Raw genomic sequence first — 144,179 nt, forward strand, 5'->3', positions numbered from 1 at the left:
GGTATGCTCTAAGGGCACCTCACTGGCTCGAGGGAGGGTGGCAGCAGGGGTGCCAGGCACGAGAAGGGAGCCCAATTGGAGCTTTAATCCAATTTCCAACTCATGCAGCCGTGTTCCTCCACCCCTGACCCTCCAATCTCAACTACATCCACCCCCTGGAGCCACCCCCGGTGTGGGCAGGCACTCCAGGCACACCCAGCTCTGCACCAGGCATTGCCTGACAGCCCCGGTGGCCCCAGAGCAGATGGATGCCTCTGCTGCCAGCACCGCGTCAGATGGGCGCTTCCGCTTCCCAGGACAGGAGGGCAGTTTTCGGGCCTTCAGACAATCCTCTTTCAGATGTGGGGGAGAGGAAAGCGGTGGTGAAATGTCTTCCCTGTCACCATCGTCTCTGCTGGGGTGCAGCCCTGCACCCTCCCTGCCCACAGCGTCGGTGACGAAGACTGTCTGGCCAGGCTCCCTCGGTCGGCACCAGGGGCGGAGAACCACGTGGGCACCGCACTCCCTCCAGGGGAACAAGGTTGGCCACACGGTCAGCTCTGCCCACGATGAGGCTACGTGGGAGGCAGAGGGATGTGCCTTCAAGGGATGCCGTCCTAAGCCTCCTGTGATTTTTCAGTTTACTTTATTTTTGTTTTTGTTTTTAGTATATGTATTTTCTAAAGCCCTTCAAATTTTAATTAACATAAGAAATGCCCCCAGTCTGAACAGTAGTACAGTCGGAAAACTACCTGTCCTTTAATCAAAGGATGTCATTTCTGTTCTCAAAGGAAAAACTTCATGAAATCACACGGAAACAAATTCAGAATTTGAGATAATTCCTTCCTGGATCCTGGGAAGAGAAAGCCCCAAAAGATGGAGTCCTTGCCTTTGGGAGCTTACATCTAGTGGATGCTGCTGTCACTATTGCAACCACTGCCACTGTCACAACCACCTGCCCACCCTCCCGAAGCTGGTGAGTGGGCATTGGAGTCGGAGTCCAGTCGACACCTCTGCTGCAACTGCCCCTCAATACCTAAGAAGCTGGAAAATGGATCCTGGAACCTGCTACAGAAAAGCTCTCCTACCCAGCAACTTACCTTTAAACCAAAAAAAAAAAAAGATAGGGGGCAGTAAAGCAGCCTCTGCCTCATTTCCACCCTCTGGCCCTCCCATGAGTGCATTTAAATAACAAATCTAATTTGCAGCCAGAGCCTACAGCAAGGGAGTCTGGGCAGGAGAGTGTGTAGCCCTGCAGGCTTGGCACTGCAGGAAGACTCCCTAAGGACGGTGGGGTGCAGGTTAGGCAACCCAATTTCTGTCATCTGCCACTGTCACCCCAAGGTGGGGCCCTTGTTTCCTGGTGTTGCAAAGGGTCTGCTGTATATTATGATCCTTTTAACAAATGTCACCGGGAAGACTTCTTCCCAAGACATCATTTTTCAAAAATTCTCTGCCAACAGTACCACAGCAATACCAGGGGTAAATAATTGGGGGGAGACGGGGACAAGAGATAACAGGAAGTTTTGATTTGATATTGGGTGAGACTGTGTTTATCAGTTCTTTGTTTCTTTGGACCAATGAAAATTACCTAAAATTGAGAGTGCTGCTGATTGTACAACCAAGTAAGGACACTATAAGACATGGTTTGTTTATTTTGGACATTATCCATCATATCCAGTGGATGGAGGGAACCAAAAGGTACAATGACAGAGAAGCTGAAAGACGAACTGTGGTGTGTATATATATGTATATGTATATCTATATCTATATATATATATACTACATATATATATGATGGCGTATTGGGCGACTCCAAAAAGGAAGAACTTTGTGAGGCACGCAATGAACTGAATGAAACTGGTGGACAATGTGTTGTGCAAAATAAGCCAGAGACAAAAGAACAAATATGCTGTGGTCTCTTTCAGAAAATGCATAGAAGAAAATTGGAGCCTAGGGCGGGCCACGGTGGCTCAGCAGGTCAGAGTGCTTGCCTGCCATGCCCGAGGACCCGGGTTCGTTTCCCAGTGCCTGCCCATGTAAAAAAAAAAAAAAAAAAAAAAAAAAAATTGGAGCCTAGATTGTAAACTCTTATAGCAGCTGCACTTATTCTGAAGTTGTACGTGTATTTCTGGGTTCTGAGACACTGAGCTATAGAGTATCAGCTGGTATTTCCCTGAGAACCTCCGTGACACCCAGGACACAGAAATGGAGTGCTGCAGCCCTTAAAGTTAGCATCACTACATGCAGTAATAGCTAAAGTAACTGAAAAAGAAGTCAGGCTTCAATTAGAGATAAAAACAAAGCTGATCTGGCTGGGACTGAGATAAATCAGAATACAGGGTAAAAGATGATAGCGCATGTACTCTAGAGCTTCGCCTACTGTATGTGACCAAAGAAAGAGAGGTTTATAGTGTCTAGGACCTAAAGTTTCTGCACACATAATTTAAATCAACCTGCCTGGATAACTCATTTAAACAACCCCAAACTCACGGAGCCCATAATGGGAACAAGCCTTGTAATTCTGTATAGCTTAATGTAATACCCAGATACAGTTCAGACTATTGTGAGCTGATAATTTTTAAAGTATTGGTAGAGTGCCTTGAGACACTGAAGAAAAAAATATGAAACTATTGAACTTTCCCATCTGGGAACCCCCTGGTACCCTCTCTGCCACTGGGGACTCCGAAGAAAATAAGCCAAGCTCTTGATTTTGAGGCTTGCGCTTATGGAACTTATTTCTGTAGTGGAGAAGCTAACACTACCTATAATGAGGCTTCAGAGTTGCTTCCAGGAAAACTCTTTTATTGCTCTCTCTCTCTCTAAGTCCAACTCTGAAAGGAAGATGCCCTTATGTGGGACATGACATCCACGGGTGAATCTGGCCCTGACACTGTGAGGGATCGATAATGCCTTCCTGACCAAAAAAAAGGGAAAGAAGTTTAACAAAATAAGGTTTCGGTGGCTAAGAGAATTCAAATAGAGTGGAGAGGCTTTTCTGGAGGCTGTTGGTACTCGAACTGCAGCTAGGTATTGCTAATCCCTCTGGTTTGCCAAACCCCAATCAATGTCGTTACTGTTAACTCTTAGAACACCTGGGGCTCTAACTGAGCCTATAAGTTTCATGCACTAAGTTTATTTTCCTGAAACCTATAACCTCCAGAGGGTTCCTAGGCCAGATAAATCCTGACACCCAGAAAGCCCAGCCTCCCCAAGATTATCAGCTAATTACATCCCCACCATCCCATATAATTGACACCCCTTATTAACATGGAAAATTTTAAATGGGCATTGCCCAAAGATCGCTATAGATTGGGAGAAGGATCAAAGGAGAAGGAGAAGTTATAATAGAGAAAATAGGGCTTAACAAATGAGTATGACTGCTGAATCACTGTAATGATATTTCTTTTAGCCTCTAGTATTTTGGAGCAGCTAGAAGGAAAAGCCTGAAATGGTGAAAGGTAGCCCAAGACAAATTCTGAAATCTGTTCTGTAACTACTTGTTGAAGTGTAATTTGAAAATTATTGCTTTTTCTTTCTATCCTTTGCATATATGTTAAATTTTATAATTAAAAAAAAATCAGTTTGTGAAAAAAAAAATTCTCTCCTTCCGCAGCCAGTCCTGGGGCTTCTGCAGCAGCCCCTCGTGGGTACAGTGTTCTGCTTTGAAGAACTCTCACCGTGTCTTTCCACCCACAGGGGGCAGCATCGCCCACTTGGCATTGCAGCAGGGAAGTAGGAGTGTGGCTTCTCACCTGCTTTCTTCTCTAAGCGATACAAGATCCAGAGACACTTCTGCATTCTTGGGGACCGCCCTTTCCAGTGGAAGTGCTTAACGATGGGCTCCCCAAATTAAAAAAGTCCTAAATGGCAGCATTTGCTGACTTCTGTGACATAAATACTGGCCAATTCCAAGCTACCAACATGGCATGACAGAATGTAACACCATTATATAGTGTTACATATACATTATATACAGAGGCAATCAAGTACATAACCACAAGAACTCAGAAAATAGGAAAAGGTAGGAAGATAATAGGAAAGTGGTGAGTTTTAAGCACATACTACCTTTATTTTTAATGTAATTTAATTTCTAAATAATGGCTGTATTTAATAACATCAGCCCTCACAGGCAGGTGTGAGCCAGCTCCCGCCTCCCACTAACAGGTCTCCTTTTATGTGGACCTCTGATATTTGTCCTGCCCTTTAGCAAACCAAAGCCAATGGCTGACATCTTTGCAGAATTACTTGATCCATTGGATTTAAAACTAAGTTAGTTTTCTCCTCCCTTCCAAGAATGACTCTCTTTCTGGAATTCTATAGCTCAGGTTTTGCCAGAACAGGCTGTTTGCTTAATTCTGAAATTCGCATTATAGAACTCTTCCAATCTAGTCTCCAAATTGCCTCTGACTTTTACACAAACCCCAGGGAGGATCCACCTTTTCCTTAACAGTGAAGTCCAGCAAATGTTCCTGGACCAGCAAGGCTAGCTGGCACCTGGAACCTGTTAGAAATGCGCATTTCAGGCACCTTCCCAGACTTGCTGAATTGGAAACCCTAGGGCTGGGGCCCAGCGATCTGTAGTTTAACAAGCCGGCCAGGTGATATTGATGCGGGTTCAGGTCTGGGAACCAAGAATCTGAAGAAAAAGAACCTTGTCAAACGTTGTAAAGGGAGGAGACAAAGAGGCTTCAATGAACACATCAGTCACGACACACATTTAAAAGAACCTCCTGGGACCCTAAGGTGCCAACACATCAAACCACCCTCTTAGGCACTTGGGGATGCAGGAGGAGATGCAGGCCGATAACCCTGTCTTCAGAAGCTCACCCTCCAGGCACAACATCGGTGAGCCTCAGGTGAGAGGCAGTGGGGAATTTTGGGGCCCTGTTATGAAAAGAATGGGTTGGTGCTTGCAAATAGATAAGTGGTAAAATACCCTCCTTCTTAAGCTCTTTTTTCCTAGGCTCCCTCTCCTTCTCTGTTGTAAATCACCTGTGACTGTTTCTAGAAGATAAGCCAGTGGTGATGAAAACCCAAGGATGCATGCCAATATACATCTGAAAAATAAATGAGGGGAAGGGCACACAGCAATGTTGAGTAGCATTGCCCCAAATGTTGAGAGGGAATGGGATTGCTGTGTTCCAGTCTCCCAGTGATGGACATCTGTTGGGCTTTTTGACCACTCAGCACCCTTGAACACCCTTACCTATGTCTGGATGATTTCCCCAACACAGAGGTGGTAATTCCCTTTCTCAGCCTCCTTTGCCCTATACCATGACCACATGGCTGAGGCTGCCCTAACTAGATACACCCACACAGTCTTCAAAGTGAGCCAGGTAAAAAAGCAGATGGGGCCAGGGTGTGGAGGACACCAGGGAGAGGTTCCGGGGCAGCCCCAGGGTCAGCAGTGCCAGCCCAGGATCTGAACTTGGTGAGATGGCAGCAGGAACTCCAGCAGACAGCCGCTGACAGCTACAGCCACCAGCTAATGGCTTTCAGAGTCTTCTAGGACCCTCGGACTTAGCAGCAGGTCCAGGAGATGCTGGCTGGGGGGGAGTTGGGCGCAGAGGGAGAAGTGGCACAGATCCCTGGGCACCGGTAGGAAGCTGGTTGAAACTCCAAGAACAGGACCAGCACCGTGTAGGGCTCAGAGCACATGGGAGAGACCAACACCTACAGTAAGGGCCTGCAGGTCCAGCCTGGGTTGAGCCTTGCAATCCAGACACCTTATGGTGGTGTGGGCACTGGAGTCCTTTGGCCTGAATCTTCAGACCACCTCTCATCTTTGGTGCATCCTCTGGGTCACACACTTACCATTATTAACCTTTCTTGTGCCTTTGAAACAAAGTTACTGGATATGGAGGCAGGAGAAGGAGGACATTCACTCTTCCACGCAAGTTATGACATTTGCCCAGCCTGAAGCACTGGTCTTAAGGATAATGCGAATCAGTCGAACTTCGTACCACTGAAGCCCATGAACCAGCTCTTCCCATCCCTCGGGCCTAATGGGGATGAATGGCCAAAACAATTGCTCTGCTTCCTTCTAATATTACAGCACTGAGGTCGATATCCAATCTCCAGCCCTCTTGGAGACCTCAGGGTGGGGCCTTGCGGGGGAGAGGAGGACAACATCATCATCCCTGCAGGGAAAGAGCCACTGTCCTTGGGGTCCTTGCTCAGGACCTTCTTTTCCCTGGACCTCAGGATCCTTGTCTGCAGAACCAAGGGAAAAGTGCATCCCGAGGAATGTCAGTAGGTGTTGTAACAACAACAAAAACCCACAGAAAGACAAAAAGGAGGGCTTCATGGCAGAATAAGTTTAGGAAATAATGCATTGAGCAGGGCTTTCAACTGAGGATGACACAGAGCCATGTGTCTGTGCATCTCCAAGAGCCACCATACTCCAGAGCCTCCCCTTGGGACTAGCATCCGCCTTGGAAACTTCCACAGAGTCGTGGATCTCAGTAAGCCCTCAGGATCCACTCAGCCTCACAGCAAGGAGTCTATGGGGCTTACGCGGGACTCTGTGGAATTCAGCCAATAATAGTGTCTGTCTTTTGCAGTGGTTGTAAGGCATTCATGAGATCATCTGTGTAAAGCCCTCAGCACGGTGTCCAGCATGGAGTAAGTGAGTTAGTACAGGCCCACAACCCCATATCCAAACCCTCAAGGCCAGATGTGATTTAGAATTCTGAAGTTTCCAGATTTAGAAAGGTAATGTGGTATACAGATCCTCTGCGGGTGTTGCACCCGATAACCAAGCACACTAGTATTTCTGCAGCAGAAACAGCCATCCTGAGTGGGACAAGAATTTTGGCATCAAGCACATAAAAAAGGTGTTGGTTTTCAGAGCTTTGGGGATTGCTAAAATGACATTTAGAGGACTGTGGGCCCATGTTACTATCAGCAGCCCCTCCCCTGTGGAAACACTATCAGTTTCCTTGGAATGGGACCATTAAGGCTGAAGGGGAGGGGGATGGGCCCAGAGGAGGCCAGGAAGGCAGGGGGAGGCCAGTCATTGCAGACCCCTGGGAAGGGCCCTCCGCTGACCTCTCACCAAGGCCTATTTACCTGCAGCCCAGCGTACACCGCAATGCAAATGCCACCACAGCTCCTGCCCTCGTTGCCTCCTCTAGGGTTGCTGAAGAGGTCCTGGTTTGCCTCACCCACCTGTTTGCTTCATTTGGCACATATTTATAGTTTTCTTTCCAAAGGTAATGGCTGGGAGAAACATAAGGAAGGCGCCAGAACCAAGGCTTAACATTTCTTTTGTTAAAGGATAAGAAGTGGATGAAATTTCAAGTTTGCAAAAAGGACACAGTTAATGGACTGAGCAGTCTTTAACAAGCAAAAAGCAGTGGGCTGGGAGCCAAATGCATCTGAATGTGCTTGGCAGAGAGTCACAGTTTGCTGCTGTGTTTCAGGCAACTGGTCCTGCTTCCTCATGGGCTCTGAATCCAAAGGATTGCAGGAAGAGGAGTTGTCAGAGCAGCTGGGGAGGTAGGGAGAATATTTTTTAGTATTGGTCCTGGGGTTGGGATTTGCAAGCATAGTTCCTGTCTGAATTTGAATTCTGGCTCTTCTACTTACAAGCTGGGTGATCTTGGGCAAGTTACTTAACTCCTCTGTGTCTCCTCTGTGAAATGGAGATAACACTTACCTGATGAGTGGTAGTCCTTCAATCCATGTAAAGTAAGAATCACAGGGCCCAGCACATAATTAGCACCTACTATTTTTTTTAGTAGGTGCTCAATAAAAGTTGCCAAGTGCATGAGTTAAGCAGCTAAGCTCAGAAGGGAACTCAGAGTCCCCGTGCTCAAGTTCAGTTCTCTCTTTTGCTGAAGCTATTGCTCTAAAGTAGTTATGAAAAGCAAAATATAAATTATTTTTAAGGTTTGAAAATAAAGACCATTCTGACACAGAAGATAGGGACTCAGGAAATAACTTGTAAAGGAACGGCACACAGAGAGGCTGAGCCCCCCCAGGTGGGCCTGTTGCCGGCTGAGGAGTAGCGCAGGTAGCTGCTGGATCAGCCCTCGAACTGTGCAGAACTGGACAGGGCTGAGATAGGCATCAAAAAGCCTCGTAATTTCAGAAACATTTTAAAACTGTAATCAAGAAAAAATTCATTCCCAATAGCAGTAAAAATAATAAGATATCTTAAAAATGAGCTTTTTGTTGAAAATTGAAAATGTCACAGGAAGTTATCAATGAACAAATGGATTGGAAAACCATGTTCCTGAATGGGAACATTCAACAATGCAAAGGAGTCAAATTACCCCAAATTAATCGATAAATTCAATACAATCCCAATCGAAACCCCAGGGCAGTTTGAGGAGAACAGAAGTGGGGTAGTCTACCTCACACAATGACACTATTATATTAGAGGCAAATGCACCAAAATAGAAAAAAAAAAAAGTTTGAGTAGAATAAAAAGACAGGAACCTGCCCTACCAGATAGCAAAACAAACAATAAAGTAATTTAAGTAAAACAGTGTCATATTGATGAAGGAATTAAAAAAAATATCAATGGAACAGGACAGAGTTCACAAATGGGCCTCTGAACATATAAGAATTTAGTATATGATAAAATTATGCTTTCAGATCAGTACAGAAAGAGTAGACTATTGAAAAATGATGTTGAAATGACTATCCATTTGGTAGGGGGAGAAACAACCTTTACAAACCTTAAAAGAAATGCTGCATAAATACTAGAATAAAACACGGGAGATAATTTCAACAATCCTGAAATAGCAACAGCCTTTTTTAGAAGGCATGAAATGCAGAAGACTTGAAGGGAAAGATAGATAGATTTAACTGCATGGAAATGAAAATTTTCTTCTGGGCAAAAGACCCTATAAGCAAAGTCAAGAGACAAACAGCTTGGAAGAAAACATTCACAACATGTCTAACAGAGAAAAGATTGATTACACTAATTAGCTTCAAAGATTTCTAACAAATTAATAAGGAAAGGATAAATATATGAAAAAAGACAATTTTTTTGTCTACTAAATAAATGGAAGATACAAATGACTAAGAAATGACTAACAAATAAATGGAAGATAACTTCATCGGTGTTTAAGAAAATATAATTTTTTTAAGATTTTCCTATCAGATGGATAAAAAAGTTTGAGAGTATCAAATATTGGTGACAGTGTAGGGAAACAGTCACTCCCCTCTTCTCTTGTAGGAATGTAAAGTGACACCACCATTTTGGAGACCCAGAAGTCCCCTTATGGGACTCCAGCTGGCAGAAATATTTAACACACTGTGCAAAGATGTTCATGGCATCATTGCTTGTAATTGGTGAAGAGTTGGAGCCGCCCAAATAGTCATCATTATGGTAATAGCCAAATGGAGTATGACACATCCCTGCCTTGGAATTCCAAGCAGTCATCAATGAGAGTTAGGTCAGCCCACATGGCTGACACTGAGGCAATGCAGGACATAGTAAAGTGAAAATAGTGAGTTGACAAACGTGGCATGGCCCCACCTTGAATGTTTTTAAATTCACGTGCTGGGTTAGCGTGAGTAACATGGCCATTTCTACATCTCTAGGGAGTTTCTGGGGCTCTCACTTCCATTCTTCATGAATTTGTTTTTGGTGAGCCATGTATTAATATTTTATAATTTTTTTAACTATTTATAATTTTTAAACCAAAAAGCATAATGCGTAAGAACTGAAAATGATTAGTATTTCATCTCTTAGACCGAAGTCGACTTTCTGCCACAAGTACATTTATAGGAAAAGCCTCACTAAGCTTTCTCATGCATGTGTGTACATACATACACACCCACAAACACACATCTGCATACACATCCAGAATTGTCCAGTTTTGCATACTCATATCGGACACACAATTTCATAGTATCTGGAGCAGTTCACAAAACATTCTTGATGTATTTATTGGTGCAAGGGAGTAAAGAGCCAGGCCAAGAAGGCAGGCAGTGCAGCTCTTTCCCTTTAGGAACATAGTGAGATTGGAATCCCAACACCACAGCCAATTCCACCACCCAAATAGGTAGAACGTCCTGGGGCATCCATGGTGCCTGTGCTTTCTGGCTTCTCCCATCTGTCCCCAAGAAAGCTGAGCCCAAGACAATGTGGCCATGACAGGTGCTCATAAGGCACCCCCAGCAATGAGGCGAGAGGCCTGCCTAGGACGTGGCAGGGCTTATGGGTCCTCATCCCTGAAAAGTGTCAGGTTGTGTTTCTGGATGTGTCGCAGCAGGACCTGTCCTCGCCGCTCCAGGGTCTGGAGAACCTGCTTCAGGCCCTGGAGCCCGCCTTGGCTCTCCCAGAACACTGGGTCCATCTGCAGCGACTTGAGCAGCATGTTCTGTAGACACCCCGATGCAAGAACCTTCACAGCAGACTCAGGAAACCTGGAGGAAAGTCCCCCAAGCCCCATAAAAGAAAGAAAAGCAAAATTACTCCGAGAGCCTCAGTTAAAGGTAAAGCCAGATGGCCAGAACATGCATGGCTGGGGAACCTTGGCAAAGTGGCCTGCGAAGTCCTCAGGGTACCCTTAGGTCCACTGTCCTTTGAAAGCAGGTAGAGCTTTTAGATGGGTTTGATCCCTCAGAGAAGCCTGAGGAATTAATTCTGCTACCCCAGGAGTAATGCCCACTGCTCTGCTTGGCAAATGCAGGGCCACAAAGGACCCTCGGAAGTTCTGAGCTGCCTGGCAGGACTAAGCAGGGAAGGATAGGGTCCCCAGGTTAGCTCTGCCATCCAGAGTAAGCTAGCCTTCCCTCTCCCCAGTGGGGTGAAGATGTTCTGCAGCTCCAGAGGCCCTCTGGGTTTGAGGGAGGGTACTCTATCCAGGAGATGGCAGGGCCACTGACTGTACCCCTTCTCAGCATTCTCAGAGCCCCCACCTCCTCCTATAACTCAGATCCAGCAAGGTTTGTCTGAGGGACTGTGGACTTCTCAGGAACCACGGTTCAAAGTCCCACGACCAGTGTCCAAAGCTGTCAAACCTCAGTCCTATGAACCTCCAGGCTGCCCCCAACCCTTTTGCCCACTCTTGCTGCCTTTGCCCCTCACCCATCTATGCCTTCCAGCAGCCGGAAGTTCAGCTTGTCCTCAGGGTGCTGGAGGTTGCTGGCATTATCGATGTAGACCAGATGTGATGGGTCGCTGCTCCGGACCTCAAGGGAAGAAGGACAGAGGCAGAGGTGGGTAAGGGTGCAGCACAGCTGGTGCCCAAGACTCTGTGAGGGTGAAGTGGTTTGAGGATGCTGAACTTGCAGTCCCACAATTCACCCAAGTGCTGAGTGCTTACACTGTGCCGGGTGCTATGTTAAGTGCTTCTAGGCATCATCCCAGGGAATCTTCCCACCCACTACAGGAGGCCAGCACTAGGCAGCCCTGGTCTCTGGATGGGTGTGGTCTGCTTGGAACTCAGTCCCAAGCACCACGTTGAGAGCCACTCTCCAAAAGCAGCTGGTCAAAGCACAGCTGAGGATACAAGTCTCATGGGGGCGAAAGGTAGGGAAGCCCATCCCCAAAGTAGCACCTTGCTTCTTGTTCAGAAGCGGCTGTTGGGCCATGCCAGCCCCTCTCTTTGATGGTCTATTTCCCATCCTCCACCCCATCTCAACCACATTCTCAAAGCTCCACTTTCATCCATTTTATAAATTCAAAACATTTACTCAAAGAAAGGATTTACTGCTAAGAAGGACAGGATTAGGAAATCCCAGTGTCAGATGACCTTTGAAACTCACTAGCAGCACTTCTGGAGGCGAGAGGAAGACCTGGGCTAGGATGACAAGGGGATGGCAGGGGAGAGACGTACCAGGATGTGGACCAGTCGCAGCTCAGCCGGATTCTGGCATTTCTCCCGGAGCCTCTCTTCCACGCAGGGGTCCGACGGCTCAGGCTCGAAGCCGCAGCAGTAGCGATCCAGGCGGTCATGGACCTGTGGGGACACCTGGCCTCCGAGCGGGGGTGGCAGGGTGCCTGCCTCCCCCAGGCCCACATGGGGTCCACCTGACCCATCACTTCTGGGTAAGCTCTGAGACCTCCTCGGTGGCTCTGGCAGTCAGCTATGCTGCCAGCCTTCAGCTAGTAAGAGGGCCTCTGTTTTGTAGCTCTGGCCACCTCACCCTGCATTCCAGGAGCTGTTTGCTTATGCCTCCGACCACTGTGGCCTTCTGCCCAGTGCCCGCTGCCCCCAGGCTTGGGCTTAAACCGTTTCTGCTTAAACCTGCTGCTCCTGAACTCTAGAACAGTCAGCCTGTCAGTCTAACTGGGAAGACCAGCCCATGACGCCACTTTCTTCTTTAGGCTGCAGATGCTACATCAGGGATTTCTCTTGACTTCAGAGCTAAAAACCATTTAACAATCATCTAGTTAGTTCTTTCACCCTGCAGTAGACTTGAATCAAAGTCAGGAAAGGAAGAGGACATTCTGGTCACAGACTTGTTTGGGAATTCTCAAGTGCTTGTGGGGTTCACTCTGGGCTTTGCCACTCATCCCCCCACGTATAACACATGCACACACACACACACACACACACACACTCACACACGAGAGTGGATCAAAGGATTCCTGTAATAACAGTTTTCGCTCACTTGCATCCAGCATACTTTCTTCAGAAGGGAAGAGTTACACCCTGCAGGTCAGGAATGAAACCCTGGTGTGACCTACATGAAGCTGTGTGCATCAAGGACAAAAAGTTTGAGAACGGAGGGGCCTAAAAGCTGAGAGGGCAAGTCCTCTGGGGGTGGGGGAGGATTTTGCTCTGGGTAGAAAGACAGGAAAAGGCTAGGAGTTAAAGGGGGAAGTTCATAAAAAGGCTTGGGATGTGCTAGGAAATGGACGAAAGATGGACCTGCTGTGTGTGCAGCGGAGATCACCATCACTTACAAGATGAGCAAGATGGAGAAGATGCTTTCTTTTTCCCTCTTAGGAAGGAAACTTGGTTTGCTAAAATACTTTTGATGAGTCCCTTAGGGGAAAAGGTGAGACCTCAGGAGGTCTGTGTGTAGGAGAACTTGCTTTGCATGGGACAAAAGTGAAACTTGGTTTGTTGCTATGGAAGGGGAAAGAAAAAAAGAAAGGATTAGAGGGGGATGCAAAGCAGGGAGCAGCAGGAGGCAAAGGGATGTGAGATGTGCCCTCGTGTAACCTCTCCATCCTTCAGTAAAGTCGCTGCCCTTGTGAAATGCTTGGTGGACGCTGGTAAAATGTTCAACTTTGAAACCAGGTTTGGTGTGGGGCAGGATTCATGGCATGTGAAATAGAAGTCAAATGCCCAGGATTTGCCCAAATCCTATGAGGGTTTCCCAACTTGCTCCCTCTTTCATTCCTTAGGTTGTAAGACTAAGGTTTTGAGTCATTTTCTGAAATCCCCAGGCAGGATGGGATGAGAAATGGGAGGTCTTCTGAGCTCTAACAGAACAATGAAAGGAAAATGTACTAAGAATCACACAAGGTGCCCCCAGATATAAAGAAATTAAACCTGCCTAAGAAAGGTCTGCCCTTTGCCCTGGGTTCTAAAAGGTAATCTCCAAACCCTTGGAATGCTCTGCCTGGTAAGAGTGTCTTTGTTTACTTGGGGGCCTTGGGACACATCAGCTATTCTTACAAAGTAATTTACGGTAGGGGCTTTGGGTCATGCAGTAACAGTTCTTCCTCCAGAAGGGCTGGAGACTGAGGTCAGCTATATGAACAGCCAACCATGTCTATGTGACCAAGCCCCAGTAGAAGCTCTGGACACCAAGGCTTGGGGGGGCTTCCCTGGTTGGCAGTGCTCCATGCATGTTGTCACATATAATCAATTACTAGAAGTAAACTCTGTCTCTGACTCCATGGAGAGAGAACGGGAAGCTCAGTGCTTGGAATCCCCCTGGACTCTGCCACATGTGCCTCTTCCCTTGGCTGATTTTAATCTCCATCCTTTCACTGTAATAAACCAAAACCAAGAGTATAAGAGGTTTCAGTGAGTTCTTCTAAGTGAATCAAAACTGAGGACAGTTTTGGGGGCCCCTGGAATTACACTTGTTGTCGGAAGTGAGGGTGGCCTTATGGACTGTTCTGTAATGTGATCGTGCCTTATTCTCTTGATCATTCATGCCACAAAATGTATTAAGTTCCTGAAAAAGCCCTGCGTGGGAAAGACCCAGAATGGAGACTCATGTCCACCTCTGCGGAAGGATCAGACCAAATGAGGAAGCCTCCAAACAGCTCTGGAAAAGAAGATGCCAGCCTAGGAACTTGGAAACCAACTCCAGTTAACATGTTCTGGTTGGGACACCTGCACAGATAAACTCAGAGGGGACACAGGGTAGAGGTGAGTGAATGTGGGGGAGAGGGAGGCAGCATGTGGGAAGCCAGATGGCAATGAACCACCGATGAACCCCATGGACGAGGAGTGCCTGCTCCCTCTCTCACTCCCCAGGAGGTTCCCGTGATTTCCTGGAATACCACACAGTTATGGCAGGACCTCAGACACCCGCATCCTCTGTGGTGGAGATAACCCAGAACACCCACAGGCTTACCTTGAAAAATAGAGCATAATTTTCATTTAAAAAAGAAAAAATGGAAATGCCTCTCCCTTGGAGAGAATGATGACTCCTACCACCACTGGTAACACCAACTCTATCTCATTTATTTACATCTCACTGCAGCCTTGCAAGAGAGGCTTTATTATCCCCATTTTACAGATGGGGACAGAGATCAAACATGCCCAAGATAGTAAAAGCAGCACAGTTAGAATTCGAACCTAGGTCTTACTGGCTCAAAGCCTTGCAACCCAGAAGAACAGGGAGGTGAGCCAGTCTCCCAGGACAAAAGAGTTCTCCATTCTTACTCATCATGGGATTAATTAATTTCCTTAAGCCTGGAGAAGAGCTTTAAAAACTACAAAAGAGGAAGAGGTGGCACCAGAAGACTCAGAGCTCATCAGCTTCCATAACAACAACTAAGGCAGCAGCAGGCATGGATTTTTGTTTATAGGGCAGATAGCTGTCTTCTATGGTCACTGCTCATCCAATCTGAGCCACTGACATGGTCCAGCGTTAGTCAGCACCACCATCCTGTCTCCCTCGGCCCCTGTAGCCAACCCCCCTCCACGAATGGGAGGGTGGGGGATGGGCACGACTATCACCTCCAGGAGGAAGCACTCATCAAAGCAAGGCTGGCCACCTCTCAGTCCTCTCAGCCCAGCTCAGAACTGACGATAAAAGATTTTGCTCTATTTCCGTTTCTCTTTGGAAGAAAACTCTCATGTTTCTCAGGAAATACATCATTGATTTCCTCCAACAACAATCCTCTAACTCTTCAAATGGAAATCAGCAGTAAAAATAGAGTACAAAACTCCCCAAATTCCTCATTCCAAAAAAGCAATGAAAAAACTGGCAAAAATTGTCAGAATCAACATTTTCAAACTCTGAGGATTAACCATAGTCTTACAGCAACCTAGGGAGAATGTATGCAAGAAAAACAGCTGCCTCTTGATAAGAACAGCAAGCTTTCTGGTGTTTTACCCTGGTCACAGCTCAGCAGTAACCTTGAAAGTCACAGACTGCATTTCTGACCAGAGGGAGCACAAATGCTTCATATCCAAAGAATTCTCGTTATTTGACCTGCTTGGTGGTTCCCTGGAAGATCTCACTCAAAAGATTTGTCTTTGTAGCCTTCCAGTTCTAAAATACTCTTCCAAGGAGCATAGAGGACATTTATTGAAAACTATACGGGCAAGTGTTTTAACAGTAGAGTTGTATGAGGTGATGGATGATAGTGAGGATAAACAATATGCTGATCAAAAAGCTAAAAAAGGAAAATCTGAGGAATCCAACGTACAAAGTTTTTACATATTTCTGGAAATCTAGAAAGTCATGCTCATGTGTAAGACTATGAGAATCCTCAGGAAAGATGAGAAAAGACTCTAAGCTTTTATCCTTGGCTGACCCTGAGGCTTTGGGCAAGCAGGAAATGGAGAATAAAGCAGAGCTCAAAAAACTGCCTAGCAGAGTGTTAAAAGCGTGCTACAAACACACAGAGAACCCTCAGCAAACACTGGGAGTTTTATTGATTCCAAGCATTCGAAGACATCTCCATGCATCAGCTGGCCTCTAAGATAGCTGAACGGAGACTTGAGTGGCCACACATGGCAAGGAACAGATGATACAGACTTAGTTCAGAAAATTCACTAAACAAATAACTCAACTAAAACAACAGCAAACTCTGGGGAAGGAGAAGAATCTGATTTCCAGAGTTGCCACATTATGTTGTCTAAAATGTCCACACTTCAACAAAAAGTATGAGACATGGAAAGAAACAAGAAAGTATAGCCATACACAGATAAAAAGCAACCAACATACTGGTTCCTGATGAAACCCAGTTATTGGACTTATGAGACCAAGACTGTAAATCAGTTATTTTATATATGTTAAACTGTTAAAAGAAACTTCACCAAAGGAACTAAAGTATGAGAATATCTAACCTAGTACAAAATATCAATGAAGAAACAGAAATTATTTTTAAAGGAACCAAGTAGTGTGTATGAATGTAGCAAAGGCATAATGTCAAAATTAAATGTCAACAGGCAGGGCGATTGGGAAAGGGGTATGGATTCTTTGCGGAAGAAAAAGAAATGTCTTCAGATAGAGTATGGTGGCAAAGGCATGTCTCTACACTTAGGTTGTATTGCATGATGTGTGAATAAAATTGTTTAAAAATGAACAGAGAAAACAAGTGCTAGAGAAAATGTGGAGAAGGAGATGTACCTATTCACTGTTGGTAGGGAAATGAGAGGTGCAGCCCCTTGAGGGCAGTGTAGTGGTTCCACAAGAGGCTAGGGGTGGGTTTGCCATATTATCCTGCCACCCTGTTGCTCAGTATATACCTGAAGGAACTGAGCGTGAGGACATGATTGGACATTTGCACACTGGTGTTGCTGGCGGCAGTGTTCCCGATTCACAATGAATGGAGGTGGAGGTGGCCTAAGAGTACAACGATTGAGGAATGGAAGAGGGAACTATGGTGTATACATACAATGTACTACTGAGAGGCTGCAATAAGGAATGAAATTGTGAGGCATGCAACTAGGTGAACGAACCTTAAGAACTGTATGTTGAATGAAATGTCAGGAACAAAAATACAAATATTATCATGCCTCAACCATATGGACAAACTATAATATAAAGATTCAGTGGAGTAAAGTCGAGAGCATGGGTTATCAGGCTGGGGCTTATTGTAAAGGGTCCTAGATTGTAAACTCGTACAACAGTCACATATATTTATGAGTTGTAACTGTTACTTCTAAATTCTGAGATATTGAGCTGTTTGTTTATATTCTGGTTGTTCCCAGAAACTTCGGGTATTTATGTGACACCTGAGACTCAGTTGGAGCTCTGAAGCTTTGGGATTGGCAGTGCCCCATGCAGGGACTGTTTAGGGGTTGAAAGGGTGATCAGACATTGAGTAGAGGTGTGGGTGGGGCTGATCTGGATGGGACTAAGGTGTGTCGGAGTACAGGGTAAAGGATGATATGGTCCATATTTTAGGACTTCAACTTCTGTGTGGGACTAGGGCGAAGAGATGTTTATTGGGTACAAAGTTAATATTTTGAGTGGTGCATTTCCTGGTTTGGCTTGTATGGTCAGTTTAGCTGAGCAGCATGAGTGCACATGAGTGCATGAAGTCTTGAGACAGGCATGGGATTTTGTTGGTTTGTCCAGGTTAGTATGGTGCTCTGATGAATCCCAGAGTGATTTGAGCAGTGAGTGAAGTGTTTGTGGGGGCCTTGGGAAGTGGGGAGAAAGAGGAAGTATTTAACTTCCCTATTTGGAGAATTTCTGGTGTTCTCACAGGCAGTGGGGATAACTAAATCAGTAGGCTGGACCCTCAATCTTGGGGTTCGCCCCTGTGGAGCTTATTTCTGTGGGGCATGGGCTAAGGCCACTTGGAATTGGGCCTGAGAGTCACCCCCAGAGAACCTCTTTTGTTGCTAGATGTGGCCCCTCTCTTTGGGCCTATTCAGCAGGTGAACTTGCTGCCCTCCCTCCTACATGGAGGCATGACTCCCAGGGATGTCGGTATCCCTGGCAATGTGGGACAGAAGTCCTGGAATGGGCTGGGGCCTGGCATTGGGGGATTAGGAGGGCCTTCTTGGCCAGGGTGGTGAGGAGAGAGATGAGACAGAATGGGGTTTCAGTGGCTGGGAGATTTTGGGCAGAGTCAGGAGGTTGTGTTTGAGGTTGTTTTTTGTGCATTCTGTGGATATCCCTCTTTGGTTTATGGTATATTGGAGTGGCTAGGGGGAGGTGCCTGAAGCTGTTGAGCTGTGTTCCGGTGGCCTGGATTCTTGAAGACAATTGTATAAAGATATCGCGTTTGCAGTGTGATTGTGAAGACCTTGTGCCTGAAGCTGTTGAGCTGTGTTCCGGTGGCTTGGATTCTTGACGACAATTGTATAAAGATATTGCGTTTGCAGTGTGATTGTGAAGACCTTGTGTCTGGTGCTCCTTATGTCCAGGGTGTGGACAGATTAGTAAAGGATGTGGATAGGAAGGTGAATAAATAATAGAGGGGACAAAGGATAAAATAAATTGGGTGGATGTAGATGCTGGTGATTGGTGCGGGGTGGGGGAGTGTGTATATGTGTGGGGTTTTTTGTTGTTGTTTTGTTTATTTTTCTGGGGTGATGTGAATGTTCTAAGGAGTGGTCATGGTGATGAATACACAACTGTGTGGTGATGTAGGTCACTAATTGTGTGCCATGCATAGAGTGTATGTGTGTGGATATTTCTCTATAAAAAAAAAAAGAAAAGAAATTATTGAGTGGAAAAGTGAAATAACTAAAATGAAAAATTTACAACAGATATGAGCAGACAGAAGAAAGAATCAGAGAACTTGAAGATAGAAACATTGCACTTCTCAGATTGATTATCCAGTCTGAGAAACATGCACAAAAAAGAATAAAGACAAATGAAAGAGCCTCAGAGATTGAAGGGACACCACTGAGTATGCCAATGCATACATAATGGGAGTCTCAGAAGGAGAGGAGAGAGAAAGGGGCAGAAGGAATGTTTCAAGATATAATGGCCAAAACCTTCCCAAATTTGATGAAAAACTTAATTTATACATCTACAAAGTTCAACAAACTCCAAGGAGGATAAACTCAAATCCATATCTAGATATATCATGGTCAAACTGTCAAAGACAAAGACAAAAAGAATCTTGAGAGAAGCAAGATAGGAGTGATGCATCATGTATAATGTAACTTAATAAGATTAAATTGATTCCTCATCAGAAAGCATAGGGACCAAACGGGAGTAAGATGCTACTCAACGTGCTGACAGAAAAAATAAAAAAATAAAAAACATGTCAACCAAGAATTTTATATTTGGCAAAACTATCCTTCAAAATTAAAGAGAAAGTAAGACATTTCCAGGTAAAAGCTGAAAGAGTTTCTCACTAGCAGACAGGCACAACAAGAAATACCAATGGAAGTTCTTCAGGCTGAAATTAAAGAACACTACATAGTAATGTCAACCTACATGAAGAAATAAGGAGCATCAGTAAAATTAACTGTGTAAATAATATAAAGACAGAGTAATTGTACTTTTTTCTTGTAACTATTTTATCCCCTATCTGATTTCCATAAAGTAATGATTATAAATTTATGTTAGAAGACAAAAAAATGTGTAAAAATGAAATTTAATCAATAATAGCATGGAGGAAGAAAAATAGAGCTATATAAAAGCAAATGTTTTCTTACAATATTTAAAATAAGCTGGTATTAACACAAACTAGATTGTTATAAATCAAGTTGTTTGTAGTAATCCCCAGGGCAATCACCAATAAAATAACCCAAAAATATAAAATAAAAGAAATACCAAGAGAATTTAAATGGCTCACTAGAAAATGTTCATTTAATACAAAAGAAGGCAATAATGGAGGAATACAGGAAGGACAAAAGACATAAAACTAGAGGAAGAAAATGGAAAAGTGGCAGACATAAATCCTGACTTATTAATAATCATATTAAATGTAAATGGATTAAACTACAATTAAAAGTCAGAGATTGGCAAAATGAATTAAAAAAAACATGATCCAACTATATGCTGTCTATAAGACACTCACTTTAGATTCTAAGACACAAAAAGGTTGAAAGTAAAATTATGGAATAACATTTACATACCATACAAACCTTAACCAAAAGAGAGCTGGACTGTCTATATTAATATCAGACAAAATAGATTTTAAGATAAAATTTATTACTAAATAAAAGGAAATTTAATAATGATGAAAATGCCAACTCATCAAAAATATATAACAATTACAAACATATATGTACCTAGCAACAGAGTCAAAAAAAGAAAAAAAAAACATGAAGCAAATACAGATTTAGATTCTAAAATTAAGAATGAGCCAGAGGACATTACTAGCAATTTTAAAGACATGAAAAAGATTGTAAGGGAACACTAAGAGTAGGATACCAACACATTAAATAACCTAGGTGACATAGACAAATTCCTAGAAAGGCACAAACTACCAAACTAAAGAAGAAATAGAACACCTGAATAGACTTGTAATGAATACAGACATTGAGTCAGTAATTAAAGAACTTCTCACAAAGACAAGCTGAGGACAATTTGGCTCCATGGTAAATTACACAAAATATATAAAGAAGCTATAACATCAATCTTTCACAAACTCTTCAAATTATAGAAGAGAAGGAAACACTTCCCAGTTCTTTCTGTGAAGCCAGTATTACCCTTATATCTAAACCAGACAAAGATCACAAGAAAAGACAATTACTGGCCACTATCCTTTATGAATATAATCACAAAAACCTCAACAAAATACTAGAAAACTCAGTTCAGAAATATATGAAAAAGATTACACACACACACACACACATACAACCCCAAACAACCAAGTGAGATATATCCCAGGATGTAAGACTGGGTCAATATAGAAAACCTATAATATATATAATACATCATATTATGTGCTGGTTTGAAAGGATGTATGAACCCTAGAAAAGCCATGTTTTAATCAAAATCCCATTTCATAATAACAGAATAATCCCTATTCAATACTGTATGTTTGAATCTGTAATTAGATAATCTCTCTGGAGATGTATCCCAATCAAGAGTGGTTGTTAAACTGTATTAGGGAAGATGTGTCTCCACCCATTTAGGTGGATCTTGATTAGTTTGTGAAGTCCTATAAAAAAGGAAACATTTTGAAGAATGAGAGATTCAGAGAGAGCAGAGCAGAACGACATAGCTACGAGAAGCAGAGTCTGCCAGTGACCTTTGGAGATGAAGAAGGAAAATGCCTCCTGGGGAGCTTCATGAAACAGGAAGCCAGAAGAAGAAGCTAGCAGATAACGCTGTGTTTGTCATGTGCCCTTCCAGATGAGAGAGAAACCCTGACTGTGTTCACCATATATCTTTCCAGATGAGAGAGAAACCCTGACTGTGTTCACCATGTATCTTTCCAGATGAGAGAGAAACCCTGACTGTGTTCACCATGTATCTTTCCAGATGAGAGAGAAACTCTGACTGTGTTCGCCATGTGCCCTTCCACTTGAGAAAGAAACCCTGAACTTAATTGGCTTTCTTAAATTAAGGTATCTTTCCCTGGATGCCTTAGATTAGACATTTCTATAGACTTGCTTTAACTGGGACATTTTCTCAGCCTTAGAACTATAACCTGGCAACCTATTAAATTCCCCTTTTTAAAAGCCATTCCATTTCTGGTATATTGCATTCTGGCAGCTAGCAAAACTAGAACATATTACTATAAAAAAAGGAAAAACATGATAATTTCAGTAGATGCAGAAACATCCAACACCCTTTTATGATACAGACTTTCAATAAACTAGGAATAGAAGGAAACTTCCTCAACCTGATAGAGGACATCGATGAAAACCTTCAGTTAACATCAAACTTAATGGCGAAAAACTGAAATCTTTCTTCTAATGTGAGGAACAAGACAAGGATGTTCACTCTCACCACCTCTGTTCACTATTGTACTGGAAGTTCTAGCCATGGAAATTAGGACAGAAAAATGAACAAAGGGTATCCAGATTGGAAAGGAAGAAGTAAAATTACCTCTATTTGCAGATGACATGATCTTATATGTAGAAAACCATAAAGAATATACATATAAAAACTATTAGAGATGCCCCACAGCAGCCGGCCCGCCCGCCCTCCTCTCCCCTCTTTGTCCGCCGGCCCGGCGCGCGGCACCCACGCCACGCAGCAGCCGGCCCACCCGCCCTCCTCTCCCCTCTTTGTCCGCTGGCCCCAGCGGCTCTCCAACCACCACCGTGCCCTCTTCCGCCTTCAACGGCTCCACCGCCACCGACCTCGACAGCCTTGCCACCCTCACCTTTCCTCCACCAGAACAGTTACTGGGGGAGTGGAGACAATACAAAGCAGCTCCCGGAGTCACGACGGAGATCAAAGGGATGGCATACCCCATCCTGGAACGGCTGACTGTCCGGGAGAACCAGCTCCTGTGAGATCACCGAGGGGCGTGGGCTTTCCCGGGTGGGACGGCAAGCGGCCGGAGTCCCTCCCTTCCTCCTTCCCAGGCCAGCTGGCAGAATTGGGCAGGCAGTCCCCTTGGGCCACAGCGACTGGCGCCCCCACCACGAGAGGCCCCCCGGACCAACTGAGAGAGTTGGGTCGGAAATCCCCAGATTACGGAGAATGGTGACCAGGGGGTCCCTTCCAAACACGTGACTCCCCAGTCCGGCTGGGAACAGTGCACTCTCCCGGGCTGCGACAGCTGGCGCCCTCCCGCCACGCTTGGTGCCCTGGGCCGACTAGGAAATTCGGTCGGGCGCTCTCCCGTGCTGCGGCGGCCGGCGACCCTCCCCGCGTTCGGGCCCCGGGCCGGCTGGCACTCTTCCAAGTCGCTTCGGCTGCCGAACCTCCCCTACGGCGAGAGTTTTCCAGAGTTAAAGGACCCACAGCAACTTTCACTGGTGGAACACGTAGACAAACGTGAGCCACGAGCGCCACCTACTGGGCAGGATAAGAAAAACAGAACCCAGAGATTTCACAGAAAAATCTTTCAACCTGTGGGGTCCAACACCCAGGGAAATCTGACTAAATACCCAGACACCAGCAGAAGATAACGGATCACGCTCAGAAAATTGAAAATATGGCCCAGTCAAAGGAACAAACCAATACTTCAAATGAGATACAGGAGCTGAAACAACTAATGCTGAATATACGAACAGAAATGGAAAACCTCTTCAAAAACGAAATCGATAAATTGAGGGAGGACATGAAGAGGACATGGGCTGATCAAAAAGAAGAAATAGAAAAACTGAAAAAACAAATCACAGAGCTTATGCAAGGGAAGGATAAAGTAGAAAAGATGGAAAAAACAATGGATACCTACAATGATAGATTTAAAGAGACAGAAGATAGAATTAGTGATTTGGAGGATGGAACATCTGAATTCCAAAAAGAAACAGAAACTATCCGGAAAAGAATGGAAAAATTTGAACAGGGGATCAGGGAACTCAAGGACAATGTGAATTGCACAAATATATGTGTTGTGGGTGTCCCAGAAGGAGAAGAGAAGGGAAAAGGAGGAGAAAAACTAATGGAAGAAATTATCACGGAAAATTTCCCAACTCTTATGAAAGACCTAAAATTACAGATCCAAGAAGTGCAGCACACCCCAAAGAGATTAGACCCAAATAGACGTTCCCCAAGACACTTACTAGTTAGAATGTCAGAGGTCAAAGAGAAAGAGAGGATCTTGAAAGCAGTGAGAGAGAAGCAATACATCACATACAAGGGAAACCCAATAAGACTATGTGTAGATTTCTCAGCAGAAACCATGCAAGCTAGAAGACAGTGGGATGACATATTTAAGTTACTAAAAGAGAAAAACTGCCAACCAAGACTCCTATATCCAGCAAAATTGTCCTTCAAAAATGAGGGAGAAATTAAAACATTCTCAGACAAAAAGTCACTGAGAGAATTTGTGACCAAGAGACCAGCTCTGCAAGAAATACTAAAGGGAGCACTAGAGTCAGATGCGAAAAGACAGAAGAGAGAGGCATGGAGAAGAGTGTAGAAAGAAGGAAAGTCAGATATGATATATATAATACAAAAGGCAAAATGGTAGAGGAAAATATTATCCAAACAGTAATAACTCTAAATGTTAATGGACTGAATTTCCCAATCAAAAGACATAGACTGGCAGAATGGATTTAAAAAACAGGATCCTTCTATATGCTGTCTACAGGAAACACATCTTAGACCCAAAGATAAATATAGGTTGAAAGTGAAAGGTTGGGAAAAGATATTTCATGCAAATAACAACCAGAAAAGAGCAGGAGTGGCTACACTAATATCCAACAAATTAGACTTCAAATGTAAAACAGTTAAAAGAGACAAAGAAGGACACTATATACTAATAAAAGGAACAATTAAACAAGAAGACATAACAATCATAAATATTTACGCACCGAACCAGAATGCCCCAAAATACATGAGGAATACACTGCAAACACTGAAAAGGGAAATAGAGACATATACCGTAATAGTTGGAGACTTCAATTCACCACTCTCATCAATGGACAGAACATCTAGACAGAGGATCAATAAAGAAATAGAGAATCTGAATATTACTATAAATGAGCTAGACTTAACAGGCATTTATAGAACATTACATCCCACAACAGCAGGATGCACCTTTTTTTCAAGTGCTCATGGATCATTCTCAAAGATAGACCATATGCTGGGTCACAAAGCAAGTCTTAACAAATTTAAAAAGATTGAAATCATACACAACACTTTCTCGGATCGTAAAGGAATGAAGTTGGAAATCAATAATAGGCGGAGTGCCAGAAAATTCACAAATACGTGGAGGCTCAACAACACACTCTTAAACAACAAGTGGGTCAAAGAAGAAATTGCAAGAGAAATTAGTAAATACCTAGAGGCGAATGAAAATGAAAACACAACATATCAAAACTTATGGGACACAGCAAAGGCAGTGCTAAGAGGGAAATTTATTGCCCTAAATGCCTTTATCAGAAAAGAAGAAAAGGCAAAAATGCAGGAATTAACTGTCCACTTGGAAGAACTGGAGAAAGAACAGCAAACTAATCCCAAAGCAAGCAAAAGGAAAGAAATAACAAAGATTAGAGCAGAAATAAATGAAATTGAAAACATGAAAATAATAGAGAAAATCAATAAGACCAGAAGTTGGTTCTATGAGAAAATCAATAAGATTGATGGGCCCTTAGCAAGATTGACAAAAAGAAGAAGAGAGAGGATGCAAATAAATAAGATCAGAAATGGAAGAGGAGACATAACTACTGACCTCACAGAAATAAAGGAGGTAATAACAGGATACTATGAACAACTTTACGCTAATAAATACAACAATTTAGATGAAATGGACGGGTTCCTGGAAAGACATGAATAACCAACTTTGACTCAAGAAGACATAGATGACCTCAACAAACCAATCACAAGTAAAGAGATTGAATTAGTCATTCAAAAGCTTCCTAAAAAGAAAAGTCCAGGACCAGACGGCTTCACATGTGAATTCTATCAAACATTCCAGAAAGAATTAGTACCAACTCTCCTCAAACTCTTCAAAAAAATCGAAGTGGAGGGAAAACTACCTAATTCATTCTATGAAGCCAACATCACCCTCATACCAAAAGCAGGCAAAGATATTACAAAAAAAGAAAACTACAGACCAATCTCTCTAATGAATATAGATGCAAAAATCCTCAATAAAATTCTAGTAAATCGTATCCAACAACACATTAAAAGAATTATACATCATGACCAAGTAGGATTCATCCCAGTTATGCAAGGATGGTTCAACATAAGAAAATCAATTAATGTAATACACCACATCAACAAATCAAAGCAGGAAAATCACATGATCATCTCAATTGATGCAGAGAAGGCATTTGACAAGATTCAACATCCTTTCCTGTTGAAAACACTTCAAAAGATAGGAATACAAGGGAACTTCCTTAAAATGATAGAGGGAATATATGAAAAACCCACAGCTAATATCATCCTCAATGGGGAAAAATTGAAAACTTTCCCCCTAAGATCAGGAACAAGACAAGGATGTCCACTATCACCACTATTATTCAACATTGTGTTGGAAGTTCTAGCCAAAGCAATTAGACAAGAAAAAGAAATACAAGGCATCAAAATTGGAAAGGAAGAAGTAAAACTATCACTGTTTGCAGACGATATGATACTATACGTAGAAAACCCAGAAAAATCCACAACAAAATTACTAGAGCTAATAAATGAGTACAGCAAAGTAGCAGGCTACAAGATCAACATTCAAAAATCTGTAGCTTTTCTATACACTAGTAATGAACAAGCTGAGGGGAAATCAAGAATCGAATCCCATTTACAATCGCAACTAAAAGAATAAAATACCTAGGAATAAATTTAACCAAAGAGATAAAAAACCTATATAAAGAAAACTACAAAAAACTGCTAAAAGAAATCACAGAAGACCTAAATAGATGGAAGGGCATACTGTGTTCATGGATTGGAAGACTAAATATAGTTAAGATGTCAATCCTACCTAAATTGATCTACAGATTCAATGCAATACCAATCAAAATCCCAACAACTTATTGTTCAGAATTAGAAAAACCAATAAGCAAATTTATCTGGAAGGGCAGGTTGCCCCGAATTGCTAAAAACATCTTGAGGAAAAAAAACGAAGCTGGAGGTCTTGCAATGCCGGACTTTAAGGCATATTATGAAGCCACAATGGTCAAAACAGCATGGTACTGGCATAAAGATAGATATATCGACCAATGGAATCGAATAGAGTGCTCAGATATAGACCCTCTCATCTATGGACATTTGATCTTTGATAAGGCAGTCAAGCCAACTCACCTGGGACAGAACAGTCTCTTCAATAAATGGTGCCTAGAGAACTGGATATCCATATGCAAAAGAATGAAAGAAGACCCATATCTCACACCTTATACAAAAGTTAAGTCAAAATGGAATCAAAGATCTAAACATTAGGTCTAAGACCATAAAACAGTTAGAGGAAAATGTACGGAGATATCTTATGAATCTTACAACTGGAGGCGGTTTTATGGACCTTAAACCTAAAGCAAGAGCACTGAAGAAAGAAATAAATAAATGGGAGCTCCTCAAAATTAAACACTTTTGTGCATCAAAGAACTTCATCAAGAAAGTAGAAAGACAGCCTACACAATGGGAAACAATATTTGGAAACGACATATCAGATAAAGGTCTAGTATCCAGAATTTATAAAGAGATTGTTCAACTCAACAACAAAAAGATAGCCAACCCAATTATAAAATGGGAAAAAGACTTGAACAGACACCTCTCAGAAGAGGAAATACGGATGGCCAAGAGGCACATGAAGAGATGCTCAATGTCCCTGGCCATTAGAGAAATGCAAATCAAAACCACAATGAGATATCATCTCACACCCACCAGAATGGCCATTATCAACAAAACAGAAAATGACAAGTCCTGGAGAGGATGTGGTGAAAGAGGCACACTTATCCACTGTTGGTGGGAATGTCAAATGGTGCAACCACTGTGGAAGGTAGTTTGGCGGTTCCTCAAAATGCTGAATATAGAATTGCCATACGACCCAGCAATACCATTGCTAGGTATCTACTCAAAGGACTTAAGGGCAAAGACACAAACAGACATTTGCACACCAATGTTTATAGCAGCGTTATTTACAATTGCAAAGAGATGGAAACAGCCAAAATGTGCATCAACAGAAGAATGGCTAAACAAACTGTGGTATATAAATATGATGGAATATTATGCAGCTTTAAGACAAGATAAACTTATGAAGCATGTAATAACATGGATGGACCTAGAGAATATTATGCTGAGTAAGTCCAGCCAAAAACTAAAGGACAAATACTGTATGGTCCCACTGATGTGAACGGACATTCGAGAATAAACTTGGAATATGTCATTGATAACAGAGTCCAGCAGGAGGTAGAAACAGGGTAAGATAATGGGTAATTGAAGCTGAAGGGATACAAACTGTGCAACAGGACTAGATACAAAAACTCAAAAATGGACAGCACAATAATACCTAATTGTAAAGTAATCATCTTAAAACACTGAATGAAGCTGCATCTGAGCTATAGGGTTTTTTTTTTTTTTTTACTATTATTACTACTTTTATTTCTTTTTTCTATATTAACATTTTATATCTTTTTCTGTTGTATTGCTAGTTCCTCTAAACCGATGCAAATGTACTAAGAAACGATGATCATGCATCTATGTGATGACGTTAAGAATTACTGAGTACATATGTAGAATGGTATGATTTCTAAATGTTGTGTTAATTTCTTTTTTTTTCTTTCTGTTAATAAAAAAAAAACTATTAGAGCTAACAAGAGAGTTTGACAAGGTTTAAGGATACAAAATCAATATATATAAGCCAATTGTATTCCCGTATACTCACTATGAACAATGTTTAAATGAAACAAGGAAACAATTCCATTTTCAATAGCATCAAATAAAATAAAATACCTCAGGATTAACTGTTTAAATGAAGTGTAAGATTTGTACACAAAACTGCAAAATCAAAGAAGAACTAAATAAATCAAAATATATTTTGTCTTCTTGATTGGAAAAGTAACATTGTTTAGATGGAACAAGTTGATCTGTAGATTCAGTGTAATCTCTATCAAAATTCAACTGTCTTTTCACACACACACACACACACACACACACACACACAAAATCAACAAGCTATCTTAAAATTTACAAGGAAATGCAAGGGAACCAGAATAGTCAAAACAATTTTAAAAAAAGAACAAAGTAGGAAAATTCACACTTCCTGATTTCAAAACTTACTACAAAGCTCCAGTAATCATTACAGTGTGGTGCAGGCATAAAGATAAACATATATAGATTAATGGAATAGAGTTGAGAGTTCAGAAATAAACCTATACATCTACAATCAACTGATCTTCCTTAAGCATGCCAAGACAACTCATGGGGGAAGAATAGCCAGGACAACTGGATATCCACAGGCGAAAGAATGTTTGGACCTCTGTCTCATACCATATATAAAAAATTTACTCAAAATAGATTGGAGACCCACAAAGAAAGATCTAAAACTATAAAGCTCTTAGAAGAAAACCTTGGTATAAATCTTCTTGATCTTGGACAAGGCAATGGTTTCTTAGACATGGCACCAAAAGTACAACACCAAAAAGAAGAAAAATAGGTAAATTGGATGTCATCAAATTGAAAAGTATTTGTATGTCAAAGGACACTATCAAGAAAGTGATGTGTCCTTTGACCGCAGAACGAGAAAATATTTGCAAATCATGTATCTGATAAGGGTCTGATGCCCAACATATGTTAAAGAACTGTTACAATTTGACAATAAAATAACAAATAGCCCAATTAAAAATGGGCAAAGAGGGTGGGCCATGGTGGCTCAGTGGCAGAGTTCTCGCTTGCCATACCAGAGACCCGGGTTCAATTCCCAGTGCCTGCCCATGCAAAAAAACAAAAATGGGCAAAGGATTTGAATAGACATTTTTCCAAAGGAGATACATGGATGGTCAACAAGCACATGAAAAAATGCTCAACATAACTAATCATTAGGGAAATGCAAATTAAAATCTTAATGAGATATCACTTCATACCCATTAAGATGGCTAAAATAAAAATACAAACAAAAAGAAGTGCTGGTGTGAATATGGAGAAATTGGAACAGTCATAAACTGGTGATAAGAATGTAAAGTTGTGCAGCCACTTTGGAAAACAGTTTGGAAATTTCTCAAAAACTTAAATGTAGAGCTACCATATGACCCAGCAATTTACTACTAGGTATATACCCATGAGAAATAAAAAACCTATGCCCACACAAACACTTCTATATGAATGTTCAAAGCAGCATTATTCATATAATCAAAAGAAGGAAACATACAAATGTCTATCAACTGATGAGTGGATAAAGATGATGTGGTCTGTCTCCACAATGGAATATTATTCAGCCATAAAAAGGATTGAAATACTGATACATGCTGCAACACGGATGAACCTGGAAAATATTATGCTAAGTGAAAGAAGCCAGACACAAAAGACCACATATATGATTCCATTTATATGAACTATCCAGAATAGATAAGCCCATAGAGACAGAAAATAGATTAATGGTTGCCGGGGCCTGGAGGATGTGGAGAATGGGGAGTGACAGCTATCAGGTGTGAGGTTTCTTTTTCAGTGCGATGAAAATATTCTGGGGTTAGATAATGGTGATGCTTGTACAATCAGATATACTAAAATCCGCTGAATTTTATACTTTAATATGGTTAGTTTATGGTATGGGAATTATATCTCAATTTTTCAAAATGGAAATCAGCTTGACTGGAATATCTGTGTGCCATGTTGGTTTGCCAAATTGGGTCATTCTTGCTGTAGACAAGAACACCACTCACTGTGTCCCTGGTGAGGATCTCTTTTCTAAGGAAGATAAGCCTCCCTTTGCATTGTACATCTGAGGCGTCACTTTGAGTTGAAAACTCTCCCATCCTACCAGCTAAATTATTGGTTTCTTCCATGATGAGCCTCTAAATGAGAGAGCAAAGAGGCCTCTGAAGCTAAGTCAATGAATCAAGCTGGAAGTTACCTGAAGAGATAATGTGTCATTAGGCAGGTGATCCACCAGTGAGATGCAGCCCCTTCCCAGGTGTCTTCCTGCGGGAGAAGAAGGCTTCACCACCCTGTGCTACTCTCACCCTGCCCCCTAGTGACCAGTGACTCCACTGAGAGGACCATACTCAGCACAAGCCTGGGCAATGTTCCCTGCTGTACTCCGGTAGGAGCCTGGACTTCCATTCTTCTCCTTTCACCAGATGTATTGCACTTACTGGCTTTTTTTTGTCGGTCTTCTCAGCTAAACTGCATACTGCTCTATCTCTAACATCTAGCATAGCCCCTGGTATACAGTGGCCATCTAATGATATGCATGATTTAGTTAATTCACTAATCCAAGAAGAGGATCCTCAGCTCTGGGAATTACAGAGTGAATCCATCTTAATGAAATATATATAGCAAGATGACATGAGAACTAAACTAAACTTCTATTCACCAAACAGCCTCACCAAAGCAGACATCCAGAAATAAGACAACATTAAACAGGTCCAAGTGCTAAGTCTGACATTACTGTCTCTGAATACAACAGAAGTTACACCTCAGGCCTAGTGCAGCCACTGGGTCTACTGAAAGACTTGAGGTTAGCTCAGAGGCCAATACACAAAAGCCCAGAGGACTGGCTTAGCTTGACCAGGCTGGCAAACAACCACAGCCTTGTTCATGCAATGAGGCCATTAACAAGATCCCCTGGGATGTAACTTTATTGCTTTAACCTCTTCAAATTTGGATAGCAATGCCTGATTAATTTTTCTTCTTTTCCCCCAAATATTCTCTTATGAACATTTTCAAACATACAGCACTGTTGAAATAACAGCCCTGTCCCCACCATCAAGCATCTATCAATATTTTACTATACTCATTTGATCACTTATCTACCCATCTATCTATCCCTTTCTCCGTTCATCAAGCCATCTTATTATTTTTTAAAGCATTTCAAAGTAAGTTGACCAGAAAATTTCCCCTAAATACTTTGGCATGCACACCATTCATTAGAGTGTCTGGTTTTTTGTAAGAGAACTGGCCTGCCCTGCCCTCCTACAGTCAGGGGGTGAGAATGGGGCCCAAGATCCCTTGACTGGACACCGTCTTCCTGGAACCTGCATCTAGTCCAAAGGTTCATCCCAGGGCTGACACACTGACCTTTTGACTTATCCCTCACTCTGCAGGGCTCCCCTGAGCTTCTTTCCCATTTCTTGAGGTCCTTAATATCTTGCACAAAATAAATCAATTTCTTCCTTTCTGTTATTTGGAACCAAACTCCCTCTAATTGACAAACCCTGATTTTTCTGTTTTCCAGGTTAGACATAGGTTCTGAGACTAGAGCAGATGCTTGTGATGGCACACCCACGGACCTAGGATTCACCTTCAGACAGGCCCCACCATATAGTTCCCTTTTCTGGGGGCATTCTCTAGCCACCAGACAGGCTTAGCCCACCCATGCAACAATCTGCAAGTGCCAGAAAATGAAAAAATGTCTTTCAGAAGCAACCTATAACCAATGACTTATGGGAATTGGTGTACAAAAATCACAGCCCTGTCAGCTATCAGAGGAATGATATTGAAGAGCATTCTGCCAGTTTCTCAGAGGGTCCTCATCAGGACAGCGCCCCGGTTGCCAACAGTGGTATCCTACTCATTAATCTACCCTTTATTGGTTTTCATCCCTTTTCTGTTTCTCTTCCCCATGCTTCCTCAGACAACCTCCCATATAATCAATCTACTCGTACCCAAACCTTTGTCTAAGGGTTTGCTTTTGGAGGCACCCAAACCTAGACAGAAACCCATCATGGTCTCAGTTGTTCTCATCTGTTCATGCTTTTGTTGGTCAACATTCTAATCATGCTTTATCACTGAATGCTGGACATGATACTTCAGATGAGAATTGGACTAGGGGCAGTGCAAAAACATTATCTCCCTGGGTTCAGATGCCAAGACTGCATTTGTGTCTTTGCCAATCCTATTACATTGTTGACACCTATTAAGCATATTAGAAACTACCATGTCCAAGACTCTATCACATGTGTGATCACTATTATCACTATTCAGCCAAGTCTTCATTAAACTATTTATACCATTGACTTGTAGTACCTAAGTGCAGGACTTTGCATTTAACGATATTCAACTTCCTCTTCTGATCTTTCACTGCAGGCTATTGAAATCTTTTTGGATTGTTTTGCTCTCCTGTGCATTTGCTTCCCTTGCGTCTACCAGTTTTAGGTCATGTGCAACCTGGATCAGTAACCTACTACATCAGTGGGAGTGTCTTAGCTGCAAGGAACTGAAAAAACAGACTCAAAATAGCTTAAACCATACAGAAAATTAAGATCATATATATAGGAGGTTGCAAGATAGGGCAGGGTCGTGGATTTAGCAACTCCGTAATGTCATGATAAGGATTCAGGTGTCTTTCTGCTCCTCCACATTACCACCCGCAACGTTAACAATATCCCAATGTTGTCTCAAAAAGCCTGCAGGTGACCTCTTCCCATGTCCACCAGGAGAGAGAGAGAAAAGGAAAGCATGAGATGGGGGTGGGGGTGGAGAGAGAAAGAGAGAGAGAAGGCTAGAGAAAGAGGAGTAGGAAAGGAAGGAGAGGGAAACATCCCCTAACCAATGCATAGAAGTCCTTCCCTTCAGGCTCACTGGTCCAAATTAGGACACACACTCATCCCTGGACCAACAGCGGTCATTGAAAGACCACTGTTGGTGGTGTTGCACTGATCAGCTGGAGTTAGGATTCCTGAACCCATTACTTCTGAAGCCAGGAATGAGATCAAATCAGGGCTCTGAAGGAACCCAGGACATTGAGCAGTGTCCACTACAGCCCTATATTTTAACCTACTGATAACATTGTTGCCAGGGAAAAGGCTGAGGACAGATCCCTGCAGCATACCACTAGAGACTTCCTAGTCATCTATTGGCTTTAAATCCAACTAAAGCTAGTAGCACACTACTCATATTTCCCCATATGTCCTCAAGCTTAGCAAGGGAGACCCTACTCCAAGCTTTTATACATACTCCATCCTTAGCAGGAGCCACACTGGAGGCTGTGCATGCAGTGGTTTAGTGCAGAGGTCAGCATACTTTTTCTATAATGGACCAGAAAGTAAATATTTTAGGCTTTGCAAGCCAGACAGTTTCTGTACCAACTCGTCAACTCTACTGCTGTAGTGCATAGATAACATGTTATAGATATGAAATAAATGGGTATGGCAGTGCTGTAATCTTTATGTTCACTGAAATTTGAATTACACATAATTTTCACACATCACAAAATATTCTTCCTTTGATTTTTTCAATCATTTAAACTGTTCTTAGTTATGAACCATATGAAGCAAAGTAGAGGGGTACCTTTGGCCTGCATTGGGGGCCATGGTATGCTGGCCCGTGATTTGGAGACCAGACAGATCTAGGGCTGAATTCTGGCCCCATTATGTTCTTTAGGATATAAGGAAGTTAGTTAGCTTCTCTATGCCACAAAATGGGTCAGGGACAGCCCCTTGGAGCCCTTTGAGGACCACATATGATGATCTATGTAAAGCAGGGAGGGGAGGTTGTTGCAGGGGCTCCTCAGTGGTCTCCAGCCCAGGGATTCTTCTTGAGGAGTCTCAGGGTCTCCTCCCAGGAAGCTCTGGCCTCTTCCCTGCTCACCCAGTGGCTCTGGGCCTGAGAACCAGGGTCTGGCATAAAGCAAGTGCTGCCATGGTTGAGATACTCTTTTCTACATGCAGGCCTAATTTTTGAAGCATGGACATATCTGAGACACAAACCTGTCTGTTGAGTCCTCTTTGGCTTGGAGGTAAGTGGTATGGCAGTTCTAGCAAGACTGAAATATAATAACTGCTTTGGAGTTTGCTCTATGTGAGATGTGCAGCCAGTTAAATCCTTGCTCCCACCAAACCTTCCCCGACTCTGTCCCCAGGCCATGCTGTGCAAGACCTTCGCCTTGAGGCAGCATTTATTTCCAGAGCAAGTTAAAAGGAATAATGGCCCATGAGATATTTGCAGCTCTAGCTTCCCAAAATCTACCCCTATTTGCATGTTGAGCAGGAAGGATCTCTGGCCTGGCGCAATAGCCAGTTCGATTATTTTGCCACGCTGCCTGGTTATTTTTTATCACTGAAGAGAAATAGTTTAAATGAAAGCTGACTAGCAGTGGAACAGCACCAAGCTTAAGTTCCATCCTATATCCCTTCAGGGTTAAGTTTCATCCCACATCCCTTCAGGGTTGGACTCTTTTCCCCTTTTTGAAAAAAATGAGGGGTCACCAAGAAATAAAATGATAGTCTTTGCAGTTTTGGTTGTCTAAACCAACCTGGTAATTCTCCATAATAACGACACTGCATTGAAGTTTTTATTTATTTATTTTTAATTAAATGGCTATAAAGCCCTTACTCTGTGCCAGGCACTGGTCTGAGCACTTCCCACAAGACAAGTCATTTACCTCCTCCCAACAGTCAAGAGGTAGGTGCTCTTATTATCCCCATTTCAAAGAGGAGGAAATGAGTCACAGAGGCCAAGACTACAGAGCTAGGAGGTGGTGAGGCCTAGATGCAAACCCGGGCAGTCTGGCTCTTGACCTCTATGTCAGACTGTTCAGCAGGCACATGTTCCTCTGGCATCACAGACTATGAGCTCTTTGGCAACTAAGCTGAAATCTTGGATCAATATCATCCCCAGCAGCCAGCACATGTTTAGAAAAACTGGAGAATTAGTTGAAGTTTTTTGATTGAGTGAATAAATGAATGAGCAAAGCAAACGACTGGCTGCCAGGATGAAGGGTATAATGGGATCTTCCTGTGAGGATGATGACCACTGAAAACTTGCCCATCACGTCTTCCCTTCCTGCCTGGGATGCAAACAGCAAAAGTCTTCAGTAGAAGGCCTGGCTCTGTCATCCCCAGCAGGACATGTGGGTGGGATGAGACACTGCAGTCTGCCAGGGAAGGGGAGGACGTCAGGTCCAGCTGTGGGGAAGGGAAGGTCCAGGGGTGGCCTAAGTTCTCTAATTAGGCTCCTGGGCTGGGACAGGTTCCTCAGCGGGGTCCCAACTGTCCAATCTGGGTCTTGTTGATCCCAAGAACTCCACCTGCTGTCTCTGGGCTCAGACTCCAAGGACGAGGTTCTCCCCTGGGCCTTTACACTGGCACCCCGCACCCCCAATGCAGGGATGCTTCTCTAATGGGGAGCAGTCATAAGTTTGGGTCCTTCTGGGGCAGGCTTGTTGTGTGGGGAGCAAAGAGTCACAGGGTAGCTGGAGGCAGGAGGGTAACTAAACTCCTTTCCTCCCACTGGTGACCCTCTCCAGGGAGGGCAGCTGGCTCATTCCATACTGACTGACTTGCTGTTAAGGAATTCAGTGAGGCTTTGGGGAGGTCAGAGAGTGGGGAAGAGTGAGCTGCTTGACACTGACTCACACGGTCTTGTGAGGATTCCCCCTGCAGTGCTCTCCACGTGGCCCGGCAAAGGGCAACCTTCCCGGGAAGCTCTGGGGCTGAACGTCTGCACTTTCTCATCTTCCCCAAGTCAGAGTCCAGAAGTCACGTCACCAGCTTTGAGGAGGTGGACTGAGGAGAACTAGTTTATTTTAAAAAGACATTTGCAAACCACTCTCAATTTTGAACATCAACACATAAAAAAATTAGCAGCACATTAAAAGATAAATCCACCACAGCGAAGTCGGTTCTGACCAAGAAAGCTAGGACAGGTCACTATTAGAACACCTTTCCAAAAAAAAAAAAAAAAATTCCCATATTAACAAATCAAAGGGGAAAATATTGTGATTTCTACTGACACTCAAAAGGCATTGGATTAAATTATATGTCCTTTCCTGACAATAAAAACTCTTCATAAAGCAGGAATAATGAATAGTTCTTTATCATCTCTTCAGTCAAAAGCCAGTGTGATGCTTATTGGTGAAACATTAGGACTAGTCCTAAGATTATAAGAAACAAGACACATCTGTCATCCTATTAATTTTTAACATTGCTCTGGAGGGACCCGCCAATGTAATGAGGTAAGAGAATGAGAGAAGAGGAAATGAGAGGACAGAGGGTCATTCATTACAAATGAAATGATATATACCTGGAAAACCCTAGAGAACAAACTGAGCAGCAGTTAAAAGCAATATTAATTTAATAAGGTGGTGAATAACAAAATTAATATGCAGCAAGCAATGGCCTTCATACAGACAAGGAACTGCCAGCTAGGACATATAATGGAGGAGAAGATCCTATTTTGAATGGACACAAGAAGATGAAATGTGCAGGAGTAACTTAACATGAAAGTGAAGATGCAGATGAAGAAAACAATGAAATGCTTCTGAGGAAAATAAATAAATGGAGGAAAATGATTTGTCCTTGGCTAGAATGACTCTATACTTCAAGATATAAATTCTGTATACTAATCCACAAAAATCTAATTCGATTCCAATAAAATCCCAAAACATTTGAGAAGGAGGAGGAAGTAACAATCTAACTCTAAACTGCATATGAACAAAGTAGGCAATACAAGGAAAATTCTAAAAAACAGCAATGAGAAAGAACAAGTGCTACAAGTTATTAACATAAAATATAAAGCTCAGTAATTAAAACAGTGTGATTCTGGCATATAAATAGGCAGACCCTTTATTGAAACAGAAGAGAGTCCAGAAATAGACCTAAATACATATGGAAATTGGCTATATGATAAAGGTAGCATTTCAAATTGGGAGATTGATTATTCAACAAATGGTGTTGGGACATTTGGGTTGCCATCTGAGAAAAATAAAAGAAAAAGTTTTTTTCACACCTTATCCCTTACTCCAGAATAACTTCCAGATGGATCAAAGATATATGAAACTATAAAAGTACAGATGAGATATGGGAGAATGTTTTTTAATTCTGAAGTGAAGATAGCCTTTCAAAGTTTGACATATAAGCCTAGAAATCATAAAAGAAAAGCTTGATAATTTTAACAAGATAAATGTTTCAAAATCTCTACACAGCAAGGTCTATGAACAAGGCTTAATGACAATTGAACCAGAAAAAAAAATTATGAAACAGATGATAAAAAGGCTAATTTTTTAATCTATGAAAGCTCTTAAAATCATTAAGGAAAAGACCAACAACCCAACAGAATACAGGACAAAGAATTTGAACATAGTTTTAAAAGCTTTTAAACAGAGGCAAGACCAGAGTAAGGAAAAGAAAAATTCAGGCAGACACTCACTCTCAGGCTCATGCAAGTACAGGTTCACTGAGAGTGAACACTTCCTGAAACGTTTGTATCTTCAGCAACTCTCTTGCCTCATAAATTAGTCTTACATTGCTACGTAAAAATGTTACCACAAACTTAGTGGTTTAAAAGGACACATTTATTAGCTCACAATTTATGTGAGTCAAGAGTCCATCACATTTTTGCTGGCTTCTGTGCTCAGGGTCTCACTAGGCTGAAGTCAAAGTGTTGGTTGGGGCCATAGTCTCAACCTGTAGCTCAGGATCCTCTTCCAGGCTCATTCAGTGTGTTGGCAAAAATCAGTCTTTGGAGACCTCAGTGTTTTCCTAGAGGTCTCTCCTATGCAGAGGCAGCTCATAACAAGGTTGTTTCCTTTCTTCCTTGAAGTCAGTCAGAGAATCTCCCTGATGCTTCACCTTTTTTAAAGGGCTCATCTTATTAGGTCAGGGTAATCTCCCTTTTGATGAACTCAAGAGTTAACCGAGTTCACTGGAGCTGTTCCATCACATTCACGGGTCTCACCAAGCACAAGGGGAAAGGTTAATCCTGGGGGGGGTGGGAATCTTGAGGACCAGCTTAGAATTCTCCCTATCACACTTCACCCTAATCTAGACTTTGCTTCTAAACATACGAAAAGATGCTCAGTGTTATTCATAAATAAAGTTCTCTTTTAAAAATCTATCATACAGGGATGCGAGGGTAGTTCAGTGGTAGAATTCTCACCTGCCGTGCAGGAGACCCAGGTTCGATTCCGGGCCCATGCACTTCCCAAACAAACAAACAAGGAAACAAACAAACAAAAAATCCAACCAAACAAAAATTCAACAAATGGTGCTGCAATAACAGAATGCTCACATGGAAAAAGAATGAAATGTGACCCCGTTATGCAGCACACAAAAAATAATCTGTCATCCAGGCAAAGATCAAAGAGACTGATGGTACTCAATGTATTGAGCTGGTAGGGCCCATTTTCCCTCCAGATATGGAGGCTGACCGAGGGTTGTTTTACTCTTGGCTGCTGGCTTTTGGGTTGGGCCAGTGGGAGGCACCAGTAGGATACCAGAGGGCTGGAGGGGCGAGGTCTGTATACTAATTTCCTACCCTCTATCTATTCTGTGTTTCGTTTCCGGCAATGACTCTTCTTTACGGTAGATCCTATTGGGCAGCCGCTCCTCTACAGCTCCAATTCCTCTGTCCTCCCAATTCCCATTCAAGGGTGATAAGGCTAGTTTCTGAAGCTCCAGCATCCTTAGTTCACTCCTTGAACCCTGCCCACACCTTCATTAATTCTTCTTTAAAATGTCCTCCTTTGAATTTCCTAGGTTGTATTCTGCTGGAACTCTGACAGACACATCTATAAAAATAAAACAAATTCTCCCTTTCCCAGCAATTTCATTTCTAAGATTTTGTTCTACAGTAATTTATATATATATATGGATTTTTGCTGAATATTCCAAGGAACAAATGATGGAAGGAACATAACTGTTTTTCCAAGGGGAACTTGAATAAATCATAGCACAGCCAAACAATGAAATACTTTGAAGCTATAATACACTTTTAACTGGGCAGACAGAGATACTGTATAAATACACACTGGTTCTCTCTTCTTCCCTCAGTTTCCTTTAAAAACAAACATCAGATTATATAAAATACTAATGATAACAACATATTGTGGATCTGTAACATGTATAGCATAAAATGTATAATAATAATAGCACAAAAGGGGGATAGAATGGAACTATATATGAGTAAAGTTTTTATATTCTGCTGAAATTAAAACAGCATAAAATCCAAAGTAGATTTTGATAAAGATGTGTAAGCCCTAGAATGACCACGCAAAAAACTCTCAAAATATAGTTAAAAAATCATTAAAATAATTAAAATGCTCCACTAGAAAATATCCACTTACTAGAACAAAAGCAGTACAAAAAGAACAGAGGAACAAAGAAACCCATAAGATACATTGAAAATACACAGCAAAATGGCGGACATAAATCCAAACACATGAATAATAAGAGTAAATGTGAATGGATTAAACAATCCAGTCAAAAGGCAGATGATGTCATATTGGATTTTAACAGGGAGTCAAACTATACATAGTCTACAGAAAATCCACCTTAGATTTAAAGATAAAAATAGGTTGAAATAAGGGTAGAAAAAGATATACCATGATGACAGCAACCACAAGGGAGTTAGAGTGGCTATATTAATATCAGGCAAAAGAGGCATTAAAACAAAAAAATTTTATTTGAGAGAAAGGGGAACATTTCCTAATGATGAAGGATCAATCCATTGGGAGCCCATAACAATTACAAACATGTATGCACCTGACAACAAGATGCATGAAGTAAACCCTGATAGAATTGAAGAAAAAAGAAAGAAATCCACAAAAATAGTTGGAGACACCAATACACCACTTTCAATAATTAATAGATCAGCTAAGTAGAAAAACGACAAGAATATAGATTATTTGAACAACACGATAAACCAGCTAAATGTCAACTGACATCGACAGAACACTCAACTCAACAACCACAGGATACACACTTTTCTGAAGTGCACATGGAACATTCTCCAGGATAGACCCCATACTAGGTCAGATAAAAAGCCTCAATAAATATAAAATGCTTGAAATCATACAGAGTATGATCTCCAACCACAATTAAATAAGAAATTGGTATCAGAAGGAAATTTTGGAAATTCTTAAATAGGTAGAAATTAAATAACAAGCTCTTAAATAATCAGTATGTCAGGAAGAAACACAGGGAAATTAGAAAACATTGAGATAAATGAAAATGAAAACATATCAGAAAGAATGAGATTTCATTAAATAAGAGCTTAGAGGGAAATTTAGAACTGTAAATAAATGCCTATAATAAAAAGAGGAAAGATCTGAAATCAGTAACCTAAACTTAAACTTTGATAAACTAGAAAAGAAGAAAAATTTAAACCCAAAGCAAGCAGATGGAATAATGAAGATTACAGTAGAAATAAATGAAATGGTTAAATCAACAAAACTAAGTTTATTCTTTTATAAGACCAAGAAAATTGCTACAAACTTTAGCTAGCCTGACCAAGAAAAAAGAGAAAATACTAAAATCTATAATGAAAGATGGGACATCACTACTAACCTCACAGCAATAAAAATTATTACAAAGGAAATACTACTAAAAACTATATACCAATACATTAGATAACTTGGGCAAGATAGACATATTTCCAGGGGAAAAAACTACAGAGATTGAATCAAGAAGAGATAGAAAATATGAACAAGTTTGCAACACATAAAGATATTACATTTTAAACTTCCCATAAAGAAAAGCCCAGACCCTAATGGACTCACTGGTAAATTCTACCAGACATTTAAGGATATTTAATACTAATCCTTCACAAATACTTATAAAAAGTAAATTAGAGATATCACTTCCAAACTTATTCAAGAAATTCAGTATTATCCAGATACCAAAGCCAGACAAAGATGTCACAAGGAAACTATAGACTACCATCCCTCATGAAAACCAGCACAAAATTCCTCAATAGGATACCAGCAAGTTAAATTCAGAAACATATGAAAAAGATTATACACCATGACAAAATGGGATTTCTCCAAATAATCAAGGTTGGCTTAACATCGGAAAATCCATCAATGTAATATACGATATTCATAAAGGACAAAGATCACTTGATTCTTTCAATAAATGCAAATAGCACATTTGATAAATTTCAGACCTATCATGATAAGGACTCTCAACACATTAGAAGTAAAAGGGAACTTCCTCAACCTAGTAAAGGACACTTATGAAAAATCCATAACCAACATCATACTTAATAGAAAGAATGCCTTTCTGTTAAATTTAGGATCAAAATAATCATGTCCATTCTCTCTACTTCTATTTAACATTGTACTAAAGATTTATCCAGAGAAATTAGGCAAGGAATAGAAATAAAGGACATAAGTTTGAAAAAGAAGAAGTAAAATATCTCTATTTACAGATGGCACCATCTTGTATATAGAAGATCCTAAGGAATCCTCAAAAATCTATTAAAACTAATAAAGGAGTTCATCAAGTTTGCAGGATTCAAAATCAATATTAAAAAATCCATTGTTTTTCTATATACTAGCAATGACCAATCCAAAATAGTATTAAACAATTCCATTCATAACAGCATCAAAAATGATAAAATACAGATGTCACATGTTGCTGGATCAGAAGAGTTAATACTGTTTAGATGGCATCCCAAATTTATACACAAAATCAACACAATCTAAGTCAGAATTCCAGTTGGTTGTTTTGCAGAAATTAATCAGCTGATCCTAAAATTTGCATGGAAAAATTAGGGTCCTACAATAGCCAAGACAATCTTGAGAAAGAAGAACAAAGTTGATAACTCATACTTCCCAATCTTAAACCTTACTATAACAACACCACCCTCTGTCCCACCACACCCACCTTGACTGCTGCCACCACTCCCACCACACTGTCAATCCCTCCAACAGGACTCCATCAAAGTGTATGTGCTATTGATCTGATCAAAGAGTGAAGAGAGAAAAAAGCCAATGCTGGAAAGTCTTTGGTTAAGAACAAACCAGGCCCTGCCCCACTTCAAGGCTCCCTCGCCCTACAGAAGCTTTGAGCAACAGCAAGAACTGACAGAAAATCTTTCTAAAAGCTCCAGAAAATAATGAAAGGATTGGAATAACAGTGCAAGCATCAAATCAAGAAAAAGGCCACTTGAAAGCTATAGGTTCTTCTGTGCCCTGGCTGCACCCTCCCCATCCTTCACTAGCTCAGTGTAGAACCAGCCCATACTCTAAATGTGGATCACTGGTCCTCATTCCAGAGGGGGCAGAGTAACCCTTCTGCAAATACTAGGAACAAACATGTTCTGACCCAATCTTACCTGGTGGTGGCCTGTAGGACACACTATTAAGAACTTGCCCTGCATTTAGAAGGCAGCATGCCAAGCTCTCCTAGAGAACGTTATTGGGGAACAGTCAAGCTATGCTGCCTGGGACAAGGGATTGTTAGCTGTAGCATCCTGTGCAGTGCCCAGAACAGCGAAGAAATTGTTTCCTAGGGAAGAGGGGACATTCATACATTTGTAAACAGGGAATTCCTAGGGCCATAGGTACATGCCAGAGACAAGAGGCATGCACAGAAAGGATCAGGGAGGCCTCTATGCTTTGCCCTGGACCTATTCTCCAAATTCAGTGTCGATAAGCCCTGAAGGATAGAAGTTGCAAAGGTCAATCTTCAAAGACTGGGAAAGGTGTTTACTTTATTACCATCTTCTTTTTTCTCTTCTTCTTTTGTTCTCTCTTGGAAATCAGAGAAAACTCTGTTATAATGCTGGCTGGATACAAGCTTAAGGAACAGGTGCATGAGTGTCAAAATTCCAGGGATAACACAATATCAAAATGTCCAGAAAAAGATTTTCTGAAAAAAAGGTTTTCAGAGAAGATTTCAAAACATATAGGGAATAGGGGGTGGGCCACGGTGGCTCAGCAGGCAAGAATGCTTGCCTGCCATGCCAGAGGACCTGGGTTCGATTCCTGGTGCCTGCCCATGTAGAAAAAAAAAAAAAAACCCATATAGGGAATAGGAAGTGATGGCCTAAGCAAAGGTGACGATTAAAGCATTGGAAACCATCAGTGAGGAGGACCAGATATGGGACATTCCAGACTAACTAAGACTTTTTACATATGGCCCTAAATATGCTCAAAGAGTTAAAGGAAAATACAGACAAAGAACTAAAGAAATCAGAAAAACAATAAAAGAACACAAAGAAAATATCAATATGGAGATGGAAATTATGAAAAGGAACAAAATAGAGCTGCAGACCACGTAACAAAAATCGAAAATTCCTCAGAGGAGTTCAATAACAGATGGAACTGGTAGAAGAAAGATTCAATGAACTTGAAGACAACGCAATTGTAATAATCCATTCTGAGAAACAGAAAGAAGAAAGTATTAAGAAAAGTGAGCAGAGCCTGGGGAACCTGTAGAGCACCATCAAGCTATCAATACATGCATTATGAGAATCCCAGAAAGAAAGAGTGAAAGGAACAGAGAGAATATTCAAAGAAATAATGGCTGAAAATTCTCCAAATTTAATGAAAGACATGAATATTCTCATCTGAGATGATCAATGAATTCCAAATAGTATCCTATGGAACCCAAATGACCCATGCCGTGCCATGTTAAAATCAAACTATCAAAAATGACAAAGATAGAATTCTGAAAGTCTCAATAGGGAAGCAATGTGTCACATACAAGGGAACCTCAATAAGATTAAATGCCAATTTCTCACTGGAAACCATGAAGGAAGTAAAAGACATATTTAAAGTGCTGAAAGCAAAAAGTTGCCAACCAAGAATTCTGCATTTGGCAAAACTGTCTTTCAAAAATGAGGGAAGAATTAAGACATTCCTAGATAAACAAAAGCTGAGGGACTTTGCCACCACTAGACCAGCCCTTACAAGAAATGCTGAAGGGACTTCTGCACATTTAAAGGGAAGGTCACTAGACAGTTGACTGAAGCAACATGAAGAAAGATACCTGGTAAAGATACTGGCATGGGTAAATATAAAAGCTAGAATTAATGTATTTTTTACTTGTAGCTCCTCTTTTTACTTCCTACAGGATCGAAAAGGCAAATCCATAAAATACAATGATAAATCAATGGTTTTGGACTCATAATGTATAAATATGTAATGTGACAAGAACTACGTAAAGGTGGGGAGATAAGGGAGTGTATAGGAACATCACTTATGTATGCTGTTGAAGTTGTTAATTGATATCAAAGCAAATGAGATTGTCACAGAATTAAGATGTTAAATTTAAGTCTCCTGGTTAACCACAAAGAAATTATCAGAGAATATGTAAATTTACAGAGACAGAAAGTAGAGTACAGATTAGCAGGGGTGGAGGGCAGGGGCACTGGGAAGTTAATGCAAACTGAGTGTAGGGTTTCTGTTTGGGATGAAGGGAAGGTTATGATAGTGGTAGGTGGTGAGGGTACTGCGCCACTGTGAGCATGCTCAATCCCATCCCACTGAACAGAATTCATGAGAGAGTTTGGGCTGGGAATATTTATAAGGAAAATATATGTGGGAAATATATATATATATATTGAAATATAAAAGGGGGAACCAAAGAAATAATGACAATTAAATGCAATAAATGATACTGGATAGGATCTAAGCTTTATATCAATGTTAAATGTCTTGAATTTGATAACCGTACTTAAGGAGGTTACATAAGTGAATTTTCTTGTTTCTTAGGAAATATATATGGCAGTTCCTAAGTGTACAAGGAACATGATGTTTACAATCTACACTCAAGTGTTCAGAAAATGGATTGATAAATAGACAATGGTAAATGTGGCAAAATGTTAAAATTGGCGAATCTGGGTATGGGGGTGGCTAGGGGTATGGTGGAGCTCTCTATATGTGGTTTGGGTTATTTTGCAACTGTCCTGTAAGTTTGAAATTTTTTCAAAATAAAAAGTTTTTAAAAAATATACAGGGCGGTGAGACGGTGGCTCAGTGGCAGAATTCTTACCTGCCATGTCGGAGATCTGGGTTTGATTCTCAGTGCCTGCCCATGAAAAAAAAACAAAAAAAAAACAAACAAGTATACAAAGGTACAGTAACCAAGAAAATGTGATACTGGCATAAGGACAGACATAATTCATCAGCTGAAAAAATTTGAGAGGCCAGAAATAAATGCATACATTTAAGGACACTTGATTATCAATAAGGATGACAAGGCAATTCAGTGGAGGAAAGAACAGTCTTTTCAATAAATGGCTCTGGATCTTCACATGCAAAAGAAGGAAGTTGGACCTGTTACTTACACCATACAGAAATATTAACTCAAAATCATTCAAAGATCTAAGATGAAAAAGCTAAAGCTACTAAACTCCTGGAAGAAAACAAGAGTAAAGCTTCATGATTTTAGGTTAGGCAATATCTTAGATACATGTGACAAAAAATTAGATTAGACTCTATCAGAATTAAATTGCTGCAATTGATAGCATCAGTAAAGTGAAAAGACAACCACAGAATTGCAGAGTGTATTTACAAATCATTTATCTGATAAAGTATCTTTATCCAGAATATATAAGAAATCATACAGCACAATAACAAAAAGACATGTTACTCAAGTAAAATCTGAGCAAACATTTGAATAGCTATTTATCCAAAGAAGATATACAAATGGCTAAAGGCACATGATACTTAACATCATCATTAGTCATTAAGAAAATATAAATAAAAATCACAGTGAGAAAGCACTTCACACCGAGTAAAATAAAAAAAGACAACAATAACAAGTGTTGACAAAAATGTCAAGAATATTGTGGGTGGAAATGTAAAGTGGTACAATCTCTTTGGAAAACAGTTGATAGTTCCTCGAAATGTCAGCATTTTTTCCTAATAGTCAAGAAGTGGAAACCCAAATGTACAGTGAAATATTATTCAGCAATAAAAAAGAATGAAGCTCTGACACATGTTCCATGTATCCATGCTGTGGAAACTTAGAAACCTTATGCTGCATGAAAGAAGCCAGTCACACAAAAAACACATATTGTATTATTCCATTGATATGTAATGTACAGAATAGACAATTCTATAGAGACAGAAAATAGACTAGTGTTTGCCTAGAACTGAAGTTGGGTGGAAGGAGTAGGGAGCAATTCTTAATGGGTGCAGGGTCCCTTTGCGAGGTGAGGAAAATGTTCTAAATTTAGATTGTGTTGGTGACTACACAACCCCATGAATGTACTAAAAACTACTGAATTGCACACTTTAAATGGGTGAATTGTATGTTATGTGAATTATATCTCAAATTAACAAAATATGTAAAAAATATGTTTACAAATTAATATATAGAGAGAAAGCCAGTGCTTGATATTTCACTGGAAGTTTAATTCTGAGGGTACAAAACAAATCAGAGATCAAGGATAGTGTGGTGGTTAAGAGCGTGAGCTCAAAGGCTGGTTTTGTCACGTCGCGGCTGTGTGACCTCATACAAGTGTCCCACTCCTTGACTGCACTCTCTATGAACGAAAGGAATGCAATCCCCACCTCTTGGGCCAGTAGTGAGACTCAAGTGAGTTCATGTGTGTGGCTTATATTAAACATTACCAGATAGGTGTGAGCCTGTCTTAAATGATAGCTGCTATCATCATTCATGTCTCTGGCTGGAAGCCTGTTGGGTCATCAGTGGTCACTGATGTGGGGTCCACTCTAATTGACAGAAGATCTGATGTTCAGGAAAACCAAGCCACCTGAACCGGAAGCCATAGACGCCGAATCAAAATAAAGAACATACATAGGATCCTGAACAACTGAAATGGGCTCCCCAGAAAGGCACTGGGCTGATCTCACCCAGAAAAGACTGAAGAAATAACTTTTCCAGAATTAGTTAAGTGTGAAACTCTGGTCAAAACTGCAGTGGGTCAAATCCCTGCTCCAACACTTAAGAGTGTGTGACTGTGGGCAAGTTCCTTAGCCCTTCTAAGCCTCAGTTTCTCCACCTGTAGAATGGAGGCAAGAATACCATCTACCTCCTAGGACCGTCAGGCAAAATGCTGAAATAGTGCCTGGTGGCCAGATACTCAGGCAGTGTTGGGAATTTTCTTCTGGTCTGCATGCATAACGAAATAACTTGTCAAAAAGCAGGGGCTAGACAAAGAGCTGTGATGTTTTCTACCTTTGTCACTCTATACTGGATTCTAAAAGAAATGCAGAAAGCCTCAGGTTTAGAGGAAGAAATGGTATTTGAAGAAGCAGAACACAGCAGCAGCTAAAGGGGAAATCATATAGAGACCTGGACATTCATTTGTTCATTCATTCACTCAACAAGCACTTTTCTGGAACTAACCAGGGGCTTGGCTCTGTGCTGGGTGCTCAGCACATGGTGGTGGTCGAGGCACAGAGGGTCCCTGCTCTTATAGGATTTGCATTCTAGTGGGAGAGGCAAATGATGAATGTGTGAGCAAACCAACAAAATACTTACATGTTCTGATAAAATCAGAAAGGAAATAGGATGCCGTGAAAAGAGAAAGAGAATAACAACGGGGGCAGGGAAAAGTCAGGAAAGCTGAGGTCTGAGGAGGACTCAGAGGCTAGTCAGAGCAAGGGCACCTAGAAGGAGCTGGGTGTGTTTAGAGACTGCCCAGGGTTAGGGATCAAGAGATGGGCTGGTATTAGAAGCCACTGAGATCTGGGGACGTGTGTCATACAGCATTGATTGCAGCAATCACTAACTAATAAGTGGGATTTGTGAAGCATAGGTATGATTTTTGAGGTATGTAAAGATGTGTATGTGTGCAGTGCTTGTGTATTGTGTGTGTGCATAAATGGTATGCTGTGATACATAAACAAGAAAAACAAGGCTTTATGTCAGATAAAACAAAACGAAGTAAGACAAACAAGCAAACACATTCCAGAATGAGCTGTCTAGAGAATTTGAACCCAGGCCCTCTGGTCAGAAGGTGCCTTGGGTTCCTCTGCAGGGAAACCCACAATTTGCAGCTCCTCCTCTCTCCAACCTGCCAGTGGTTTTTAGGAAAGAAAGTGGTGGCAGCTGGACAGGGTTATTTGATTTGACTGGTGTTCAGAAAACCAAGGAAAAGGTGGCACCAGCCCAGCCGAGTGGCATCTGATCACACCCACAACTGTGTGTGCCTTGGCTGCAAAGACTTCCGTCCCTGGGAAGGGCTTGGCAGCTGAGGAAGGGTCCCATGCCACAACCCTGGGAGATGGACAGAGGGACTCTGTGTGGAGCAGAAAGCTTCTGTGTGCACCTCAGTTGGCCTGGGGCTCTGTTAGGTATGGGGCTCAGGTCTCAAGGCCCCAGGGCTGCCTGCAAGGGACTCTTTTTCCCTGCCCTCATTCATGGTCAGCCAAATAGTGACTCTATGATTAAGGGGGTGAGCTCTGGAGTCAGACTACCCACGGTGCATCTCAACTCCACCAGCTGTGAACTTGTAGAAGTAACTTTACATCTCTGGACCTCAATTTCTCAACTTTAAAATAGGGACAAAAGTAGTATCTCGCTCATAATGTTATCATAAGCATCAGAGGAGTTAATTCCTATTAAAGTGTTGGGAACCACGCCTCGTGCCTTCTTCAGTGTGAGTCACAACAAAAATATTATAGACAATCTCACTTAATCCTTGCAAAATCCACACAAGGTCGGCATTATCGTTGACTTAGGCTGGGTGCCCCCAGAGAGAGAGCTTAAGATAAGTACTCAAGTGAAAGCAGTTTATGAGCTAAGTCTGAAAAACACAATTAGGGAGTGGGGATGGCCAGCAGATGTCACTGTGGATAATTGGGGTCGATCCTGCTGGGGAACTCAGAGAGAGAGTACAGAATACACACCTCAGAGTTATGGCAGCATATTGTGTTTGCTGGGGTATTTGTGCCCCGACTTCCAGCAGTCACAGGTTGAGGGCTGCTCCTGGAGAAAGGATGACCAACCTACTTAGTTTGACCAGAACTGTCCCAGTTTGGGTACTGAAAGTCTTATGGTCCTGGAAACCCTTCAGTCCCAACCTGGATTGTTGGTCAGCACTTCCAATTTGTCACACTTCAGGGCTCAGCAGCACCCAGGGCCCAGAGCAAACCCTCAGGCAGAGATGCAGGTCACCAAGAGCCACCAAGTACTACAATGATAAGGCCCAAGGAAGTGAGGTGACACTCAGAATCCTACTTTGGAGGTGAGAGAAGGGAAGCACAGAGACACAAAGTAACCTGCTCAGTGTCACACAGCGGGGGGGGGGGGGGGGGGGGGGAGGGCTCAAACCTAGGATTGTCTGATGCCAAAGCCCATGCCCTTGACCACCAGATTCCATGGCTCCTCCTTCAGACTGGCTGAGCTGGAAGAACACCGGACATCAGCTAGTCCCAGTGATTGGAAACAAAAACATCTACAGGCTAATGGGCAACACTCAAGGGATGGAGGTGCGGGGGAGTGTAAGACAATAAGGAGGTAGGGCCTGTGGTCAAAAGGAGAGTATGCATCTTCTAAAGGGGGCAGTGGCTACTCAGCTCAGGCCTTGGAACAAAGGCCCCATGTTGCTAAACCATCCAATTTTTCAATAGAGGCTGAATTTTTATGGGAAATCTCCCAAGTATTAAATGTTGTCAAGGAATTTTTTAATGCCAATTTTTTGGCTGGGTGGGCCAAACACAGGCCCCTGGCTGCCTGATCAGGGCCCTGAGTCTTGCCCAGTGGCCCCTCCATGCACCCCCATGGATGAAGCTTGGGGTGAGTGTTGATCTCTCTCAGTGGGGACCCCTACAGAAGAGGGGGCTGACTGGTTCAGTGTGCATTTAGTACGCATATCCACTGCACCCCAAGTTTCATCCATGTACTGTCCTTATTTCTTCCACACGTGTGTATCCACAACTGACAACCAGCTCACAGTCACCGAAACAGCCCACTGAGTGTTACCAGCTAGTAAACAGCCAGGCTGGTGGTCCCCAGAACTCTTTCCTAGGATCCTCTGACTTCCCCTCGATCCAGCAACTCCAGGGTTAACTTCTGGCATGGGCAGGGACCTCTTCTGGCCCTGTGGCTAGAGTTCCTAATTTTTCAGTACCTAGCTGAGCCAGTATCACCATTCTATTTCCCTCTCTCTCTCTCTCCCCCAACCCCTCTTTAAAATTATATGATCATATTGAAACCTTATTGAATCAAGGATGACTATAAACTGGATATGCTGGTAAACAGTTAACAACCATCTCTCCAGGAGTGGAGGGAGCCCTGATCTGTAGCATTTATTGATTTCCATAGTTTAAAAACTCTCACCCAGGCCAGTATCAAGATACTAACGTAATGTGACTGACTGAACCTGGAGTTGGAAAGAGACGGGCAGTGCTTAGTACTATGTATTATTTACTGTATAGATACAAGAGGCATATATATAACCTCAAGAGCACAGATAATAGTAAGATAATTAGGAAGTGATGAGTTCTGAGTCTTACCTTTGTTTCCAGTATGACTTATTACAGTGTTAGCTTATATAATTTAATTTTTAATTTTTAATAATTTTATCTATCAGCCTTTGTGAGCCGGTTCAAGCCAGCTTCAGCATATCCCTGGATGAATCAACATGAGGCATAAAGAACAAAAATCCGTTCTGGGTGGTCAGAGGATAAGGATGGCAGGGGTGGGGGTGTAGCCTCCACCCATCCTCAGGGGAACAATTCAAGCCTGCCCACCCCACAAGCCCTGCCTGCATCTGCCTGCCCCACCTACCTGCAGCAGGAAGTCGAAGAGTGCCAGGCGTGCCCACTCAGTGTGGCGGATGCCCAGGCACGGGGCCTGGCCTGGCCAGCTGCAGCCACGCGCCAGCAGGGCCTGGTACTGGAGCCAGCCCAAGGCCAGCGAGTTCTGGTCGTTGTCCGGGTCGCCCAGGTGCTGCACGTCGGGCGCCCACCAGACGACTGGCCTTACGCCCCCATCCGTGTAGCGGTAGGGCAGCAGCGGGCTGTGGAAGCGCCGGGCCACAGCGGGTAGGCTCCGGCGCAGCCCCAGCACGCGGTCCACGTGGAAGGACAGGACCTCAGGCAGGTCCCCAGGCCTCTTAATTAGGCCACAGAGCCCCTGAGAGCAGAGTTGGCTGAGCCCGGGAGACACAACGCCCTGAAGGTTCCCCTCGGGGGAGAAGCCGACCTGCAGCACCTGCCCATGGGCGGGAATCCTGGCCTTGCCCACCACCTCCCCCTGGACCAGCAGCCGGAGGGTCTTTACATCGTGTTCTGTGAGCCACGGGGGCACCTGCCCGCTGGTCAACAGCCCTGAGTTCTCAGCGTCACACCATACAGACCCCTGGAGTTTCCCAACAGAGCCAGGCCACTGACGAGACCCCCAGGCCGGGGCAGGATCTTCTGCCTGTTGCCCATCAGTCAAGACTCTCTTCTCAGCTCCTGGCAGACCCCTGCCTTCGGCTGGGTGGGGCTGGAGGACTGGTCCAGCAATAGCTCTCCAAGCTTGTAAAGCTGCCATGTGGCTCCCTCCAAGCTGGCTGACCAGGGAGCCCGTCTCGTTCTGTGTCTCCCGGATGGGATCAGCATGTCGGGGGTGGTCCAGGTCTTTGGCTCCTGGACTCATGACCTCATTCACCCCCAGGAGCCCAAGACGCCAGGTACTGAATCTTAAATTTCCTAGAGCTGCTGAAGGAATATCCCTCCTGACCCTCCCTGGACGCCTGTTGTCCTCTCCTGGGGACCTCCTGTTTCTGTCCACTCTCCCCCTGTGGCCTTGCTCCTCAGCACAGACACATTTGGAATTTCTGGGCAAAGCCGAGCCTCTCCAGAACACCAGGTTTCTTGCCCACTGCCTCTGGCTAGGGCTCACAGCCCATCGGACAGGGGTGGAAGAGGTAACCATGACCCCATGGGGCTCCATGGGCCCAGGGTCTGTGCTGGCGGCTGGATGTGGTGGGGGGAAGTGGGTGACAGCCACCACAGACAGGGTCATCAAGAGACAGAACACCATCACTGACCGCCTCTTGCCTCGCAGCTTTCTCCTGAGCCAAGATGCCTGAGGGAGAGGGTAGAAAGAGAGGGCTTGAGACCTGAGAAAGATACAACCCCAACCCACACAACAATGGAATACTGACCAAAGGAGCATCTTGGGTGCATGAGGAAGTGAAAAGAGCATAGGTGGAGTTTTAATATCAACCTGCGCTCATGAGAGGAAATGGGCAGCCTCAGCCAACTTGACTTGTGCTTCAAGGCTTAGCCTGCTTTTGCTCCTAGGTAGCCTTTTTTGATGTCTGCCAGCAGGCTTGGGCTGCCCTCCACCTCCCTTTGAATAAATGTCCATTTGCACACTTGTCATCATGTACTTTAAGAGTCTCCTTCCACATCTGCCCCCGACCATCAAGTGCCAGCCCCTCTCTTTTCATTTCCATGTCCATGCAATTCCTAGAGCCCACTGTGGCAGTCCCCACTTTTCCAGGGCACATGGCCTCCAGCTAAGAAGATTTTTCACAACCCACCTTGCATTTGGGTGTGGCAATGTGGCTAAATCCTTTCCCATGGCATAAAAGGCAATCACTTTTGCCTGCCTCACTTGCTTAGAAGGAAATTGGCTGCCTTGACCTTTCTTTGTTGGCAGTGCCCGATCCATACACATAGGCCTGTTCCATACATGTAGGCAAGGACCCACTGTAAGGGCAGAGATTTTTCAAAGTGTGGTCCCCACGCCAGCAGCAGTAGCATCACTTGGGAACCTGTCAGAAATGCAAATTCTCGGGGCCCATCCTAGACTTGGTGAATCAGGAAAAGGGGCCCAGCAACCTGCATTTTAGCAAGTCCTGCAGGTAGTTTTGATGCTCACTCAGAGAGCCATTGTCCAAAGGGGCTGTGGAGCCACAAAGAGGGGGAAGCCCGGGTGCTAGAGCAGAGCCACCCAACAGCTGCTTAAATCACTGAATTCTGGAATCTGTTCCCGCAGTTTAGCCTTTATGTCAGTGATACACCTACCGGCAGAGAACTGGCACATGGTAAAAATCAATGAATATGTGACTGACTGAATGCCTGAAAACCATGGTCCACACCACAAAAACTCTCCCCAAATCAAGTTTATTTACTAAATTTGACTAGATATTTCTCAGATATTTTTGCTATTATGTGCAATGTGAGGCAGGTTGCTGGGATACATAGAAAAGCTGCATAGGTTGACTGAATTTAAAAGATCTCACACTTCAAGGAAACCATGCCAAGGAAAAAATGAGAAGATTCCATTTTTCTCACACCTGTGTTACTGTGAAAAAGTTCTCTCATGGGTGAGGAAAGGGGATTGGCCAGGATCCAGTCCAAAGTGATGTGTCCTCTGCAGGTAAGGCCAGCACTGAGAGCATCTCTCAAAGGGCCACCTCCACCCCCACAATCCTCCCCAGCAGCCACAGGGGTCCAGGTCCTCTGACCACTGACCAAAGCTGATGGAGCCACCCTGGACTTGGTCCATTCAGGGAGCTTCACCCGACCTCCCCCACCCCCCGGGAAAATGGGCTTGGGACAGCCAGCAAGGATGGCCTGCCTTGCTTATGAACCAGATTGCCGAGGACAGGGGCATGGTCTGCTGAGAGCCAGTCTGCAGGGAGAGAGAAGGAAAGTCACAAAGACAAACCAGAGACCGAAACAGGAGGCATGTCTTTGTCTGGCTTCCAGAAGCTTCTAGCTCAGGTTCTGGGCCTGCCCCACTGCCTGGGGCTCTGCAAGACTAGCACTGGGTGAAGCCCATTCATTCTCCCCCCACACTTGGTGTCCATCAAGCCAGTTTCCGCTGCAGACTGCTGAGAAGGCCTGATGAAGACAATCCTTGCGGTCCCTCCAGTCTCAACACTCGACAACTAAAATTACCTCTCCTTTCCCTCCCTCAGTCCCCATTCTGTCTGTCTCTTCCCTCCAACCTCGTGGGCTGGAGAACGAGCCCCTCACACATTTGTTCATGTCTGTGCTTTCTGCCCCTTTCTGGGTTCTGCAAGAAACACACACGTTTTCTCTTCTCGGCACATTGAACATGAGAAGAGAATTCAAAGGAATGGGACGCCAGTGACAGCACCACCCTGAAAGCCCCCAACACTCTGTCCTGCCTCCAGGTCCTCCTCCCCAGGTCCACCCCTCAGGCCTTCTGGAAACGAGGCCTTCACGCCTCATTTCTTTCAGTGCCTGGCTCACCAAAGTCTCCGGGTGCCTCTTTGTGTCAGACGCTCCAGCCTCGGGGAGCCAGCATGTTGTGGTGGGAAGAGCACTAGATGAGGAGTGGGCGGGCTCAGCCCATGTTGGCCAGTGACTCACTCTCCAGTCTAGCCTTCTCAGCTACAAGACGGGGGTCCTGGGTGCAATGACCTTCCCAGCCTCACTTTCCCCCACTTGCAGTTATTCTACCTCTTGGCGCCTCTGGAGTCCACTGGCCCATCTGTGGGCTCTCCTGGGCCCCCTCATCTCCCTGTCTCACCTGCTGATGATGAGCATCTACAGCTGAGCAAAGATGGGTGAGAGGATCCCCACCCTCAACTCACAAAGCAGACGGGCTCTCAGGGTCGGCTCCGAGAGAACAGAGATTACAAAGAGTGAGATTTTCTGCCTCTGCCCAATCACCATTAGGAGACCCAGTCCCTCACCATGGCCTGAGCAGAGACTGAAATAACCAGAGGTTACTTCACAGCTCTGTGCTAATAACCCCCCAAACCCAGTGACACAGGTCACTGACCAGAGTTGCAGGAGAAGGCTCAGAAACAACGTCCTGGCCACATGGTTCTAAGGCCTGAAGCTGCTGTTAGAGCAACCACCTAAGACCTAAGGTAGTACTGCCTCCCCATCACCCCCTACCTGAAGGAAAGCCCCATCTGGTCCAGCTGAGTCTATGTCCTTGAGCCTGGACAGCTCGCTTATGGTGAGATGGGGGCCACTGAGCTGAATAAACAGTGAGGAAATCAGATGAGCAGAAGGTTTCTGATTTCCCCCCACCCAGCTGAGGCTTCCAGTGTCACAGAACAGGAGGGAAAGGCTGGGGTGTATTTTCTTCATAAATTGTGGGTTTCCCAAACGTCTTGTGCTCCTCATACCCGTATATCATTTGGAACCTATCTCGTGCTTATGGGAGATGGGTCAGATCAATGGTCTCCAAACTTGCCCATGGGTCCACCGTGGGGCAGGTGTTTAGGAGAAGACTTTTTGCACTCTGGCATTCCCTACACACATATACCCATATATATTCATTCACACACACTTCTACCACAACAGCACCATTTTCTTTCATTAGGTATACTTAGCCCATTTACATTATTTGATTTGCCATGTATGTTTAGCCTTAGCTCTGTCATAATATTTTATGGCATATTTTCTATATTTATAATTTTTGAAGCCTTTTACTATGCTTTCAGTTTCTTTTACTTTGTTCTTGTAATATATCTTTTCGAAACATTTAGGAAAATTTGATTTAGGTCCTAATGATTACCTTTACAATTGTATACTCTTAGTTGTCTAGTTCTTTAAACAATAGTTCTTATAGCCCTACTAAGAGCAATAATAAAAGTAGCATATTTTCTCTTCCAATTGTAGTCAATAGTATTATCTTTTCTAGTGTTACCGTTTGTATTATTAAATAGGCTTATACTTCTAATAGATTTGTCAGCTATGGTCCCCGGTGAGAGATTGAGTATACAACAAATGGGCAATGGTTGGATAATATATAAAAATAGAACTCTGGCCCTCTATCTGCAGCAACCCGCCCAGTCAACTACACCATGATATGCAGCAACCAGGGAGCTAAATCACAGACCCTGTAACAATTGGCCCCAAATATCCAGGACTTAATCAGTAACCTACAGTTGCCCTAATGTTTGCCCCCACTTCCAACTTGGGACCAACTAGAGAAGGGCAAGTATACTCCCCTAACTAATCACAGAGGATATCCTACAGCTAGTTAGCCTGCCTGCAGCCTCCCCATGCCAAGAGCCTCTCTTGAGTGTACACCTGACATCTTCCCTTTGTTCTACCATAGAACTTTTTCATTCCTCTGCCTGCCCTTGAGTCTCTGCCAAACAAAAGCGATAGTGGCTGATCCCCTTGCTATAGCAAGCTCTGGATAAATGGCCTTGCCATGTTCTCATTTGGGTATCGTTTTTCTAATCTCCACATCATCTATTATTAATGAGACAAACAGCATATTCATTCTTTCTCCTACCTTTTTTCTTCATTCCCTATCCAATTTTTTATATTTGTGTCATTTCTATGTGGTTAGAATATAAGACATGCACATTCTATTCCATTGCTTTAATATCTACATTTATTTGTGTCTCAGTTCTTTGGTTAAATATATTCCATGCATACTCCTGTTCCTTTTGCCCTAGTTTCCCATTATTTCTTAGTTGACTGAAGTTCTTGTAATTTCTTCAAGAAGTGCTCATAGGAACAGTATTCTCTGAATTCTTTACATGTTCAAAAGTAGTTTTCTTTGACATTCTTATCTGAAGGAAAGTTTGACTAGATCTAAAATACTAGACTCAGTTTTTTCCCCGGAATAGCTTGTGGATCCTCCTTGACTTTATGCTAACACTGAATGTTGCTGAACAGAAATCTAAGATTAGCTTAATTTTTTTTGCCTTGCTAGCTGTTTAATGGACCTTTCCTTTTTCTTTGAAATCCAGTAATGTTCCTAAAATATATCTTAGTGTTGACTGTTCTGGGTAGATTTTTTTCTTAGCATGCAGTATACCCTATTAGAATAGGTAGATTTGAGTACTTTCTTTTATCAAAATTTTCTTGAACTAAATATGTAAATATTTGTTCCAATCATGATTTCATTTTCTTTTTGGGGTTCTTCAATTATACATATGCTGTATCTCCTACATCTGTCATATATCTTTCAGTTTCTCTTAATCTTTTGTAAGATTTTATTTTTACTTCATCTTGTTCACTTTTATTCCTATACTCTAATTGGCATATCGTGTTTTACCCATTACTTTTTCATTCTTGTGTACTTTCTAATTTCTACATAATTTCTTTTCATTTCTATTTGTCTCTATTTCTTTCCAGCTCATATTTCATTTCTTTCTATTTGTATCATTCCTTCCTTGAATTCTTGTATTTCTGTTATGTGGTAGTCCTTCACAGAGGGCATTTTTTCATTAAGTTTTTCAAATTCATAGTGAAATGATTACTCAAAATATTAATCTGTTTCAGGATAACATTTTTCAGATGACTGGCTGTTGCTGGTTTAAAATTGTTATGTACCCCAGAAAAGCCATGATTTCTTTCTAATCCAATCTTGTGGGGACAGAACTATTGTTTACGGTGGTTTGTGGGTGTGAACTTTGGATTAGATGGAGATGTGACTCTACCCATTCAAGGTAGGCCTTGATTAGTTTACTGGAGTCCTTTAAAAGGGAAAACATTTCAGAAAAAGCTCAGTGCTGACATAGATGCAGAGAATTAGAGATGCTTGGAGAACAGTTGCTAGACAGCCGGCAAAGACACAGATATTTGGAAATGCAGAAGCCACAGAAGATGCCAGGAACTGAGAGAGATGGCAGAAGCTAGACAGAAACCAGAGCCAACATAAATACAGACAATTAGAGATGTTTGGAGTGCCTACAGAGAACAGATGCCTAGACACAGATGTTTGGAGATGCAGAGCTCAGCAGACATTGCCATGTGCCTTCCCAAGAGATGCAAAGTAAGCCAGAAGCCATTAAAGAGCCATAGGTGCTGAGAGAGCCATTTGAAACCAGAAGTGGGAGTGGATCCAGATGCCAGCCACATGCCTTCCCATGTGACAGACATCAATCTTTCTTGAGTCAAGGTATTTTTCTCTGGATGCCTTAGTTTGGACATTTTTAAGGCCTTAGAACGGTAAACTTGTAACTTAATAAATTCCCTTTTTAAAAGCCATTCTACTTCTGGTATATTGCATTCTGGCAGCATTTAACAAACCGAAACACTGGCCTTCCTCTATTAATACATTTTAATGCTCTTTGTCTCCTTTTTCCTTTACTGTCTCTGTATGGATGCTGAATATGCTTTTCTTTATTGTATGATATGGACAGTTAATTGAAAGAGGTTCCTATAAGTGGGGAAATAATATTTGAAATAACAGGTTTTCATAATGCAAATGAACTCATCTCCTCATCTAGTACACAGTTAAGCTGGTTCCTGCAAATATGGGTTGTTAGCATAGTTCTTTATGAATCACAGCCTTCTCTGCGTCTCTAACCCCAATGGTCTAGTTGGGGCCTCTGTGGGGCCATCAAGCTTATCCCCATTTCCAGGCTCTCTTTTGCAGGCAAGAAAAGATTTTGCTCTTCAAACTGAGTCCCTCACCTTCAGGTACATTTTTGTTGGTGCTTTCTGTTATCTGCCACCACTGGACTCTCTCCTACACTTTTTCTCATTTCTTCCAACACTGTTCCCAGATAAACTCAACTACTATTTATACTCCTCCTGAAGATTTTCATGACCACCTCTGGGTTTAACAGCAAAAGGTATTTTCATCTTGCCTTTCATTCTCTTTGTTGCTCTCTGAAGATTTCCAGGAGAAGGAGAGAAGGCTAGGTTTATGCGGCCATGTTCATAGCGGTAGTCCTCAATGGCACATTTTTAAGAAGCATTCAAAGAAGCCGCCCTTACAGAATGCAATAGCTGGGCCAGCCCACAGAACAATCAACTTTTTTCCAGTTTCTATGTTCAGGAGCCAGAGTACCCAGACAGCCCTGGGAATTCTAAGAATTTTTCTCCCTCTGAACATTTCCAAAAGATCCAGATCAGTACAGTAGCTGTGTGTGAACAGAGTGCAGCCCCTAGGAGGCTGACCACTCAGCCCTCCTCCCAAGAGACCACCCTTAAAGCCTGTTGGAAAAGTCTCATGGAACAGGAAGTGGATCCCCTGAAAGTTTTCCACTTTATAATTTACTCACCGCCACCATCACCTCCGCCAAATGTGCCCCTGCTTCTGTTTTCAACCTGGCTGAAAGGTAGTGCTGTCCACTGAGATACCCAAGTAGAAATTTGGGTCTGACCTTCATTCCACAATTTCCTCTGACCCCTACATCCAAATCTTGTAAATTTTTCTCCTAAATGTCTTTTGAATCAGTTCACTTCTCACTGACCCCTGCATCTACCTTAGTCAAGGGACCAACTACTTTCATCAGGACACTTGCAACAATCTCCCAATTTGGCTTTTTGTCCCCATTTCAGCTCCTCTACCATCCATTCTCCACAAAATGACTTAGATCCATTATAGCCTCTTCAGAAAAAGTCTAAATTGCCTTATGTGCTCTAGCCATACTGAACTTCCTTCATTTCCTGAACAGTGCCAGCCCCTCCAGATCTCCTCCAGGTCTTAGACACCATCTCTCCCAGGAAGACTTTCCCCAAGGTTGCTGGATAGGTTGGATGTCCTTGCTGTGTGCTCCCATAATGCACTGTTCCTCCCCAAGCACAGCCCTTCCACCCTGTATTGTTCTTTAACATCCGTCTCTCCTAATAGACAAGCTGCTCCAGTTGAGTGGGACTCTGTCTCACTTGCTGGCATATCTCATGCTTGTCACAGTGCCTGGCACCCAGGGAACTTTCTACAAAATGAGCCCTCAGATAGGAGGGGATCAGAGAAGCACAAATACTGGTTTCTGGCCTATGGTGCTGCAAGTCTGGTGGCAAGGAGAGCTCCTTCAATCTCTGAGGGTTCCCCCAAATAGATTCTTCCCTGTGTGGGGGTCTAGGACCCCCCTCTTTCTGTGCTCCATGTTATGTCCCGTTGGCCCCCCAACTTATTCCAGCTGCCCCCACACTGCCAGCTTCCCACCTCAAGCATCTGAATCACCCTCTTGCTTTCTTGCCTGCCCTTTCAGGAGGCACAGTGGAAATCAAAAACTTGGCTGACAACTTTCAGACAATAGGGTACAAAAGTCAGTGGATAATTGCCCCAGACTCCATCCTTCAGAGGGGCAATTCTGAGGCACATTCCACATGGCAATGCAGAGGCTCCCCATGGGCTTAACCTCTTCTCTATGAAACACATGATGTTTTTCACCCTTAAGATGCTTCTATCTGATGAGCTTTTTGAAATGAGATCTAACATTTTTCCTCTGAGAAGATATATTTTAAATTTTGATCTTTATTACTACGTATAAAAAACTACACAAGTAATACATGCGTAGATAAGCACTGTGAAAAACCCAAACAGTACTAAATAAATCAAAGCAAAATGTGAACATCTTCTATTCCCTAAAGATAGCCACAGTTAGCAACTTGGGTGGGCATCTTCCCAGGCCTATTTCTTTTCTTTGCATTACAACAAATGCATATGCCATGAGGTATTAGTTTCCTGTGGCTGCTTTAACAAATCACCACAAATTTGATGGCTTAAAATAAGAAATGCAGCCTCTCATAGTCCAGGAGTCCAGAAGTTCAACATCAGTTTCACTGGGCTTAAATCAAAGTGAGTTGTCCACAGGGCTGTGGGCCCTGCAGAGGCTCTAGAGGATAATCTGTCCCTTGCCTCTTCTGGCAGCTTCGGGCATCCCTTGGTTTGCGACTGCCTCACTCCCACTCTGCCTCCCTGGCTACACCACCTTCTCCTTCTCTGTGGATGTCAAGTCACTCCTGCCTCCCTCATATAAGGACACTTGTGATTCATTTAGGTCCTACCTAAATAATCCTGGATAATCTCCTCTTCTAAGATCCTTGGCTTAATCACATCTGCAAAGACCCTTTTTTTGAAATAAGGAAACATTCACAGATTCCATGGATTAGAATGGGAATATATCTCGGGAGGCCATTTTTCAGTTTCAATTTCAATACATGGTAATCATTTTTAGCATATAGTAGATGACTATGCCAAAACTTGCTTTGGTTGGCATAACTATATGCCCTGAAGACTTTTCCATCCCTGTTCTTATAGGGATATCTCATTCTTTTTAATCCGCTGCATGATATTTCACAGTGGAAATGTGCCATTATTTCTTTCCCCATTCCTTTATTGAAGACATTTGGACCATTTCCAATTTTGTATTATAACAAAAAGTGCTACACTGAACATCCAATGCATGAAACTCTGGGGGAAAATATGAGGTCTTCTATAGAGATGCTATCAAGAGATAAAGTTGTTGGGTCCCACTCTTTCTTACTAATGTTGACTTTTCATTGCATATCAGTTATCTCCTTTAATCCTCACGACAACCCAGGGAAATGGGAACTATACAATTCCTATTTTATGGATGAGGAAATGGAAAGGTCCAGTGTGATAATGGTTGCCCGGGGGATATTTGGGAGCACAACTCAAGGTGTTGACAAAAATACCAACAGTCCCAGTTAAAACTAAAAGGATATAAGGCCATGGAATAAAAGACTGGATTTTTTCCCCTGTGAATAAGAAAAAATGCCTTTTCAGTTTGGTTTCATAATCTGTATTCTCAAACTTCTGGATACCACCAAGGAAAAATAAATCATCTTTTAAAACTCTCTCAGGAAGACAGACTGGTTTGATCCTTCTCAGTGTTACTTGGCTTCAAACATCCTGGGGAAAGTTGGCAGTTGTGCAGCTGTGCAGAGAGAAAGGTTCAAAACGGCCATGAGTAGATGTTCCCATCAAGGCCACCCAAGTAAAGTGTTAAGAGAAGAAAAGCATCTTTGATCAAACTGGGGGAAAAAAAATCATCTGGAGAGAAATATTCAGCTGAATAATAAATAGTGTACATTAGAGAAAGGAGAAAGGGGCATGATGCATAATATGCTAGACCCAAATTAACCCCATAACTGCACCCTTGCCAGCTGACCAATCTCTGCCCTCCATTCTCACCATCCAAAGCACCATCATTGTTTTTTCTGCCCTGTGATGGTTATAGCAGGAGGGAAAGAGAAATGGCATAACCTTCACTGTCTGGTTCTACAGCTGGTCTATTTATTCTTGTCTCTTCAACTCCCCAGGTCCCACTCCTTCACCAGGATTCCCCTTCTCCTACAAAGAAGATGCTACTTAGCCCAACAGTCACATCACCCATAGCTGCAGAGTAGGAGGAGTCAAAAAAAAAAAGGCATATTCGTTTCCCAGTACCTGCCCACGCAGAAAAAAAAAAAGCGTAGCAAGAAAGGGTGCAAGGGTAGTTCAGTAGGAGAATTCTCGCCTGCCATGCGGGAGACCGGGTTCGATTCCTTGCTCATGCACTTCCCCCAAAAACAAACAAGCAAGCAAACAAATAAACAAAAAACCAACTAAACAAAAAGTCAACAAATAGTGCTGCAATAATGGGATGCTCACACAGAAAAATAATGAAATGTGACCCCATCCCTACCAAAAATAAATAAATAAATGAAAAGGCATAGCAGGAAAAGTATAAGGTACAGGCTTTGGGGAAGACGCAGCTGAGTCCTAGTCTTGCTTCCGCCCTTCTGAACTGAATCACAACCTTTCTGCCCTGTTTCCTCAATTATAAAATAGGGAAAAATGAGACAATCCCTCCTTCCAAGGGCTGGGTGGGAAACAAATGAGTTAAAATATGTAAAGGGCCCATGATATGGCTTGGCACATTTAAATAAGTGTTGAGATCAGGATTTTTCTTCCCCAATTTTCTGAACACCTTTCAGCTTTCTAGGATCTGAAAAATACCTACACACATCTCCTTCCTGGGATATGGCACATTGTAATGTCAGATTTAAAAAATGGGGATATTTGGGAGCATACCTCAAGGCGGAGGCAGAAAAAGCAATAAGACCAAACCCATAAGCAGGAGGAAACAATCATTGCAGTGAGAAAGTCCTCACTGTTGTGCAGAGGCTCCACCCAAGGATATCCAAATGGAACAGGAAGGAATCACTGGCTTAAAAGCATGTGAGAAGGGGAGGAGAGAAAGGGACCTAAGATGGAAGGAAGAGGAGAAGTTAAAAGGAAAGAACTGAGGTTCGACCAAGAGTGAGGTTTGGGTTCCCTAGCACCTATGAGAAGAGAAGCTATGAGAAGGGTGATCCAAAGGGTTCTGCCTACTGAGAAGCTGGGGGTCTATGCTGGGCAGGGAACAGAGCCATCATCAAACTCCCTGCCACTGATTCCATACAGGGTAGAATACAGCTCTCAAACATGAAGTGAAGGACAGTGTCATTGATGGTATTATTATTTGCTCTCAATCCGTCCTTCCTCTCCACCTTGCCATGGCTTCAGAGAAGAAGAATACTCCCCGCCCACCGTCTTTAGTCTTAGACATGTGATTCAATTTGGCCTATGGAACGGGAGTGGACATAATACATGCCGTGTCCTACCAGAGGCTTTAAATGTGCTCGTGTCATTTGGTTTCCCTCCTTGCAGACCTGTCCTCCATCGTGAGAACAGACCTGAACCCAACCCTGAACCTGGAGCCAGCCCAGCCACACCCACTGAGCCCAGCCTACCCACAGCCCTGTATCCAAGAAATAAATGTATGTGGTTGTAAGCCATTGCAATTGTGAGGTTGATTGTTATGCAGCATTATTACAGCAAAACCTAATAGAGATCTTTCAGCGGTTTCTGTTGGGCTCATTGTGTACCTTTAACAAGAAAGCAGTAAAACAGTTTAGCAATGAAGCATAGCATCCCTCCCTTGACTGATCAGGTCATAGGGCTGGCATCACAATCAAGGCTCAGGCTGTTTTCCCTGAGTTAATCTATGCCAGTGTAAAAAGTTGCCACCCACTCTTGAGCTCATTTAAGTCTCATTTTACAGATAAGTTGACCAGTCCAAACAGATAATTCTTCTTTGAGAGCAGGGTCCCCCTTTCAGACTTGGTGCAGTTTTGGGGAACCAGAACTGGAGCAGAGGGTTTTAGGGGGCAGCCCCTTCCCAGGGGAATAGAGTGATTAGACCAGCCGGTTCTGGAACTGAAATATCTGCGTTCATACCTGGTGCTGCTCTTGCTTGCTGTGTGAGCCTTGGGTCACTTCATTCCCTATGCCTTGCTTTTTCTTCTGTAAAATGGGGACAACAATTCTAGTACCTACTTCATAAGACTGGCATGAGGAGTAAATGAGTTAATATAAGTAAAGTTATTCAAACAGTCCCAGGCAATTTCCGGGAAATTGGCCGGACCAGAAATTACAGGGGCAAAAGTCCTCTTTTCTCTTGAAGCTGCTGACGTGGAAGGAAAATCACAAACCCTCAATGCTGCTGAGCGAGGGAGCCAGGTGGGTGGTGGCTTAGGAGGCTGGCTGCCTGGGATTCTGCCCGCAGTGGAACTAACAGCTGCAGCTTCCCAGGACCAGAGATCTGGGAGAGGCACGCTGGGTATCCTGGGGGCTCCAATGAGCCCCAAGGGGCTTGTGAGTATCGTTTCTGCCACCAGAGGCTGTACCAGCCCAGCTTCCTCTGCCTGGGGTCTGACTCTGGGCCAAGCCGAGGAAAGCAGAGTTCGACCAGGTCTGGCCTGTAACTCGCAAGACCGTGACATGTGGTTTTAATCCACCCCGCTGAAAATCTGCTCATGTGTTCCCTCTCACCCCAGCCATGAATTTGTTATGAAGATTATTTAACTGAACTTTAAAAAAAAAATGGAACAGAAACTCTCCAAATTCCAAAAACCCTGCCAGTGTCTTTCAGAGTCTGAATAATGACCAATCGGCAGTCAGCCAGTGGGGGCTGCTTAGAATAGGGCAGAGATTAGGGTACAGAAAATGAAGGGCTGTCACACCTTTAGTGATGACTCCAGAACTGAAACGAAACTTGATTTGTATTAAACATACACACACACCACCTGGCTTCCCTTTGCGCCTTCTCCCTTCCAGAAAGCTCTCACCAAGAAATAGTCCACGTGTCTTTGTCATTTTGCCTGTTTTGGAGGGGAGAGGAGCATATCATCTTCCTCTGTTTTCTCCCAACTTCCCTGCCTAGCATGTTATCTCCTTGTCCAAGGCAATCTGGTGGAAGACCAGGTTTTTATCATCTTTTTCTGATGGCTGGGCGTTGGAAAAGGATGGCTTTCTCTCTGTCCCTGCCAGTTGGCTCCTGCGCGTCCACACTGACAAGATCTTCTTTGTTAAGCACTGGGGCTGTCAGGGTTTAGAGCAGGACACTCTGGGAGGTGGTCTGGGTAGTGGAAATCTAGCACCCAAAAGTGAGGCAAAATCCTAACTGGGTTTTCCCAAAGTAGAAGAGCATTTTTTCTCCCCTGGGACCCTTTAGAAGTGAGAAAAAAGCCTCTGGTTGGCTGTTTTAGTACAAACTGTAATTGATTCCTTCCCTCCAAGTGTCCCAATTGCTCAAGCTGTCAGTGTGCAAAGGCTACCAGCTTCTGATGGAATTTTCAATGCCTCCAAAAAGTCCTCAAAAGACCTCTCCTGTTTCCAATTTACAGCGTGCTCCCTCCATGCCATCTGCCCATCTTATTGGGGAACCTCATTCAAGGTATGTATATTGGACCAGGTCACTTGAACCCAGGAAGTCCAGTTCTAGAACCAGCTGGCCTAATCACTCTATGCCCCACCCCAACCCGGGAGGGGCTGCCCACAAAGCCCCCTGCTCCAGTCCTGGTTCCCAAAACCTGCACTGAGTCTGAAGGGGTGGACCCTGCTTTCAAAGAAAAATTATCTGCTTGGACTGGTCAACTCATCTGTAAAATGAGACTTAAATGAGCTCAAGCGTGGGTAGCAACTCTTCACACTGGTGCAGATTAACTCAGGGAAAACAAAAATGTCCAGGCTGCATCTGTTTTTCATTCAAAATGAAAATATTTGTTCAGCTTCTCATGTCCTAATTTACTGAAGAGAAGACTATCAATGAGATACCACCTGACCCTATAAAAACCCAAATCTAGGCACATCTGGAGAGCATCAGAATCAGCTTTCTAGTATGTTATCCCCTAGTTAGGTCTAAGGCTCAATCTCAAAACTAGACAGTTTCTCTGCCTCCCGCTTGTGCCAGAACCAGGTGGTGCTCAGGTTCCTTTCAGCCCAAGCATTCTCAAAACAATAAGCCAGGAAATAGAACATACCTGACACGTGAGGTGAATACAGCAGATCCTAATAAAAATAATCACCTACTGAACATATCCCATGGGCCAGGCACTCTCAAAACCCTGTAATGTATATACTAACATGATGACTTTATAGCTGCAGAAATTAGGATGCAGAGAAATAAAGTACCTTGTTCAAGGTCCCATAACTGGAAAGAGGCAAGCAGAATTTGAATTTTCCCAAAGCCCATGTACTTTTCAGTCTACCACAGATTGATGGCATACAGCCTCCCAGAGCCTTGGGAGACAGAGGTGAGTTTAAGGAGGGGCAATGAATGGGAAAGGGAACTGGGATTTTGTTGCTTCATTTGCTGCCTTTTTCAGCAACTTCCTGTGACTTTACATAGCCAATTCCTATGACTTCAGACAGTTTTGACTTGCAGCAAGTCGATGGATGCTAAGTCCCAGAAGCCAGCTCATCCTTATAAATGGCAGCCCACAGTGTGAGTTCTTAAGAACAAAGTTCCTCTTAAACATGAAAACCTCTTTCCATCTCCTTTTTGTAATTCCTTAATCTGCCCAAGAAAATGCCCTCCTTGGCAGTTTTGAAGAAAGGCATTTTGCACAGGTAAAGGCACTACCGATATTTGCCTTAAGGGACTCATAAAGGTCCATGACAAGGTCATTTGAAATTCTGCCGAAGCTCAGATTTGAATCTCATTTACCACAAGCAAGCGTGGTGGAAGAGGTCAATGCCTGCTGCTTAGCTTCCCTGTATAACTTCAGGGACACAGTAACCTTGGGAGTGACGGAGAATTCCTTGGTGACAAATGGCAATAGCTAGTGCTTGGGACTAAAAGAAGTCTTAGAAAGTGATGCATCTTAACCTGGGGGATGAGGGAAGAAACAGGGAGAAGAACCATAGAAAATACCAAGCTTTAGTGAAAAAAAAGAGTGGAATGTTGAACTTAGAGATGGCATAAATCTAGTATCCAAATGTATACTCCACCCCCTTACAGAAATAAGAAAAGCAGTTCAAGAAATTGTTTCAGCAAGGGCTTCAGCCAAAGTAAAGATTTTTTGTTAAGGACAGCAATAGAAATTGCGAATTTAACTCTCTCAGCCCACCTTACTGTATTTTATGGGAGAACACGACATACCATAATGGTGTCTCCAATTTGGGGATTTGAGAACGCCTCAAGAAGTGGTCATTGAAAGCATTCAGGGTCTTCTCTAGGACATTGCCTGGCTGGAAAATACCTGAGCATGGGTTCAACTTTTCAGTGTCCCTCCTTCACTGGAGTGGTTTGTTGCTGGCAGCTAAGCTATTACCTACAACCCAACACATGACTACCAGGCGCAGTGGAGAGGAGGATGCTAGGGGAGGCATGTGACGTCTGCACCCCTGAGCCCCTCAAGGCACCAGTGTAGGGATGCAGGGCACCCCAAGGCAGGAGCAGACAGCTGTAGACACCTCCAAAGGGACAGCATGAGGCTGAAGCACAGAGGAATGTTGCTGCCCAGACAAATTCTGCTTCATCATGATTTTATCCTTTTATTCTGAGCTTTCTTCCTATGCCCAGCACTGGGCCAAGAAATGAAAACACTAAGCAGAAAAGGGCTTTGCCCCCGCCGTCACACACCTCAGTGCCTAGGAGTAAAAGGGCAAATGGTCCAATCATTTCCTGGGCCAGTTCTTCCCCCTCCAAAACCTCTCACTAAAGTGGCCTTGCCCACATCCAGGTAATTTACCTAACTAAGCTTGAAAGGCTAGGGTTGGCAGGACATAGAAAACACAGCGAATGTTTTTCTAGAATTTTTCATCATTATGGCTAGAAGGATGTTGCCTCCAGATACTCTCACAGCTACCCTGGAAGGAAAATAGGAATGCTCACCACGCCCATTTCACAGACAAGGAATTTGGGGCTCGGAGAGTTCTAGTAATTTTGTTGAAGGTGACACAGCCAATTAAGTAGAAGGGCTGTGATTCTGACTCAGGGCCTGGGGACTTAGGTACACATGGAGGAAGGATGTGTTCAGGCTCTAAGGTGCTCATCCAGAAGCATTTCAAATGCTCCAAGCTGACATATGGGACCAGTGCTGGCAGAGGGTTTTAGAACACCTGAGAAATGGCTGCATCTGACTTCTGAAACCTGAGCTGCAAACCTGGAACCAGCTGTGAAGCAAGAGATGACTGGTCTCATTATACTTTGACAAATATTTACTGAATATCCTCCTCAGAAAGGCAATATCCTAAAGGATACAGTGAAGAAAACATGTGATTTGGACTTTTAGGTCCAAACCCCAGCTCTGCTACTAAGGAGCATGTCACTTAACATCAGTCTCCTTATTTGAAAAATTGGGATGAGTGGTTCCTACCTTAAAGGGTAGTTGTGAGGATTGGATGACTATTAATATATGTGAAGTGCCAAGAACAGAGCCATGCATATATTTTTATAGTTTTTCTTTGGTACTATTATTAAATCCAAGGCCATAAGGTAAGTAACTACTCCAGCACCTCCTGTGCCTTAGTCTCTCCATCTGTGAATGGGCTGGTAACAGTTAAGGTCACAGCACTCTGAGACTTGTAAACCATGACTGAGAGGAAAAGGCACGAGGAGGTCTCAGGGACTAATGCCAAGTTACCTCCTTGGAGGCACTACTTGTTCAAGTCACCAAAAGACCACCCCTCAACACCCCACTCTTCAAGTCCAGGCACCGATTTCCACAGGTCAGCTGCTTTGTAAACACCTTGTAGGGTCCTGGAAAAGGCTAAATTATTCCTGGGGCGATGCTTGCCAGCAGGAGAGCAAGGCTTAGCCATGAAATGCCTTAAAGACTGATCCTTGAGATGCTTAAAACAAAGCTACGTTTGGCAAATAAGATAGAAAAACAAAATTAAAAATTTTTCCTTATGGGAGTGTGCTGGTTTGAAGCTATCATGTACCCCAGAAAAGCCATGTCCTTTAATCCTCATTCAATATTGCTGGGTGAAATCTTTCTGTTTGTTTCCTTGGAGATGTGGCCCACCCAATTGTGGGTGGTAACCTTTGATTAAATGGTTTCCATGGAGATGCATCTCTATCCATTCAAGGTGGGGTTGCTTTCTGGAGCCTTTTAAGAGGGAACCATTCTGGAAAAACTTAAGAGCCAGAGAGCCACAAGAGCCACCAGAACCAACAGAGCCAACAGAATAGACAGAGCCCTTGGGAAGCTGTTGAAGATTCCTGGAGAGAAAGCTAGCAGATGTCATGTGTCTTTCCAGCTGAGAGAGAAACCCTGAACATCATTGGCCTTCTTGAACCAGGGTATCTTTCCCTGGATGCCTTAACTGGACATTTTCATAGCCTTAGAACTGTAAACCTCCAACTTACTAAATTCCCCTTTTGAAAAGCCATTCTGCTTCAGGTATATCGCATTCTGGCAGCTTGCAAACTAAAACAGGGAGTTCATCACAGCAGTCTGACAACTGAATGATATTTTCCAACAACCATGGGGCACAGTGGTCTCTCTGGTCACATGACCTTGGGCTGAAAAGGACAAGGGAGGAACTGGGCAGCCATGCTAGGGACACTGACACACCACTGCAGAGGCATGGAGACATTCCTCCAAGGGCTTCCATGATGAAGACTATAAGCAATATTACTGAGCACCTCCTGTGCCAGGTTCTGGGCTGGACTCACATCATCTCATCTAATCCCTTATGAGGAAGGCATCTTCATTAGGACACTTAGGGAAACTGAGGCATGGATAAGTTATGCCACTTTCTCACAGCCCCATAATTAAGTGGCAGAACCAGATTCAAATCCAGATCCTGCTGACTACATCACTTTACTAACTGGAATTTTGTCCTTGTCATTAGAGAAGCCTCAAAGATCAAGAGCTGTTTCCCTTTCTGTTTCCTTTCCCACTGGAGCAAACAAACTTAGAGAGTTGGAAGCAAGCTTCCTCCTGACCCACCCTGCTAGAGACAAATTGAGCTGAGCTGTCTGACTGATGCTGGGTCACCTAGGTGAGGGTGGGCTTGGAGCCAGACTTAATTTGACAGAAAATCAATGCTATTGTCTAGCTAAAAATGGTGGATTAAACACATGCTATTCCCTTTCTTCCCCTCTGAAGCATCTTGCTCAAATGACAACAAAGGGGTTTTATGTTTAATGAAGAAGACCATAAGGACAAAGACAACAGGAGAGGAGGCAGGTGTAGGTAAAATTCAAGAAGATGGAAAGCTGGTAAATGAGTGGTAATGGCCTCAGCAGACCACAAAAGCTGAGTCCTCAACTGGAAGGCAAAGGGCAAGACTAAACATGATTTATACTAAAGAAGCTCCCAACAAGTCAAGAGTTAATGCCACCAGGTACCTCCAGAAGTGGGGGTAAAGGTGAATCAGTGGCTGAAGATTGGTTGACAATCTATTAAGAAGATGCTAGACCCCTATATCACTTGTTCCATGCTGTGAAGCAAATATCCCTCCTCCACCTAGCAAAAGACCAGGATTTATTCTAGGGAGAGAGAAAATCAGAGGATCTATATCCTGGGGTACAACTGACACAGTTGAAGGCAGGGGGCTATACTGAAAACATGAGTTTTAAGAGAAGATTACATACTGAACACTGAAAGGTTCTCCCAAGTATTTGGACCTGGGTTAAAGAGACTCTCTCAGATGATGGTAAAGGGAGATCCTACAGCTATGCAGCAAACCAAAAGAGCAATCAGTTTAGAAGGGAACAGATCATAAGACTCCAGGTTAGAGGATTTCCTAAAAAGGTAAAATTCATATGTACTTGAATCTAGTAAGAGGAAGTTGATTTTGTGATTGCAACTATATCACGTATATCAATTACATCAACCATATTAAGTGTATGAAAGACTAAGCAAACAAAAAAGACAATTATTAACTCTGGTTGAAACAAAATGTTGTGCATAAAAGGAGAAGTAATCATAGTATACTACACTGCTCAGCTGTGAAGAGCTTTTATGTGATAAGTATTATGTAAACACTGATTACTGACCTAGTCAAAATTATCATCTAATTATACTGGAAGTATGAATGGATGGGAATGGTTTGTGTGGTGGAGGGGAGGAAAGATGATAAAAGACCCAAATCCTCATCTACCATTGTGGTGATTTGAAGCTGTATGTACCAGCTAAAAAAATAGAACACAAAACCATGGTCTTAAATCTAATCCATTCCTGTGAGTGTGAACCCATTGTAAGTAGGACCTTGTGATGAGGCTACTTCATTAAGGTGTGGCACAGCCCAGTCAGGATAGGCTTTAATTCCATTACTGGAGAATGAATTCAGAAAAGAGAGAGAAAGCCATAGGAACCAAGAAGTTGAATACCAACCGAACCTGGAGGAGAAGGGAGAAACCAGGAGGTGCCACCATGTGTCTGCCATATGACAACCCAAGGACCAAAGATGTCCAGCAGCCAGGCCCAGAGCACCACAGTCTTCAGGAAGGGAGACTCTCCTTAATGGCATTTTGATTTGGAGTTTTTCCAATCCTCAAACTTTGAGCAAATAAATTCCCATGGTTTAACCTGACCCACTTAATAGTGTTTGCTTGAGCACCCTAGGAAACTAAAACAACTATAAAGGAAAACCATGGCAGAAACTGAAAACATGAATAATTAATAACATAAACAAAAACTTAGTATTGTATTTTGTGTACCTTTTCTTTCTAACAATCACAATGAGTGTTTATTATATGCAAAGCATTGTTCTAAGCAGCACTCTACCATCTAAGAGTACATATTTTTGAAGTCTCACATTTTTTATGGAGCCTTTGAATTTAATTTTTAAACATTTTTTATTGTGAAATATATATACAAAAAGTAAAAAATAATTTAAAAAGCAATAATTTTCAGAGTACATTTTAACAAGTAGTTACAGAACAGATTTCAAAGTTTGCTGTGGGTTACCATTCCACAACTTCAGGTTTTACTTTCCAGCTGCTCCAACCACCAGAGGCCAAAAGAAACATCAATATAGTGATTCAGCAGTCATATTCATCTGATAAATTGTATTTCTCTGTTACAACTCCTCCTGCTCCTTTGATCCTACTCCCAATATAAAGGGGTCTTTGAGCTATGCCCACTCTAACTTTTTCATGTTGAAAAAGGGTTTCGAAAATATAGGGTAGGGGAATGGAATTACCTGATATTCTTGGACAGGCAGGCCCTTCTGGGTTTCAGGATTTGTCTGGCCTAGGAACCCTCTGAAAGTTATAGATTTCAGGAAGTAAACCCGGTGCATGAAACTTCTGTAGAGTCTCAGTCAGGGCCCTAGCGTTCTTTAGCCATTAACAGGAATGATGTTGGTTGGGGGTTGGCAAACCATGGCTTTAGCAACATCTAGCTAAAGTTTGCATAATATTCCATCATATGTATATACCACATTTTGTGTATCCACTCATCTGTTGATGGGAAATTGGATTGTTTCCATTTTTGGCTATTGTGAATGCTGCTGCTATGAACATCAGTGTGCAAATGTCTGTCTGTGTCACTGCTTTTAGCCCTCTGGGTATATACTGAGTAGTGGTATTGCCGGGTCATAGGGCAACTCAATATTTAGTTTCCTAAGGAACTGCCGAACTGTCTTCTGTAGCGGTTGTACATTCCCACCAGCAGTCCATAAGTATCCCAATTTCTCCACATCCTCTCCAACATTTGTAGTTTCTTGTATGTTTAATAGCAGCCATTCTTATAGGTGTGAGATGGTATCTCATTGTAGTCTTGATCTGCATTTCCCTTATAGCTAATGAAGATGAGCATCTCTTCATGTGCTTTTTAGCCATTTGTATTTGCTCTCCAGAAAAATGCCTATTCATATCTGTAGCTCATTTATAATTAGGTTGTTTGTTCTTTTGTTGTTGAGTTGTACGATTTCTTTGTGTACACAAGATATCAAACCTCTGTCTGATATGTGATTTCCAAATATTTTCTTCCATTGAGTTGGTTGCCTCTTCACCTTTTTGACAAAGTCCTTCGAGGCACAGAAGTATTTGATTTTGAGGAGTTCCCATTCGTCTATTTTTTCTTTTGTTGCTTGTGCTGTGGGTGTAAAGTTTAAGAAGCTACCTCCTATTACTAGGTCTTGAAAATGTTTTCCTATATTTTCTTCTAGAAGTTTTATGGTACTAGCTCTTATATTTAGGTCTTTGATCTGTTTTGTATAGGGTATAAGGTAAGGGTCCTCTTTCAATCTTTTGGATATTGATATCTATCTCTCCCTTGTCCATTTATTGAAAATACTATTCTGACCCAGTTGAGAATTTGGGGGCCATGTCAAAGATGAGTTGACCATAGATTTGGTGGTCTATCTCTGCACTCTCAATTTAGTTCCATTGGTCAAAGATACTTTCATCTTTATGCCAATACCATGCTGTTTGGACCACTGTGGATTTACAGTAAGCTTTACAGTCATAAGTGTTAGTCCTTCCACTTTGCTCTACTTTTTAAAGATATCTTTAGCTATCTGAGGTCTCTTTCCCTTCCAAACAAATTTGAAAACAAGCTTTTCCAAGTCTTCTGTTTTAGTTTGCTAAAGTTGCCAGAATGCAACATTTAAGAAATGCTTTTAAAAAGGGAATTTAATAAGTTACAAGTTTACAGTAAAATGTCCAAAGGCCATAAGATGTCCAAATTAAGGCATTCAGGGAAAAATATCTTGACTTTAAATAGGCCGATGGGTCCAGGACACTTCTGTCAGGTGGGATGGCTTGTAGCTGGCATCTGCTGGAGTCTTTGGCTTCTGGTTTCCAACAGCTTCCCTGGGGGTATTTCTTTCTGCATCTCCAAATGTATGGGTCTCGTATTGGATCTGAAGCAACTGTTCTCCAAGAGAATGCATTTGAGGTTTCTCCAAATGTTTTCCCTTTTAAAGAACTCCAGTAAACTAACAAAGACCCTTTGGAATGGGTGGAGTCAACTCTCAATCTAATTAAAAGGCCACACCCACAGTTGGGTATGCCACATCTCCATGGAAGTAATCGAATCAAAAAGATCACAGCCACAATTGAGTCAGTCAAACTTCATGGAAACAATTTAACCAAATGTTTCCACCCTAAACAATACTGAATCGGGATTAAAGGACATGGATTTTCTGGAGTACACAACAGTACAAAATAGCACACTTTCAGTGTAGGTTGCTGGAATTTTGATTGGTATTCCGTGAATCCATAGATCAAGTTGGGTAGAATTGACATCTTGATGACATTCAACCATCCTATCCATGAGCATGGAATGTCTTTGCACATATTTAGATCTTCTTTGATTTATTTTAGCAATGTTTTGTGGTTTTCTGCATATAGGTCCCTAACATCTCTGGTTAAGCTTATTCCTAGAAATTTATTCTTTTACTTGCTATTTTAAATGGAATTTTTTCCTTGTCTCCTCAGATAGGTCATTACTTGTGTATAGAAACATTACTGATGTTTTGTACATTGATATTGTATCCTGCCACTTTGCTGAATTTGATAATTAGTTCTAGTAGCTTTTTGGTAGATTTCTCACAATTTTCCAAGTATAGAATAATGTCATCTGCAAATAATGAAAATTTAACTTCTTCCTTTCCTATTTGCATGCCTTTTGTTCCTTTCTTCTGCCTGGTCACTCTAGCTAGAACTTCTAGTAAAATGTTAAATAATAGCTATGACATAGGCATCCTTCTCTCAATCCCAGTTTAAGGGGGAATGCTTTCAATCCCTTGTCATTGAGTCTGATACTGGCTAAAGATTTTTCATATATGCCCTTTATGATATTGAGGAAGGGTCTTTCAATTCCTACCTATTGAAGTGTTTTATCAGAAAAGGATCCTGAATGTTGTTGAATGGTTTTTCAGCATCAGTTGATACAATCATGTGTTTTCCCCTTTCAATTTGTTAATGTATTGGTTTACATTGATTGATTTTCTTATGTTAAACCACCCCTGCATTCCTGGTATAAACTTCCCTTGGTTGTGATTTATAATTCTTTTAATGTGTTGTTGGCTTCGATTTGCTAGAATTTTTGCACCTATGTTCATTAGGGAGATTGGTCTGTAGTTTTCCTTTCATGTAGTGTCTTTATCCAGTTTTGGTATTTGAGTGATGTCAGCTTCACAGAATGAGTTAGGTAGCGTTCCTTTTTCCTCAAATTCTTGAGGAGGATTGGTGTTAGTTCTTTTTGGAATGTTTAATAAAATTCCCATATGAACCCATCTGGCCCTGGGCTTTTCTTTGTAGGAAGATTTTTGACGACTAATTGAATCTCTTTACTTGTAATTGGTGTGTTGAGATCTTCTATTTCCTCTCAAGTCAGTGTAGGTAGTATATATGCTTCTAGGAATTGATCCATTTCATCTAAGTTGTCTAGTTTGTTGGCATATAGATGTTCATAGTATACTATTATGACTTTTTAACATTTGTTAGGATGGTAACTACCCCACTCTCATTTCTGATTTTATTTTCATCCTCTCTCTTTTTTTCTTTGTCAGCCTAGTTAGGAGTCCATCAATTTTATTGATTTTCTCAAAAAAAAAAACAATTTTTGCTTTTGTTGATTCTTTCTATCGCTTTTTTTTGTTGACCAGTTTATTTATTTCTGCTTTTATCTTTTGTATTTCTCTTCTTTTATTTGCTTTGAGTTTAGTTTTATGTTCTTTCTTTAGTCCCTCCAAGTGAGTGTTTAAGTCCTCTATTTTTGCTCATTCATTCTTTCTTTTTTTTAATAAAGGCATTTAGGGCAATAAATTTCCCTCTCAGCACTGCCTTTGCCACATCCCATAAATTCTGATATGTTGTATTCTCATTTTCATCCTTCTCCAGATATTTACCTATTTCTCTAGCAATTTCTTCTTTGACTCACTGCTTGTTTAAGAATTGTTGTTTAATCTCCATGGATTTGTGAATGTTCTGGGTTTGGGGGTGGTTATTAATTTCCACTGTTGTGGTCAGAGAAAGAGCTTTGAATAATTTCAATCTTATTAAACTTATAAAGACCTGTTTTGTGTTCCAGCATACAGTCTATCCTGGAGAACATTCCATAATCAGGTAGAGAGAAATGTATATTCTGGTGTTTTGGGGTGTAGTGATTTAGAACTGTCTGTAAGGTCTAATTCATTTATCAGATTCTTTAAATTTTCTATTTCCTTGTTGATCCTCTGACTGGTTGTTCTATCTATTCCAGGGAGTGGTGTATTGAAGTTTCCCACTATTATTGTTGAAACAACTATAGCTCTCTTCAGTTTTGCCAGTGTTTGGAGCTCCTTGGTTGGCTGTCATGGTTAGGGACAGGTGTCAACTTGGCCAAGTTGTGGTACCTGTTCATCTGATCGGGCAAGCGCTGGCCTGTCTGTTGCAATGAGGACATTTCATAGGATTAGGTCATGATCACGTCAGCTACATCCACAGCTGATTCCATTTGTAATCAGCCAAAGGGGAGTGTCTTCTGCAATTAGGGATGCTAAATCCAATCATGGGAAGCCTTTTAAGGAGGACTCAGACGAGACAGGTTCCATTCCTGCTTTGGCTGGTGAGCCTCTCCTGTGGAGTTCATCCAGGCCATCCACTGGAGTCATCGGCTTCGCAGCCTTCCCTGTGGATTTTGGACTCTGCATTCCTACGGTCACGTGAGACACTTTCATAAATTTTATATTTGCAAGTGTTCCCTGTTGATTCTGTTTCTCTAGAGAACCCTAACTAATACATCTTGGTACCAGGAGTGGTTCTTAAGGAACAGAATCTTAAAAATGGGTTTTTATGAATGGTTTTCTACTCTGACTGGGCTCAGAGACACTAAGGACTCTGATCCCGTAATCAGAATGACACTCCCAATCCATGGACTGAGTTGGCAAAGGAGATAGTCAAAATATCATCATTCGATTCTCCTAATGCTTCGCTTGTACGAAGCCAGACTCTGGGGGATAATGTTTTTGACACCTTTTCAGAGTTTTGTAGAAATAAGAGTTATAGAGATGTTGGTTGGTTGTTGTTAGATACACTGTCTACATTAAAGGGTGAAAGGGATGGGCTTAAGGCTTCAAACAAGAAGCTTAAGTGCCGTCTGAAAGATGTAGAGGTTTCTATGAGTATCCTGAAGGAAATTTTTATTTCCTATAGCCGTAGACTTGAGATCTCTGAAAATCAGACTCACAATCTTATTGTTAGAGTAGCAACTTTACAACGTAAACTGAAATCTCAGTCTTGCATGGTGTCTGCCATTAAAGTGAGGGCATTGATTGGAAAGGAGTGGGACCCTGAAAAATGGGATGGTGACATATGGATTGATAATGATGTTGGGGGTGAGGTTGAAACCCTAGGTCATGCTGAGCCTTCTTTAGATAACCCTGTAATAGTCTGCCCTGAGGACATAGCCGCCCCACCTCCAGCCTGCCTTGAGGAATTGGCCACCCAACCTCCTCCTGAAGGGATTAGCCCTAGAGTTATTAATCCTGTTTCACCAGATGAAACTGCAAATGAAAACCCTGAAGCAAATGGCTTGGAAGATATTTCTAATTCTTTTCATGACCCACCCCCACCACCCCTCATTTCTTCTAGACCTATAACTAGACTAAAGTCCCAACAGGCCCCTAAAGGTGAGGTACAAAGTATCACACATGAGGAGGTACGTTATACTCCAAAAGAACTGTGTGAGTTTTCCAATTTATATAGACAGAAATCAGGGGAATATGTGTGGCAATGGATTTTAAGAGTGTGGGATAATGGTGGGAGGAATATAAGGCTGGATCAGGCTGAATTTATTGATATGGGCCCACTAAGCAGAGATTCTGCATTCAATGTTATAGCTAGAGCAGTTAGAAAAGGTGTTAACAGCTTGTTTGGGTGGTTGGTTGAAACATGGATCAAAAGGTGGCCAACATTACCTGAGGTTGAAATGCCAGAACTGCCCTGGTATAATGTAGATGAGGGGATCCAGAGGCTTAGAGAGATTGGGATGTTAGAATGGATTTATCATGCAAAGCCTGCTCTTACACCCCAGGAATGTCCAGAGGATGCACCTTTTACCAGAACAGTGAGAAATAAATTTGTGAGACTAGCACCATCATCCCTCAAGAGCTCTGTGGTTGCACTTCTCTGTAGGTCAGATATTACTGTAGGAACTGCTGTCACTGAGCTGGAATCCTTAAACACTATGGGGATGACAGGATCCCGAGTTGGCAGAAGCCAGGTGGCAGCACTTAATCACCAAAGACAGGGTAGACGTGGGTATTATAATAGACAACAAACTCAAAGGAGGCATCAAAATTATATGACACACAGAGATTTGTGGCATTGGCTAGTAAATCTTGGGGTGCCTAGAAATACAATAGAAGGGCAGTCTACTAAATTCTTGTTGGAGCTGTATAAACAAAAGAGTTCTAGGTCAAGGGAACAGAAGTCTAACCTGAATTACAAAAACACGGAGTCACGGCCCCTTAACCAATTTCCAGACTTGAAACAGTTTACAGACCCTGAGCCCCTTGAATGAAGGGGAGGCCAGGTCCCTATGGGGGAGAAACCTGTTACACTGCCACAAATTTATACTGTTAACCTTCCTCTAAGTCTTCCCCAAGGAGACCGACGGCCTTTTACCAGGGTAACTGTGCATTGGGGAAAAGGAAATGATCAGATATTTCGGGGATTATTAGACACTGGTTCAGAAGTGACATTAATTCCAGGGGACCCAAAACGTCACTCTGGACCACCAGTCAGAGTGGGGGTTTATGGAGGCCAGGTGATCAATGGAGTTTTAGCTCAGGTCCATCTCACAGTGGGTCCAGTGGGACCCCGGACCCATCCTGTAGTTATTTCCCCAGTTCCAGAATGTATAATTGGCATAGACATACTGAGCAACTGGCAGAATCCCCACGTTGGTTCTCTAACTCGTGCAGTGAGGGCTATTATGGTGGGAAAGGCCAAGTGGAAGCCACTAGAACTGCCCCTACCAAGCAAAATAGTAAATCAAAAGCAATACCGTATTCCTGGAGGGATTGCAGAGATTACTGCCACTCTTAAGGACTTGAAAGATGCAGGGGTGGTGATTCCCACCACATCCCCGTTCAACTCTCCTATTTGGCCTGTGCAGAAAACAGATGGGTCTTGGAGAATGACAGTGGATTATCGTAAACTCAACCAGGTGGTAACTCCAATTGCAGCTGCTGTTCCAGATGTAGTATCATTGCTTGAGCAAATCAATACATCCCCTAGTACCTGGTATGCAGCTATTGATCTGGAAAATGCTTTTTTCTCAATAGCTATTAGTAAGGACCACCAGAAACAGTTTGCATTCAGTTGGCAAGGTCAGCAATATACTTTCACTGTCCTGCCTCAGGGGTATATCAACTCTCCAGCCCTATGTCATAATCTTGTTCGCAGAGACCTTGATCGTTTCTCCCTCCCACAAGACATGACACTGGTCCATTATATTGATGATATCATGTTGATTGGACCTAGTGAGCAAGAAGTAGCAACTACTCTAGATTTACTGGTAAGGCATTTGCGTGTCAGAGGATGGGAGATAAATCCAACAAAAATACAGGGGCCTTCCACCTCAGTAAAATTTCTAGGTGTCCAGTGGTGTGGGGCATGTCGAGATATCCCTTCTAAGGTGAAGGATAAATTGCTGCATCTGGCCCCTCCCACAACCAAAAAAGAGGCACAACACCTAGTTGGTCTTTTTGGACTTCGGCGACAACATATTCCTCATTTGGGTGTGCTACTCCGGCCCATTTATCGAGTGACCAGAAAAGCTGCTAATTTTGAGTGGGGACCTGAACAAGAGGAGGCTCTGCGACAGGTCCAGGCTGCTGTGCAAGCTGCTCTGCCACTTGGGCCATATGATCCAGCAGATCCAATGGTGCTGGAAGTGTCAGTGGCAAATAGAGATGCTGTCTGGAGCCTTTGGCAGGCCCCTATAGGAGAATCACAACGCAGACCCTTAGGATTTTGGAGCAAAGCCTTACCATCTGCTGCAGATAACTACTCTCCTTTTGAGAAACAGCTTTTGGCCTGCTACTGGGCCTTAGTAGAGACTGAATGCTTAACCATGGGCCACCAAGTTACCATGAGATCTGAGTTGCCTATCATGAGTTGGGTGTTGTCTGACCCACCAAGCCATAAAGTTGGGCGTGCACAGCAGCACTCTATTGTAAAGTGGAAATGGTATATACGAGATAGAGCCAGAGCAGGTCCTGAAGGCACAAGTAAGTTACATGAAGAAGTGGCACAAATGCCCATGGTTTCCACTCCTGCTGCCACATTACCTTCTCTTTCCCAGACCAGAGCTATGGCCTCTTGGGGTGTTCCTTACAGTGAATTGACTGAGGAAGAGAAAACTCGGGCCTGGTTTACAGATGGTCCAGCACAATATGCAGGTACCACCCGAAAGCGGACAGCTGCAGCATTACAACCCCTTTCTGGGGTGTCCTTGAAAGGACAGTGGTGAGGGGAAATCCTCCCAGTGGGCAGAACTTCAAGCAGTGCACCTGGTTGTTCATTTTGCTTGGAAGGAAAACTGGCCAGAGGTGTGTTTGTATACTGACTCATGGGCTGTTGTTAATGGTTTGGCTGGATGGTCAGGGACTTGGAAAGACCATAATTGGAAAATTGGTGACAAAGAGGTCTGGGGAAGAAGTATGTGGATAGACCTTTCTGAGTGGGCTAAAACCATGAAGATATTTGTGTCCCATGTGAATGCACACCAGAGGGTGACTTCAGCAGAGGAAGATTTTAATAATCAAGTGGATAAGATGACCTGTTCTATGGATACCAGTCAGCCTCTTTCCCCAGCAACTCCTGTTATTGCCCAATGGGCTCATGAACAAAGTAGTCATGGTGGTAGGGATGGACATTATACATGGGCTCAGCAACATGGACTTCCACTCACCAAGGCTGACCTGGCTACAGCCACTGCTGAGTGCCCAATCTGCCAGCAGCAGAGACCCACACTCAGCCCCCGATATGGCACCATTCCCCGAGGTGACCAGCCAGCTACATGGTGGCAGGTTGATTACATTGGACCACTCCCTTCATGGAAGGGGCAGCGATTTGTTCTAACTGGAATAGACACATACTCTGGATATGGGTTTGCTTTCCCTGCACGCAATGCTTCTGCCAAAACTACTATCCGTGGGCTTACAGAATGCCTTATCCATCGTCATGGTATTCCACATAGCATTGCTTCGGATCAAGGAACACACTTCACAGCAAATGAAGTGCGGGAATGGGCACATGCTCATGGAATTCTCTGGTCTTACCATGTTCCCCATCATCCAGAAGCTGCTGGATTGATAGAACGGTGGAAAGGCCTTTTGAAAACTCAATTACGGTGCCAACTAGGTGGCAAAAACTTGAAAGGCTGGGGTAATGTTCTCCAGGAAGCTGTGTATGCTCTGAATCAGCATCCACTGTATGGTGCTGTTTCTCCCATAGCCAGGATCCATGGGTCCAGGAACCAAGGGGTGGAAATGGGTGTTTCCTAGTGATCCACTGGGAAAATTTTTGCTTCCTGTCCCTGCTACCCTGAGTTCTGCTGGTCTACAGGTTTTAGTTCCAAAACGGGGTGTGCTTTCTCCAGGAGAAACAACAGTGATACCACTGAACTGGAAGTTAAGATTGCCACCTGGCCACTTTGGGCTACTTATGCCTCTGGATCAACACACCAAGAAGGGGATTACATTATTGTCTGGGGTAATTGACCCTGACTATCAGAAGGAGGTAGGACTGCAACTACATAATGGAGGTAAAGAAGAGTTTTCTTGGAATATAGGAGATCCCCTGGGGCGTCTATTCGTACTACCATGCCCTGTGATTAAAATCAATGGAAAAATGCAACAACACAATCCAGGCAGGACCACTAATGGCTCTGAGACTTCAGGAATGAAGGTTTGGGTCACCCCACCAGGCAAAGAACCACGGCCAGCTGAAGTGCTTGCTGAGGGGAAAGGGAACATGGAATGGGTAGTGGAAGAAGGTAGTGATAAATATGAACTTCGACCACATGATCAGTTACAGAAACGAGGACTGTAATGCTGTTTTGTTTGTGTTATACTATTTAAGTTGTAAGATATCAAGTTTAAGAATGAATGTTGCCCAAGGATTTGCACGCTATTCTGGATAGATTTGATGTGTTTCCAGTTATATGCAGGACAGTTGAGTATTGTCAGGTAAAAGAAAAAATGTGTGCTTATTTGTTTTCATTTGGAAATTAAGTATGGTCTAAGGTGATATATATATATATGTGCCAAGTTGACAAGGGGTGGACTGTCATGGTTAGGGACAGGTGTCAACTTGGCCAAGTTGTGGTACCTGTTCATCTGATTGGGCAAGCGCTGGCCTGTCTGTTGCAATGAGGACATTTCATAGGATTAGGTCATGATCACGTCAGCTACATCCACAGCTGATTCCATTTGTAATCAGCCAAAGGGGAGTGTCTTCTGCAATTAGGGATGCTAAATCCAATCATGGGAAGCCTTTTAAGGAGGACTCAGACGAGACAGGTTCCATGCCTGCTTTGGCTGGTGAGCCTCTCCTGTGGAGTTCATCCAGGCCATCCATTGGAGTCATCGGCTTCGCAGCCTGCCCTGTGGATTTTGGACTCTGCATTCCTATGGTCACATGAGACACCTTCATAAATTTTATATTTGCAAGTGTTCCCTGTTGATTCTGTTTCTCTAGAGAACCCTAACTAATACATTGGCAGCATAAACATTTATGATTGTAAATGCTCTTGGTGAATTGTCCCTTTTATTAATATGTAGTGCCCTTCTTTGCTTCTTATGACATCTTTACATTTGAAGTTTATTTTATCTGATATTAGTATAGCCACTCCTGCTTTTTTTTTTTTTTTTTGGTTACAGTTTGCATAGAAGATATTTTTCCATCCTTTCACCTTCAATCTATTTATATCCCTTGGTCTAAAATGAGTCTCTTGTAAGTAGCATATACATGGATCATATTTTTTAATCCATTCTGTCAATTTGTATCTTTTAATTGGTGAGTTTAACCCATAAACATTCAAAGTTATTATTGTAAAGCAGTTCTTGAATCCACCATCTTATCCTTTAAGTTTTTGTTTGTCAAATCTATATATACTCTTCCCTCTCTCTTTTTTATCCTTTAAGTTACCCTTACTAATACTCTTCAAATCTGTGCACTCCTCCATACCTCTCTAAACTGTCCTTTATTTTTTCAGCTGACAGAACTCCCTATCTAATTTCTTGTAGGGCAGATCCCTTGTTGCTGAATTCTCTCAACCTTTGTTTGTCTGAGAAGATTTTAATCTCTCCCTCACTTTTGAAGGACAAACTGGCTGGATAAAAAATTATTGGCTGTGGTGGGCAACAGTGGTTCGGTGACAGAGTTCTTGCCTGCCATGCCGGAGACCTGGGTTTGATTCTTGGTGCCTGCCCATGCCAAAAAAAGAAAAAAATTATTGGCTGGACAAAAAAAATTATTTAACTCAGGATGTTAAATCCTGCCTTCTTGCCTCCATGGTGCCTGCTACATATTTCAAATGAATTTGAAAATCACCATAATGTGGCTTTCCTTATATGTAATGAATCATTTTTCTCTTGCTGCCTTCAGAACTTTCTGCTTTTCTTCGACATTTGACAATTGGATTAGTATGTGTCTTGGAGTAGGCCTATTTGGATTTATTCTATTTGGGGTTCATTGAGCTTCTTTGATTTGCATATTTATATCTTTTATAACAGTTGGGACTCAACTAACCATTATCTCTTCAACTAACCTTTCTAGTCCTTTACTCTTCTCTCCTCCTTCTGGGACACCAATGATTCTTATATTTGTTCTCTTCGTATTGTCTATTATTTCCCTGAAATCTTGTTCCATTTTTTCCATTCTGAAGTTAGATCAAAATTACCCTGGAACAATCCCTTAAAAAAGAGACTGATAGACTATCTATTTCTCCTCCAGTCTTAGAACAGATGCTGTGTCTTTTGTCTCAACAAAATAAAACCACAAAATTGGAATATTCTGTAGTGCACTCAGCCTCCAAGATGGTCAGTCTTAAGAAATGCATTTAGTCCATGTACCAAGGGATGTGGGAAAGGAAGTGTCTGAACATGAACCTTCCCAGCTCCACTCACATTTGAAAGGAGACTGGAGGTGATTAATATCAGATTTCTAATCATCAAGTTTTCTATGCTATATAGTTTCTAGTATTAAAAGCATCCATATTGTATGGATTGTATGGTGTGTGAATATGTCTCAATAAAATTGCATTTTTTAAAAAAAAGCACCCAAAAGAGGAAGGAAGGTGTGTGTGACAGGATGAAAGAGGGGAACCAAGGACCTGCCTCATGGGCACCAAGAATCCTTGAGGAGACCTGAGGTGGGATCTAGGGTGGTTGAGGAGAGAGGCAGTAGGCCAGATCCTAGAGACTGTAGCTGAGAGGTTGTGGTGTCAAGAATTCAGTTGGCAGGATGCTTCCAGAGCACTCAAGATTCCTTTCTCCAAAGTAAAGTATGACTGCCCCCCTCAAAGCCCGCGTCAATGAAAAGAGTATTTTTTTTCAGTGCCTGTTCTAACTGGCCCTGCTGAGAGCCACCTATCCCCATCTTCTCCTCTACCTTCGTTGCTTCCTTTAATTTTTCAGAGGCTCCTGGCAAAACAAAGCGCTCCCGAAAGTCAGCAGCTATAGCTCGCCCACCTCCTTGAATTTAATTCTCCCTCTTTTGAAAGGGATAGAGTCAGTCAGCATTTCCCCTCAGCTCGCTGTCTGCAGCTTTGTGCTCATGGATCAGTCAGCAAGTGCTGGCATTCTTGTCTGCATACTTGTGAGGGCCACAAAAGTCAGCGAAGCACAGACCAGTATTTCATAACATTTGGCTCCTTTTCCTCTGTCCTGGCCTTCTGCCCTGGTCTGGCCAGGCCAACTCCATTTCAGGTTGGATATGACCATATGCTGTTTGGATTAACTTGCATCCAGTGTTAGAAGAAACGCTCCCTTAGTCCAGATTGTGGATCATCAAGTTCTACCAAGAAAACCAGGAGCTGGAAGGGTTAGCCCCTGTCCTCTGTGCTATGAAATGGTACACATTTGCTGTACACAACCCAGGACAGGCCTTCTCGACTAGTTCCACAGTGCCAGTTACATGAACTTGGCCAAGGAGACCTGGTGCTGCACTCTCCCAACATTGGGGTATCAGGAATGGTGTAGCTGGAAGGGGCACAGGTAAAAAAAACCAAAGAGAGAGCATTCCTCATAGCCAGGAAAACAAGGGCTGAACCCCATCTTCCCTCCTGCAACAGTCATCTACTGGCACTTTTATCAGCTCTAGATTGTGCCTTGGGCTTCCAGAAGAAGAGAATTTTCCTGCCTTCAAGAGGATTTAAAATTTAGTTGAGTTCAGAGCAAGTCTTAAAAAGGTAAAACTGGCAAGTCAGGAAATAAGTCTTCCACTCTCACCCCTCTTCTTGTCCTTATGCCCCATCCTGCCTCCAAATACAACTAAAATGAAATATTCCATAATTGCAGCCACTTATTGAATGATTATACAGTTAATCTCATGAAAGCAGAGCACTCTAAAACAACTAATATGAAGAGAGTATTTACAAGTTATTAATGTGCTTCTCCTGCTTGCCTTCCTGAGAACCTGAGCTTCAAGTAATCCATCTACACAGGGCTGTAACAGAGGACTGTTACAAAAGATATGCAAAGAGTTAGGCCTAGAAGATTGTCCTAGTTTGCTAGCTGCCAGAATGCAATATACCAGAAACAGAGTGGCTTTTTTTTTTACCATTTTTTTTAATTAAAAAAAATTAACGAACAAAACATTTAGAAATCATTCCATTCTACATATATAATCAGAGTGGCTTTTAAAAAGGGGAATTTATTAGGTTGCTAAGTTACAGTTCTAAGACTGTGAAAATGTCCAAATTAAAGCAAAGCTATAGAAATGTCCAATCTAAGGCATCCAGGGAAAGATACCTTGGTTCAAGAAGACTGATGAAGTTTAGGATTTCTCAACTGGAAAAGCACATGGCAAACATGGCAGCATCTGCTAGCTTTCTCTCCTGGCTTCTTGTTTCATGAAGCTCCTCTGAGAGCATTTTTCTTCTTCATCTCCAAAGGTCTCTGGCCACGTGGGCTCTGTAGCTCTTTCCAAAATGGTTTCCTCTTAAAGGGCTCCAGTAGGAACCCCACCTTGAATGGGTGGAGACACACCTCCATGGAAATTATCTATTCAAAAGTTACCACCCATAACTGGGTGAGTCACATCTCCATGGATAATTTTAAAACTCCCACTGGTAATATGGAATGAGGAATAAAGGACGTGGTTTTTCTGGGGTCCACAAATTCAAACCAGAATGATGATGCTCACCTGCAAAATAGAATTATGCAGAAATACACAGCCTTGTAGGCTTGGCTGTTTTCTTGGGAGAGGATCTCCTGGATTCCTTCATTCTCTCTCTCTCTAGCATCAAAAGCCAAGCCTGGAGCACTTGGCCAAATTGGCCCAGAGGCCATCAGTTTAAGACCCTCAGTTTATGTGATCTCTAAGTTCCATCCACTTCTGAGACTCTGGAGCTTCCTGTCATCCCACAAACATTAGAGGAACTCTAAACCGAACTCTGGGATTAGTAGACAGCAACAGTTATTTGTTAATGATTGCTTTGCTTTGTTTGGATGCATGGGTGGAAAAGCATTTGAAAGGTCACCCTGGTCTCACTTGGCCCCTAACCTGACCTGACCCACAGGAAAAGGCACCTGATGATGTGGAGGGGGCCTCAAAGCTAAGGCTGCATGAGCCATGCAGTAAACTTAACAGGGGCCCCCACAGATATAGAAGTCCTAAGTCTTGGAATTTGTGAATACCATCTTATATGGAAGAAGGGATGCCATCACAGGGGTCCTTATAAGAGGGATGTAGAGGGAGATTTGACTATAGAAGAGAAGACGGTGTGATGAGGGAAGCAAAGATGAAGAAATGCACTGTGAAAAGAAGAAATTTGCATTATTTGAAGGGACTCCATTTGGGGTAATTTCTTAAGGCAGCAAGACGAGACTAAAATACTCCCTACTGTGGCTGCTGAGAGAAGGGCCACATGGCCTTCGTTAACATGTCTTCCCTCCACAGGAGTTCCTGGGCAGAAAGAGTTCCAAAAGGGCCATGTTCAGCATGCCCAACCTTGGGAACCCGACATGCACTGTGCAGCTGGGGACACAGCTACAGACGACCAAGTGGACAGCCTCTCCCAGGACGTGGGGGCGGGGGGGAAATAATGGGCAGGCAGGTTTGGGGCTGATGACTGGGCTCAGGACAGAGACTTCCGAGCAAAATACCCCTTAATCTTGAGGTTTGCTGGGCATGGAGGGAGCCTTCCTGTGGAGGAGCAGTGCTGGTGTGCACCAGCTGGGTCCAGGCAGGAGAGCATATGCTGGCAAGGAGGAGCCGTGATTTGAAAATGCAACAAGAGCATTCCCTTTTAAACTGGCCTCATGCTTGGGAACCTGGACCAACTTCAGGAAGGAGGGTAGCCCTATTAAAATGAAAGGGGAGTTGGATCAGATTGTCAAACGGTGGGTTGAAACCCATTAGCAGGTCATAAAGTCAGTTTACTGGGTCACTACCAAAACATTTTCTTAAGGAAAGGGAAAGAAAGAAATGAGAGAGGAGAGGAAAAGAAAAGAGAAGAAAAGAGAGAAAACATGAGTCACTGCATCTCATAAGAGTATAATTCCATTAAGCTTTTATTTAGTTTATACACACAAACATGCACTGATTCACAATGTAAATTGTATTTCTGTGCACACTGGTAAAAAAAAAAAAAAAACACTTTCAAAGCTACTGGGTTAAATGACATAGTAGTCAGGCAGTCAGGGCCCAGTAAGAATCAAAGACTTTTCCCAACCTGTGTAACCTAAGAAAACCCAACTCTGATTGGAAAGCTGCCCCTACCCCCAGCCCCCTTGATGGCAAGGGTCATCAGTAGCCACAGAGACCAAGTCATCACCAGTTACGACCAGAGAGAGGATGTCAGAGGAATTCACAACAGCAAACCCCAGGTAAGCCCAAAGGTCACAGGGAAGAGGGGTGAGCCAGTGGGGAGGAAGAGCCATCAGGCAGGGGTCACCCACAAGGCTGTGTCCACCACACCAGAGGTGGAGACCCCCTGTCCTCAGGCCCTTGCTGGGCAAGCACACCCAGGCCAGGTGTCCCAGCTCTTCACTGGGTTCTAAAGTGGTGTTGACAAGAGAGCCTATTTCCTAGGGTTGATGCACACATTTGATGAATTAATCCATATAAAATTCGTAAGGGAGCTGCTTGGACACAGTAACTGCTCGAAGATGGTGACTATCTCTATTAATATTATCCCAGTAAGAATGAACAAAAGGAAAACTAGGCCAAGGAGCTGAGCAACAGGTCTAGCCCCTAAATGCCAGGCAGCAGTCATCACCTCTGCTGGGAGACCTTGTCTGAGGACCACCTGCCTTGCTGGCAGGGCTTCTCTCCACTCCCACCCCCACCTCTTCTCCTTCAGCCTCTCCTGGCTCTGGGGTACGAGATCCCCAGAACCTCTCAAACGGCTAGCCCTTCATCCAACCAATGCTTGGGCCCTTCCAATTTTGAGTGCTTCCAGCTGTCTATTCTACAGGGTTTTGCCATAGCCAGTATCCTCCATACAGAGGAACATCAAGTTGTCGGCCAGGGACACTTAAATGACTGGGAAATGGTCAAGAGCAGCACAGCAGTTAAGCACAGATACACTGGAGGCAGACTGCATGCATCCAAATTCCAGCAATACCATTTTCTTGCTGTGTGACTTTGGACAAGTTACCTAACCTCTTTATGGCTCAATTTCCTCACCTGTAAACTGGGGAACACAGAAATACTATCTCCAGGGGTGCAGTTGGGGCCCTGCACACATTCCCTCCACAGGCACCTGTGACTGTGCCCCAGGACTTCCTTTGGGTGCAGCAGTATGCCTGGGGGGAAGTTACCACTCCCAGAGGAAGCCTCCACCAGTGACACGTAGGAATTGGTGGAAAAAGACTCTACCTCCTTCACCCCTCAGGTAGGACAACTCTGAGGTGTGTTTCCACACAGTTTCCCAGAAGTCCCAGCAGGATGGACCCTAATTGTCCACAGAGATGACCTGTTCAGTAATTCACCCTGTGGCAGCTTCCTTCCTTGCCCTGTCTTATTTCCCTCCCTTACCTACTGCTGTTTTCTGGTGTCTTCCAAATAATTTACTTGCACTGGAATCCTTATCTCGAGGTCTGTGGCATAATTTTATTCTTGGCCTGGTAGCTTAGTCTTTTTCACTCCCTCCCTCGCCATTTTGGCACGTCCGGTTCTTCTAGACCTCTGAATTACAAGCCTCACCCGGCGACTAGTGACGCAGCCTTGTCTCTCTAACCCTGCTGGCCTCCTCCTTATCCCTCCACCCGCTCAACATCCGCTGCTACAAGCACACTCAAAGACAACATCTCCCTGGTGCCTACAGACGTCACAGTCACCCCATCCGTCCTCCCTGTGTGATTGGCTACCCTTCCCTGGAGGCCACGCCTTAACTCCACCTCTCCTCAAACTGTATATATTCCGGGGCTCACTGAGCCTCGAGGTCTTTAGCTACTGGCGGCCCTGGCATAAGCTTCTACCAACAATAAAGCTACCTTGCTTCATGCCTTAATTGACTCGGCCTCCAGTCCTTCAGACCCACAGTGGTCCCCTGCACGCGCGCCTCCGACCCAGTCCCTCGAGCTCGAGCCCCCTCTGCGCCTGGCGGTTCTACTGCCTGAACCCCCTCGGCAGGAAGAGTGGACCCCTGCTAGCCTAGCGGGACCGGACTCGGTGGATTCCCACCTCTCCCCGCAGAGGTCTGTTTCTGGGAAAGCCAATTTAGGACATAACCTTAAAGAATAGTTATGCTAATGAATGAGGTAATTGCAGTGGGTTTGCAATATACCCAACCCATAGCAGATGCCCAATATGTCCGCTAGAAGGAGGATTCCCTCACCCTGTGCTGCCTGCACGTGAGGTAGAGCTGGGAGGGAAGAGTCTGCACAAAGCGGGGATCACATCAGCCTACGGATGTGGGGAGATGCATTTTTGGAAAATAATGTGTTTTTTCCCATCTGAACATTCTCCCCAGAGATGGGAATCCCAGATCTCTCTCTCTCTCTCTCTCTCTCTCTCTCTCTCTCTCTCTCTCTCTCTCTCTCTCTCTCTCGCACACACACACACACACACACACACACACATCAGCTTGCACACTAAGTATCTTCAACTTGAAAAACAGAAAAGTTGGGTTAGGAAGGAGTCCACAATTATAGGGAGCAGAGGCCAGAGGTGGGACCAGCAAGGACCTTCTGAGGGCCTCTCACCCTCAGACCCAACAATTCTACCCCAGGTCCTCTTACCTGATCCCCAGACACAGTCACACACCAAAATACCTTGCCAGGACACTCACAGAGGGAGCTCCAGATGTCACCAAAGGTTGGGGTCACAGAGAGTGGGCAGGAAGGAAAAATTCTATATCAACTGCCCCAGCCGAGGAGCCCTGGCTCATGGCGTTGCCCACTACGGCCCTGCCACAGAAGGGACATTATTCCAGCCAGGGCCTTCCAGCCCAAATTCCAGCCTCAGCTCTAATTTAATGCTCAGCACACAAAGGGAGTGTGGAATGTGCAGTTCTGCACAAAGGTCCTTAGTACACACAGCTCCACGGGCAGAGTGACCTACTTATTGGAAAGATAAACAGCTTCTCAGAGTCTGTGCACATTCTCCAGGGAGACCACAAATCCTCAGGCTCAGTGGGGATGGCCTGAGGCCCACAAAGTGCAGGCTGATAAAGGAACTGAGTACTGGGTTGAATCCTCCCCAAAATTAATGTGTCCCCAGAATCCACATCCACCCGGAACCTCAGAATACAGACTTATTTAAATAAGAGTCCTTGCCGATGTTGTTAAGATAAAGAACTCAAGATGAGATCATCCTGGATTAGGATGGGTCCTAAATCCAATGACAAGCATTGTTATACAAGACAGAAAAGGAGACCCACAGGGAACAGAAGGCCTTGTGAAAACAGAGGCAGAAACTGGAAGATGCTGTCAGAAACCAAGGAACGCCAGGAGTCACCAGATGCTGGAAGAGGCAAGGGAGTTCTCCACTAGAGCCCTCAGAGGGAGCGTGGCCCTGCTGACACTTTGATTTCTGACTTCTGGCCTCCAGAACCGTGAGAGAATAATTTTCTGTGGTGGTGGTAATTTGTTATTGTAGCTCCAGGAAAACAATACAACCCCACATCAAAATAATCTCAGGAGCCCCCACCCAGTACCTGACCACAGGGCCAACCCCCAGGACAAAGCTTCTCACCAAGACCTTTTTCCAGGACCCAAGTTGCTTTGCGAGCTTCTTCTGTGGGTGCAGAAGGGAGGCGGGCAGCTTGCGGAGCTCTCCGGCCATCACCGGTAGAGTGTAGCCGTTGGTATCACATGGGCTCAGAGCTGGGTGCCCCAGGTGGGAGCCCCAACTCCACTCTGTCCTTGCTGTGTGACTGTGGGTCTCAATTTCCTCATCTGTACGAAGAGGGCAATAACAGTACCCCCTCGTAGGGTGAGCCATTCATTAATTCACTCAGCAAATATTTCCTGAGCCAAGTACTGTTCCAGGCAGAAAAGATGATGCATCATGAACAAAACAGACAAAAGCACTTTCCTTGAGAGTCGTGACATTCTGTCGGGAAAAGAGTGTGATTTGCTACTCATAAAAATAAAATAATTTCGCTGGGAACTGGAAGGTTATTTGAACTGTTACAGGTAAAGCATTCAAAAAAAGCCTGGCATAATTAGGTTTAATCAGTGTTAATTGTCTTGAGTATTGTTACTATGTCTATGCATTACTGCTACTGGTATACATCTGTATATAGATACCATGCTAAGTATACAATTAGTACGTATTCATATTATCACCATGCCCGTGATCATATGATGTTCTAGCAGCGCCCACGGGATTACCTCCCGTAGGGATCCTGGAACTGTGTGGAGAATGAATGGCCCACAGGTGGGGAGGGGCGGGGAATGGGATGCTCTGCCTGCTCCCAAGAGGGGCAGGAGTTCAATGGAGGCCCTTTATCTGGCCCCCTCCCTGTGTGCTGCTTGCTCTGCTCCAGTCTCGAGGTTGATGATACGTTAGGATTTTGGCGGCCCTGCCGGTCCCAGGAGCCCTCTCCGTATCTATAACTGAATTACCATTTTGTTGCAGCTCACAAGAGCTCCAGTGTGGGAACATTGCAGGCCAGATGGAATTCTGGAGAACCCGTCATTTGTTGGAAATTTCTCTGGTGGCTTTTGTACTCACAGCCACAGTAACGGCTCTCAGGCCCAGGAGCAGGGTTGGAGGGGGAAGGGGTGGAAGTTGCTGCTGAAATAATAAAGCAAGTTTCTCTCTGAGCCATTCTACTCCAGCCTTGCAGCTAATCTCTGGCTGCTCTGAGGCCAAGACCAAGTCCCAGAGAAGGTGAGTGTGGGTGCAGAACTGTCTCTTCCAGATATACTTCTCCTTCTCTTCTGACCAAACTCGTGACAACAGGCAGCTGAGTCAATTAGGGACACTTCCGGAAAGAATCCACCTCAATCTCTGTCTTAAGTCCATCCCAGTCTCCAGCAGGTTGTATAGGCTGCTACAGAATGAGGCCCACAGGAGAGTCTGCAAGCCTAGATCCACAGGCCAAATGTGGCCTGGAGATGTGTTTTGTTTGGCCTGAAGCATTTTAAATAAACTCAAGCCAATGTTTAAAGACCAGGATATTTCACATAAAAATCCAGATTTCTGGCTTCCCTTGAAAAAGTGGAAGTTGTACCCACACCTTGAGCCCATGTTCCCACATAGCTGGGGTGCAGCTCCTGCTGTCAATGATATGCTCTCTAGAGTTCACCACAGGCCCCACCACTCCCTATTGTCTCCCAATACATAGGAAGAAGCACAGTTGCCTTTTGGCATGTCACTTGCTTTGTTTTTCTTCTAGAAGATAAACCCTTCTCTAACCACAGCTCAATAAAACTTGAGAAAACAAAACATAGACTGATTTTTTGTTGTTGTTGTTGTACCCAGGTGATTTCAATCACTTAAATCAGTAGCCTGGGCCCATCGACACTTCAGTTTGTACCTCTTGGTCCAAGGCTGCACTGTCCAATACAATAGCCACGAGCCACATGGGACTATTTAAATTTAAGTTATTAAAATTAAAATGTCCATTGGTTGCATGAGCCACATTTCAACTGTGGAATAGCCACCTGTGGCTACAGACTCCCATACTGGATACACAGAATTGAACTTTTCCATCAAAATATGTGTTGAACATGACCTTTGTACCTACGCTGTCCTAGGTGCTGGGGGGTCGGGGGAAATGATATGCACTGGAATTGCTGCCTTCCAGTTCACTAACTAGGGAGAAAGCCACAGCCACAGACAAGAGATCATGGGAAAATGCCCAGGGCACCCACCTCAGAGCCTCTCAGAGTCAGAGTAGAGGAGCAAGTCTGTCTTCATTACACAAATAAAAATGTTCTGCCTGTCCATCCATGGGCTCTGTGCCCAGGCCCAGGAGGAAAACTGCCAGAGGCTTCCAGAAGTGGGAGCTCACTCAGCCTCTTCATGGAGAGGCTGCTCAGAAATCAGATGTCTTATATTTTGGAGGCTTTCCAATTAAAATTCACGAAGAGAGTCAAGTCTGGCTTCAGAGCTCACCCTCCCTATCAGTGCTTCTACCCCCAGCATTTTCCATCCCTACCCCCCACCCACCCCCAGCTCCATCACTCCCCACCACCCTGCAGCTGCACCCTTAGGTCTCCTCCCAGGTTGTCCTCTCCCCAGGACTTCCCAAATCCATCTCTAGCCTTCTGTGGGGTGAGGAATTACTCTTGGCCAAAGAGACATCAAGCCTTTGTCCTTGGGAAATGTCCTACTAGAAAAGTGATCACTGGGCCTCTAGAATGTCCTGCCTGAAAGGAGCTGACTTTGTTTGTTCAGGGGCTTTGACCTCTGGACAGCCTAACAGTGTGATTGATGATGGGAGCTTTGGACCACCTGTATTGATTTCAAACTCTGAAGGAACTGTAGACTAAAGGTATTGGTCACCCTCCAAGAGGGGCTGGAGACTAAAGGTCAGCCACGTGGGTAGGATGTAATGAAGCCTCAATAAAAACTCTGGGCCCCAAAGTCTCAAAGGGAGGTGAGTGTCCCTGGCTGGCAATTCTCTTACAGTGTTACACCGCGTGGCTGGAAAGAGGTAATGCTGTCCATGACTTCTCAGCGAAAGGATGACTGGAAGCTTCACCTTTGGGCAGCTCTCAGACTCTACCTTCTGTGTCTCTTCCTATGGTATTTTCCAATTATCAAACCTGAGGATGGGTGAGGGATGTCCAAAATTTGTAGCTGGCTGCTATGAAGAGAGGGTGGTTCTGGGGACTCCTCAGCTTGTGGCTGGTGTCTGAAGTGAAGGCAGTCTCATGGGGACCGTCCCCTTATGGTTCATGGTTTGGCTAAATTCATTGTGTCTCTGTCCAGGGCCTCCTACTAGAGCCCTTGCCCTTCCCTCTCCTCTGTGTACATCCTCTGGATGCCCCTGTGGCCCATAGGCAGTCTCAGGGCAGTGTTCAACGAAAGAAACTAACTTCAAAGGGTCCTTTTTTTTTTTTACTTCAACTATACAGAGTATCCTCTTATAATTCTTTTTATTTCTATAAGGTTGGTAGTAAGTCTCCCCTTTCAAGCGCCATTTTTGTTTTTGTATTCACCCTCTTTTTTTCCTCAATTTTATCGATCTTTTCAAAGAGCCAACTTTTGTTTTCTTTCATTTTCACAATTCTCTCTATCATTTTTCCAATCCCAATTTCATTTATCTGTGCTCTAACTTTTCTTTTCTTTCTTCAGATTTAGTTTGCTCTTCTCTTTCTATTCTTCTAGATGTGAGGCTTGGTTACTTATTTGCCATTTTCCTTCTTTTTTAGTTTTCATTTTATTTTTATTTTTATGCAATTTTATTGCGATATATTACAAATTCACATACCATATAAGCATCCAAAGTGTACAATCAATGGTTCACAGTATTATCATATAGTTGCAAATTCATCATCACAATCAGTTTTTGAACATTTTCATTACTCCAAAAAAAAACAGTAACACCCAAAACATCCCACACTCCCTGTGCTGGTTTGAATCTGTGGTAGATCCCAGAAAAGCCATGTCCTGTCATCCTCATTCAATATTTCTGGCTGGGAGTTTTTTGATTGTTCCCACGGAGATGTGATACCCCCAATTGTGGATGATAATTTTTGTTCAGATAGCTTCCATGGAGTTGTGACTTCACCCATTCCAGGAGGGTCTGGATTAGTTTACTGGAATCCTTTAAAAGAGGAAGCATTTTGGAGAGAGTGGGAGAGCCACAGGTCCAGAAGAGCCCACTCTTTTGAAGAGTCTCTTCAAAAGAGACTTTTGAAGATGAAGAAGGAACATGCCCCCAGGGGAGCTTCATGAAACAAGAAGCTTGGAGAGAAAACTAGCAGATATCACCATGTTCACCATGTGCCTTTCCAGTTGAGAGAGAAACCTTGAACTTCATCGGCCTTTCTCGAGGGAAGGTAACCTCTTGCTGGTGCCCTAATTTGGACATTTTTATAGACTTGCTTTAATTGGAACATTTTCACAGCCTTAGAACTGTAAACTTGCAACTTAGTAAATTCCCCCTTTTAAAAGACATTCTGTTTCTGGTATATTGCATTCTAGCAACTAGAAAACTAGAATACCCCCTATTTTTTTTTTGTCCTTATTTTCTTACTCTCTGTCCATACACTGGATAAAGGGAGTGTCAGTCATAAGTTTTTCACAATCACATGGTCACACCTTAAAAGCTATATGGTTATACAATCATCTTCAAAGAATCAGAGCTATTAGATTACACTTCAACAGTTTCTGGTATTTAATTTCCAAAGGTATTTACTTTTTGGGGGGGGGTTGCATGATCCAGGAATTGAACCCAGGTCTCCCGCATGGAAAGCGGGCATTTTACCACTGAACCACCTGCAAGGCTATTTACTTTTTAGAAGAAAATTTCCGAAGTCAAGATATCAAAATGAAAGACCTGTGTCTAATTGTGAGTATTTTGGGGTTGAATGAAGGGCCCGTTGAAGTGCTTTATACTCAATGAACTGCGTGACTCGGCCATTACTCACTGCCACTGATTCTATTTATTCTATTTATTTAGGATTCAAATAACACCAGTTTTAACCATTAAAGGATTAAGGATCCAATGAGCTAATGAATCAGAAAGCTGCAAAGCCACAGCAAATGTATCATGTCAGTATTAAGGTAAAATTATCTCCCAGCACCAGGACAGTGCCCAGCACACACTAGAAATTTGTTGAAGATTATTTTCTACAACCCCTGTAGTAGAGGTTGATGAAAGACACTTTCAGGCAGAGAAGCCTTTTGGTACTCCCCCAAATCAGATTACACTAATGAATATCTACCCAAAAGGCAGCGGCTCTGAACCTTTTTTAGAGCCAACACCCCCTCTGGCAGCTTGGAGGAGTCTGCGCTCCCTTCTCAGAATGTTGTTTTTAAATGCATAAAATAAAAGACAGGATTACAAAAACTGTCAATTACATTGAATACGGTTTTCAAAATATTTTTTAAAAAGAAATTTGTGATATAATAATATATGTGCTAGTTATTAATACATTAAATAAGATCAATCAGCACAACTAATAAAATAATGAATGAATTTCAAAGTTGAGATGAGTAAAGATTATATTTCAAAGTATCTGCTTCTACTCTCATGTGATATAAAATACCTATATTTTCTCTTGGTGGCAAAGTCACAGGTCCCGCTAACTACTGTAGTTAGTGCCTACATTCATTATTGAGGGAAACATTGAATTTCCATGTGAGACTAGTGAAAATAGAGATGTAACTTTTTTCCACGCAAGTTTAGGACCCACCCCGACATGGACCCCGGCCAAGAACACCTGAACAAAGTTACTTTCCCCCCTACCCTCTGATTCCATTTCCCTGTAATTCAATATCATGAAGACAGATCCACACGGCTGATACAAAGCAGCCCCTTTATAGCATATGCCCCCACAAAAAAACGCCCCTCTATGTGGGAGCTAGGGTCCAAGGCTACCTCCTCTTCTGCTCCTCTTGATGCAGTCCTAGAGGCCCAGGACCTGCTGCTTCCCCAGCCCTGTCTGTGGTCTAAGGATAGTGTAATCATAGCTCCCATTAACTGAGAAATCACTGTATGCTGACTCCTGTGCAGAATCCCACAAGACAGCATTGTTACCTTCACAGGGAAACTGAGGCTGAGAGCTTAGAAGTTAACTGACTTGCCCAAGGTGCTAAAGCTGGGTTTGAATTCAGTTCTGATTCCAAAGCTCACCCTCTGAACCCTTTATGCTTTAAAACTCTACCAAAGTATTATAACAATTATGGTCCAAACCCAGTCGCCCTAGATCAGTGCCAGAGAGATGAGTGTGAATGAGGAGCAGGAGCCTTTAATGGCACCCAGCGAAGTTACTGAACAGGGTAGCATCATCCTGTCAGTTATCCAGACAGCCCCCGCTCCTCACTCCCACCCCAAGCCAGCTGGCAGAGCAATAAAGGGATTTTAACTTAGGAGCTACTGGGATCAGGGCCTGCAGACAGTGGCTGGGTATGGAGGAGGCTAGGAGGGAGTGTGTATCTTGTTCAGGAGACAACCCCCTGCTGGCGGTCAGTCCTTGGGCTCAGGGTCAGTGTCCCCCAGGAGGCACACACTGAGCCTCTGTGTGCACAGACAACAGAGTGACTCTGTTCTGGAGAAAGAGGCCTGTGTATCTGGCCCACTCTCCTACCAGCACAGAGAAATTTGCAGCAGTAGGGATGGATGTCCAAATGGCCCATTCATTGGCCATCCCAGTCTAGTCCTCAAACTGGCTGCAGCCTCCACCTTCACAGGACCCAGCTGGGTGACCGAAGCCTTGGCCTGGCCTGGAAACAGTGTGAGCCTGGCCTCAGCCCTTCCACCCCACCAGACACCCCTGCTTCAGAGCAGAGTGCTGTGGGCCCAGGCTGCACTTCCGTACTGCACTGTGTGTGCAAGCATGAGTGTATATGTGAGAGGATGTGTGTGGGTGAGAGTACAAATAACTGTGTTTGAGTGTGTGTATGAGTGTGTATCTGTGGGGGAGTGTGAGTAGCTGAGATACCAGCAAGAAAGAGACTCCTAAGAGGATTCCCAAAACCTCAACCAAAATGATTCCTGTTAACCCTAAAGAACATCCAGGGCTCTATTGAGATTCTACAAATGTTCCATGCACTACAATTACTTTCTAGAAACCTACCTCCAGATGGATCCCTGGACCAAATAAGTCCTTTAATGCAGAGGGCCCAGCCTCTCTACAACATCAACTAGTTCCATTCCCCTATCCCATATCATTGACAACCGTTTCCAACATGAAGAATTAGAATTGGCATAGTCCAAATACCCCTAAAGGCTGGGAGAAGAATCAAAGGAAAAGGAGGAGTTATAACACAGTAGATAGGATTTAACAAATGAGTATGACTGCTGAATCATTATATGGATAAATGTTTTAGTCTCCAGGGTCTTGGAACAACTAGAAAGAAAACCTAAAATTGTGGAACTGTAACCCATACCAAACTCTGAAATCTGTTCTATAACTGCTTATTACAATGTACCTTGAACTTGATTGCTTTTTTGAATATGTCATATTTCACAATAAAAAATGTTAAAAAAAGATAGAAGCCCCAGGGGCCTCCAACACCCAGATAATAATATCCTTACAGGGATTTTCTCAGCCCAGGGTGGTCTGGCCTGGTCCCCACTCCTTCTCCTAGGTATATACAAGAGACTTCGGGGGTCTTGCCTGGGCGATGGGGCTCTGGGCATCCCCTGACCTTCTCCCCACAGGCTGGAAGCAGAGGCCCTGCACGGCCAGATCAAGGAACACAGGCTTGGGTCTCGTTCAGGTTGGGGTCCAGCTATGACCCACCACTTCCCGGCTACAAGACCTAGGCAAGGCACCTGGTTTCCCCAAACCTTAGTTTCCTCATTTATAGTCACACCTGGACCACAGAACCACTTCCGTTACAGCAAATAACTGGTGCTGCTGCCCCAGGAGCAGCCAGAGAAGAGCACTCCGGTGAAGCTGGTGGGGTGTTTCCCTGGAAGGACACACCGTGTCTGCGGGACTGGCCATGCGTGGAGTCCCCACGGTGAGGACAGGTATGCTGTGGCTCACTGGGGAGCCCCGCTTGGAGCCCCTCCAACGAGACCCAAAGACAGGGAGGATTTTCCACAACAAACAAGCATCCCTCTTATAAATCAAAAAGAGAAAGCGAGAGATTTTCAAAACGCTGTCAGGCCCAAAAGGAAAATCAAGAAAAATGTTCTCCTATAATTAGGTCAGGAGGAGAAGCAGTAAGCAATAGGTAACAAACCAAGTTTCTAAGAATTCCTACTTCAGCTATAAATTCACCAAAAAGAAAGGTCAATAGCATTCTGTACCCTAAAAGAGAAGCCTAGACAGGCAGAATGGGGGCCCTAGAAGAAAGAGTCCCTGCGGACAGGAGACAGAGAGAGTGTGAAGATAAGCCCCACCCGCACACAGAATGCACCCCCTCCGATACCGTATAAGAAACATTCCTTGCAAGCTTGGAGAGCTCCAGGCTGGTTTTACTCCTCTCCCCCACCTCTCTACACCCCCTATATTCCCCCATTTCCCCTTTTTCCACCTGGCTGGTAACAGGGTTAGCACATTATCCTCGCAGATGGAGTTCCTTCACCTCCTGTGCAGAGAAGGAAGAGGCTGTGAATCCCACACTTTTAGAAATTACAACCCTCCAATGTTACAGGTTTGACTACATTTGGGACTTCCCTTTCCACTTCAAACGTGCCACCAAACCTTAACCCTTTCCAGAATATCTTGAGAATGTCTGGGGCCCTTGGGGACACTGAAGTCCCTTGCAGCACTGGAATCAAGTATGTCCTGCGGCTAATGCGTCCATGCAGAAGCAAAGGTGACTCTGGGCTGGCTCGGGGCCTCTGAAGTGCAGAATGGCTGTGGTGGGTCAACCCTCGTCGGCCAGGCCAGGAAGAAACAGCCCTGCTCTGTCAGAGGGCAGGTGGCCCCTGAAGCCTGGCCCAGAGTCCGGGGCCTGGCTGCAAGTCCCTCTCAGGCTCCCGCACAGGGCCCCACGCAGAGCCCACAGGTGCAAAGACCTCTGCGTGGGCACCACAGGACCTGTCCTTCCTGTCTCTGTGCCTCATTCCTTTCATCTTGCATCCATAGATTTCTGGCTCAACACCTCTCTTTCTTCTCTCCTTTTCTCTCTCCTAGTCCTATCCCCTCTGTTGTCTTTGACCAGTTCTTTGGCTGATGGCTTTTCTGGAAAAAACTCCACCCCAACTTGGCTCCTAAACATGGAACAATGAACCCACTGCCCAAGCCAAGATGAGAGGATTTGAATTCTCCAGATGGTCTGGAAGAGGCTGTTTGCTCCTTGCAAGCAAACACTCTCAAAAGCCAAACTGCCCACAAGTCAACAGTATATGACACAGTTCCTTTTCCCAGCCACTTTAGCAGAAACCCAAGGCCGTGGCGTCTAGGAAAACTGGGCTAGGAGGGGTGGTGAGCTGGGTCTGGGGCCAGGAGGAAGGGAACTGTCGTGGCTGTGCTGGCTGGCAGAAAGCACCAGGGACTGCAGGCAAGATAGCTAGGCTGGCATAAATAACACTATGCTCATTTATTATTGCACTGATCTCTATTCTGATTCTATGATTATAAAAGCAGTATGTACAAAACCAATTCAGAGGGTTAAGGGAGAAACGTAAAATCTTTACCATTCAGAGATTCTACCAAGGTTCCATGCATTAGGACTCCTTTCCAGAAACCTACACTCTCCAGATGGATTCCTAGGCCAGATAAGGCCTGAAACACAGAGGGGCCAGCCTCTTCAGAACATCAATAGTTCCGTCCCCCTATCCCATATTACCAATAGCCCTTTCCAACATGAAAAAGTCAGAATGGGCATAGCCCAAATACCCATAAAGAGTGGGAAAAATACCAAAGGAGAAGGTGGAGTTATACAGAGAAGGTCAGGCTTAATAAATGAGTCAAGTGCTGAATCATTACATTGATATTTCTTTTAGTCTCCAGTGTCTTGGAGCAGCTAGTAGCAAAAAACTAAAATTGTTTATTGTAACCTGTACCAAACTCTGAAATCTGTTCTACAACTAATTATTGTGGTATACTTTGAAATTTATTACAAAAAAAGATTATTGTGATGATGAATGCACAGCTATGTGATGACATTGTGAACCACTGATCATACACTTTTGATGATTACATGGTATGTGAATATATAATATATATCAATAAAAGTGCATTAAAATTTTTAAAAAATCTTTACCATTCAGTGCTCATAAGAATATGACAATAATCATGGGTGCATGGGTGGTTCAGTGGTAGAATCCTCACCTTCCATGTGGAAAACCCGGGTTCAATTCCTGGACCATGCACCCCACAAAAAAAAGAGTATGACAATAATCTATTTTACAAGCTTGAAGTCAGTATTATTTTTTTTAGTGAGTTACTTCCAGATCATGATTACTCCTAAGTGTGACTAGATAAGGGACACCAAAAAGGAATAAAAATATAAATGAAGACAGAGTAGGAAGACCGAGACTCCTACACCAATTTGCCTGAACAACAGATTGGAGTCCCCCTGACCTGCCCCCATGCTCCACCTGCAAGGTTACTAAGGGCTGGAGGTTCTTCTGCATAGAGCAGGGCCCATTCCACCATCCTGCTCAAATAATCCTTACATGCACTCCCGCTTGCCAGCTGTAGGGCCCATCCCATGGAGACCCTCCCCCTCCACTCCATTTCCTCTAGTCTCCTCTCCTCCAAGCCCCCAAAGAGCTCTCCAAAATGCAAACATGATCACACCTCTCCAGCCTCAAAAGTCTTTCTATTTCCCCCTTCACCCTCAGTACAATTAGGCAAATCCATAGCAGAGTGTGAAGCCACCATATCAAGCTCTGCTTCAAGCCCTATCTCCCAAGGGACCTCATGCTGCCCCTAGGCCCTCCCCAGCCATCTGTTTTTGTCTTATTATATATTGTTTAACTAGAGAAGTATTACCTTTGCAGAAAAGTCAAGCAGAAAATAGAGTTCCCATATACCCCCCTCACACACAGTTTTCCCTATTATAAACACTTTGCATTAGTGCTGTAACTGTTATGATCAATGAAGCAATATTGCTATAATTATAATAGTTTATATTAGGATTCACTGTTTATGTTCTAAAGTCTTGTGTATGTTTTTACATCTTTATTCTAGCATATATACAATCTAAAACTTCCCCCCTTTTAATCACATTGAAATACATAGTTCAGTGACTAATACATTCTAATGTAATTCTAATTCTAATACATAGCTAATACATTCACTGTGTTGTGCATCCATCACCATCATCCATGATGCAAGCTTTTCCATTAACTCCCTATTCTCTACCCCCACCCCTGGTTACCTATATTTTAGTCTGACTCTAAGAAGTTGTTCATTTTAATTATTTCATATCACATAATTACTTTATATCATATCACAAAATATTGCCCTTTTGAGCCTGTCTTATATCACCCAACATGACTTCTTTAAGGCTCATCCATGCTGTCACATGCATCAGAACTCCACCTCTTTTTATAGCTGAATAATATTTCATTGTATGTATATTCCACATTTTGTTTTCCCATTCATCCATGGATGGACTTGGGCTGCTTTCACATTTTGGAAACTGGGGATAACGCTGTTAGGAACATCGGTGTACAAGTATTTGTTCGAGTCCCTGCTTTCAATTATTTGGGGCATGTATCTATAAATGGGATTGCCAGGCCATTTGGTAATTCTATACTTAATGTTCTAAGGGATTGTCAAACTGTTTTCCACAGTGGTTGCACCATTTTACCAAAAACGAATGTCTTCCTAATATCCTTTATGTCTTTAGCCATACTTTCCTTCATCTCCCTAAATTGATTTAGCAGATTTGTTTGAACTTCTTTGATAAATTGTCCCAAATTCTATGTCTCCTTTGAAGTTTTAATACGTTTCCTTAATAGGCCATATCTTCCTTTTTCTCAGTATGACTTGTAATTTTTTGCTGATGTCTAGGCATCTGATTATCTTTATGAGTTTACTCAGAAGGTGAGCTTCTCTCTGTTGCCTAGAATTGTATTGGTTGGCTTTGTGTTAAGGCTCTTCTTTGCTGTTTAGTCCACCTTATTCTAGACTGTTAGAATAGCCTGTGCTTAACTGATCAGATTTCTTTAGCTCTTCTTCATCTGATTCTTGCCCTGTATATGCAATATAATTTTTGAGGACACAAGTATTGTGCAATTGTTTCACTGCCAGGAGAATGCTTCCTTTCCTCTGTTCCTTCTCCAGGAATCTTGATCTGCTCTGTTTGTTTTTGTGCAGACTTTTCTCCACAGCTCCTATGGTTTTAAGTTCTCTTTCTCACTCAGTGCCCTGTGTCCTTGCACTTTTCAGTTCTGGGAATCTCATATTTTATGGTAGTTCAATTTAACACACACATACTCTTTTATTCTCTCCCCAAGGCTGCTTTTAGGGCTCGATTTCTTCCCCATTAGGATATTCTACCCTGGGGAGCCTGATGGGGTCATTCCAGAAAGGTGAGTTACTCCATTTTGCATTTAGGAGTCCAGCCAATAGAAACTGGATTGGTGAGTGCACCACATTCCAGCAGTGGCTTCCTTCTTTTTTCTTTCCCCACCTGGGGGTCATTATGGATGCAGCACTCTCAAGGGGCTTGCATTCCACCCTGGGTCTCTGTGGACTTGGGACCTGGTGCCTGGATATGCGTGGAGTTTTAGCACTCTCCTGCAAGTGGCTCTAACGTCCGTGACCATGGCGGGAAGGAGGAATCCCAGCCCCTCTGTGTCTGAGGGATTTCCAAGCTGCACAGGTTCATGTGAGGGGTGGGAATGGGACCAGTATTCCGGGATGGCAATTTCCTACCAATATTTTTCTTTTTCTTCACTTCATTCCCATTTTGGGCTCCCTGTGTTTGGTTTGTTTAAATGAAATATCCAGACAGATTGAGTTAGGTTCTCTGTTACAGAAAATTTAGGATCTAGACACAATAAACCTCTCTGTCTTTGGTCTCATAAAGTAAGTGAAGCTCTAGAGCACACACACTATCATCTTTTGCCCTGCATTCTGATTTACCTTAGTCCCAACCAGATCAGCTTCATTCTTATTGCTAATTGAAATCTGATCTCTTTTTTTGGCTTAACAGTTGTATGAGGCAATGCTAACTTTTAGAGCTGCAGAACTCCAATTCAAGCCTTATAGTTTTATCTTTTACAGGATGTTATATAAGCAGCATCATGCAGGCTGTAAACTCTTGAGTCTGACTTCTTCCTTTCAGCATAATGCTTTAAGATTCACTCATGTTTTTGCATGTATCAATAGACTACTGTTTTTAAATACTGCTTTGAAGGGATATACCACAGTTTCCCTGTCCATCCTACAACTGAGGGACATTCGGATTGTTTCCACTTTTTTGTTATGATGACTAATGCTGCTGTGAACATTTGTCTATGAGTTTTAGCGTGGACATACATTTATTTCATTCCTCTTGGGTAAATACACAGGAATGGGATTGCTGGGCTATACATTTAACTTTATGAGAAACTGATAAATTGTTTTCAAGTGTGGCCCTATCACTTTGTATTCCCACCATTAATGTGTGAGGGCTCTAGTAGCTCTGCATCCTGGACATGACTTTATGTTTTCAGATATTTTGTTTTGTCTTTTAACCATACTAATAGGTGGGTAATGACTCCCCCCATCATGTGGAGCCTCCTGTGCCCCAATCCTCACTCCCCAGGCTGGATCCATTCCTTCCCTGCCCCACCATCAGAACACTTAGCTCATGGGCTTGAAACATTTATTTGTGCTTCTTTCTCCCCTGAACCCACCACCTGCTCCTGCCATACATATATACACACAGGCGCACAGGGCAGCCTCACTGGACTGCGTCTAGACTAGGCTTTTTTTTTTTTTTTCATCATCTTCCCTAGCTCAATATTTGTATAAAAGCAGGAGTTTTCTGAATGAATAAATGAATGAATGATGAGGCAGCAGAGAAAGAGAGGGAGCGCTAATGCGTACTTACACAGAAATGATGAGTGTCTGGCATATCTAGCTATGGCATCCATGAATTCCTAAGGCGCTTGGGAATAAGACTTAGCCCCTGCCCAAAGGAGATGCATTTTTGTTCAGAACCAGTCAAGGCCTAGAAACCTGCGTGAGCCTTTACTGTTTCCTGATCCTCCACTTCTCTCTCCCATTCCCCCGACCCCTCCCCATAGGATTCACCAATTCTGTCAAATAAGCCGGGCACCTTCCTGCTTCCAACCAGCAAGCAGCTGTGGAGTCACCAAGCCCAGCTCTGGGGACAATGGGGTGGGAGTGGGGGGAATCCTAGGCATACATTTCCGAGTGCAGACCCCAGGCCACTTCCAAGAGTTAAGGGGAGAGTCCACACAGAGAAGAACAGCCTGGCGGTTACCCACAAACCGTTGGTCCCACCCTCACTCTGGGCCAGGGGGCTGCTTGGTCCACCAGACCAAACTAATCCTGATGACACAGGGAATGCACCCCAACTCCCCCGGTGGGAACACTTTAGCCATCGCATCAAAAGACAACCTAAGCAAAGACAGCCCCAGCTCACAGCAACCAGGTCTCAGGCAAAACTGATGCCATCATGCCTCCCTTGGATACCACAGGTGGGGAGGGAAGGCCCAGCCTCTCATGCCAGTCCTGAGGGGATTGTCAGCACCTTGAGTCCTACCTGAAGCACGTTTCTCTCACAGGCCCCTGATACCCAGAGCTAAGGAATTTATTTCTTTGTGAAGCTTATCTCCCCAACCATTTTTGGACGAACTCTTTGGCTGGTCTGATTGGGGCCAGCGAATTTTTTAAAACCCAACTCCTGCATAGAGCTGGGTGGTGTATGCAGTAGTAACTGCAAGCAGGGTACCCTCAAAAGCGGGAGAGATGGTGTTCAATTTCCTCACAGGCTCCAAGGGCTGATTTCAGGGCTCTTAGACCTGATTCCAAAACCAGTTTAACCTCTTCCTTGGCTGAGCCTGAGAATCTGAGGAACACACTCAGACCCTCTGCAGGATGATTTTCTCAGGCACCCCAGCATTAAAACCTCAGGGACCTGTGACCTTCTGAGGCTGTGTTCCCATGCAGCCAGCATTCAGCAAGGAGGCCCAACAAACACAAAAAGAGGCTAACACCTCCTGCCAGCACATTTCTCCTGTCTGGTGGGAAGAGAGACTTAAAGGACCTAGAAAACTATTTGTGAATACTGCCTATTTATACTTGACCCACAGTGAGAGCTGTGTCCCAGAAGCATAACCTTGACTGATATTGAATTAAAGATACCCATGACTTCCTTACCATTCATTTTAGGTCCTGACAGAAAGAAAACCTATTTTGGGTGTTCTCAGTGAAATCCCCACTCTTAAAGCACCTTTGGGGCACCAAGTGTTTTCACCTCTGATCCCATATGCTCCCCATAACAATCCATGATTCTAATCCCACTTTACGGATGAGAGGCCAGAGGTCCAGCATGTCAGTGAGCTCACCCTAAGTCATGCAGTGGCCCAGGCTGGCACCCACCCTGTGGTGATTTCAAACCTTGTGTCTTTTCTCCGCAGCTCCAAGTTGCACCAAACCCCTCAAGGTATGAAGAGGCTGTGGTGTCTGTGATGGAAACTGCATGGGTGAAGAGCGAGGAGGCCTGGGCTCTGGCCCAGCTGTAAGCCACCTCGAGGAAGTCAAACCCCTGCTCTGGCCTCAGCCACTTCACCTGGAGTCTTAACCTCTGAGCCTTGACCTCCGGGCATTTCAGCTCTTGCTTCTTCCGAGGGAGACAGATCCATCTGTGAGCTCTCCTGGAACCCCCTCCCCAACCCCTGCCTGCTTGGGGACAGGCACAGCACAGGGTGATGACAGATAGGAGGAAATCCCACCGCCAGGGCAGTTTGGACCTTTGAGGGTGGTCAATGTAAAACATTTGGTGGAGGAGACTGAAGCCATTTGTTCTTCTGAGTTTGTCTGATTTCCACTTAGCACAACCCCATTTCCACAATCTGAAGCTGGCCACAGGCCATTGGAAACAGCCCCAAACTGGAAGCAACATGAAAACGACTATGAAAATCACAGTACTGCACATTAAAAGTATAGCTATGAAGGCATTTAGAGATTTAGACATAGCAACATGCTTATTGACAGACAGTGATGTAGCACAAATCAGGCAGCAAAACTGCATGTTTGCGATAATCTCAACTCCTTAAAATAATACTCAGTGAGAGTAGGAAATGCACCAAAATGATAACTGTTTTTATCTGGAGAAGTTGGTCATGTGACTATATTTAATATATATTTAATATATGTATTAAATACACACACACATATATACATACACATGCATACATTTTTCCCCCAAGAATCAGGAGGAAAACTTTTTTCTTCTTAAATTGGCAGTAATAAACTTCCTCTAACAACATTTTAAAATTTTTATTGATACATATTATATATTCACATACCACGTAATCACCCAAACTGTACGATCAATGGTCCACGATATCATCATATAGTTGTGAATTTATCATCACAATTGACTATCTTTTTCTTTTGTGTGAAAATTAACATATATACAGAAAAGCAATAAATTTCAAAGCACATCACAACAATTAGTTGTAGAACAGATTTCAGAATTTGGTATAGGTTACAATTCCACAACTTTAGGTTTTTACTACTAGCTGTTCTAAGATACTGGAGATGAAAAGAAATATCAATATAATGATTCATCAATCATACTCATTTGTTAAACCCTACCTGCTCTGTATAACTCCACCATCACTTTTGATCTTTCTCCCACTCTTTAGGGGTATTTGGGCTATACCCATTCTAATTTTTTCATTTTGGGAGGGGCTGTCGATAATATGGGATAGGGGGATAGGACTAGTTGATGTTCTCAAGAGGGTGGACCCTCTTCATTTCAGGACTTATTTAGTCCAGGGGCCCATATGGAGGCTGTAGGTTTATAGAAAGTAATCATAGCACATGGAACCTTTGTAAAATCTTATATAACACCCTAGGTGTTCTTTAGGATTGGCAGGAATGGTTTTGGTTGGGGTTTGACAAGCTATGATAAGTAGCAATGATTAACTGAAACTTGCATAAGAGCTCTCAATCCTATTTGAACTCTCTCAGCCACTGATCCTTATTTGTTACACTTCTTTTCCCTCTTTTGGTCAGGATGGCATTGTTGATCCCACGGTGCCAGGAACAGGCTCATCCCTGGGAATCAACTCCTACACCTCCAGGGAAACTTTCACCCCTGGATGTCACGTCCCACGTAGTGGGGAGAGCAATGATTTCACTTGCAAAGTTGGACTTAGAGAGGCCACATCTGAGCAACAAAAGAGGTCCTCCAAATTTCAGTTCAGAGCAAGGTTATCAGGAGATAGAGATAGGGTAGAGATTGGGTAATTGGAGCTGAAGGGATACAAATTGTGCAACAAGACGGATTGTAAAAATTCAGAAATGGATAGCACAATACTACCTGATTGTAGCACAATAATGTAAGTACACTGAATGAACTAAATGTGAGAATGATAGAGGAAGAAGGGCTGGAGCCACATATGAAACCAGAAGGAAAGATAGACAATAAAGACTGAGATGGTATAATCTAGGAAAGCCCAGAGTATACAATGATAGTGACTAAATGTACAAATTTAAAAATGTTTTGGCATGAGGAAGAACAAAGGAATGTCAATTTGGCATGGTATTGAAAATAGATGGTCATTCATATTTTAAAACTTCAACTTCTGTGTGAGACTAAAGCAAGAAATGTTTATTTGGTACAATATTTATATTTTTACTAGGGCATTTCCTAATTTAACTTGTACGGAAATTTTAATTGAACACCATAAGTACATGGAACCTTGAATAGGGCATGAGATTTTGTTGGTTTGTCCAGGTTAGTGTGATGCTCAGATAAATCCCAGAATGATTTGAACAGTGAATAAAGAAGTATTCCCAAAGTCCCCTTGGGGGAATAGGGAGAAAGAGGGAAAAACTCAACTTCCCCATTTGGAGAATTCCTGATATTCTTGCAAGTAGTGGGGACAACCAAATCAATAGGCCAAGCCCTCAAACTTGGGGTTTGTCCCTGTGAAGCTTATCCCCACAAAGGATAGGTTAAGCCTACTTAAAATTAGGCCTAAGAGTCACCTCCAGAGAACCTCTTTTGTTGCTCAGATGTGGTCTCTTCCTCAGCAGACAAGGCAAGCAAACTTACTACCCTCCCCCTCCCACCACAGGGCACATGACTCCCAGGGATGTAGAGTCAGTTATCAACTTGGCCAGGTGAAGGTGCTTAGTTCTACTGCTGTGGACATGAGCCAATGGCATGTGAACCTCATCTGTTGTTGATTACATCTGCAGTAGGCTAGGAGGCATGCCTACTGCAATGAATGAGGTTTGATTTAATTGGCTGGTGCTTAAATGAGAGACTCAATGTAGCACAGCCCATGCAGCTCAGCATACCTCATCTCAGCACTCGCAGCTCAGCCCAGGCCTTTGGAGATGCAGAAAGGAATCACCGAGGGGAAAGTTATTGGAACCCAGGGGCCTGAAGAGAAGGCCAGCAGAGATCGCCCAGTGCCTTCCCACATAAGAAGGAACCTCAGTTGAAAGTTAGCTGCCTTTCCTCTGAAGGAAATAAATCAACTAAATAAATCCCCTTTTATTGAAAGCCAGTCCATCTCTGGTATGTTGCATTCCAGTAGCTAGCAAACTAGAACACCCTTGTATTTAAGTTTAACCTTATTAGCTAACGTTCACCCATCTCTAGCTTCTATTTATCTCTAGGTCCCCTATTTTTTGTATTAAAAACCTCTGATTTTACTTTTACCACAGTCATAAAAGTGGAATCATACATTCCACTTTTGTGTCTGGCTTATTTCACTCAGCATTATGTCCTCAAGGCTTGTTCATCTTGTAATGTGCTTAAGGACATCATTTCATCTTACTGCTACATAATATTCCATCATATGTATATACCACATTTTTTTTATTTACTCATTTGTTGAGCACTTGGATTGTTTCCATCTTTTGGCGATTGTGAGTAATGCTGCTATGAACATCAGTGTGCAAATGTCTGTCTGTGCCACTGTTTTCAGCTATTCTGTGTATACACCAAATTGTGGTATTGCTGGGTCATAGGGCAACTCAATATTTAGTATCCTAAAAACCACCAAAGTGTCTCCCATAGTGGCTGAACCATTATACATTCCCACTAGCAGTGCATAAATGTCCCAATTTCTCCATATCCTCTCCAACATTTGTAGTTTCCTGTTTGCTTAACAGCAGCCATTCTTATAGGTGTGAGGTAGTATCTCATTACAGTCTTGATTTGCATTTCCCTTATAGCTAATGAAAATGAGCATCTCTTCCCATGCTTTTTAGCCATCTGTATTTGCTCTTCAGAAAAATGCCTACTCATATCTTCAGCCCATTTTATAATTGGGCTGTTTGTTCTCTTGTCATTGAGTTGTATGATTTCTTTATGTATACAGGATATCAAACCTTTATCTGATGTGTGATTTCCAAATATTTTCTTCCATTAAGTTGGCTGCCTCTTCACCTTTATGACAAAGTCTTTTGAGGCACAAAAGCATTCCAGTATGAGTAGTTCCCATTTACCTATTTTTTCTTTTGTTGCTTGTGCTTTGGGTGTAAAGTTTAGGTAGCCACCTCCTATTACTAGGTCTTGAGATGTTTCCTTATATTTTCTTTTAGGAGCTTTATCCTACTGGTTCATTTACTTAGCTGTTGGATCCACTTTGAGTTAATTTTTGTATAGGGTATAAGGTAAGGGTCCTCTTTCATTCATTTGGTTATTGATATCCAGTTCTCCCATGCCCATTTATTGAAAAGACTATTCTGTCTCAATTTAGTGGATTTGTGGACTTTGTCAAAGATCAGTTGAACATAGATTTGGTGGTCTGCTTCTGGGCTCTGAATTCGATTGCATTGGTCAATACTTCCATCTTTGTGCCAGTAGCATACTGTTTTGACCGCTGTGGCTTTACAATAAGTTCTAAAATCAGGAAATGTTAACCTTCCCACGTCATTCTTCTTTTTTATGATGCTTTTAGCTATTCAGGTCTCTTTCCTTTCCAGATGAATTTGGTAACTAGCTTTTCCAAGTCTTCAAAGTAGGTTGTTGGAATTTTGATTGGTACTGCACTAACATTTTTTTACTCAAGAAGTTCAGCATTATAAGCGTACATCAAACCTTCCACCATTTTTCCAGAGAAGGAAGAAACAAGTGTCCCAGTCTTAACTTTGGAAATAGACACACCAAGCCCAGCAAGGACCCACACCCTTCTTAGGATAATAAAAAATGCCCCCACAGGTCCTTCAGCTCATTGTCCACTTTCTCAAAAAGATACATAATGATTCCATACATTTAGCTTTTTATTTCTGACCCAGGATTTCCTGTCTTGTATACCTTGAGTTAGTAACATGATGCTGTTAATAAGGAACTATTGGATAAAAGGATATCATATTCAAACAAATTTGGGAAGTTTACATCTCAGCTGAATGGGTTAAGAGAGATTTTTCTAGAGAAGGGCCCTCCAAGAGGAGCATATAGCGAGCATCATTTCCTAATCTAATTTCACCAAAACCTCCTATTTTATATATTTTAAAGGAGTGAAGGTTCTGCAGATGTAGGGATATCTTGGGAAGTACAACGTAGAGCCCCAGGATTCCACATTCCCTCAGTCTTCTAGCCACATGGTTCTCAGCCCTGGTGTACCCTGCGATCATCAGAGGAGTCTTGAAAATCCCTTGGTTCAATTTCCACCCTGAATTTGATCTGGTGATTAAGCCAGGGCTAAGAATCACATTTTCCTTACACCCTCTTGGTTGTACTATTGGGGAGAGGTCAGTACTAGGGTTGGGATGCAACCTCAGAATTATTCACACATCACTGACTTTTGGAGCTAAATAGCATATAGAAGGACATCTGGCTCAATTCCTCATTTTGCAGTGAAGAAAACTGAAGCCCCCAGAAGATTGGGCTCTCTGCATCTAATCATTCTGTTTCCACCGCGCCAGGCTGCCCTGTTGGCCCCAGGTCTGTGGGCTACAGGGCTCTTCATTGAAAGGTAGAAGCAAAGGAGACCCTTCAAATCTCCAAGGCCATTTCACTGACAGAGGTTGCCCATTTCCCCCTCTTTCTTGCTAGCAAACCCTGACACAGTTGAACCCTGACTCAAATTATCTTCCTAGTACTATCTGAGAATCTGGGATGTGAAGCCAGGAGGCTGTGCAGGCTCACGGAAATAGAAATCTCACATTGGCAGAGGGATAGGAGTAACCCATGCTCCTGTAGGGAGCCAAGCAGAAGGCAGTTACAGTCTCCTTCAAGAGTCTAGTGAGGCTCGGCCATTAATGCTTTTAAAGTCAGGAGACATCTGCCTGTTCGTAATGTCCCTCTGTGTGGATGGCCATGGCCCCTACTCTCTCCCTTCTGCCTAAACAAGGAATTTTGATGTAAAAATCTCTATGCTTTTCAGTTTCCCATTCAGAACCTCTGATTACACACTCTGTTCTACCAAAAGATCTCATTATTTCTTTCTCTTTAGCAGTTTTGAAGAAAAAACCATGAGGATTCAGGAGAAGGTACTGAACGAGAAAGTCATGCATGCGTCTACACATGCACCTTCTCCCTACCCCACCCCCCACACACAGCCTCACACCTACCCTTCCCTGACTCCCCAGTCCCCGTTGGCCAACCCTCAGCCATGAGATTTAACATTGGCCATGCCACTCTTGCACACCTGAGCTGCTCCTATTGAGACCCTACTCTCTCCAGAGAAGCCTCTAAGTGCATTTCTAAACCCCAGGCCCATTGTTAAACTCCTGGAGAGGTAGCTGAGGTGGGCCTCCATCAGCCACCTGTGAGCTTGGCTGTGGGAACTCACAGGAGCAGACAGGAGAGCCCCTGTGAGTTCCTTCAGAGTTCAAACCCGCCTTAGACACTGACACACAGGGAAGGATGAACTGCAGGAATGGGGTGAGGTGAGGGGGCTACAGGGAGCTCCCACCCCAAGCAAGGCTAAATTTGCCACCAATCCTGAAGGAAGAGCCTTTCCTGAGATTACACATGTGCTATAGTTAAGCCACCTGGGTCACGTTCTCAGAGGGTTTCTTTTTCCTGTTTGCATCTGTGAGGTTTATCAACGGAAGAGTGACATCCACAAGGTCCCTCGCTTTCCTATGACACCTCAGACCAAACAGCTCTCCCACATCTGCCTGATAGCCCCAGAGGCATATGGTCCTGTCTGGGAGGTGGAGGGAGATGGGACGGCCGGAGCTAGAGGATAAACAAATGAAACTTACCACTGTGAATTTAATTCTGTGATAATAAATGTATGACATTATTATTAATACGAAATAGAATATAATACGCTAGAGAAGATAATACAAAATTCACATACATTTTTTGAGAGAAAAAGAAAAGTGACTTCAAAGTCGTCTCGCCAACCGTGGCTGCCTAAGGTGCTCCGCGGAATTCCCCGCCCCTCTCCCTGCCTGAGAGTTGACTGAAGTTTGTGCAGCTTGGCGAGCGGGTTACAGTTCAGTCAGGGCGTGCTCATCGGCAACAAAAGCCCCCTTATTACTGTCCTTCACGCCAAGGACCGGAGCAAAACTGATTGCCCCAGGTCCTTGGTGCACAAATGAAAGATCGCTCCGACCCCATGCAACCTTCGGGAAAAATTTCCCGCTCTAGGAGGCAGCGATGGCTCGGCATATCCAGAGCCTGAGCGCGCAGCTCGCGACCACCTGTCCGGATGCCCACTCCATTCGCCGCCGCCCGCCGCACGTTCCCTCCCGCGATTCCTACCATGTCCCCTGCGGTGGCCCGGCCAGCTCCTTGGCGCGCTCAGCCGGCTGGAGTGCTCATCTCACTGCTCCCAGCCGCCCGGCGCCGGCGCCCTGTCTCGCCGGGCTTCTCGGGCGCGCGGCTGCGCTCGGCTCAGGTTTCCCGGACTGAAGATCCACGCTGTCCCGGCTGACACGCGGCTCCGCGCCAACTCCCGGGCGTGGAGTGAGCGCGGGATGCCGAGAAAGTAGAATGGTTAGAGGAGTTCTGGGACGATACCAGCGTAATCTCTCGGATCTTCAATTCTGCTGGTGCCGTCCGCAGCCACGAGCCTGCGTGGTCTACCCCGGACGTTTGCAGAGTTTGCAAAGTCCCAGCCGCGCGTCGCGTTGCAGCCTCCCCACAACCCCGAAAGCGCAGGAGGGGCAACTCCTTTCACAATAAAAGCCCTGCGCCGGCTTCGGCAGCTGCAGCGGTAGCCACAGCCGCAGCCGTCTGTCTCAAAGGCCCAGGTGCGAAGAGGGAGCCTACCCCGCCTTGCGCGCCTCCCGGGTGATGCCAAGGCCAGGCAGCCAGGGGCGCCGCGCAGAGGCTCCGCACCTAGCGAGTCCTGCTTCTAAGGCGGGCGCGTCCTCTGTGAGCCGGCGGCGGCAACACCGAGCTCCCCTTAGGGTCCCGAAACTGCCACGCTCCACTGCAAAGTTTGAGAGACAAGTCTCCTTTTTCACTAGCACCTCCTCACTTTGTTAGGGCTTAGTCACTACGGCAGTTTGGAAGGAAACAGAGGAAAATCCATTGGCCACTTATGATTATTAACAATGAATAGTTTTACCCCTTCAGAATGAGTCACTACTCAAATTACACTGCAGTCAGTAAAGGGCAGATACCGACCCCTCCGTTATGACGCCATCGTGTCCCTCTGGGCCCAAGAGTCTACATACTCTGGGGCAGGTGGGGGAAGATTACCGGTTTGAAACTATTGTGTACCTCCCCCCCCCCTAAAAAAAAGCCATGTTCTTTAATCCTCATTCAATATTGCTGGGTGGGATCTTTCCGATTCTTTTCATAGAGATGTGACCCACCCAATTGTGGGTGGTACCTTTTGATTAGGTGTTTTCCACGGAGATATGTCTCCATCAATTCAAGGTGAAGTTGCTTATGGAACCCCTTAAGAGAACCATTTTGGTAAAAGCTTCAATGCCAACAGAGCCCACACAGTCAAAGACCTTTGGAGAAATAAGAAAACGCTCTGGGGAAGCCGTTTGAAGAAGCTGGTAGAGAAAGCTAGCAGAGGTGGCCAAGTGCCTTCCCAGCTGAGGGTGAAATCCCGAACTTCATCCACCCTTTCTTTGGAGTTAAGTTATCTTTTTCTGGATACCTTAGTTTGGACATTTCTGTGGCCTTAGAACTGTAAACTTATAATTTAATAAATTCCCCCCTTTTTTTTCTTTTGCATAGGCAGGCTCCGGGAATCAAACCCAGGTCTCTGGCATAGCAGGCAAGAATTCTGCCACTGAGCCACCGTTGCACCACCCTTTAAAAATTCCCTTTTCTAAAGCCATTCCATTTCTGTTATATTGCATTCTGGCAGCTTTAGCAAACTAAAACAACTGGCCTGCGGTTTCAGTGCCCTGGAATAGGAGGGAGCCAGCCCCTCTACTAATAGCCAGGTGAACTTCAACCTCTTTGAGCACTTGTGTCCCTCAGCAGCCGAACTTTTGGACCTTGGGGTTCTTAAGAGCCTGTAGGGACTTAAGGTGGGAATAGGGACAGAATCAGCAGTGGGGTGCCCTGAGAGAATTTGGGGATTAGGCTGAAAAAATATCTAATAAGATTGAATGTAACAGGAATCATTAGATGGATGGAAGCTAGCATCTTCCCAAGAGTCATTTGCTGCAGAATGATTCGAGAGTGTCTGATGACAGTACTCCTAAATGGTCCCCTTAAGCTACAAAAGTGAGAGGGGTAAATGGAAGGACAAATGTTTATTCCATCTTTACGATGTTCCAGATGCTTTCCAAGGTTATTTCATTTAATCACCACAAACAATCCCAGGAAGGAAATTATCACCATTTTACAAATGAGGAAACAGTAATAGGGAGTAGAAGTGAAATGTCTGAGATCATAAACCAAATAAGTAGTTTAGCAAACCCAAGTCTATTTAACAGAGCATGAGACAAAAAGGAAGACATTGGTAAGACAGAAACTGGTAGCAGGATGCAGTACAGAAAACTGCAGCTTGTTTACCCATAGAACAGAGAATTCGAATGCTGGATGAGGAATTGAGGAGAGAGAGAGAAGTGGGACAATACAAACTTTTCAGTGTCTTATCCGGGCATTTAGGAAGACAATGTGATCCTTCGGGCATCCTTTTCTGACTGCAACCCACATAAGATATACATTTTATGCTGTGACCCTTTACACAAACATATATATATATATATTACATATAAAATGTTTTATAAACTATTACTATATTACTCTGATATTTTATAGTCTACTCATTTAAATTTTAATGTTAGAAAAGAATTGAAAGCAAGGATTTAAACAGATATTTGTACACTGATGTTCATAGCAGTATTATTCACAATTGCTGAAGGTGGAAGAACTCAACTGTCAACAGACAAATGGATAAACAAAATGTGGTATATACATACAATGAAATATTATGCAGCCATAAAAAGGAATGAGGTTCTGATACATGAGACAACAATAGATCAGCCTTAAAGACATCAGGTTGAGTGAAATAAGCCAGACACACAAAAAACAATATGATCTAATATGAAATAATTTGAAAATGCAAATTCATAGAGTCAGAAATTGGAATATAGGTTAACAGGGACAGGGGTGGGTTGGGGAATAGGGAATTAATGCTTAATGGCTGCAGAGTTTCTGTTTCCAGTAATGGAAAAATTGGGGTACTGGAAGGTGGTGACTACAACACTGTGAATGTACTTAACACCACCGATTTGAATACCTGAAAGTAGTTAAAATGGGAAATTTTTGGTTGTATATATGTTACCATAATTTTTTTTAATTAATAGAGGTCTCGAGTCGCTAAACTTATTCCATTAATATATACTGACAAAAGAAATTTGAAAAACCACTGTATTAGAGAGTAGAACAAAAGATATTTCTTTAGACCGATATTTTCCAAACGTTTTTTGTGGGGAGAAGTGTGGTTCTGCAGAATGTAACTAGCTATTATATATAAAAAGAATTTAAATGCCAGGAGTTCTGTTGGCCAAGTTTGGGAACACTGAGCACAAAAAGGGATAAACAGATTTTTTTTCAGTAGTACTTGTCAGAGTTCTTGATGCTAATATGCATTGACAAGAGGAGAGTATCCAATGTTTCCCAGGCTTACTAGATGTGAAACTCTTTTCCAGGGTGTGATGGTTAGTTTCTGGTGTCAACTTGGCCAAGTGATTATGCCCAGTAGTCGGGTTAGGCAAGCACTGGCCTGACCATTGCTGCAAGGATGTTCCATGGCTGGTTGATAAGCCAGACAGCTGGTATAATAAATCATTATCAGTCAGCTGGTTCTATCTGCGGCTGATTATACCTGGGAACAACTAAGGTAGGTCTCCCACATCAAGATAATCCAATCCGTTAGAAGCTTTTAAGGAAGGAGAGAGACTTTTTCACTGCTTCTTCAGCCAGCAAGCCTCTACTGTGGAGTTTGTTTAGAGCCTTCATCAGAGCTACCAGCTTCACAGCCTGCCCTAGATTTTGGACTCTTCCATTCCCACGATTGCATGAGACACCTTTATAAATCCCATATTTACAGATCTCTTTTGTTGGTTCTGTTTCTCTAGAGAACTCTGACTACCACAGCTTGGTACTAGGAGTGGTTATTGAGAAACAGAATCCTAAAAATGGGTTTTTACAATTGGTTTTCTACTCTGACTAGACTCAGCAGTGCTAATGACTTGTTTCCAATAATCAAGATGGCACTGACAGTCCATGGGATGAGCTAGTAAAAGAGATATTAAAAAATCACCATTAGATTCTGCTAATTGTATGCTTATACAAGGGAAGGCTCTGGTGACAATGTTTTTGACACCTCTATAGAGTTTTGTGGAATTAATAAGTATAATGATGTTGGCTGGTTGTTGTTAGATATGCTGGATACAGTGATGAGGGAAAGGGATGAGCTGAAGTCTTCAAATTTGCCCCTTAAGTGTCATATGAATGATGTAAAAGTTTCCACGTGTGCCCTGAAAGAAAATCTTATTTCCTGTGGTCACAGACTTTTGAGATCTCTGAAAAACAGACACAAAGCCTCATTGTGCAAGTAGTAGATTTACAACATAAACTAAAATCTCAACCTTGCAGTGTGTCTGCTGTTAAAGTAAGGGCTTTGATTGGAAAAGAATAGGATGCTGAAACATGGGATGGTGATATATGGCTTGGGTAGACAGGGTCCCTGAAATCTGCTGAGCCTTTGCTAGACAGACCTATAATGGCCTGCCCTGAGGAAAGAGCTTCTGGAGTTCCAGCCTGCCTTGAGGAAACAGCTTCCTGGCCTTCAGTCTCCCCAAAGGAGTCTGTTATCCAACCTCCACCTAACGAGATTAATACTTCAGTGCCTGTAAATCCTGTAACCACCTCCCCTGGGGAATCAGCCCTTACTTCTCTGTCTGGAGTGACTAATTCTGTTTCACCAAATTAAACTGCAACAGAATGCCCTGTGATAATTGGCTTGAAAGACACTTCTATTTCTTTTCATGACCCACCCCACCAATCCTCTTTACTTTAAGACCTATAACTAAAATCCCAACAGGCCCTGAAAAGTGAGGTACCAAGTGTCACCCATGTGGAGGTATGCTATACTCCAAAAGAACTGCATGAATTTTCCGATCTATAGAGACAGAAATCAGGGGAATATATGTGGGAATGGATGTTAAGGATGTAGGATAATGGTAGAAGGAATATAAAGTTGGATCAAGCTGAATTTATTGATATGGGCCCACTAAGCAGAGATTCTGCATTCAATGTTATAGCTTGGGGATTTAGGAAAGGTATTAATAGTTTGTTTGGATGGTTGGCTGAAACATGGATCCAAAGGTGACAGATACAACCTGAGATCAAAATGTTAGAACTGCCCCCACTGTTAGCAGAGCATGTATCTTTGATCCATTATTGCTGAGGTTGGCCATGGACTCACTCTGACCAAACGCATTATTTGTGTTTGGGCATTTTGCTTGCCTTTGCATTCTGGTGATTCACCATGAGAACAACAAGCCCTGTGTAGCTACTGACCCTCGAATCTGAGTCCCAGAATGAGATACATGGGACAGACTTGAACCCAACCTACTGTGAGTGGCCAAGACCAGTCATCTCACAGTCTGAAGGAGAGCCATCCACTGGAGCCCACTCTAGGTCAACCAAAACACAGTTGACCTGAAAACCCATGAAAATGTTTATTGTTTGATGCTACTACATTTTGGAGAGGTTTGTTACACAGAATGATTGTGACTAACACTTAATGGCATGGGTATGATGGTCAACTTTTTAAAGAGTCAACCCAGAACAAAAATGTTACTGGACCAGGGTGCACGGGTAATTCAGTGGTTAGAATGCCCACCTTTCATGCGGGAGTCCCGGGTTCAATTCCCAGACCATGGACTCAAAAAAAAAAAAAAGAAAAAGAAAATGTTACTGGACCAAAAAAAAAATTCCCATAATAATATAATATATAATAAATAGTTAACACATTTGTATTAATACTTTGATGTAAAAATGTGGAAATAGGTGTTTATTTAAAATTATATGTTATTCTGTATCTGTTACATAAATGCTATTATTTAAACAAAACAATAATTGGACTAGTTAGCAATAGTAATTATAGTAAGTAATAGTAAGAACACACAAAAATATATGTGAAAAACATATAATAAATATTTTATAATGTTACCTCTAATGCAGCAATTTATTTTACCTCTTTTTAAAACTTTCTATTGCACATTTATGTAGACTAGGTTATTGTGCATTCTTGAACATAAATGTAATTTTTTAAAGAATATAAATACAATAGGACTAATTAATTTAGTCCTATTACCTATATTTAATAAAAAATAACAATGATATGTTTTTTCCTGTCCCATGATGCAGTAAGATATTTTTAGTTCTCAGGTTTCCTTTTCAAATAATACTTCTCTGAAATGCCTCCAGCCTTTCAGAACCCTTAGTTTCTTTTATGTAATGGCACAATTAAGTACAATCAAAAGTAAAATTCACTTTGACTTGCAGGTCTGCTTTTTCAAGCTCATATTACACTGATTCTGTGTGTCAGTTCAAAGAGAAGACATCAAGTTAAATATCCTCTCAACATAAGCATCTGTGCATGGAATACTTTGGGATTTAACTTTACCAACAGCAGGTTTTTGGACTTGTTAGAATTAGTGTTCAGTTCTCCAAAAATGTCCATTCACTTTGTTTCTCTCATCTTCAATCTATTTCCAAATTTAGAAAGGACATCCTTCTTGTCCTATACTTTGAAAATATGATTTTACAATTGGCCAGTACATTAATATCTTCCTACAGCTGACAACATTGGTATTCATCTTACAGGTGTACATCTGAGGAGGCTATTTCCATTTATTTACATTTTAAAATCTCATTAAGTGCTTCTGCATGTTTTGAGGACATTGAAAAATGACCAAAGACTTTCATTACAAAACCCTCAATGTCACAAGTAAGCAAATTACCCTTCTAGCAGTACTGTGTATAGGGTACGCAGAACATTTGGCAGGTAAGATCTTTTCCTTTTCTTTTTCTTTGGTAAGAAGCCTATAGACTGAATGAAATTTGCCAAAATTTAATTGTATTGTCTGCAAATATGCAGATCAATGGACAAAGTTTAGTTTGTATTTGGACAAGACATCAACAATCCTTTATGTTTTCTGTGGTTTTGTTAAAATCTTCATAGAAATAAAGAAGACGATTTGAAATTCCATTATCAAATTAAAGAGTCTAAGAGGTAGGGGAAATATTTTTGTTGACATGATCCAACACATCATTTGCTAAACCATAGAAAGCATGATTATTGGTAAGATCTGACTGAATCAGCAATTCATCAACATATCTGTTATCAAAATTTTCCCCTCCTGATTGTCCACAGGACCTTTTAGTTGCAACCTCTGAATCAGGAAATGCAACTTTACTGGTTTCATAGGATAATCAAGGGACTATACAATAATGCATGTTTCTTCATGTGGTATACCCAAGCTAATTCAGTGGCCTCTATTTTCAACAGAGTATTTGTATCTTTTTGGGTAAGACAAAAACAAAGAAACTCAAAACTTTTGGTATAAAAGTATGTTCTAGTTTGCTAGCTGCCGGAATGCAATATACCAGAAACGGAATGGCTTTTAAAAGGGGTGATTTAATGAGTTGCTAGTTTACAGTTCTAAGGCCAAGAAACTGTCCCAATTAGAAATGTCCAATCAAAGGCATCCAGGGAAAGATACCTTGGTTCAAGAAGGCTGATGGAGTTCAGGGTTTCTCTCTCAAGTGAGAAGGCACATGGCGAACACAGTTAGGGCTTCTCTCTCTCAGCTGGAAGGACACATGGCGAATATGGCGTCATCTGCTAGCTTACTCTCCTGGCTTCTGGTTTCATGAAGCTCCCCGGGAGGCATTTTCCTTCTTCATCTCCAATGGACTCTCCACTTCGTGGTGCTACAGCATTCTCTGCTCTCTCTGAATCTCTCTCTCCAAAATGTTTCCTCTTTTATAGGACTTCAGAAACTAATCAAGACCCACTCAAATGGGTGGAGACATGTCATCCCCTAATCCAGTTTAACAACCATTCTTAACTAAATCACATCAGCCAGGGAGATGATCTCATTACAGTTTCAAACATACAGTATTGAATAGAGATTATTCTACCTTTACAAAATGAGATTTATATTAAAACATGGCTTTTCTTAGGGGGCATACTTCCTTTCAAACCAGCACAAAGTATATGACTGTCTCATCCTAGACTTGTAAGATTTAATTTCCATATATGCTTTTGCATCTCTTTCTCCCCCATGCTCAATCCCAAATTATTTCTGCATAGTGTAGAGTATCTTCTATTTTGGTTATTTACCTCCCTAATCCAGTTGTATGTGTTCTTCCATCTGTTATTAAAATAAGTTGCTCAGCCTTCTTTTTTGATGATATCTAGATCATGCTAATATCAGTATTGTAACCACTCTCATTTTCATTATCTGAACCCTTAGAAAACATGGCCACAAATTCACAATCTTAAAATTAGCAGCACTCACACATCTATGGCAGATTGATTTTCAACAAGAGTGCCAAGCCCATTCAATTGGGAATGAACAATTTCTTTAACAGTGTTGAGAAAACTGAATATCCACATACACAAGAATGAAATTGGACCCCTACCTCATACTACATACAAAATTAACTCAACATAGATCAAGGATCTAAATATAAGTACTAAAACCATAAAACTTTTAGAAGAAAGCAGGTGAAAATCTTCAGGACTTTGTATTAAGCAAGGGTTCTTACACATGACAGCAAAAGCATGAATGACAAAAGAAAATGTAGATAAACTGGACTTCACTAAAATTAAAGATCTTTGTGTGTTTAAGTACATTTTCAAGAATGAGAAAATACAACCTACAGAGTGGGAGAAAATATTTGGAAACCATTTATCTGATAAGGATTTAATATCCAGAATATATAAAGAACTCCTTACAACTCAACAACAGAAAGACAATCCAATTCAAAAATGGGCAAAAGGCTTGAATAGATATTTCTCCAGAGAAGATAAACAAATGACCAATAAGTACATAAAAACATACTAAACATCATTAACCATCAGAAAAATTCAAATCAAAACTACAAAAAGAAATACTTGCCTGCATGCCAGAGGACCCAGGTTCGATTCCCAGTGCCTGCCTATGTAAAAATAAAACTACAAAAAGATACCACTTCACACTTACAATGACTTTTGTTTAAAAATGGAAAGTAAGTGTTGGCAAGAATATGAAAAAAATTGTTGGTAGGAATGTAAAATTCCTACCAACTGCTGTGGAAAATAGTTTGGTGGTTCCTTAGAAAATTAGATATAGAATTATCATGTGAACCAACAATCCCACCTCTACACATATACTCCCCAAAATTGAAAGCAAACACTTGAACAGATATTTGTACACCAACATCCATGGCATCATTGTTCATGATAGTCAAAAGATGAAAACAATCAAAGTGTCCATCCACAGATGGAAGGGTAATCAAAATGTGCTATATACATACAATGGAATACTATTCAGCCCTAAAAAGTAATGAAACTCTGATACATGTGACATCATAGACGACCCTCGAAGATATCATATTGAGTGAAAAAAAGCCAAGTGCATAAGGACAAATATTATATAACTCCACTTATGTGAAATACCTAGAATAAGTAAATACACTGAAACATAAAGTAGATTACATATTACCATGTACTGGTTGGTGGAGATGTGTGGAGTTATTGCTTAATGGGTTTAGAGTTTCTTCTGAGGGTTGCTCTAGTTTGCTAGCTGATAGAATGCAATATACCAGAAATGGAATGACTTTTAAAAAGGGGAATTTTGAGTTGCTAGTTTACAGTTCTAAGGCCGAGAAAATGTCCCAATTACAACATTACAATATGTCCAATCTAAATGTCCAATCTAAGGCATCCAGGGAAAGATACCTTGGTTCAAGAAGGCCAATGAAGTTCAGGGTTTCTCTATCAAGTGGAAGGGCATGTGGCGAAAACAGTTTCTCTCTTGGCTGAAAGGGCACAAGGTGAGAAAGGCATCATCTGTTAGCTTCTTCTCCTGGCTTCCTGTTTCATGAAGCTCCCCAGGAGGCATTTTCCTTCTTCATTTCCAAAGGTCGCTGGCTGGCGGACTCTGCTTCTCATGGCTATGTCATTCTGCTCTGCTCTCTCTTTCATTCTCCAAAATGTTTCCTCTTTTATAGGACTCCAGAAATTTATCAAGACCCAGCCAAATGGGCGGAGACATGTCTTCACCTAATCCAGTTTAACAACCACTCTTGATTAAATCACATCTCCAGGGAGATGGTCTGATTACAGTTTCAAACATACAGTATTGAATAGGGATTATTCTGCCTTTATGAAATGGGATTTTGATTAAAGCATGGCTTTTCTAGGGGACATACATCCTTTCAAACCAGTACAAGGGTGATGAAAAGGTTTTACTAATGGATGGTGGTGATGGTAGCACAAAATTTTGCATGTTATTAACATCATTGAATTGTACATATGAAAGTAGTTAAATGGGAAATTTTATGTTGTATATATGTTACCACAATTGAAAATAAATTATACTATTTGTATTAGTTTGTTAAGCTGCCAAAATGCAATACACCAGAAATGAAATGGTTGTGTTTTTTTTTTTTTAGGTGCATGATCCTGGAATAGAACCAGGGCTCCCACATGGAAGGTGAGCATTCTACCACTGAGCCACCTGTGCACCCAAATGGAATGGCTTTTTAAAGGGGAATTTAATAAGTTGCAAGTTTACAGTTCTAAGCCTATAAAAATGTCCAAATTAAGGCATCCAGGGAAAGATGCCTTAATTCAAGAAAGGCCAATGGGTCTGGAACACCTCTGTCAGCTACGAAGGTATGTGGTTGGTATCTGCTGGGGTCTTTGGCCTCCAATTTCAAACAGTTTCCCCAAGGGCATTTTCCTTCTTCATCTCCAAAGGTCTCTGGCTATGTGGGCTCTGTCACATCTGCTCTCTAAGTGTCTGCACAGGCTCTAAGCTTTTTCCAAAATGTTTCCTCTTTTCAAGGACTCCCGTAAACCAATCAAGAACACCTTGCATGGGTGGAGTCACATCTCCATCTAATCAAATATCACATCCACAGTTGGGTTTGCCACATCTCTATGGAGATAATCAAATCAAATTTCTTTCCTACAGTACCGAATCAGAATTAAAATAAATGGCTGCCCCCACAAGACTGGATTCAAGATTAAAACATGGATTTTGGGGGGTACATAATAGTTTCAAACCAGTACACTATACTAGCTCAATTCAAAGCTGAGTAGTTAACCCAGAGGCAAAATCAAAGACGAACTGTTAAAGCTCACAATTACAACACATTTAAGCTGCACGGTTAAGTCACACAACCCAGACTGATGTGACAATGGCTGTTTCATTATTGTGAGCCACAAACCATGGTTGCCAGCATCAGTGGTCAAGGGAAAAATAAGCAACAGCAACTAAAGAAGGCAAAAATCTATACTATATACATTTGACGCTAAAAACAGTGTTGCTTTAAGCTGTGGAGATATAGTAGTTAGATATGGGCTTACAATTGAGCTTCCGACTGTGTAACCTTGGACAAATTATGTACCCTCTCCAATCTCAGTTTCCTTATCTATACGATTGGGATAATGTCTACCTCAGAAGTTTGTTAGAAGGTTTTAAGTGATAATGAATGTAAGGGGTGAACCACCTAGTAGGAGCTTATCCAATGCTGGTCCCCTTTTCTTCCATTCTCGGCATGGCCTTGCTCATGGTGAGTTCTCAATCATCTGTGATGATTATTTTACCTTGTTCTTGAACTCAAGTTAACAGTCTAGAGAATGGATGAGAGACAGCATCAGCTTGGCTGCTGCTTCCTAATGCCAGTCACTTTTCCTCAGGATCAGGGGACATTGTTAGGTTGACCACATCACTGAACATCTGAAGACGAATTCTGGGAACTCATTGTAATAGGCATCCTGAATTCCTTTCACCAATCATAGACAGCAAAGGAATAAAAAGGAAGAAACACACTGATCTTCAAGGCTGGCAGGCAGGATTTGACCCACCCAAGCTGGTTCCAAAATCAAACGTACAAGAAAGGTTTAAATGAGGATTTGAAGGAGCAAACAGCACCACCGTGTGGCCAAAATACCATATGAAAGTTGTCCTATGCCTTGATTCATCCTTAGTTTTTTTTCTAGCTAAGTTAATGTTGCGGCTTCACCAGAATGGATAAAGAGCTAAGATCAACTCAGGTCAGTGAGTACAATTGATCCAAAAATCTGTTCCTAACCAAGAGAACCTATGGCTATGTGTCTACCATGCCTATTAGGCCTCTTAACTTCTTAACCAGGCTCTAATTAAACAACGGTCATGTCAGACATTTTACAGACCTTCACTTGAGCAAGCCTCTTGCATTCCTATTAACTGCCAGCTTACCTGTCGATATGATTCATGACACTGTATTTCCTGCCACAGTTCCTGTCTTTACGCTATGTAGCTGCCTATCTACTTGTGGGTTTTCATGAACAATATGAGGGCAGATGCCATGACTGTCTTATTCACAGATGTAATCTTAGCACCTATCATGATGCTTGGCACAGAAAATGGGTTTAATAAATGTTTGTTTGGTGAACTACTGCAAAAGTGAACTATTCCAATATCTACTGTATCTGCTGATTGCAGAAATCATTTCACTCACTGACTCACTCCTTGATTCAGCATTTATAAGCACCAAGAACCGTCAAGGGGTTAGTGTGACAAAGATAATTAGAACAAGGTCCTCTGCCCACAAAGATAATGGGGGATATAATTACAAAAATGAATAATATGACCCAGGGCAATGAGAAAGGAAGGAGCAGGCTGCTCTTAACGCCTGAAGGAGGCAGAATTAAACCTATGTGAATAGATGAACTAAAGAATCCAGGACTTCTTAGCCAACTGAGGATTTTAGGATGTGTTCTCCAGGTGTGCAATGGATGAGGAGGAAGGTATTCCAGTCAATGAGAACAGAACATTTGTCATGGCGCAGAGCAGGGTCATTTCTGGACTTCGGAACACAATCGTGGGTAAAGCACTGTGACAGCACAGAAGCCAGGGCAGGAAGCTGTCCTTTCGGTTGGATAAGAAATATACAAAAGGCCTATATGCCTAAGGGTAGCATTTGCAGGCATGGTGGGTAGGGATAGAAAAAAAAATTAAAATCCAAAACATTTCCAGAAAAATTGATTATTTCTTTCTGGAAATATTTGAGCATGTTGTCAAAACAATAGCGTGACCTTTTTTCCCCTAGCAATTCTTCAGCAGCTATGCTTCCCTGACCCTTTGTTTCTTTCTCTTTCTTCTTTGCCCCCAACTTGTACCCTTTCTCAGAATCCCTGAGAGAGTGAGAAGCTCTACCACCTTGGTTAAGAGAAATAAGGGCACGGAGCACAATAATTCAGGACCACAGACAATGGTGTGGGAACTCTTCTGACCATCAGCCCCAATGTACACCTGAAAGGACTGCCTCAAAGTTTACTGAGCAAATAAGGGAAAATGGAAAACTCCAGAAACATAGTAAGAGATTTAAGACTCTCTCTCAGTAACTGACAGAACAAACAAGCAAAAATTAGTCAAGGTATAAAAGATTTAAAGAATGCGAAAAATAAAGTGGGCCTAATGGATCTGTAGAGAATGATACACCCAACAATTGCAAAATACTTTTTTAAAAACCTCTTTTAAAGTATGAAACATTTCCCCAAATTGACCATTCACTGTCCAGTTTCAAAGGATTGAAATCATACAGAGTAGATTCTTTGATCACTATTCAACTAAGCTAGAAATCAGTAAAGAAGGTAAATTGGAAAATCTTCCTGAGTTTGGAAATTAAGGAATACACTTTTAAATAAATCTTGGATCAAAGAATATATCACAATACAAATTAGAAAATATTTTGAGCTGAATGAAAATGAAGCAAACAAAATTTGAGGGATGCAGATAAAGTAGTGCATTCAAGGAACAATGAAATTATCTAAAATTGATGTACTGTTGACTTTCAGTGTTATACATGAGGCCCAGCAGATGGAGGTGGCTGAAAGACCCACTGACTGCGAAGTATGATTGGCGAACAATGGTGTATACATATGATCGAACATTGTGCTGCTACAAAAAGGAACAAAGCTGTGAGGCACGCAACGATGTGAATGAACATGCGGGACATTTGGTGAGGCAAAATAAGCCAGAAACAAAAGAGCAAATATTGTATGATCTCATTGAAAAAATACTTATAAGAAAACTGGGGCCTACACTGAAGCTCTTATAGCAGTCACATTTAGTCTGGAGTGGTAATTGTTATTTATGGATTTTGAGAGGGTTGTTTTATATATGTTTAACCTGGTATGTAGAGATAAGAACAAGGCTGATCATGTCAGGATTAAGTTAATTCAGAATGTAGGGGTAAGGAAGACATGGCCTGTAGTTTAGAACTTGACCTACTCTTTGAGACCAAAGGAAGATAGGTTTATTTTGTCCAGAACCTAAATTTTCAGAAGCACATAACCTAACTCAATCTGCCTGGATAAATCTTTTAAACAATCCAAACACAGGGAGCTACCAGAACAAGAATGAGAGACTTTCATCCTGTACAGTTTTAGGTAATGCCTGGATATACCTCAGAACGTAATAAGTAGATAATCAAACATTATTGGCAAAGTTCCTTGAGGGATGGGAGAAACAATATGTAACTATTAAACTTTGCTACTGGCGAAACCCCCGATACTGTGTCAAACATTAGGGACACCCAAATCAATAGGCCAAGCCCTTGATCTTGAGGCTTGCTCTTGTGAAGTTTATGTATGTAGCGGAGAAGCTTAGCCTACCTATAAGAGTACCTAAGAGTGACCTCAGGAGAACCTCTTTTGTTGCTCATGTGGCTTCTCTCTCTCTAAGCCCAACTCTGCAAGTGAAATCGCTGCCCTTCTCACTATGTGGGACACGACATCCAAGGATGAAAGACTCCCTGGAGGCATGGGAGAGAACCCCCAGGGATGAGTTTGGCCCTGGCACCATGGGATCAACAATGTCATTCTGACAAAAAAGGGAAAAGAAGTGGAACAAATAAGGTATCAGTGGCTGAGAGAGTTCAAATAGAGTCGAGAGGCTATTCTGGAGGTCACTTTTACACAAAATTCAGTGAGACAGTGTTACTATCATAACTTGCCAACCCCCACCAAAACCATTCCTGCCGATCCTAGGGCATTAAATAAGATTCTACAAAGGTTCCATGTACTAGGATAACTTTCCAGAAACCTACAACCTCCAGATGGGTCGATGGACCAGATAAGTCCTGAAATGCAGAGGGGCCAGCCTTTCCAGGACATCAACTAGTTCCATCCCTCTATCCTATATTATCAACAGCCCCTCCCAACATGAAAAAGTTAGAATGGCCATAGCCTAAATACCTCTAAAGAGTGAGAGAAAGATCAAAGGTGATGGTGGAGTTATACAGAGAAGATCGGGTTTAACAAATGAACATGAGTGCTGAATCAGAATACTGATATTTCTTTTAGTCTCCAGTACCTTAGAGCAGCTAGAAATAAAAAACTAAAATTGTAGAATTGTAACCCATACCAAATTCTGAAATCTACTTTGCAACTAATTGTTGCAATGTACTTTGAAATTTACTGCCTTTATATATATAAATATATATATAAATATATATATTATTTTTCACAAAAAAAGAAAAAAAGAGAAGAAAGAGTGTAATAGAGAAGATAGGATTTAACAAATGAACATGACTGCTGAATCAATATTTTGATATTTCTTTTGGTCTCCAGTGTCTTGAAGCATCTAGAAGAAAAAATGAAAAATCATGGAACTGTAACCCATACCAAACCTTAAAATCTGTTGTATAACTCACTTGTTAAAATGTACTTGGAAATTTATTGCTTTTTTTTTGTATATATATTATTAACGCAATTTTTTTAAAAGTTAAAATAAATAAAATATTTTTTAAAAGTAGTGCATACAAGGAAGGAAATTTATAGCCTATATTTGTATTTAAAAAAATAAAAAGGTAGAAAAGTAATGAGTTAAGCCATTACAAACACAGTCAGAAAAGAACAATAACAAAGGTAGAAGGAAAAAATAATAAAGATGAGAGCAGAAATTAATAAAACAGAAAACAAACATCCCATAAAAAGGTTAAAGTAAAAAGTTGATCCTGTGAAAAGACTAATAAGAATTGGCAAACTGCTGTCCTGGTTTGAAAGTATAGCGTACCCCCAGAAAAGCCATGTCCTTTAATCCTGGTTCAATATTGTAGGGTGGAAACATTTGATGAGATTGTTTCCATAGAGACTGACCCACTCAATTGTGGGTGACTTTTTTATTAGATTACTTCCATGGAGATGTGACACACCCAATTGTGGGTATAGCCTTTTGATTAGATGACTCCGCCCATTCAAGGTGGATCTTGATTAGTTTACTGGAGTCCTTTAAAAAGGGACACATTTTTTAGAAAAAAACCGTTTTTTAGTTGTTTTGAGAGCCAACAGAGATGCAGACATTTGGAGATACTTGGAGTGCCATGAGAGAGAAGATACCTAGACACAGACGTTTGGAAATGCAGAGCCCAGTAGACGATTGCCATGTGCCTTTCCATGAGTTACTAAGCAAGCCAGAACCCATAGTTGTGTCCCGAAGGAGCTAAGTGATGGCCCACAGATGCTTAAAGAGGAAACCACTGGCATCCTCTAAAGCAATAGAACTAGAAATAAAGATCAGGAGATGCCAGCAATGCGCCTTCCCATGTGAGACATCAGCCTTTCTTGAATCAAGGTGTCTTTCTTTGGATACCTTAGTTTGGATATTTTTATGGCCTTAGAACTGTAAATGTAATTTAATAAATTCCCTTTATAAAAGCCATTTCATTTCTTGTATATTGCATTCCAGCAGCATTAGCAAACTAATACAACCACTAATAAGACTGATTAAAAAAAATAAAAAATGAGAAACTATAAGTAACCTATATCATAAATGAAAAAGCATCAGTACATGTCCTGCAATTAATAAAGAGAAATAAGAGGACATTATTATGACTAACTTTTGCCAGCAAATTTGAAAGTTTAACAGGAAATGAGAAAATTTTCAAGAAAATAAGAATATCTAAAACAAGAATATCTGAAATAGTCCTCTTAAATAGACTGACTCTGTAATTAAAATCTTCCTAAAAATAAACCACCAAACCCAGAGGGCCTCAATAGAGATCCTACCAAGTAAATATGGAAGAAACAATGCCAATTTCACATGAAGTTTTTCAGAGAATAGAACAAAAAATATATTCTCCCAACTTACAATATGGGGCTATCACAACCTTGATAGTAAAACTCAGTAAGGCCTGTAAAAGAAAGAAATTTACAATCCAGTCTCATTCAATGACATGGATACCAAAATCCTATATAAAATGTTAGTAATCAAATATAGCAATAAGTGAAAAGGGGGACATTATTCTGCCTACCACTTATAATAGTACCAAAAATATCAAGTATCTAGGAATAAACCCATCAAAAGACCTTTAAGACATGATTCACAAACTATAAAGCATTATTGAGAAGAAAATTATTATCTTAGAGGAAAAATTTAAACCTCTGATAATGTATAGTGATAATGAGGTATTACTATACACCAGAATGTCTAAAATTAACAAAGGTGGTAACAGTGAGTTTGGGAAAGAATGTAGAGCAACAGGAATTCTCATAAACTGCTGGTGAGCATGTAAATTGAACTGGAAGAGAATAAAGTACAGCTGATGATTTAATTTTCATAAAAGTCAGATAGTGAGGACCATTTGGGGACAGGAAAAGGGTTAGGACTCCTAAGAGGCAGGTGGGGCATTTCAGGGTACTAGCAATGTTCTTTTTCTTAGCTGGGGAATATGTTTATGCACTTTTGCTTTTCGCAGTAAAGAAGGGTTTAGCGTTCTTTTAAAAAAGAAAACAATTCTACCATATTTAGTTTGGCAATCAAGGCCCTTTGGGATTAGGGCTCAACCTGCCTTGCCAACCTTATTTCCTAAGTGCTAGGAAATTACGTACTTTGGCTTGGAAATGCTTCCCTCCAGTTTACAAGTGACCTAGCCATCTTTTAGAGGTTCAATTCAAATGCCATCTCTGTAATGAAATGCCTCTTGATGCTCTGTGGAAGAATTATATTCTGCGCTAGCTTGATTTCCAAACAATCTCTTTTAATTTCATATACCCCACCCATTTTTCGTTTAAACAATTTAATGTTCAACATTTTAAGAAGGGGAGAGGACAAATAGCTTCTATTGCTTAGTCTCCCTCTCATCTCTCTGACAAGTCAGAAGGCTCGGTGCAGTCCAGAAATGTTTTCCTTAAGAATGCATGTGGCTTTTGGCAGATTGGCTCTTTCTAAACTGTAGATGGGTCTGTGGGTCTCCGTTTTTCTCATCCTAGAGAGAGAGGCAGGAATAATGTTAGGCCTTAGGCTGCCATCTTCATAGGAGGAATGTAATTCCAACCGCATTGCCCCAGTTTATGAGTATGTCCTATATTTTATAGTGTTCCTCTCACAGTTCCAACAGAGCAGAATCATTTCCCATCTGTTCCAAGGCTGTTACATAAACACAGGGATCCTGCCCATATTTTACTTACTTCCCTAAAACGGGGCCAAATGATAAAGTGCTAATGAGCTCATGCAGTAAGTTGTACCCCTAGGTACAAAAAATAATGTTCATCAATCATGTTCTAGTTTTTAAGCTGCTGGAATGCAATATACCAGAAATTGAATGGCTTTTAAAAAGGGGAATTTTTAAGTTGTACATTTATAATTCTAAGGCCGTGAAAATGTCAAAATTAAGACAAGGCTATAAAAATGTCCAAATTAAGCTTCCAGTAAAAGATACCTTGGCTCAAGAAGGCTCAAGATGTTTGGGGTTTCTCTTAGCTGGAAAGGCACATGGCAACATCTGCTAGCATTCTTTCCAGGCTTCTTCAACAGCTTCCTGGGGGCATCTTCTTTCTTCATCTCCAATGGCCTATGACTGTTTGGGCTTTGTTGTCTCTCGTAGCTCTAAAGCTCTTTTCAAAATGGTTGCCTCTTAAAGGACTCCAGTAAGCAACCCACCTTGAACGGGTGGAGACACATCTCCATGGAATGTGTCTCCATGGAAAATACCTAATCAAAAGGTACCATCCACAATAGGGTGGGTCACATCTCCATGGAAACAATCAGAAAGATCTCACCCAGCAATAACTGAGTGAGAATTAAAGGACATGGCTTTTCTGGGGTACATAATAGCTACAAACCGGTACAAATGAGAACAGTCCTGACCAGGTTGTATTAAATGGTTTAAAATTATTTTTGATTCATGTTATGTTTGAGTAAAAAACATACTTCCTAAATTTTGAGCACTAGAATAGATTTTGTTGAGAGAAGATAAACCAGCAAGTTAGCTATTGTTTGGAAACCTACTTAATTACAACGGCACAGATCTTGGCATCAAATATCCTGAGTTCAAGTCTTGGCCAAATGACTTATTATCTGCACGAAGCTGTCTGTGTCTCAGGTAATTTATCTGGTTTATCAGATGACCACAAAGTCAGGCAAGATCTGAGAGATGTGCAGAATGCAACAATATATTATGTATATATATAAAGAAAACTGAAAGAATATTATTTCTTCATAAAATGAAGCAATAAATAAATTAGTTAAATTCAATCAAATAACAATTGGGCTAGGACTACAGAATCTCATTTACTCTAACCAGGAGATAATCAATTCATTTTCAACAATACTGGCTCCCTTACAGACAGAGAAAATATAAAATAAGGGTCAGCATAGCAAAATCATGACTCAGGCTATTTGTAGCTCTTAATCTCACATACAAAACAAAATCTCTCATTGATATGTAATCTCACCCAGATGAGAAGCGAATTCTAAATTCACAGGGCAAGGAAATTCAAAATGTGATTGGGAAAATAACCTTAGAATTATTTAGAATGGCATAATTATTGCCTAAGGGATAAGAACCTTTAACCCCAGGAATATTTTAGAATTAAATATAGAGGTGGATCTTTCATCAGCCAAAATACAGGGATCAAAATAGGACACATTCTTCCTCTCAAGGATTTTAAAATTTAGTAGGAGGATACAAATAAACAAATAAATATACACTATTAGAAAAAGGAAATCCAGGTAAAAAGGAAAAAGGGGTGAAGAAGGTGTTATTTTGCAGAGTAGTCAGGGAAGACTAACCTGATGACATGTGAGCAGAGGAACGAATGAAGTGACAGAGCAACCCATGTGTGCATCTCGGAGAAGAGCATTCTAGGCAGAGTGAAGAGCACTGATAAAGCACCCAAGATGGGAGTGTGTTTGATGGATTTAGAGAATAGTTGGGAGGCAAAAGCAGTTGAATTGGAGTGAGCAAGAGGGAAAACAAAAGGGGTCAGAGGTAGTAGAGCTCTTGTCTGTGGATAAGAAGTTGTGTTTTTCTCTGAGGAAGAAAGGGATCCATGGAGAGGTCTTGAGCAGAAGAATAACATGACCTGACTTAGGTTTTAAAAGAATTACTCTGAAAAAAATATTATTCTGGAAGCTGTGGGGAGAATAGACGATAGAGAGGCAAGGGTAGCAAAGAGTAAGGAGTTTATTGCAGTAATCCAGGTAAGAGATATGGTGGCTGGGACCAGGATAGTAAAGACAGAGTTGGTAAGAATTTATATCTGGATTGACTGTAGAATATTAAAGAGGAGAGTCAGGGATGACTCCACGATTTGTGACCTTCGCAGTGTTATTTATGATGATGTGGAAAACTGGGAGAAGAGCAGGCAGGATGAGAAACAGATCAGTTTTGGGCATGTTACATTTGAGATGTTATTCAGCACCCAAATGGGCTTATCAAGTAGGCCCCGGAATATATAAGTCTGCAGTTCAGGGGAATTGTAAGTATTTAAGAATTATAAATAAAAATATATTTAATACCATAAAGTTAGATGAGGCCTCCTAAGTAGTAAATGTAATGAAAATAGACAAGAACAAGGGTCTGAATCTTTGGGATGTCAATGTTTGGGAGTGAGGAAGAGAAGGTTGATCTATCAAAGGCTGAAAAGAAGCAACCAATAAGTCACAAGGAATACAAGAAGATTGTGGTGTTCTGGAGCATAATGAATATAGTTTTCAGAAAAGAAGTGATCAACTGTATCAAATGCTGCTGAAAGTAAAATAAGAACAGATAATCATTAGATTTGGCAACATGGAAGTCATTGGTGACCATGACAAGAGTTGTTTTTGTGGCGAGGTATATTAGTTAGGGTTCTCTAGAGAAACAGAATCAACAGGGAACACTCACAAATGTAAAATTTATAAAAGTGTCTCACGTGACCATGGGAACGCAGAGCCCAAAATCTGCAGGGCAGGCTGTGAAGCTGACGACTTCAATGGAGGGTCTGGATGAACTCCCAGGAGAGGCTCGCCAGCTGAAGAAGGAAGAGAGCCTTTCTCTTCTGAATCCTCTTTAAGAGGCTTCCAGTGATTAGATTAAGCATCATTCATTGCAGAAGACACTCCCCTTAGCTGATTACAAATTGAATCAGCTGTGGATGCAGCTGACGTAATCATGATTTAATTTTAGGAAATGTCCTCATTGCAACAGACAGGCCAGCACTAGCCCAACCAGATAAACAGGTCTCACCACTTGGCAAAGTTGACACATGAATCTGACCATGACAGTCCACACCTTGTCAACTTGACAGCTATACATATCATCTTAAACCATACCTAATGTCTAAATAAAAAACAATAAAATACACATTTTTTCTTTCACCTAACAATACTCAACTGTCCTGCATGTAACTGGAAACACATTAACTCTGCAGAATAGGGTGCAAGTCCTTGGGTAATATTCATTCTTAAACTTGCTATCTTACAACTTAAACAGCATAACATGAACAAAACAGCATTACAGTCCTCGTTTCTGTAACTGATCATGTGGTCATAGTTCATATTTATCACTACCTTCTTCCACTACCCATTCCATGTTCCCTTCACCCTCAGCAAGCACTTCAGCTGACCATGGTTCTTTGTCTGGTGGGGTGACCCAAACCTTCATTCCTGAAGTTTCAGAGCCATTGGTAGTCCTGCCTGGATTGGCTGTTGCAGTTTTCTATTGATTTTAATCATAGGGCATGGTAGTACTAAAAGATGCCCTAGGGGAACTCCTATATTCCAAGAAAACTCTTCTTTATACCTCCATTGTGTAGTTGCAGTCCTATTTCCACCTGATAGTCAAGGTCAGTCACCCCAGCCAATAATGTAATCCCCTTCTTGGCTTGTTGATCCAGATGTATGAGTAGCCCAAAGTGACCAGGTGACAGTCTTAGATTCCAGTTTAGTGGAATCATTGTTTCTCCTGATGGAAGCACTTCCCCTTTTGGAATTAAAGCCTGTAGAACAGCAGAGCTCAGGGTTGCAGGGACAGGAAGCAAAAATTTTCCTAGTGGATCACTAGGGGTAATAGTGAGTGGTACCACTCCCATTTCTACCCCTTGGTTCCTGGACCCATGGATCCTGGCTGTGGGAGAAATAGCACCAAACAGCAGACACTTATTCAGAGCATATACAGCTCCCTGGAGAACATTACCCCAGCCCTTCAAGGAATTGCCACCTAGTTGGCACGTTAATTGAGTTTTCAAAAGGCCATTCCACCGTTGTATCAATCCATCTGCTCCCGGATGATGCGGGAACATGGTAAGACCAGAGAATTCCATAAGCATGTGCCCATTCCTGCACTTCATTTGTGGTGAAGTGTGTTCCTTGATCAGAGGCAATGCTGTGTGGAATACCATGACTATGGATAAGGCATTCTGTAAGCCCACAGATGGTAGTCTTGCAGAAGCATTGTGTGCAGGGAAAGAAAACCCATATCCAGAGTATGTGTCTATTCCAGTTAGAACAAATTGCTGCCCCTTCCATGAAGAGAGTGGTCCAATGTAATCAACCTGCCATCATGTAGCTGGCTGGTGACCTCAGGGAATGGCGCCATATTGGGGGCTGAGTGTGGGTCTCTGTTGCTGGCGGATTGGGCACTCAGCAGTAGCTGTAGCCAACTCAGCTTTGGTGAATGGAAATCCATGTTGCTGAGCCCATGCATAACCTACATCCCTACCACCATGACCACATTTTTCATGAGCCCATTGGGCAATAACAGGTGTTGCTGGGGAAAGAGGCTGATTGGTATCCACAGAACAGGTCATCTTATCCACTGGATTGCTAAAACCTTCCTCTGCTGAAGTCACCCTCAGGTGCATGTTCACATGGGACACAAATAAGTTAATCATTTCAGCCCACTCAGAAAGGTCTATTCACATAATTCTTCCCCAGACCTCTGTCACCAATTGTTCAGTTATGGTCTTTCTAAGTCTCTGACCATCCAGCCAAACCACTAGCAACAACCCATGAGACAGTATACAAATGCACCTCTGGCCAGTTCTCCTTCCAAGAAAAATGAACAACCAGGTGCACTGCTCAAAGTTCTGCCCACTGGGAGGATTTCCCCTCACCACATTTTTTCTCAATAGCTATTAGTAAGGACCACCAGAAACAGTTTGCTTTCAGCTGGCAAGGTCAGCAGTATACTTTCACTGTCCTACCTCAGAGGTATATCAACTCTACAGCCCTATGTCATAATCTTGTCCACGGGGAACTTGATTGTTTCTCTCTCCCCCAAGACATCACACTGGTCCATTATATTGATGATCCCATGTTGATTGGACCTAGTGAGAAAAAGTAGCAACTACTCTAGACTTACTGTAAGGCATTTGCTTGTCAGAGGATGGGAGATAAATCCACAAAAATACAGGGGACTTCTACCTCAGTGAAATTTCTAGATGTCCAGTGGTGTGGGGAATGTTGAGATATCCCTTCTAAGGTGAAGGATAAGTTGCTGCATCTGGCCCCTCCTATGACCAAAAGAGGCACAATACCCAGAAAGGGGTTGTAGTGCTGCAGCTGTTCACCTTCAGGTGGTACCTGCAGATAGTACTGAACCATTTTTTAAAGCAGGCCTGAGTTTTCTCTTCCTCAGTCAATTTACTGTAAGGAACTCCCCAAGAGGCCATACCTCTGGTCTGGGAAAGAGAAGATAATGTGGCAGGAGTGTAGACCATAGGCATTTGGGCCACTTCCTCAAGTAACTTACTTGTGCCTTCAGGACCTGCTCTGGCCCTATCTCATATATAACATTTCCATTTTAAAATAGAGTGCTGCTATCCATGCCCAACTTTATGGCTTGGTGGGTGAGATAACACCCAGCTCATGAAGGCAACTCAGGTCTCATGGTAACTTGGTGGCCCATGGTTAAGTGTTCAGTCTCTACTAAGGTCCAGTAGCAAGTCAAAAGCTGTTTCTCAAAAGGAGAGTAGTTATCTGCAGCAGAAGGTAAGGCTTTGCTCCAAAATCCTAAGGGTCTGTGTTGTGATTCCCCTATAGGGGCCTGCCAAAGGCTTCAAACAGCATCTGTATTTGCCACTGACACTTCCAGCACCATTGGATCTGCTGGATCATATGGCCCAAGCAGCAGAGCAACTTGTACAGCAGCTTGGACCTGTCACAGAGCCTCCTCTTATTCAGGCCCCCACTCAAAATTAGCAGCTTTTCTGGTCACTTGATAAATGGGCCAGAGTAGCACACCCAAATGAGGAATATGTTGTCATCAAAATCCAAAGAGACCAACTAGGTGTTGTGCCTCTTTTTTGGTCATAGGAGGGGCCAGATGCAGCAACTTAACCTTCACCTTAGAAGGGATATCTCAACATGCCCCACACCACTGGACACCTAGAAATTTCACCGAGGTGGAAGTCCCCTGTATTTTTGTGGATTTATCTCCCATCCTCTGACACACAAATGCCTTACAGTAAGTCTAGAGTAGTTGCTACTTTTGCTCATTAGGTCCAATCAACATGGTATCATCAATATAATGGACCAGTGTGATGTCTTGGGGGAGAGAGAAACGATCAAGGTCCCTGTGGACAAGATTATGACATAGGGCTGTAGAGTTGATATACCCCTGAGGTAGGACAGTGAAAGTATACTGCTGACCTTGCCAGCTGAAAGCAAACTGTTTCTGGTGGTCCTTACTAATATCTATTGAGAAAAAAGCATTTGCCAGATCATTAGCTGCATACCAGGTACTAGGGGATGTACTGATTTCCTCAAGCAATGATACCACATCTGGAACGGCAGCTGCAATTGGAGTTACCACCTGGTTGAGCTTATGATAATCTACTTTCATCCTCCAAGACCCATCTGTTTTCTGCACAAGCCAAAAGGAGAGTTGAATGGAGATGTGGTGGGAATCATCACCCCTGCATTCAAGTCCTTAAGAATGGCAGTAATCTCTGCAATCCCTCCAGAAATCTGGTATTGCTTCTGATTTACTATTTTGCTAGATAGGGGCAGTTCTAGTGGCTTCCACTTGGCCTTTCCCACCATAATAGCCTTTACTGCACGAGTTAGAGAGCCAATGTGGGGATTCTGCCAGTTACTCAGTATGTCTATTCCAATTATACATTCTGGAACTGGGGAAATAACTACAGAATGGGTCCGGGGGCCCACTGAACCCACTGTGAGATGGACCTGAGCCAAAACTCCATTGGATCACCTGTTCTCCATAAGCTCCCACTCTGACTGGTGGACCAAAGTGACGTTTTGGGTCCCCTGGAATTAATGTCACTTCTGAACCAGTGTCTAATAATCCCTGAAATATCTGATCATTTCCTTTTCCCCAATGCGCAGTTAACCTGGTAAAAGGCCATTGGTCTCCTTGGGGAAGATTTGGAGGAAGATTAACAGTATAAATTTGTGAAAGTGTAACAGGGTTCTCCCCCAAAGGGAACCTGGCCTCCCCTTCATTTAAGGGGCTCTGGGTCTGTAAACTGTCTCAAGTCTGGAAATTGATTAAGGGACTGTGACTCTGTGTTCTTGTAATTCAGCTTAGACTTCTGTTCACTTGTTCTAGAACTCTTTTGTTTATACAGCTCGAACAAGAATTTAGTACACTGCCCTTCTATTGTATTTCTACATGATTTACTAGCCAGTGCCACAAATCTCTGCAAATCATATAATTTTGACTCCTGATTTGAGTTTGCTGTCTATTATAATAGCCATGTCTACCCTATCTTTGGCTGTTAAGTGCTGCCACCTGGCTTCTGCCAACCCGGGGTCCCATCATCCCCATTGTATTTAAGGATTTCAGCTCAGTGACAGCGCTTCCTACATTAATATCTGACCTACACAGAAGTGCAACTACAGAGCTCTTCATGGATGATGATGCTAGTCTCACAAATTTATTTCTCACTGTTCTGGTAAAAGGTGCATCCTCTGGACATTCCTGGGGCATAAGAGCAGGCTTTGCATGATAAATCCACTCTAACATTCCAATCTCTCTAAGCCTCTGGATCCCCTCATCTACATTATACCAGGGCAGTTCTGGCATTTCAACCTCAGGTAATGTCGGCCACCTTTTGATCCATGTTTCAACCAACCATCCAAACAAACTGTTAATACCTTTTCTAACCCCTCGAGCTATAACATTGAATGCAAAATCTCAGCTTAGTGGGCCCTTATCAATAAATTCAGCCTGATCCAGACTTATATTCCTCCCACCATTATCCCACACCCTTAAAATCCATTGCCACACATATTCCCCTGATTTCTGTCTATATAAATTGGAAAACTCACACAGTTCTTTCGGAGTATAACATACCTCCTCATGTGTGATACACTGTACCTCACCTTTAAGGGCCTGTTGGGACTTTAGTCTAGTTATAGGTCTGGAAGAAATGAGGGATGGTGGGAGTGGGTCATGAAAAGAATTAGAAATATCTTCCAAGCCATTTGCTTCAGGGCCTTCATTTTCAGTTTCATCTGGTGAAACAGGATTAATCACTCTAGGGCTATTCCCTTCAGGAGGAGGCTGGGTTGCTAACTCCTCAAGGCAGGCTGGAGGTGGGGTGGTTATGTCCTCAGGGCAGACTATTACAGGGTTATCTAGAGAAGACTCAGCATGACCTAGGGTTTCAACCTCACCCCCAACATCATTATCAATCCATATGTCACCATCCCATTTTTCAGCATCCCATTCCTTTCCAATCAATGCCCTCACTTTAACAGCAGACCCTATGCAACATTGAGACTTCAGTTTACGTTGTAAAGTTGCTACTCTAACAATAAGATTCTGAGTATGATTTTCAGAGATCTCAAGTCTACGGCTACAAGAAATAATATTTTCCTTCAGGATGCTCATAGAAACTTCTACATCTGTCAGATGGTGCTTAAGCCTCTCGTTTGAAGGCTTAAGCCCATCCCTTTCACTCCTTAATGTAGCCAGTGTGTCTAACAACAACCAGCCAACATCTCTATACCTCTTATTTCCACAAAACTCCATACAGTTGTCAAAAACATTATCCCCCAAAGCTTGGCTTCATACAAGTGAAGCATCAGGAGAATCGAATGGTGATATTTTGACTATCTCTTTTGCCAACTCACTCCATGGATTGGGACTGTCATTCTGATTATGGGAATCAGAGTCCTTAGTGCCTTTGAATCTAGTCAGAGTAGAAAACCATTGACAAAAACCCTTTTTTAAGATTCTGTTTCTTAAGAACCACTCCTGGTACCAAGTTGTATTAGTTAGGGTTCTACAGAGAAACAGAATCAATGGGGAACACCCTCAAATATAAAATTTATAAAAGTGTCTCACCAGATCATGGGAATGCAGAGTCCAAAATCCGCAGGGCAGGCTGTGAAGCCGACGATTTCAATGGAGGGTCTGGACGAACTACACAGGAGAGGCTCACCAGCTGAAGCAGGAAGAGAGCCTGTCTCTTCTGAATCCTCTTTAAAAAGGCTTCCAGTGATTACATTAAGCATCATTCATTACAGAAGACACTCCCCTTGGCTGATTACAAATGGGATCAGCTGTGGATGCAGCTGACGTGATCATGATTTAATTCTATGAAATGTCCTCATTGCAACGGACAAGCCAGCACTAGCCCAACAAAACAGGTACCACCACTTGGTGGCCAAGTTGACACATGTATCTGACCATGATAAGAGGGAACCCTGATTGGATGGGATTCAAAATAGAATGAGAACTTTAATTTATGGTAATAATAGACCCCGTAATCCAAAGCAAACCTCTATTTCAAGACTTTTCAAATTCAGGATGAAAAATTTATATCATCCTAAAAGCATAAAAAAAACTAATAATATAGTAAGGAATTACTAGGCCACGATCCAGGAGATAAGGAAATCTGGAGGAATGAATTAGGTCTTTGGAACTGCTTTTGCACAGGGGCTGTTTGGTGATTTGGGAGAGGCAGCAGAGAGGCTGGGAAGCACTGCTGATAGCCTTAAGGGAATGAGAGGATGAAAGCTGTACAAAGGGTTAGCTGTAATTTTATTTATCTTCTTTGGTTCTCTCTAGGACCAAGGCTGAAGTCTTTCTCTTTCAAGATCTTAAATTTAACATACCACTGCATTCTCACCTCCACAGTGCCTTTTGAGTAGTCTGAACTCAGCCTTGTGTGGTTTCCCTTGTATGTAGTAAATCACTTTTCTCTTGCCGCTTGCAGAATTTTCTGCTTTTCTTCAACATTTGGCAGACTGATTAGTATGTGTTTTTGGATTTATTCTATTTGGGGTTTGTTGGTCTTCTTTGACTTGCATATATATGATGTTTATAAGGGTTGGAAAGTTTTCCCCCATTATCTCCTCAACTAATCTTCCTAGCCCTTTACTCTTCTCTTCTCCTGGAACACTGATGATTCCTATATTGTGTCCTTTGTGCTGTCCATCATTTCCCTGAGATCCAACTCAAATTTTTCCATCTTTTTTGCCATTTGCTCTTTTGTGCATTCAAAATCAATTGCCTTGTACTTTAGTTCACTTACAATTTTTGTCTCTTCAAATCTGCTACTGTGTGTCTCTAATATATTTTTTATTTGGTCTACCATATCTTTCATCTCTGTGATAGCTGCTATTTTTCTATTTACTCATTCAAATTCTTCTTTATGCTTATCTAGTGTCTTCTTGATCTCCTTTATGTCATTAGGGAACCCACTGAATTTATTTAGTAGAACTGTATGAACATCTTTGATTAGTTCTTCCAAAGTCTGTGTTTCTGCAGTGTTTTAATTTGGTCATTAGATTAGGTATATCTGTCTGCATCTTCATATGCTTTGTGATTTCCTATTGCCTTTGAGGCATTTAATTATTTTGATAGGCTTGCTCTGAAGTTGACTTCCCTCAGTAGTCTAAAGTCTTGTGTTTGTGGGACGGGCATAGGGCAAGACACAGGGCATGGGACAGGGAGAAGCAGTATGGTGGTGGGGCGGGGCACAGGGTTGGCACATAGTGGGGGTGCTATGCTGGTGTCTGGGAGCATGGGGTACAGGGGCCTGTGGGAGGATGGTGTAGGGACCATGGAGGTAGGGTGCAGCTTGGGAAAGCCTCAGAGCAGAGGCAGGGTGTGGTGTGGGGGACACATAAACAGGGTATGGCAGGAGATTGATGGGAGGGGGACTGTGCAGATGTGCATGTGTGTGGGGCAGGGGGACAGGACAAGGATGTGCAGTTCTGGGGTGTAGGTCTCAGGTGCATGGGGTGAGGAGAGGGTTCCAGTCACAGGTTGTGGGGTGGTGGGGCTCTGTTGCATGTTGGAGCATGGGGTGCTGGGGAGGCAGTGCACACTTTTGCTTACTTCCTGGTACCTGCCTCCCTATCTGTGCAGTCTTGAGGGCTCTGGGCCTGTTAGGAAAAGAGTGCATTAGGGTCTTTGCACTAGCTGGATGGTCTCCAGTTCTCTGCACCCCAATTCCTCAGCTTTTTCATCCAGGACCTCCTTATGTAGAAAGAGGGAAAAGAATATATAGATCTGACAAATAAAATTAAAAAGATAGATTGTGGAATCAAGAAATGCCTTTTCAAGGCACATGAAGAGATGCTCAATGTCCCTGGCCATTAGAGAAATGCAAATCAAAACCACAATGAGATATCATCTCACACCCACCAGAATGG

At 42.6% G+C, this 144,179-nt stretch overlaps 1 protein-coding gene across 2 annotated transcripts; it reads right to left on the bottom strand.

The window, feature by feature from the left end:
* Positions 1 to 9,872: 9,872 nt before the first annotated feature.
* On the bottom strand, positions 9,873 to 114,724 carry GASK1A (golgi associated kinase 1A). Of its 2 annotated transcripts, XM_077130393.1 has the most exons (5): positions 114,352 to 114,724; positions 51,150 to 52,436; positions 11,784 to 11,906; positions 11,033 to 11,136; positions 9,873 to 10,368 (listed from the first exon to the last, which is right to left on the bottom strand). In XM_077130393.1, the coding sequence occupies exons 1-5, from the start codon at positions 114,352 to 114,354 to the stop codon at positions 10,158 to 10,160; spliced, it is 1,728 nt and encodes a 575-aa protein (XP_076986508.1). In that variant the 5' UTR covers positions 114,355 to 114,724; the 3' UTR covers positions 9,873 to 10,157. The 2 variants fall into 2 exon arrangements, with proteins under 2 accessions (XP_076986508.1, XP_076986507.1); XM_077130392.1 differs by lacking the exon at positions 114,352 to 114,724 and having other exon boundaries at positions 51,150 to 52,776.
* Between the last annotated feature and the right edge of the window lie 29,455 nt (positions 114,725 to 144,179).

Source organism: Tamandua tetradactyla, chromosome 15 (genome assembly GCF_023851605.1).
Source record: "Tamandua tetradactyla isolate mTamTet1 chromosome 15, mTamTet1.pri, whole genome shotgun sequence".
Classification (NCBI taxonomy): domain Eukaryota; kingdom Metazoa; phylum Chordata; class Mammalia; order Pilosa; family Myrmecophagidae; genus Tamandua; species Tamandua tetradactyla.

Coding starts and splice junctions, on each gene's coding strand:
- GASK1A (XM_077130392.1), bottom strand. CDS start 52,556: ATGCTCTTTTCACTTCCTCATGCACCCAAGATGCTCCTTTGGTCAGTA. Junction 11,907..51,149: donor TCTTCGACTTCCTGCTGCAG/GTAGGTGGGGCA, acceptor GTGTCCCCACAG/GTCCATGACCGCCTGGATCG. Junction 11,137..11,783: donor TGCGACTGGTCCACATCCTG/GTACGTCTCTCC, acceptor TCTTCCCTTGAG/GTCCGGAGCAGCGACCCATC.